This window comes from Sus scrofa, chromosome X, assembly GCF_054392235.1.
Source record: "Sus scrofa isolate SSC_HxYL_T2T_F1_AM1 chromosome X, Sscrofa_HxYL_maternal_Yorkshire_Landrace_v2.0, whole genome shotgun sequence".
NCBI classification, from domain to species: Eukaryota; Metazoa; Chordata; class Mammalia; order Artiodactyla; family Suidae; genus Sus; species Sus scrofa.
The window spans coordinates 51,889,667-52,033,845 of NC_139401.1; the positions used below are offsets into that span (position 1 = coordinate 51,889,667).

At 36.9% G+C, this 144,179-nt stretch overlaps 1 protein-coding gene and 1 pseudogene across 1 annotated transcript; both read left to right on the plus strand.

The window, feature by feature from the left end:
• Positions 1 to 6,948: 6,948 nt before the first annotated feature.
• Positions 6,949 to 76,035, plus strand: FOXR2 (forkhead box R2). Its single transcript, XM_021080155.2, has 7 exons — positions 6,949 to 7,110; positions 42,474 to 42,564; positions 59,775 to 59,824; positions 66,845 to 66,889; positions 68,111 to 68,164; positions 69,317 to 69,376; positions 72,963 to 76,035. The coding sequence occupies exon 7, from the start codon at positions 73,486 to 73,488 to the stop codon at positions 74,431 to 74,433; it is 948 nt and encodes a 315-aa protein (XP_020935814.1). The 5' UTR covers positions 6,949 to 7,110; positions 42,474 to 42,564; positions 59,775 to 59,824; positions 66,845 to 66,889; positions 68,111 to 68,164; positions 69,317 to 69,376; positions 72,963 to 73,485; the 3' UTR covers positions 74,434 to 76,035.
• On the plus strand, positions 51,694 to 51,779 carry LOC146394623 (small nucleolar RNA U3; annotated as a pseudogene).
• Positions 76,036 to 144,179: the final 68,144 nt, after the last annotated feature.

Here is a 144,179-nt window from a genome sequence, read left to right on the forward strand (position 1 = left end):
TGTAATATCACCTGAAGTGTGAGAGAGTTATGCCTCCTGCTTGGCTTTTTTAACCTCAAGATTGCTTTGGCCATTCTGGGTCTTTTGTGATTCCATATAAGTTTTTGGATTATTTGTTCTAGCTCTGTGAAAAATGTCATTTGTAATTTGATAGAGATTGCATTGAATCTGTAGATTGCTGAATCATATGGCCATTCTTACAATACTAATTCTTCCAAACTGGGAGCATGGAACATCTTTCCATTTCTTTGAATTATTTTTAATTTATTTGATTAATATTTTATAGTTCTCATCATATAAGTCTTTCAACTCTTTAGTCAGATTTATTCATATGTATTTAATTTTGGGGGGTGCAATTTTAAAGGGTATTGTATTTTTATATTCTTTTTCTATTTCATTGTTAATATACAGAAATGCAACCAATTTCTGAATGTTAATCTTGTATGCTGCTACTTTGCTGAATCTGTTGATCAGTTCACGTAGTTTTGTGTGGTGTCCTTAGGCTTTTCTGTATATAGTATCATATCATCTGCATAGAGTGACAATTTTACCTCTTCTCTTCCAATGGGATAGTTTTTATTTCTTTTATTTGTCTGATTGCTGTGACTAGGACTTCCAATACTACATTGAATAAAAGTGGTGAGAGTGGGCATCTTTGTCTTGTTCCAGATTTTAGCGGGAAGGCTTTCAGCTCTTCTCCATTGAGTATTATATTTGCTGTGGGTTTGTCGTAAATGGCTTTTATTATGTTAAGGTATGTTCCCTCTATACCCATTTTGGTAAGAGTTTTTATCATGAATGGCTGTTGGACTTTGTCAAATGTTTTTTCTGCATCTATTGAGATGATCATGAAGTTTTTGATTTTTCTTTTGTTAATGTGGTGTATGATATTTATTTATGTGCATATGTTGAACTATCTTTCTGAAGCCGGGATGAATCCCTTGGTCATGGTGTATGATCTTTTTTTATACATTATTGGATCCAATTGGCTAAACTTCTGTTGAGAATTTTTGCATCTATATTCATCAAAGATATTGGCCTAAAATTTTCTTTTTTGGTAGTATTTTGTCTGGTTTTGGTATTTGGCTAATGGTCGCTTCATAGAATTCTTTGGGAGTGTTCCTTCTTCAATCTTTTGGAAACTTTTAAGGAGGATGGGTATAAGTTCTTCTTTGTATGTTTGTTAGAATTCACCTGTGAAGCCATCTGGTTGTGGCCTTTTGTTTGTAGGGAGTATTTTTTATGACATATTCAATTTCATTTGTAGTGATTGGTCTGTTCAATTGAGCTATTTCTTCTTGATTAAGTTTTGGTGGGCTGTATGTCTCTAGAAAGTTGTCCATTACTTCTAGGTTGTCAAATTTGTTGGCATATAATAGTTCATAGTATTCTCTTATGATTATCTGTATTTCTGCAGTATCCATTGAGATTTCTACTTTTTCATTTCTTATTTTGTTTATTTGAGTACTTTCTCTCCTCTTCTTATTGAGTCTATGCAGAGGTTTGTTTACCCTTTCAAAGAACCAGATCTTGGTTTTATAGATTTTTTCTATTGTTTTATAAATCTCTATTATATTGATTTCCTTTCTGATCTTTATGATTTCCTTCCTTCTGCTGACTTTTGGGTTTTGTTTGTTCTTTTTCTAATTCATTTAGGTGGTAGGTAGGTTAAGTTGTTGATTTGAGATTTTTCTTCTTTTTGAGGAAGGCATGTAACACTATGAACTTCCCTCTAAGTACTGCTTTAGCAGCATCCCATAGATTTTGAATTGTTGTTTTCATTTTCATTTGTCTCGAGGTATTTCTTTATTTTCCATTTTGATTTCCTCATTGACCAATTGTTTTTTTAGTAGCATGTTTTTTAGTCTCCATGTAGTCACATTTTTCTCATTTCTTTTCCTGTGGTTGATTTCTAGTTTCATGATTGTGGTTATAAAAGATATTTGAAATAATTTCTATATTCTTAAACTTGTTGTTGTTAGTTTAGTGCCCCAGTATGTGGCCAATCCTTGAGACTGTTCCATGTGCACTTGAAAGGAATGTATATTGTGATTTTTTTGGATGTAATATCCTGAAAATATCAATTAAGTCTAACTTTTCTATTGTGTCCTTTAGGATCTCTGTTGCCTCATTGATTTTCTGTCTAGAGGATCTGTCCTTTGATGTGAGTGGGTGTTAAAGTCTCCTACTATTATTGTATTCCCATCAGTTTCTCCTTTTATATCTGTTAGTATTTGTTTTATGTATCTGGGTGTTCCTATATTAGGGGCATATTTTGACGACTATAATAGTCTCTTCTTGAATAGATGCTTTTATCATTAAATAGTGTCTTTCCTTGTCTTTATGGCCTTCATTTTAAAGTCTATTTTGTCTGATATGAGTATTCAACTCCTGCTTTCCTGTCTTGTCCATTGGCATGAAATATCTTTTCCCTTCCCTTCACTTTTAATTTATATATATCCTTTGCCCTAAAATTAGTCTCTTGTAGACAGCATATTGCAGGCTCTTGCTTTTTTAGCCAATCTGCCACTCTATGTCTTTTGATTGGAGCATTCAGTCCATTGATATTTAAGGTAATTATTGTTAAATATATATTTATTGCCATTTTCAACCTTGTTTTCCAGTGTTTCCATGTTTCTCCCTTGTTCTGTTCTATTTTTGATTGGATGATTTCCTTTTACTTTATGCTTATGTCCTTTTCTTTCGATTTTTTTTATGAATGCAATGTTTGGTTTTGACTTGTAGTTACCCTGATTTTCAAGTATGTTCAGCCCATTTCTATATCTGCTTGTTTTAGCCTGATAGTCATATAGGCTCAAACACATTCTGAAAAAAAGAGTAGATTTTCTTACTTTCCTTCCCTACATTTTATGATATTGAAGTCCTTTTTCAACATCTTCATGTCTGTCCTTTTGCTGTTCCTTGTGTTTATCATCACTTTTATAGTTTTTTTTTCTTTTTAGATCTGTATCCTCACTTATTTCAGTGATTGCTTTCCAATTGTGATTTCCTCCATTCTGTTTCTTCCTACTTCTCTTTTATTTAGAGACACCCTTTCAGTATTTCTTTTAGAATGGGTTTAGTATTGTTGTATTCTTCTGTTTTTTTTTTTAAGTTGGAGAAATTCTTTATTTCCCCTTCTGTTTTAAATGGTATTCTTGCTGAGTAGAGTATTCTAGGCTGGAATTTTTTCCCCTTTTAGAACTTTGAATATATTTTGCCACTCTCTTCTGGTCTGTGAAGAAGTTGCTCGATAGCTGGTCACTGAAGTTTTTCTTTCACTTAGCTTAGTGGTCAGCTAGTGTTTTGATAGAGATTTCCATAAACACCTTGAGAAAAAATGCTTTCCTGTTCTTTGCTTATTGGCTCTGTGTTGTAGTACTCCTTTAACCAAACCATTTATAACTCTATCTTACTCTTAACTTCCTGCTTGTATAGAGCCTAGAGGTCATCCAGAGATGAAAGCTTAGGTCCTCTCAGGGTTTTTCTGAACACATGTTAGTCCTGGGCATGTACATGGACTTATAGACTTCCTGATATATGTGTGAGCTTTTCTAAGAATTTATATCCTTCTTTTCTAGCCCCCTTTTTTCCACCAGGCTTTTCATTCTGTCTAATGCTTGCCTCTTACGTTATTATTTGACCCAGATAGCTGCCGATAGTATAGCTACAATTAAATATTTTCAACAATGCTGCCTTGGAGAGATCAGTGAAAAAATCAAATATCAGTCATTTGAGAAGAAAAGAAAGAGAATTTATTTGAACCATACTGAGAATTATAACCTGGAAAACAGATTCTCAGAAGTTCTGAGAACTGCTCCATTAATCAGGAGTTACAGATGTAGTTTTATACATTTTTGAGCAAAGAGATTATGCATCATATTGATAGGTTAGCATTGCAGTACACAGTTCAACAATTTTTTTTCAATTGTGCATATATAGATAAGACTTTGGTCAATGTGACCCCTTGTATGAGATGAAAAATATTAATCAAAAATATATTAATCATGTGGGGAGTTCCCTTTGTGGCTCAGCAGTTTAGGAACCTGACTAGTATCCATGAGGACACCAGTTCAATCCCTGGGTCAGTGGGTTAAGGGTCCCGCATTGCTGTGGCTGTGGTATAGGCTGGCAGCTGCAGATCCAATTTGACCCCTAACCCAGGAACTTCCATATGCCTCAGATGTAGTCATAAAAAGAAATATATGGAGAGAGAGATTACAAGATTACAATTACAGTCCTGGCATCTGAAGAAGGGCCAGCTTTTTCAAAGAGTTTGATTTCATCCTACTGCTTTTAGGAGGTCTGGTTAAGGTATAATGTAGATGCACATTTCACATTGGGAAAGGTCTACCACAAAGGAGGCATGTCATTTGTGGGTTTTTTTTTTTTATGTCTGTCTTAGTTTGATTGTCCTGCCATAGAAAATTTATAATTTTCCTCATCAGAGGCCACTTCAGCCATAAGAACATTCTTGAGAAATTTCTCAGGGATCCACCAGATAGGTCAAAACACATAAGCACAATTCTTTGAGAATAAAGTCCATATTGCCCCCTCTGACCTCCATGAGCTTCACCAGGAGCACAGGCCACCGTTCCCAAAGTTGCCACTATGCTAGGAGATACAGGATAATAGGTAGGTAAGTTAAAGTGCTACATGCTCCCTACTGAAATTTAATCACTCCTCTGGTTGTTATAAATTTTAAAATTAGATTCCAAAGTTCTGAAAACATTTAAAATTAGATTTCAAAGTTCTGAGAGGTTTTTTTTTTTCAGATTAATCTTTGCTTTAGTGTAGGGACAATGTTTTAGCATTCCCTACTTCAACTTTTTGCAGTAAATTCAAGCAGTAATATTTTTAAATTACATATTTTGTCTATCTCATCGAGCTTTTAGTAAAGAAACCTTTTATCAAAACCTAATGTGATTTTCCATACCATATATTTTTGCTATCAGAATTGAAGATTTTGTGCTGGATATTTGTGGATTTATTAATGAACATCTCCTCAGAAAAGAAAATCATGGACTTGGAGAAGAGACTTGTGGTTGCCTGATGGGAGGGGGAGGGAGTGGGAGGGATCGGGAGCTTGGGCTTATCAGACACAACTTAGAATAGATTTACAAGGAGATCCTGCTGAATAGCATTGAGAACTTTGTCTAGATACTCATGTTGCAACAGAAGAAAGGGTGGGGGAAAAATGTAATTGTAATGTATACATGTAAGGATAACCTGACCCCCTTTGCTGTACAGTGGGAAAATAAAAAAAATAAAAAATAAAAAAAAAGAATTGAAGATTTTATGCCATATTCTACTTGGTCTATAATTATCTATAAATGGTGAAAGCTTTAGAGGTGAAGATTAAAGTATAGTCTACACTGATAACCTTTGAGTTGTGGTAAGGATACTAGAGTGGGCGTGGGATCTTTACTGTCCTGTATGACTGCCTTTCTCAAGCAGAAACCCCTCAGCCCAATAAACTGAGGTGTTGTCTTTAGTTGAAACTTTTCCCATTTACAGACTGACTTCCTGAACGTATCTTTTCAGAGGTCCTATGTATATGAAGAAATACTGGGGTTACTCATGAAATCTCTTTCAGTATGTATCCTCATCCTAGTCCACTGCTAAGTAAGCCCATATTTAAGTCATACCTTCACTCTGACATGCACCGGTCCAAAGAGTAGCTATGTGCTGCATAACAGGATCAAGAGGCCAGAGAAGGCAAAAGGCTGTACTTAACAAGCCTCATGAATAATGAGAGTCTTTCGGGGCAGGGAAAAGGTAAGAATTTTCTCTCTCACACTAGGATTACCAGATACTTTTTAAACTGAAGCTTGGGCTTGTGCATGTATTCAGGTCAACAAAACGGCACATTTAATTTTGATTGAGCTTAACTGTAATAATTGCATTGAGTAAGGAAGCAGTAGTGTATGTTTGTGTGTGGATTTCAAAAGTAGAGCAAGCCTGGATAAGACAGTTCAGGTGAGGGCTTGCACCATATTATACACAATCCAGGTTTGTGGAACTGACCTGTAGGCCATGGTACAGAGGGGCTCACCAGAATTTCAGTAGGGTGGTGAGCGTTTTGGTATATGTGCTATGGCCAGCAGATGGACAACATGATCAGTGTTTCTATGACCCCCTCTCAGAGCAGGACCTGCCCTGTTACATAAACAGTACAGGGGTCCTATGCTTGACCTGAAGGCCTTGTGGGAGAGACCTTTGTAACACAGGGCTTAGTTCCATGGGAATTAACTGTAGAGTTGGTCCTTTGTTTTAGTAGTGCTATCATGTAAATGTAGGGCATGCTAATGAGAACCTCTATACAGAGCTTATTCAAAGTATGTGAATTGTGATGTATGCTGGTTAGGCTTCAATACCATAAGAAGCTGTGTGGATCAGCTATAAGGACCCTAGTCTGGATATGGTACATTAGAAATGTGATAGGAACTTGAGAAGACTTTTTCCAGGCAAGGGATGAAATCTAGTTGGCCTGTTTGCCAGCGGCTTCATTCTTACCTTCAGAAATCCCTCATCCAAGGATGCAGCCACATTTTGTGGAACACCTCATTACTTATTGTATTAATTCCTGACTACACACTTTCACACCCAAGGTTCTCCCTTGCATTCAACATGGGCTGATTCTGAAGTGTCCTTCTTTAGGTAATTCCACAGCAAACTTTGTATCTATTGCTCAGGAATCCCTGCAGAGTAGTTATATGGAGGATGGATGTAGAAAATATATTACAAGGAGAGCCTTCCCACTGAGCCAGGGCAACTTGTCTCCCATTGTGAAATATGCTTATGATCACTCATAATTTCCATCATTCCCTTTCATAATACACCCATACCTCAGCAAAAATATTTTCCATCTTTGTCCAATTTATTCCCCACCCTTAATCCCCTTCTCTTTCTTGATTTCTTCCTTTGGTCTTTCGTTATTGGAACTAGGTGCTGAAGTACAAGATGTACATATGACCTCTTATGACTAAAGGAAAAGGAAAATCACCACTTCTGACAAGATTTCTGCAGCAAGGAATAACAATGTGTTTGGGGAAGATTTTGACCTTTCATTTCATCACAGCTGGAGCATTTTGTTTTGCTACAAGCAAGGTCAGTAGCTGAATCTTGACAGTATTTTAGTGGTTCAAAGGTATCTAAAGAGTGATTGCCAGTATCCTAGTGTGTGATGCTTCTCTGTCTTGGTGTGATGAACAGTTATGTGGACTTCAGTATGAGCAGGGTTTATTAAAGGTGTATGTAAGTGGCACTGAGGGTCCTGCTATGGGAAAAGCATACTTTATTTATGAAAGGGATGAGGATTTCCTTAGTTTTAGTTGTTTCTGCCTTCTGTCCTATATCTTGCTGAGAAAAAAAAAAGATTTTTACAAATTGGTTGAAAAAGATAGCATATATCTTTACAACTTACGTACTGTTTGTTGAGTTTACATTTATGTTAAGCATTTTGCAAATCATTTTTAATACTTTTATTTTATTTTAATTTATTTACATCTAGTAATTTTATTTACCATATTTAGCCTATTTTTGATTTTTTTTTGTGTTTTTTATATTTAAGAGGGCTTTACTTAAAATAATTTTCTTTTTTTAAAATAATTTTCATTCAATGACACAAAAGTTTTGCTCTTAGGACTAAAGTTCTACACACTGATCTGGTCTGGGTCTGGTTCCTTGTATAAGGGCCAAGGATAAGGACTCTGACCTGACAGAATTGGACTGCCTGATTAATCTGAGAATATGAGATATTTTATAAAAACATGTTCTTTCAGTTATATATGAGTGATTTTATTAGACTACATATAAACCACATGGGCAATCTCCCAAGTGTCAGAGGGTTCATTCCCACAGAATTTCAATGCAGAAACTCCCTTAGACAAACTTCTCAAGTCTTGCCTATTCTACCTAGTACTTACATATGAGCCACAACTTAAGTAGCTGCATCTTGGTATTGTTGAGGAAAGCCAAATGGCATTGAAGAGGTGAGGTTTGGTCTTAGTTTGATATTTTGTGATGGTCAAAAATAAGGGTCCCAATCTAGATGAAGATGACTTGAAGTGTGTGTGGTAATAATGAGGGTCTTGCTATAGCAAAGACCTTCTTCATGTATTGTATTAAGGGACCGCCTTGTTTTCAGTTGTTTCTGCCTGTTTGTCTTTAGAAAAGAGGTGGTAATCCTATCTTCCTCAAACTGAGAAGAACATGGATGAAGATGTTAAATTGACTATGGTCAAAGTAGACAATTTCATGAAAATAACAAGAAGATAATATACAATTACTTTTGTTTTGAAATTTGAAGTGCATAATAGTTTTACATTCTGTGTTATTTCCCCCAGATCTTTTCATTAAGTATTTTTTCCAAAAATTTTCAAGCATACAAATTATTTACCATACTTTTACTTCTGAGAAGATGCTATAGACATACATTTCTCTATTCCTGATAAGTACAACTAAAGCCCTAGATATCATGTACAAAACAAAAATAAGAAGACTCGGAAAGGTGAAGAAAAGAAAGACCAATTATGGACCTCAAGTCCCGAGAAACAATGTGGTAATGAGTTCCATGGGTTTTTCTTTTTGCATACTATATCCCAGACTGGGTACTAGAAAAGGTGGCAACATAAAAACTCCAAACTCTGCCCACAAAGGGTCCCCAAAAAAGCCTGATCACTCTAGCCAAGGATCTGGAAAGGGGAATGCCAACATAACATAAATTTTTGAAAAATAATTGCTCTTCAGATAAACATCACAGAAAAAGTTCTGGACCCATGCCCATCCCCACTAATGATGACAGAGTGTGGCTAGACTTCCACCCCAAGCAGGAAATAATAGGAGTTCAAACTCCCTCCCCACAACCATGTGGTGTCAGACAAGTTGGAGTAGGAATATAGGACTTTAATCTTCACAGGGTAAGAACAATTCTCATCCACCCCCATGGTGTCAGTGGAGACCAAATGGGGAACTGGAACTTCTACCTCCATTCAGCCTCTCACCTACCCCACTTCCATGATATCCAGGAGATTAGTGGAGAACTGGGATTGTCACAACCATCAAGTAGTAATGAGGTCACTACCCTTTGGTGGTGTAGTGAAGGCCATTGGTTAAGTAGTAATGAGGCACTTTTACCCTTCCCAGCCAGTGAGATATAAATTGAGGTTTAGTGGAAACTGGACCCCCTCAGCAGTAACGAGAAAGCCCTTCACCAGGTGTCAGTGGAGACCAAGTAGGAAACTTGGATTTCCACCCAGAGATGACAGTAACAAGGTGGCACCTCATCACTCCCTGCTGGATCAGTGTAAAAGAAAGCCAGCTAAAACAAAAGTGTTTAAATAAGGTCCAGGATCTCATAAAGCCCCAAATGACCAAGTTTCAATCAAAACCCCCTTTTAAATTTAGAACCATAATGATCTCAACCTAAAGCAAAAAAAAAAAAAAGATATTAACATCAACAGGGCGGAAGTGTTGGAATTATCTTGTAAAGATTTTAAAGCAGCCATCATAAAAAATCATCAATGAGCAATTATGAACACACTCAAAACAAAACGAAAAAAATACGTCTACCAATAAAATAGAATGTTCCATCAAAGAAATAGCTACTTTAAAGAAGAGCTGAAAAGTACAATAACCCAAATTAAAAACTCAATGGGTGAGTTAAACAGTGGGATGGAAGGACAGAATAGCTGAAATTGAAGATAAAATTATAGAAATTACCCATTCTGAACAAAGATAAACTAGACTGGAAAAAATGGTAAAAAATAAATCTCAAAGATCTGTAGGACTCTAATAGAAAATGTTACATTTATGTTATTGGAAAATAGTTCTCATAGGAAAATAGAATATGGGTAGTGCTTCAAACATAATGCCTGAAATTTCCCAAATTTGATAAAGAACATAGACCTACATATATAAGAAGCAGAGATAATGCAATATGTGATAAACCCAAAGAAATCTACACCAAGACACATCATAATCAAATATCTGAAGACTAGACAAAGAAAAACATTTTTAAAATAGTGAGAAAGAAGAATACCTTACCTATAAGGGAAAACCAGTTTAATGACTGGATTGTCCATCAGAAACTCTGGAAAACAGAAGGAAGTGGCATACCATTTTTCAAGTGCTGAGAGAAAGGAAATTCAAAGCCAGAATCCTGTGTTCTAAAGAACAATTTTTAGGAATGAAAGGAAATGGAGACATTCTCAGATAAAGGAAAACTAAGAAAATTGTTCACCAGCAAACCTATTCTAAATTGTAAAAAAGATAATGAAACAAAGAAAAAAGGGACATAGTAAGCAAAAATATGGGTAAGACAAGACTTTCCTTCTCTTCTTGAGTTTTCTAAATTATGTTTGATAGTTGAAGTAAAAATAATAATGTTGTCTGATGTGGTTCTACATATATGTAGAGGAAACATTTAATTTATAAAAAGGAGAGGGTAAAGGGATGTAAATGATGGTAAGATTTCTACGCTGAATTTGAACTGGTAAAATGATACCAATAGACGTTTTAACTTATGTATATATAATGTAGCATACCTAAAAAAATTATAAAAACATATTTACTTAAAAATAGTGAATGAATCAAAATGGACCTCTAAAAATATATAAGAAACCCACAGAAGTGCAGGAAAAGAAAACAATGACAACATCTTAAAAAAATTAAAAGCCATAGTCTATCAATAACAATGACAACACCTTGCAAAACTGTAGTATAAAATCACCCCCAAGAAAAGTGTTAGCAAACAATTAAACAATATGTTAAAATGATCATCATACATCATGATAAAGTGGGATTTATTCCAGGGATGAAAGGGTCGCTCAACATCCACAAGTTTATCAATGCAATACACCACATTAACAAAAGGATGTATAGAAAACAATAAAACCATGAAAACATATGCTTAATAGCATATCAATTAGGGAAATGCAAATTAAAATTTCAATGAGATATTACATAACTTTTGGAACAGCTAAGATAAAAATATTAATATACCTCATACTGTTGAGAATGCAAACTAGTCACCGAAACATTGCTGGAGGGAGTACAATATAGTAGAGTTATGGCAGAAAACAATTTGGAAGTTCCTTATTTAACTAAATATGCAATTACCATATGACCCAGCTGTTATATTCTTGGGACTTTATCTCAGAGAAATGAACATTTATGTTCATTGTATTACAAAATATATATATGTATGTTTATAGCAGCTTTATTCATAATAGCCCCAAACTGTATAAAACCTATATTTCTTTCAGTGTGTTAATGATTAAACAAACCATAGTCATTCAAGCCGTGGACTACTACTACTCGGCAATAAAGTGGAATGAACTACTGATACACAAAACAACTTGGATAGATCTCCAGGGAATCATTTTGCATGAGAAATAAGTCAAAAAATTATATGCTATAAGGTTTCATTTATGTAACATTTTTGAAAAGACAAAGCTATAGAAGTGGAAAACTGATTTGTGGTTGCCAGATTTAAGAGCAGGGCAGAGCAGGAGGGAGGCCACTGTATATATAAAAAGACAACACAAGGGAACCTTGTGGTGAAGGCACTGTTTTTGTTTTTATCCCGACCAAGGCAGTCTTTGTATAATTAAATAGAAATGCGGACAAGTACAGATAAAACTGGGGAAATTCGAATAAGATTGGTGGATTGTATCAATGTCAACATTGCTTGTGGTATTATATTATATGATTTTTTCTGTCTTTAAATTTTTTATTGAGCTACAACTGACCTATAATATTGTATTAGTTTTAGAGGTACAACAAAATGACTTCATACATGTATATATAGAAAATAATCCCAGCAATGAGTTTAGTTAATATTTATCACCACACATAGTTAGAATTTTTTTTCTTGTGGTGAAAAATTTTAAGATCTATGTTCTTGGCAACTTTCAAATACACAATACACAATACAGTATTTTTAATATAGTCACCATGTTATACATTACATCCACAGGATTTATTTATCTCATTACTAGAAGTATGTACCTTTGATCACCTACACTCATTTTGCCCACTTCTCTATTTGCCTTCTCTGACAACCACCAATCTGTTCTTGGTATCTATCAGTTGGTTTTCATTGAGGTTCTCTATTTATAACTAAGGTCATACAGTATTTTTCTTTCTGTCTGACCAATTTCACTTAGTATAATACTCTTGAGGTCCATCCATGTTGTTGCAAAAGTGAGGAGTTCCTTTTTTATGTCTGAATAATATTCCATTTAATATTTATATATTTATCATATTATTTATTAACTCATCTATTGAGAAGAACATTGTTGTTTACATCTTTTGGTCATTGTAAATAATGCTACAATGAACAAGATAGTGATTTCATTTCCCAGAGGTAGAATTGCTAGATTATATGTTAGTACTATTTCTAATTTTTTGAGAAAATGCCATACTGTTTTCTGTAGTGGCTGTACCAAATGACATTTCTATCAACAGTGCACAAGAGCTCCATTTTCTCCATGTCTTCACCAACATGTTTCTTTGTCTTTTTGATGATAGCCATTCTAACAGATGAGAGGTAATATCTTATTATAGTTTTGATTTGCATTCTCCTGATGATTAGTGATGTTGGGCACCTTTTCATGTACCTCTTGACTATGTGAATGTCCTTTTTGAAAAATGTCTATTCAGATCCTCTGTTCACTTTTTAATTGGATTGTTTGTTTTATGCTAATTAGTTGTATGAGTTATTTATATATTTTGAATATTAACCTCTTATCAAACATATAATCTTCAAATATTTTCTCCAATTCCATAGATTTCCATTTTATTTTGTTGATGATTTCCTTTGCTGTACAGAGGCTTTTTAGTTTGATATAGTCCCATTTGATTATTTTTGCTTTTGTTGCCTTTGCTTTTGGTGTAAAATGCAAAAAAATCATTGCCAAAGGAGCTAACTCATTACATTTTCTTCTAGGAGTTTTATAGTTTTAGGTATTTTATTCAGTTTTTATTCTATTTTTGGTAGATTTTACATATGGTATTATCTTATGGTTGTCCAGTTTCATTCTTTTCATCTGGCTGTCCAGTATTTTCAACATTATTTATTGAAGAGACTATACTTTCACCATTGTATTTCTTAGTTCCTTTGTCATAAATTAACTGATCATATATCTGTGGGTTTATTTCTGGGCTCTTAGTTCTGTTTCACTGATCTACATGTCTTTTTTTCCCAATACCACACTGTTTTGATTATTATGGTTTTGGCAAATAGTGCTAGAATTGAAGTGCTATGCCTCCAGCTTTGTTATTTCTTAAGATTACTTTGACTATTAAGTTCTTTTTTTATTCTGTACAAATTTTAGGATTACTTGTTGTACTTCTGTGAAATATGCTCCTGGCATTTGACAATCATTATAATGAATCTCTAGATTGCTTTGAGTAGTATGGATATTAACTACATTAATTCTACGACTCTCTTAGCAGCATCTCATTGCTAATCCATTCCAAAGGCAATAGTCTGCACCTATTAACCCCAAATTCCCAGTCCATCCCTCTCCCTCCCCTTCCCCCTTGGCAACCAAAGTCTATTCTCCAAGTCCATGATTTTCTTTTCTGTGGAAAGTTTCATTTGTGCAATATTAAATTTATATCAATGTCAGTTTTTAGTGTATAGGTATCTCCCTTCCCTGGTTAAATTTATTCCTACATGTTTTTAAAGGTATGCTATATTTTTATTAATAAAATATGTGTAATGTATTTTATTACATATATTACATGAGCATTTAAATTTATTTCATTTATTACATATATTACTTATTCCTGCATAATTTTATTTTGTTTGATGTGATTTCAAAAAGTCTCATTTTCTTTTTTAAAAAAATTACTATAGTTTATTTACAATGTTCTGTCAATTTCTGCTGTACAGCAAAGTGACTGATATATATACATATATTTATATATATATATAATATATATATATATATTTTCTTTTTCTCACATTATCCTCCATCAAGTTCCATCACAAATGATTGGATATAGTTCCCTGTGCTATAGAGTAGGATCTCATTGCTTATCCACTACAAATGCAATAGTTTGCATCTACTAATCCCAAACACCCAGTCCATGTCACTGCCTCCTCCTCCTCCTCCTTGGCAACCACAAATCTGTTATCCATGTCCATGAGTTTGTTCCTTCTGTGTAGATAAATTTTTTGTGCCATATATTAGATTCCAGATATAAGTGATATCATATGGTATTTGTCTTTCTCTTTCTAACTTATTTCACTCAGGATGAGATTCTCTAGTTCCATCCATGTTGCTGCCAATGGCATTATTTTGTTCCTTTTTATGGCTGAGTAATTTTCCATTGTGTATATGTACCACATCTACTTAATCAATTCATCTGTTAATGGACAATTTAGATTGTTTGCATGTCTTGGCTATTGTGAAAAGTGCTGCAATGAACATACAGGTGCATGTGTCTTTTTCAATGAAAGTTTTGTCTGGATATATATGCCCAGGAGTGGGATTGCTGGGTCATATGGTAGTTCTATGTATAGATTTCTAAGGTACCTCCATACTGTTTTCCATAGTGGTTGTACCAATTTACATTCCCACCAACAGTGAAAGGGGGATCCCCTTTCTCTGCACCCTCTCCAGAATTTGTTTTTTGTAGATTTATTAATAATAGCCATTCTGGCAGGTATGAGGTATACCTCATTGTAGTTTTGATTTGCATTTTTCTAATAATTAGTGATGTAGATTATTTTTTCATGTGCTTGTTGGCCATCAGTATGTCTTCTTTGGAGAAATATCTATTCAGGTCTTCTGCCCATATTACAATTGGGTTGTTGGGTTTTTTTGCTGTTGATTTTTATGAGTTGTTTGCATATTTTGGAGATTAAGCCCTTGTTGGTTGCGTCATTTGGAACTATCTTCTCTTATTCTGCAGGTTTTTTTTTTTTTCATTTTTGTTTCAGTGATTTCCTTTCTTGTTCAAGGGCTTGTTTTCTTAATTCCTCTTTCAGATAGTTTTTATATTAGTGTATAGAAATGTAACATATTTTGTATACTGATTTTCTATCCTGCAACTTTACTGAATTTGTGTATTAGTTCTAACAGGTTGTGTGTGTGTTCGTGCATGTGTGTGTGTGTGGAGTCTTCAGGGTTTTCTATATATATCATGTAATGTGCAAATACAGTTTTACATCTTCATTTCCTATTTGGCTGACCTTTTTTCTTCTTTCTTATTTTCTTTCCTTGATTGCACTGGCTAGAACTTTGAGTAGTATTTTGAATAAACGTTATGAGAATGGGCATCCTTATCTTGTCCTTCATGTTGGGGGAAAAGCTTTGAGGATTTTACCAGTGAGTATGATGCTAGCAGTGGGCTTGTCATATATAACCTTTCATTTGTTGAACTATATTCCCTTATACCCACTTTGTTCAAATTTCTTTTTTTTATCATGTATGAATATTGGGATTTTGTCAAATGCTTTTTCTGTAACCATTGAAATGATCATATGGTTTTTATTCTTTACTTTTATTAATGTGGTGTATTACATGGATAGATTTGTAGATATTGACTCATCCTTGCATGTCTGGAATAAATCCAAATTTATCATGATGCATGATGATCATTTTATTTTTATTTTTTTCATGTTTTTTATTACTCAAATGAATTTATCACATCTGTAGTTGTATAATGATCATAACAATCTGATTTCACAGGATTTCCATCCCACAGCCCAAGCATATCCCCCCACCACCCAAACTGTCTCCTCTGTAGACCATACGTTTTTCAATGTCTGTGAGTCAGCACCTGTTCTGCAAAGAAGTTCTGTCTGTCCTTTTTTCAGATTCCACATGTCAGTGAAAGCATTTGATGTTGGTGTCTCATTGTATGGCTGACTTCACTTAGCATGATAGTCTCTAGGTCCATCCATGTTGCTAAAAATGCTGATATTTCGTTCTTTTTGATGGCTGAGTAACATTCCATTGTGTATATGTACTACATCTTGATCCACTCCTCTGTCGATGGACATTTAGGTTGTTTCCATGTCTTGGCTATTGTAAATAGTGCTGCAATGAACATGGGAGTACGTGTGTCTTTGCAAGTCGTGGTTTTCTCTGGATAGATGCCCAGGAGTGGGATTGCTGGATCAAATGGTAGTTCTATGTTTAGTTTTCTGAGGAATTTCCATACAGCTTTCCACAGTGGTTGCACCAATTTACAATCCCACCAACGGTGTACTAGGGTTCCTTTTTCTCCACACCCTTTCCAGCACTTATTGTCTGTATACTTTTGGATGATGGCCATTCAGGCTGGTATAAGGTGGTACCTCAGCGAGGTTTTGATTTGCATTTCTCTAATAATGAGTGACACTGAACATATTTTCATGTGTTTCTCGGCCATCTGTAAGTCTTTTTTGGAGAACTTTCTGTTTAGATCTTCTGCCCATTTTTTGATGGGGTTTTTTGGTTTTTTGGTATGGAGCTACAGAAAGTGTTTATAAATTTTGGAGATTAATCCCTTGTCGGTCGATTCATTTGCAAAGATTTTCTCCCATTCTGTGGGTTGTCTTTTTGTGTTGTTTGGGGTTTCCTTTGCTGTGCAGAAACTTTGAAGTTTGAGTAGGTCCCATTTGTTTATTTTTCTTTTTATTGTCAATACTCTGATAGGTGGATCTGAGAAGATGTTGCTGTCTTTTATGTCAGAGAGTGTTTGGCCTATGTTTTCCTCTAGGAGTTTGATAGTGTCTGGTCTTATATCTAGGTCTTTAATCCATTTGGAGTTTCTTTTTGTGTATGGTGTTAGGGAGTGTTCTAATTTCATTCTTTTCCATGTGGCTGTCCAGTTTTCCCAGTGCCACTTATTGAACAAGCTGTCCTTTCTCCATTGTATAGTCTTGCTTCCTTTGTCATAGATTAGTTGGCTGTAAGTGCATGGGTTTAATTCTGGGCTTTCTATCCTGTTCCACTGATCTATATGTCTGTCCTTGTGCCAGTACCACACAGTTTTGACAACTGTTGCTTTGTAGTATAGTCTGAAGTCCGGGAGCCTGATTCCTCCAGCTCCATTTTTCTTTTTCAGGATATCTTTGGCTATTTTGGGTCTTTTGTGCTTCCAAACAAACTTTAAAATATTTTGTTCAAGTTCTGTGAAAAATGTCCTTGGTAATTTGATAGGGATTGCATTGAATTTGTAGATTGCCTTGGGTAGTATAGTCATTTTGATAATATTAACTCTTCCAATCCACGAGCATGGTATATCTTTCCATCTCTTTGTGTCATCTTTGATATCTTTCATCAGTGGCTTGTAGTTTTCAGAGTACAGGTCTTTTGTTTCTTTAGGTAGGTTTACTCCTAGGTATTTTCTTCTTTTGGATGTGATGGTAATTGCTTCTCTAATTTCCTTTTCTGCTTTTTCATTGGTAGTATATAGAAATGCTATCAATTTCTGTGTATTGATTTTGTATCCTGCGACTTTGCCAAATTCGTGGATAAGCTCTAACAGTTTTCTGGTAGGGTCTTTCGGATTCTCTAGGTACAGTATCATGTCATCTGCAAATAGTGATAGTTTTCCTTCTTCCTTTCCAATTTGGATTCCTTTTATTTCTTTTACTTCTCTGATTGCTGTGGCTAGGACTTCCAGAACTATGTTGAAGAGTAGTGGCGAGAGCGGACAACCTTGCCTTGTTCCTGATCTCAGTGGGAATTCTTTCAGCTTTTCACCATTGAGAATGATGTGCTGTGGGTTTGTCATATATGGCCTTTATCATTTTGAGGTAGGTTCCCGTTATGCCCACTTTCTGAAGGGTTTTTATCAGAAACCGGTGTTGGATTTTGTCAAAATCATTTTCTGAATCTATTGGGAGGATCATATGGTTTTTATTCTTCAGTTTGTTAATGTAGTGTATCACACTGATGGATTTGTGGATATTGAAGAACCCTTGCATCCCTGGGATAAATCCCACTTGATCTTGATGTACAATCCTTTTAATGTATTGTTGGATGTGGTTTGCTAGTATTTTGTTGAGGATTTTTGCATCAATGTTCATCAGTGAAATTGGCCTGTAGTTTTCTTTTGTTGTGGTATCTTCGTCTGGTTTTGGTATGAGGGTGATGGTGGCCTCATAGAATGAGTTTGGGAGTATCCCTTCTTCTGCAATTTTTTGAAATAGTTTCAGAAGAAGAGGTGTTAGCTCTTCTCTAAATGTTTGATAGAATTCACCTGTGAAGCCATCTGGTCCTGGACTTTTGTTTGTTGGAAGTTTTTTAATCATAGTTTCAATTTCAGTTCTTGTGATGGGTCCATTCATCTTTTCTATTTCATCTTGGTTTAGTTTTGGAAGATTGTACTTTTCTAGGAATTTGTCCATTTCTTCTAGGTTTTCCATTTTATTGGCATATAGTTGCATATAGTAGTCTCTTATGATCCTTTGTATTTCTGTGGTGTCCATTGTTACTTCTCCTTTTTCATTTCTAATTTTATTGATTTGAGTCCTCTCTTTTGCTTGATAAGTCTGGCTAGCGGTTAATCAATTTTGTTGATCTTTTCAAAGAACCAGCTTTCGTTTCATTGATCTTTTCTATGGTTCTCTTCGTTTCTATTTCATTGATTTCTGCTCTGATCTTTATGATTTCTTTCCTTCTACTAACTTTAGGTCTTGTCTGTTCTTCTCTCTCAAGCTGCTTTAGATGTAAAGTTAGCTTGTTTATTTGGGCTTTTTCTTCTTTCCTGAGGTGGGCTTGTATTGATCTAAACTTTCCTCTTAGAACGGCTTTTGCTGCATCCCATAGGTTTTGGAGTGTCGTATCTTCATTGTCATTTGTGGCTAGGTATTTTTTAATTTCCTCTTTGATTTCTTCAGTGATCCATTGGTTGTTTAGTAGCATGTTGTTGAGTCTCCAGGTGTTTGTGTTTTTTGCAGTTTTTTTCTTGTTGTTGATTTCCAGTCGTATAGCATTGTGGTCGGAAAAGATGCTTGATATGATTTCAATTTTCTTAAAGTTACTGAGGTTGGAATTGTAGCCCAGGATATGGTCAATCTTAGAGAATGTTCCATGTGCACTTGAGAAGAATGTGTATTCTGTTGCTTTTGGATGGAATGTCCTATAAATATCTCTTATGTCCATCTGGTTTAATGCATCATTCTGGGCCTGTGTTTCCTTATTGATTTTCTGTCTGATTGATCTGTCCATTGCAGTAAGTGGGGTGTTAAAGTCCCCCACTATGATTGTGTTATTGTCGATTTGTCCTTTTAAGGTTGTTAGCAGTTGCCTTATATATTGCAGTAAACCTGTGTTGGGTGCGTAGATATTTAAAATTGTTATAACATCTTCTTGGATTGATCCTTTGATCATTATGTAATGTCCTTCTTTGTCCCTGAAAATATTCTTCATGTTAAAGTTTATTTTGTCTGATATGAGTATTGCTACTCCAGCTTTCTTTTGATCCCTGTTTGCATGAAATATTTTCTTCCATCCTCTCACTTTCAATTTGTATGTGTCCCCAGAAGTGAAGTGGGTCTCTTGAAGACAGCATATATATGGGTCTTGTTTTTGTATCCATTCAGCCAGTCTATGTCTTTTGGTTGGGGCGTTTATTCCATTCACATTTAAGGTAATTATTGATATGTATGTTATTATTGCCATTTTATTAATTACTTTGGGTTTGTTTTTGCTGCTCTTTTTCCTTTCCTTCTTCTCTTGTTCTTTTCTGTCTATAGAAGTTCCTTTTGTATTTGTTATAAGGATGGTTTAGTGTTGCTGAATTCTCTCAGCTTTTGCTTATCTGTGAAGGTCTTGATTTCTCCTTCAAATCTGAATGTAAGCCTTGCTGGGTCAAGTAATCTTGGTTGGAGGTTTTTTCCTTTCATCACGTTGAGTATATCATGCCACTCCCTTCTAGCCTGCAGAGTTTCTGTTGAAAAATCTGCTGATAGCCTTATCGGGGTTCCTTTGTATGTTATTTGTTTCTTTTCCCTAGCTGCTTTCAAGATTTTCTCTTTGTCTTTAATTTTGGCCAGTTTTGATTAGTATGTGCCTCGGGGTGTTCCTCCTTGGGTTTATTTTGTATGGTACTCGTTGTGCTTCCTGGATTTGAGTGAGTGATTCCTTCCCCATGTTAGGGAAGTTTTCAGCTATTATCTCTTGGAATATTTTTTATGTCCCCTTTTCTCTCTCTTCTCCTTCTGGCACCCCTATAATACGGATGTTGGTGCGTTTCACGTTGTCCCAGAGTTCTCTGAGACTCTCTTCATTTCTTTTCAGTCTTTTTTCTCTTTTCTGTTCTGCATCCGTAATTTCCACTAATCTGTCCTCCACCTCGCTTATTCATTCTTCTGCCTCCTGTATTCTGCTGTTAGCTGCTTCTAGTGAATTTTTTATTTCAGTTATTGTATTTTGCATCTCTTCTTATTTGAGTTTTATATCTTGCATCTCTTTGGTCAGTGTTTCCTGTAAGTTATCCATCTTTGCCTCCAGTTTATTTCCAATGTCTTGTATCTTCTTCAGCATCAACAGTCTAAGTCTTTTTCCTGGAGGCTGAGAATCTCCTCATGGCTCAGCTGTTTTTCTGGGGTTTTTTCTTTCTCCCTCATCTGAGTTATAGCCCTCTGTCTTTTCATTTTTATAGGTTTTTGGTGTGGTGACCTTTTTACAGATAATAGAGTTGTAGCCTCTCTTACTTCTGATGTCTGCCCCCCTTGTGGCTGAAGTGAGTATGGGGGCTTGCTGTAGGCTTCCTGATGGGAGGGGCTGATGCCTGCCCCCTGGTAGGAGGAGCCGATTCTCATCCCTCTGGTGGGTGGGGCTTAGTCTCTGGATGGGATTAGAGGCATCTGTGTGCCTGAGGGGTCTTTAGGTAGCCTGTTTACTGAGGGGTGGTGCTGTGATCCCACCTGGGTTGTTGTTTGCCCTGGGGCTTCTCAGTGGCTGGCTGACGGGTGGGGCCAGATTTTCCCAAAACAGCCACCTCCAGAAAAAGGCACAGCTGCTGAATATTCCTGAGAGCTTTGCTTTCAATGTCCTTCCCTCACAACAAGCCACATTCCCCCCTGTTTTCCCAGGATGTCCTCCAACAACTGCGGTCAGGTTGACCCAGATTCCCTTGGAGACTTTGCTTTGCCCTGGGACTCAGTGCACATGAAAATCTGTGTGCACCTTTTAAGAATGGGGTCTCTGTTTCCCCCAGTCCCATGGAGTTCCTGTGCACAGGCCCCACTGGCCTTCAATGCCAGATGCTCCGGGGCTCTTTCTCCCTGTGCCAGATTCCCACACGTGAGAGTTTGATGTGTGGCTCAGAACTCTCACTCCCATAGGTGAGTCTCTGTGAACCAGTTAGTTTCCAGTCTGTGGGGCTTTCCACCCAGGAGGTATGGGGTTGCTTATATCATGAAATCACCCCTCCTACCTCTTGATGTGGCCTCCTCTTTTTCTTCTGGAGTAGGGTATCTTTTTTAAGGTTTCCAGTCCATTTTGGTGAAGTGTGCTCAGTCTTTAGTTGTTAATTTCGTTGTTTTTAGGAGGGAAGTTGAGATCTAGTCCTTCATTTCCACCATCTTAATCCCGTCTCCCTGATGATCATTTTAATGTATTGTTGAATTCAGTTTGCTAAAATTATCTTGAGGGTGATTTTTTTTTTCAATTTTCTCATTCCTGTCTCTTGTATTTTTTATATAATGATTTTTATTTTTTCATTATAGCTGATTTGCAGTGTTCTGTCAATTTCCTACTGCACAGCATAGTGACAAACTTACACATACACGTATACATTCCCTTTTCTCACATTATCACGCTCCATCATAAGTGACTAGACATAGTTCCCAGTGCTACACAACAGGATCTCATTGCTAATCCATCCTAAATGCAATAGTTTGCATCCATTAACCCCAAGCTCCCAATCCATCCCACTCCCTCCCCATCCCCCTCCCCCTTGGCAACCACAAGTCTATTCTCCAAGTCCATGACTTTCTTTTCGTGGAAAGGTTCATTTGTGCCTTATATTAGAGTCCACAGGATGAGAGTCTCTAGTTCCATCCACGTTGCTGCAAATGGCATCATTTTTTTCTTTTCTATGGCTGAGTTGTATTCCGTTGTGTATATATACCACATCTTCCTAATCCAATCATCTGTTGATGGAAATTTAGGTTGTTTCCTTGTCTTGGCTATTGTGAATAGTACTGCAAGGAACATGAGGCTGCATATGTCTTTTTCAAGGAAAGTTTTGTCTGGATGTATGCCCAAGAGTAGTCTGTGTCATATGGTAGTTCTGTGTATAGTTTTCTATCGTACTTCCATACTGTTCTTCATAATAGTTGCACCAGCTTACATTCTCACCAAGAGTGCAGGAGGGTTCCATTTTCTCCACACCCTCTTCAGCATTTGTTATTTGTGGCCAAATATTTTCTCCCATTCTGTAAGTTGTCTTTTTGTTTTCATTTTGGTTTCCTTTGCTGTGCAAAAGCTTGTCAGTTTGATTAGGTCCCATTGGTTTATTTTTGCTTTTATTTCTGTTGCTTTGGGAGACTGTCCTGAGAAAATATTTGTCAGGTTGATGTCAGAGAATGTTTTGCCTATGTTCTCTTCCAAGAGTTTGATGGTGTCTCGTCCTATAGTTAAGTCTTTCAGCCATTTTGAGTTTATTTTGGTGCATGGTGTGAGGATGTATTCCAGTTTCATTGATTTGCACACAGTTGTCCAGGTTTCCCAGCAATACTTGCTGAAAAGTCTGTCTTTTTCCCATTTTATGTTCTTTCCTCCTTTGTCAAAGATTAATTGACCATAGGTGTCTCAGTTTATTTCTGCATTCTCTATTCTGTTCCATTGGTCTGTATGTCTGTTTTGGTACCAGTACCACGCTGTTTTGATGACTGTGGCTTTGTAATAGTGCCTGAAGTCTGGGAGAGTGACGCCTCCTGCTTGGTTTTTATTCCTCAGAATTGCTCTGGCAATTCTGGGTATTTTGTGGTTCCATATAAATTTTTGGATATTTTGTTGTAGTTCTGTGAAAAATGTCATGGGTAATTTGATAGGGATTGCATTGAGTCTGTAGATTGCTTTGAGTAGTATGGCCATTTTTACAATATTAATTTTTCCAATGCAGGAACATGGAATATCTTTCCATTTCTTCACATCTTCTTTAATTTCCTTGATTAATGTTTTATAGTTCTCAGAATATAAGTCCATTACGTCCTTGGTCAGGTGTATTCCCAGGTATTTGATTTTTTTGGGTGCAATTTTAAATGGTATTGCATTTCTGTATTCCTTTTGTAATTTTTCATTGTTAGTATATAGAAATGTGACTGATTTCTGAATATTAATCTTATATCCTACTATTTTGCTGAATTTGTTGATCAGTTCAAGTAGTTTTTGGGTTGCATCCTAGGGTTTTTCTATATATAGTATCATGTCATCTGCATAGGGTGACAGTTTTACCTCTTCTCTTCCTATTTGGATACCTTTTATTTCTTTCGTTTGTCCGATTGCTATGTCTAGGACTTCCAATACTATGTTGAGTAACAGTGATGAGAGGAGGCATCCTTGTCTTGTTCCAGATTTTAGTGGGAAGGCTTTCATTGAGTATTATATTTGCTGTGGGTTTGTTGTAAATGGCTTTTATTACATTAAGGTATGTTCCCTCTATACCCACTCTGGTAAGAGTTTTTATCAGGAATGGATGTTAGACTTTGTCAAATGCTTTTTCTGCATGTATTGAGATGATCATGTTGTTTTTGACCTTTCTTTTCTTAATGTGGTGTATGATGTTGATTGATTTGCATATGTGATTTTTATACGACAGTTTTGCAAGAAGTTGTTATCAAGGGATTTAGGTAAAGGGTTCATGTGTTTTATCTGAATTATGTCTTAGAACTGTATAGCAATACAACTATTTCAAAATAAAAAGAATTAATTAAAATGTATATGGTTTATGAAGTGGGATGATGAGGAAGGACAGGGGTTATTCCAGCATACGAAGACTTACTGAAAATATCCAGTATCTGTTACAGTCACCTTTGTCCTAATTAGTTTTCATGCAGTTCAATTTACACATGGAAATAACATCAAGCTATGATTTGAACCCATGAAGCCTATTATGATTTTTTTAATATTTTGAAAACTTGGCAAAATACAAAGTCGAGCATATAATAAACATTATTAATAGTGAGATATATAGTATATTTGAAAGTGACTTATGGTATGAAAAACAATAATAAAATGTAGAATGACTAATGGGAATATGAAATTCTTTGGGTGAATGAAAAAAAATCAATATTAAATAAATAATAAATATTAGGTAGATTTCATTGAGAATGTGAATAAAACTCAATGAATTAAGAAACTTGTCTTGATGAGGGGCATTCCAAGGAGTGGAAAAAACTGGAGCAAGGAAGAAAAGTTTCTAAACGACTGATAGCATCTTGGCAAAGTGAGGTACACCCTTTGTGTCTCCCCTTCAATATACAGCCAGTAAAACATCCACAAATCAATAATAGTACCTCTTCCCAACACACAAAAATGCCAGAGAATTCCATATATCTGTAGATCTAATGGTGGATGGCCTGGAACACATGGAGGAGGCAGAACCAGAGGAGCAACAGAGGCAGTACCTGCAATTCCAGCCCTCCAGCCATAGCAGCTAAATAAGCAGCCCCAGATAATCCAGGAGCAGCAGGGGAAGTAACACACATCACCCTGGCATTGCAGCCACAGATAATTAGGCAGCAACAGAAACAGGGGTTGAGACTCTGTCCCTTCAGTTTTGGAGGCACATACAACTGAGGCCATCCACCCTGGCCTGCAAGAGTAGAGCCCATAAACCTGAAAACACTAGGCACAGCACATGTACCTGTGACCCTGTCTCCTTTCCCACCTTTCCCCTACCCCTGTGGCAGCAGATGCTGTGGCTCACCAGATCCAAAATGTAGTAGAAGTGTCCAATATGCCAGTGTCCCAGGCAGTGAGGCCAGTGTAGCAACAAGGGACCAATCATCCTGGATGTATAAGCAGCAATAACAAGGATAATGGGCAGAGACAGTGTAGGGGGGAAAGTACCCTATTTCAAATAAAGTCAGGGGCACCTCGAGTAAGTGAAACTAAAACCATATGCTATAGCGCCACCTACTGGAAAATAAAAGAAAGACCTCCAACTTCTAACCCATTGAATCTTTGGAATCAAGTGAAAAAAAAAGTCTTACCCAATGAAAAAAGTCGTTCACTACTTCAAACATGCTGGTAGAGGAGCAAATCATCAAACACCCTGATGAACCACAGTAACACTGAATCATAAAAATAAAATAAAATGACAATTCTCCATACACCAAACATAGTCATGGAATGTTGCAATCTAACTGGTAGAGAATTCAAAATAGCTGTCGTGAAGAAACTCAACGAGCTACAAGAAAAATAAAAAAAAAATCACTTTAATGAGCTAAGGAATAAAATTAATGAGCAGAATAAATATTTTACCAAAAGACCAAAATTTTAAAAAGAACCAAATAGAAATTCTGTAGATGAAAAACCCAAAAAATGAAATGAAGAATGCAATAGAAAGCATTGGTAATAGAGTGGGCCATATGGAAGAGAGAATTGGTGAGCTTGAAGGTGGAAATCTAGAAACTATATAAAAGATTACAGAGAAATGAGATATTAAACAATGAGAAAATTATTTGAGAGCTATCTGACTCTTTTAGGAAGGATAACATTAGGATAATGGGTAACTCAGAAGGAAAAGAGAGGGAAAAGAAATCATAAAGTTTGTTTAAAAAATTAATAGCTGAGAACGTCTCAAAACCTGGGGAAGGAAGTGAATATACAGGTCTATGAATCTAAGAGAACACCTAATTACCCAAATGCAAAAAGACCCTCAAGACACATTACATTAAAATTGTCAAAAGTCAATGACAAAGAATTTGAATGGCAGCCAGGGAAAAAAGGATGGTAACCTGCAAAGGAACCTACATTAGGCTGTCAGCAGATTCCTCAATAGAACCTCTAGAGTCCAAGATGGAGTGGAATGACATTCACAAAATACCAAAAGATAAAATCTGTCAGAAATACAGACTTTTCCAGACAATCAAAATCTGAGGGAGTTAATCAACATGAGACCTGACTTACAAAGAATATTTGCTTCTCTTCCACCAGAAACAAAAAAGCCAAAGTACAAAATTTTGAGTAAGGTGATAAGTGGGATAGTAGAATTAAAAAATTGCAATTCTTTGTCAGAATATGTTTTTAAAAGTGTTTAAACACTTTATCACAGCATGAAGGTTAAAGGGGGGAGGAAGGCAAAATAAACTATAGCTATTTCAATTTGGTAACAAATGCATAACATAAAAGGGACAATTTGAGACAACAAAAATACAAAAGAAGAAGGAAAAGACAAAACCTGTATAGGTAAATGGAGATAAGGTACTATCACCAAAAAAGGACTATTTTTATCTATGAGATACCACAAACATTTCAGTAGCCACAAAACATTAATCTAGAGTGGAGATATGAAACCAAAAAGAGGAAATTGAGAAAAATAGCACAGCACACCACCAAACCAAAATGGCAAAAAGAAAAATGGGGAAAAAGAAACAATGGAGATACAGAACATCAAAAGATAAAATGGCAAGACTAAGTCTTCATTGTAAATGGATTGAATTGATCAATCAAAAGGCACGGAGTCACTAGGGGTGTTCAAAAAATAAAACCCTATGTTGCTTCCAGGACGTCTCAGCTCTAAAGACAAACATAAGCTCAAAGTGGAGAAAATAACAGCCAAAAAAAAAAAGCAAGTGTAGCAATATTAAATCAGACAAAATAGACTTCAAGCCTAAAGAATTAATAAGAGGCAAAGATGATGAACATTATATAATGATAAAAAGAACAATTTTCAAGAAGATGTAAGAGTTAACATCTATGCATCTAACATAGGAGCAACAAAATATATAAAATTTACTGAAAGACATAAAGGGAGAAGGTGACAGTAACACAATAATCGTAGGAGACGTTAATACCCCACTTACCTCAATGGATATATCATCCAGTCAGCAAGAAAACTTTAGCTCTAAATGGAACATTAGACCAGAATGCAGCAGAATACACATTCTTCTCAAATTAATATGGAACTTTATGAAGGAGAGACCACATGCTTGCATTCTAAACAAGTCTCAATAAACTTAAGAAGATTTAAATCAAATTGAGCATCTTCTATGAGCACAACAGCATGAAACCAGTAATTAGTTACAAGGATAAAGTTGGAAACATAAATATGTGGAGACAGAAAAATGTGATGCTGAACAACTATATGGTCAACAAGTGAACCACAGGAGAAATGAAAGAATCATCTGAAGACAAATGCAAATTAAATTATGGCATAGCAAAGTCTATATAATATAGTAAAAATGATACTAAGAAGAAAGTTTATAGCAATGCAGTCCTGCCTCAAGAAGCAAGAAAAATCTTAAATAAAAAATCTAAACTTACACCTAAAGGAACTAGAGAAAATTATAACAAATAAAGCCTAAGTCCATGGAAGGAAGAAAATAATAAGTATTAGAGCAGAAATAAATGAATTAGAGGCTAAAAGTACAAAAGGAAAGGTGACTGAAACTAAGAGCTGGTTCTTTTTAAAAGATAAACAGCAGTTTCTGTTGTGGTTTAAGAACCCAGAGTAGTCTCCATGAGGATTTGGGTTTGATCCCTGGTCTCACTCAATGGGTAAAGGATCTGGTATTGCCACAAGCTGTGGTGTAGGTTGCAGATAGGGCTTGGATCCAGTGTTGCTGTGGCTTTGGCATAGGCCTCAGGTGCAGATCTGATTAGACCCCTAGCCTGGGAACTTCCTTCCATATGCTGCAGGTGTGGCTGTAAAAAGAAAAAATAAATAAATGAAAGATAAACAAAAGAATGAATATTTACCCAAACTCACTAAGGAAAAAAGAGAGAAAACTCTGATAAATAAAATCAGAAATGCAATGAATAGCTGAATGTTAATCTTGTATGCTGCTACTTTGCTGAATTCATTGATCAGTTCAAGTAGTTTATGTATGGAGTCCTTAGGGTTTTCTATATATAGTATCATGTCATCTGCATAGAGTGACAACTTTACCCCTTCTCTTCCAATATGGATACCTTTTATTTCTTTTGTTTGTCTGTTTGCTGTGGCTAGGACTTCCAATACTATGTTGAATAAAAGTGGTGTTGTGGGCATCCTTGTATTGTTCCAGAAATAGCAAGAAGGCTTTCAGTTTCTCTGGATTATTATATTGGCTATAGGTTTGTCATAAATGGCTTTGATTATGTTAAGGTATGTTTCTCTATACTCACGTTGGTAAGAGTTTTATCATGAATGGATGTTGGATTTTGTCAAATGCTTTTTCTGCACCTACTGAGACGAACACGTGGTTATCGACTTTTATTTTGCTAATGCGGTGCATTATGTTGACTGATTTGTGTATGTTGAAACATCTTTGCGAACTTGGGATAAATCCCACTTGGTTGTGTTGTATGATTTTTTTTTTTTTGTCTTTTGTCTTTTTGAGGACCACACCATGGCATATGGAGATTCCCAGTCTAGGGGTCTAATTGGAGCTGTAGCTGCCAGCCTATGCCACAGCCACAGCAACACCACATCTGAGCTGTGTCTGTGACCTACACCACAGCTCACAGCAATGCCAGATCCTTAACCCACTGAGTGAGGCCAAGGATCAAACATGCAACCTCATGGTTCCTAGTCAGATTCATTTCTGCTGCACCACGATGGGAACTCCCTGATCTTTTTTTATGTTGTTGGATTGGGTTGACTAAAATTTTGTTGAGAATTTTTGCATCCATATTCATCAAAGATATTTGCCTAAAATTTTCCTTTTTGGTAGTATTTTTGTCTGGTTTTGGTATTAGAATGATGGTGTCTTCATAGAATGTCTCTGGGAGCGTTCCTTCTTTTCAAATTTTGGAAAAGTTTAAGAACAATGGATATAAGTTCCTCTTAGTATGTTTGGTGGAATTCATCTGTGAAGCCATTGGTTGCATTTCTGTATACTAAAAATGAAATATTAGAAAAGGAATATAAAAATACAATAGCTTTTAAAATTGCACCCCCAAAAAATTAAATACCTAGGAATAAACTTGACTAAAGAGGTGAAAGAGTTGTATGCTAAGAATTATAAAACATCAAGCAAAGAAATTAAAGAGGATTCAGAGAAATGGAAAGAAATTCCATGCTTCTGGATTCGAAGAATTAATATCATAAAAATAGCCATATTACTCAAAGCAAATTATAGATTTAATGCAATCCCTAAAACCCATAACATGTTTTTCACAGAACTAGAATAAACAATCCAAAAACTTATATGGAACCATAAAAGGTCCAGAATTGCCAAAGCAATCCTGAGGAACAAAAACCAAGCAGGAGGCAGAACTCTCACAGACTTCAGGCAATATTACAAAGTTACAATAACCAAAACAGTGTACTGGTATAAAAGCAGACATACAGATGAAAGGAACAGAATAGGGAACCCAGACATAAACCCAGACACCTACAGTGAAGTAATCTTTGACAAAGGAGTCAAAAATATAAAATGGGAACAAGACAGTCTCTTCAGCAAGTGGTGCTGGGAAAACTGGACAGCTGCATGTAAATCAATGAAACTGGAACACACTCTCATACCATGCACAACAATAAACTCAAAATGGCTTAAAGACGTAAACCTAAGACAAGACACCATCAAACTCCTAGAAGGGAACATAGGTAAAGCATTCTCTGACATTAACAGTACAAATGTTTTCTTAGGTCAGTCTCAAAACATAAAAATAAAAACAAATCAATGGAACCTAATCAAACTTACAAGCTTTTGCACAGTAATGGAAACCACAAGAAAACAAAATGACAACTTATGAAATGGGAGAAAATAGTTTCAAGTGATGCAACCAACAAGGGCTTAACCACTAAAATATGCAAACGCTTATACAACTCTACAGCAAAAAACCCAATTGAAAAATCGGCAGAAGACCTGAATAGACATTTCTCCAAAGAAGACATTCTGATGGCCAATAGGCACTAATTATTAGAGAAATGAAAATCAGAGTTACTCTGGGGTACCACCTCACACCAGTCAGAGTGGCCATCATTAACAAGTCAACAAATAACAAATGCTGGGCAGGGTGTAGAGAAAAGGGATCCCTCTTTCTCAGTTAGTGGGAATGTAAATTGGTACAACCACCATGGAAAACACTATGGAAGTACCTCAGAAAACTAAATATAGAACTACCATATGACCCAGCAATCACTCTTTGGGGCTTGGGCATATATCCAGGCAAACTTTCCTTGAAAAAGACACATGCACCCGCATGTTCATTGCAGCACTATTTGCAATAGCCAAGACATGGAAACAACCTAAATGTCCATCGACTGATGAATGGATTAAGAAGATATGATATATATACACAATGAAATACCACCCAGCCATAAAAAGGAACAAAATAATGCCATTTGCAGCAACTTGGATGGAACTAGAGGTTCTCATACTGAGTGAAGTAAGTCAGAAAGAGAAAGATGAATGCCATATGATATCACTTATATGTGGAATCTAAAATATGGCACAAATGAAAAGAAACAAACACATGGACTTAAAGAACAGACCAGTGGTTGCCAAGGGGGAGGAGGAGGAAGTGGCATGGACTGGGAATTTGGGGTTAGTAGATACAAACTATTGCACTTGTAGTGGATAGGCAATGAGATCCAGCTGTATAGCACAGGGAACTATATCTAGTCACTTTTGATGAAGCATGTTGGAAGATAATGTTAGAAAATAAATGTATACATGTGTGTGTGACTGAGTTACTTTGCTGGACAGCAGAAATTGACAGAACGTTGTAAATCAACTATAATAGAAAGTATAAAAATCTTAAAAATAAAAATAAAATCAGAAATGAAAGAGGACACATAACAATGGATACCACAGAAATACATAGAAATATAAGGGAATATTATGAAGTTATATACACCAACAAATTGGACAACCTAGAAGAACTGGACAGATTCTTAGAATCATGCAACCTTCCATGATTTGATCCTGAAGAAATAGAAAATCTGAATAGACAAAGCACTAGCAAAGAGATTGAAACTGCAATTAAAAACTCCCCCAATCTAGGATCGAATGAATTCAAATGTGAATTTTGCCTTATATTCAAATAGTATACCCATCCTCAAACTCTTACAAGACACCAAAGAGACTAGAACCCTTCCAAACTCATTTTTCAAAGCCAATATTACCTTGGTATTCAAACCAAAGACAACACAGAAAAAGAAAATTATAAGCCAACATCTCTGATATACATAAGGTGCAAAAATTATAAATAAAGTATTAGCCAACCAAATACAAAAATACATTAAAAGGATTATACACCATGATCAAGTGGGGTTTATCCCAGAGATGCAAGGATGACTCGGCATCTGCAAATCAGTCAGTGTGATACACCATATTAACAAAATGAAGGATAAAAAGCATATGAACTTCTCAATAGATGCAGAAAAGGCATTTGACAGAATTCAAAACCCACTTGTGATAAAACTCTCAATAAAATGGATATAGAGGAGTTCCCAACATGGCGCAGCAGAAACAAATCCATCTAGAAACCATGAGGTTGAGGTCCCTGGCCTTGCTCAGTGGGTTAGGGATCTGGCATTGCTGTGAGCAGTGGTGTAGGTCACAGATGCAGCTTGGATCTGGCATTGCTTTGGCTGTGGTGTAGGCTGGCAGCTACCATCTCCGATTAGACCCTTATCCTGGGAACCTCCATATGCTGTGGGTGCAGCCCCAAAAAGACAAAAAGACCAAAAAAATGGATGTAGAAAGAATGTACCTCAACATAATGAATACAATGTATGTTAAACCCACAGCTAACACCATTCTCAATGGTGAAAATCTGAAAGCATTTTCTTCTAAAATCAGGAACAATAGAAGGATACTCACTCTTTCCACTCTTATTCCACATAGTATTGGAAGTCCTAGACAGAGCAAGTTTTCAACAGTAATAAATAAAAAGCATCCAAATTGGAAATAAGTAAAACTGACTATTTGCAGATGACATGATTATATAGATAAAGCCTCAACCCCCCCCCCAAAAAAAACCATTTATAAGTAATAAATACAGTAAAATTTCAGGGTGCAAAATGAACATACAAAATTCTGTTGACTTTCTGTAACCTATCAATGAGTTGACAGAAAAAGAAATTAGGAAATCAGTCTTTTAATCAACCAAGATTAAGATCAGCCAAGATAGCAGAATAGAAATGCCATGAGCTTACCTACGCTTAAGGAGAACACCAAAATCACAGCTATTTATAGAATACCTATCAAATAAGACCAGAACCTACCATAAAAGACGTCTGACAAAGATACAAAGAAGGAACCACAATGACATGGGTAGAAGGGGCAAAGTCATGGTATATTCAAGACCCAAACTCCCAGGTGGGCAACCTAGAAATGGGAGAATAATCATAATTGCAGAGGTTCTTCCCAAGGAGCATAGGGTTTGAAATTCACATCATGCTCCCCAGCTCAAGAAGCATCAGGTTCAGGGAAGATAAGCCCCTAGAACTTTTGATTTAGAAGGCTTGTAGGACTTAACTTTTGGGATATCCACAGGGCTGTAGAAAATAAAGACTCCACTATTTAAGGGTATACACAAGATCTCACAGATTCTGGGACTCAAGGCAGAAGTAGTAATTTAAAAGGGCCCTGGACCAGATCCACCTGCTGATTCTAGAAGTCTCATGGATAAGCAGGAGGCAAATGGAACAAATAGACACTGGCAGCAAACATTTTTGGAAGCTCATTCTATCATGTGGATACTTGTGCTGGTAAGCACAATTTTGGAATCTTCCTTCTAGTTTATTAGCCTCAGGAACCAGTTCCAACTCCATCCAATAGCTAGTAGGCACCAGTACTGAGGTATTCCAGGCCAAGCTACTAGCTGGGCATGGACATAGCCCCACTCACCAGCAACCAGGCTGCCTTAAGACTCCCTGAGCCCCAAGCACCCCCTGGACACAGCCTTTCCATCAGAGGGCCCAGGATCAGGCTTCACCTACCAGTACACAAACACTAGATCCAGGACCCCAAGGGCCCTGGAGCCAGAGAATCCAGGACCCAGATTCACCCACTAATGGTCAGGAACCTGCCCCAGAATACCTAGACTTGTACATCAGCAAGCCTTTTCTAGCTTCAGGACCAGGCTCACTCACCAGTGGGTGGACATCAGTCCCAGGAGAACTGCAGACTTATAGCTTGTGGAATAAGCCCACCCACCAGCAGACCTGCAACAACCCTGGGACTGGCTGGCCCCTGGCCCTACTCACCAGCCAGCCAACACAAGCTTCAGGACACATCAGTCCCCCTGAACCTAGCAGTGTCAAGAACTAGCCCCACCTTCCAGCAGTTTGACACCAACTATGGAAACCCTGGGTCCCACAGTCACACCAAAGGAAGTGACTCTCCCCACCAGTTGGCCAGAACTTCACTCATCACTGGGTGGACACCAGCCCCAGGCTCTCCTGGATACTGTATCACCCACCAATTGGCCAGTACTAGCCTTGGTGTACCCTGGAATTCTTCAGCTGGCCACTTTATGACCCAAACACACCGAGGAGCAGTCAGCAGTCTCTCCACAAGACATGGCCTGGAAACCAATTGGACTTTGGGTCAGAGAAGCATACCAGACCATATCACCTGCAGTAGTTAGCCTGCTGCAACAGAAGGACCCACACAGCCCATATAGGGACCACCCCTAGAGCACATAGCTCTAGTGATCAGAAGGGAGCGCACTGCTGGGATGCATAGGATGTGTCCTACAAAAGGCTACTTTTCTAAAATTAGGAAACATAATCAGATACATAGAAATAAAAACATCACATTAGGCAAAATGAGGAAACAGAGGAATATATTCCAAATGAAAAAACAAGGTAAAATCCCAGAAGAAGAACTAGGAGAGCAAAATTGTTTTGCACAGAGATGAGTGATATGGTCTCACTTTCTAAGCATATAACTCTAGCTATTAAGTCACAATAATTCTTTCAGGGTGTGTTATCGTTACTATTTCCCATGTGGTGATAACTGTGGTTTAGAAGTTAAGTGACTTACTCAATGGCTCAGAGTAACTGACAAATTCAGGACTTTTGAAGTTAATGGATGCCTTGTCGGTTTACCATTTCACAGATCTTTTTGAGACATTGTCCAATGCAACAGTTCTTCTCTTCAGATAAAGTGTATATATTGCATTAATATTATAAGGTTGCCATAACAAATACCACAGACTGCGTGGCTTAAACAACAGAAATTTATTTTCTCACCATTCCAGAGGCTAGAAGCCTAAGATCAAAGTGCTGTCAGAGTTGTTTTCTCCTGAGGTGTTTTTCCTTGGCTTGTAGATGGCTGCCTTCTCACTATGTCCTCACATGGCCATTTTCTCTGTGCATGCATACTCCTGTTCTCTCTTTAACTTCTTGTAAGGCTTAACGCTGAGGACCTCATATAATCTTAATCATATCCTTAAGGGCCCTATCCAAATATAGTCACATTGGCAGTTAGAGCTTCAACATATGAATTTGGGGGGAACACAATTCAGTTAATATGTATATATTGTATAAAATATTTCCCATGTGACTTAAGTCCAAAGTCCGCCTTGATATTTCAGGCCCCAGCAATGATGTAGATTTTAACTAAAGTTCTTAGTGATCAAAAGCACTTTTATTCACCTACCTCTGAATGGAAAGAGCTATGTATATATAATATAATATATATATAATATTTTATATATATATAAAATGCTGGTTTCCCTCTTTTTTTTTGAAAATCAAATCACTTTAATTACCTGCGAGACAAAAATACAACACTCTTCAAAGGAACATAAGGGAATCTAGTCTCCACAACATAACAATCACAAAATCCAGAATACCCAAGAAAATTAGTTGACATACAACAAAGCAGGAAAATGTGATACATTTTCAAGAAAAAGATAATCAATAGAGGCTATAATCATTTTTCTTGATTTGTAATGCATTACCACAAATTTAACAGTTTAAACTACATCCATTTATTATCTCACAGTTCCTATAGGTCCAGAGTCCAGGAACAGCCTACCCGAATGCTGTGCTCAGAGTTACAAAGTTACAGTCAAGGTGACTGCTGGGCTGAGCTCTTATCTGGAGGCTCTGTTGGGGAAGGATCTGATTAAAGGACATTCAGATCATTGGCAGAATTCATTTCCTTATATGGCTGGGGAGCCCATCTTTTCGCTAGTTTTCAACAGAGGGCCACCTTCAGATACTGGAGGCTTCCAACACTTCTTAGAGACAATCTGCAGTTCCTTGACATGCAGGCTTATTCAATATTCAATGCTGGTTTCTCTTGCTCAGTAGTTTTCAGTGTTCTCAGACCCAGTGCTCTATCTATATAACAAAGTTTTATAATGCCCACCATAGTATTATTTTTATTTTATTGTTCAACAAATATTTACTACTCCTCCTTGAGACAGTGTTATATTTACTTTTCTTATTTTTTGGCAGGCTTGGTCATGTAATTTGCCTTAGCCATCAATATGCAAGTAGAAGGGACAAGCTTCTCTTAAGGACAGAAGCTTTGAGAGCCACGATGCAGTTTTTCATGTTCTCTTTTTTCCTCTGCCACCAACTTGGCAAACTCTCAGATGAAGTTTTCTTTTTTTTTTATTTTCCCACTGTACAGCAAGGGGGTCAGGTTATCCTTACATGTATACATTACAATTACATTTTTTCCCCCACCCTTCCTTCTGTTGCAACATGAGTATCTAAACAAAGTTCTCAATGCTATTCAGCAGGATCTCCTTGTAAATCTATTCTAAGTTGTGTCTGATAAGCCCAAGCTCCCGATCCCTCCCACTCCCTCCCCCTCCCATCAGGCAGCCACAAGTCTCTTCTCCAAGTCCATGATTTTCTTTTCTGAGGAGATGTTCATTTGTGCTGGATATTAGATTCCACTTATAAGTGATATCATATGGTATTTGTCTTTCTGGCTCATTTCACTCAGAATGAGATTCTCTAGTTCCATCCATGTTGCTGCAAATGGCATCATGTCATTCTTTTTTATGGCTGAGTCGTATTCCATTGTGTATATATACCACATCTTCCGAATCCAATCAATGGAAAAATGAGCAAAAGACCTGAATAGACATTTCTCCAAAGAAGATATACAGATGGCCAACAAACACATGAAAAAATGCTCAACATCGCTGATTATAAGAGAAATGCCAATCAAAACTACCATGAGATATCACCTCACACCAGTCAGAATGGCCATCATTCATAAATCCACAAATAACAAGTGCTGGAGGGGATGTGGAGAAAAGGGAACCCTCCTGCACTCTTGGTGGGAGTATAAACTGGTACAGCCACTATGGAGAACAGTTTGGAGATACCTTAGAAATCTATACATAGAACTTCCATACAACCCCGCAATCCCACTCTTGGGCATCTATCCGGACAAAACTCTACTTAAAAGAGACACGTGCACTCGCATGTTCATTGCAGCACTATTCACAATAGCCAGGACATGGAGACAACCCAAATGTCCATCGACTGAAGTTTTCTTTTTTAAGTGTAGTTCCAGAGTTAAGGTAAAAAATACACAGAGCTATAGATGACAAACACTGGCCATACAGCATGAGCAGGAAATAAACTTTGTAGTTGAAACCCACTGAGATTTTGGAGTCATTTGATACCAGAGAACAACCTAATTTATATGGATATATCCTGTCGTAATTCTGAGGTGGAATTCACAGATAATATAGTTTACCTGCCTACATAAATTTCCAGTTAATATCTCCCTTAACTTTATTATGAATGTTTAAAAAATGAAACATTATTCATAATCAAATCAAATAATATTTATTTCAGTTTTTATGTTTATTGATTCAGACCTAGAAGTCATTATGATGAAACAGATGACAATATGTATTTATGATAAATAAGTTCTGTTTAAGAGATGCTCAAAAGCTTACCAAAAACACAGGGAAATGAAAGAGTAGAGATAAGATATACTGATTACTATAAACAACTTATTCCACAGCATAGTTCTGTGAATCCATCTGTGTGGGAGGGGCATTTTGTTTATGTGTGAAAGGTTGGTAAATTTCACCTTTGCTGTCAAGGGACTTTGTGGCTATATCACTAATTCACCTAGAAAATACCTAGCAAGCACAGGAGAACACCAGGATACTATATCTCACAGAAGGAAACAGAGATAGCTGGACTATAACTTAACATACACCTTATTCCTACCCTTGTAGTTATCAAGTGAGCTGGACTATAGTCTTTCTGTTGAACCTTCACACTAGCTTTTCTTTACAAATCCTTTTCAGCTATTGCTTATAGGCTGTACTTGGCTTTCAGAGGCACTGTGCTCTTTATCAACAAGCCAAGGATTCCGACTCTACCAAGAGGCAAGGCATATGCAATCCTCCTCATTGCCCACTATTTCTTGACTTTCTGGAATAGTTCAAAGAAATCAGATCCCTGTGGAGAGGTGATATGCACATCCATATCCAGATTTCAGTAGGATAGTAAAAGAAAATCACCTCTTTGGTTTTTGTCAGGTACCACATGTGTATTTCAGGTCCCATGGTTGCATTTTTTTTTTTTTTTTTTTTTTTTGCTTTTGAGGGCCATACCCATGGTGTATGGAGGTTCCCAGGCTAGGGATTGAATCAGAGCTGTAGCTGCCACATCCATGCCAGATCTGAGCCACATCTGTGACCTACTCCACAGCTCACAGCAATGCCGGATCCTTAACCCACTGAGCAAAGCCAGGGATCGAATATGCATCCTCATGGATGCTAGTCAGATTCGTTTTCTGCTGAGCATGAGGGGAACTCTCATGTTTGTATTTGAAGTGCCTGCCTTATAGATCTAGTCCCCAGAATGGAGGGTATTTAACTGAATTCTAACTATAACAATGCTATTCAATGCACTTAAACCCTGCTAAAGTTAGCTTATCCTGACTCAAACTCACCACAAATATGACTAAACAAGCATCTTCAAAAGAGAAATATTAACTGTCCTATAACAGGGTAATCCCAGAGTTGGTAACATTGTCTACTCCTCCGTCCTATGCCCAAAGTAGTCTATTTATGTCAGGGCTAGACTAGCACATTTCAAACCTTCCAAGTTTGAAAAGCCTAGCACCTACTGACTGAGATTTTGATCAATGCATGCTGGAGGAAAGTAAGGAGATAAAAATTCAGCTCACACTAGATGACATGTTTGCTATTATTTTGGTTGTTCCATTTTAAAATGCTTTACTCGGCTACTGCTGGAGCTCCTATTAAATACTGTGTTGGACATCATGAAATACATGGAGGCTGCGTAAAGGTTACGCTGCCCTTAGTGTTTCCCTAGCCTAGAAACTGCCTGTTCAGTCTTAGTTGGAAGTAACTAAGTCATGGAAAAAAAAATCAATTTGATCCATAAACTTGACTGTGCTCACCTGAGACCTTACTCACTGTTTTGGCTCCCAAAATAGTATAGGGAAGTAAGACTACATAAAATGCTGCCTATCTGAAATAGCCAAGGGAGAGTAGCACAGGGTTCCTAAATTGTTCCAATGGCAATGATTTTTATGTAGTTTATGCAACCAAATCAACATTTTATGGAGGGAAACCCTTAGCTGAAGACCTAAATTATACATGAAAAGAAACTGGTCCTGGCACACATGTGACCCTGTACCTGATGCCTGGTAAGGCCAAAAATGAGAAAACTGTCAGGAAAAAAACTTGTTTCCTGCTGAATTGAACTTGGGACATAATACCCTGCCTCTAAATGGAGACTGCAGGGAAAAATGATATAAGTAGTAGCATCTTTCCTTCCTTGGTCTCTTTAAGATATCCTTGTAAGACAATGACATTTTCAGTCATTTTGAGACCAGTAAAGGTAAGCTCTAGACACACAAATTAACTCAGCAACTATCTCATGCCATTCTCACTTTCATTTGACCTTCTCTCACTCAAACTGATTTTGAACTTTGGATCTATCTGCATCACTGATGTTGAGATTGATTTAGCTCTTTGGAGTTGTTTTCCTAGAGTTTGCATGTCTGATCCCTACTGGACGGCAACTCAGCTAATATCTCTGTCCCTTAGAACTTATATTACCTTGAATAAGAACTCCTGTTCTAGTTATTGTCTTCAATCAAACCAATAAAACTCTTCCTTCAAACATATATCTTAAATGATTTAAAATATGTATGTTCACATGACATGGTATTGCATACTTTTGCCCCTTTGTAATCAAAATATCTTTAAACTATATATTGAATGTATTCTTTCTATTACATATTATATATTATTCAATTATACATATATACTACTATACATGTTTTTATATATAAATTCTTGCATATTGTGCTTGATCACAATTTAATGGATGGCCAACATTATTTTGGTTATCCATGATTCATATTACTAGCTGATTTCTGAAACTAATAGCTACATAAAATGTGACTCCTTGGCACTACAAGGGTAAAATGGCATCTCTATGGTTATAATTGGAGGGTCACGCTTGTAAATTCAAGTTAAGTTTAATGAGCCTTAGAAACTGTCACAGACAATGGTACAGACCTCTTCTAAAATAGCTGATTGCACTAAACAGAGAGATATAGGAAGGTAAATTGTCAAGAACAGTAATGATATAAAAGTTATCAAAAAAGCTATGTTCATACATTCATCCTACTTCTGTTTTGGTAGAATGCACTCAAGCCCTGGCAAGACATATGCTACTATCACAAACATTGTAAAGTGTCTAGGCCTTAAGCTCTGGGAGGAACATTTTGCCTAGGACTCTACTTACTGGAACAGTCATAGGGGAAATGGGGACAGAAGCTATGGAACAAAGATCACCCTGAAAGCCCAGGTGTGAATTGAGGATAGTGAAGAATGTCTAACTGCTGGATTCTATAGCAAAACTCCAGTTTTCATCCCCATACCATATCTCTATGTTCCATAGTCCCCGGTTCCCACAATTCTAACACCTTTCCTTGAAAGTTATAGTCTTCGGTGTAAAAGAGCTTCCATCATTTTTTTTCTGTCCCTTCCTGAAAACACTTAAATTTTACCTTCCATTGCTTTGCTAGGTAAACTACTATTTCTTTGTCCTCATTATTCCTACATATATTGTGGGTCAACATTATATGTGTATTCTTTTTCCTTGGTATTGTAATTTACATTTCTGAGCCTAATTTTCCTGTTAGGTTTAAAATTCCCAACAGAAAGAGAAAGAATCATCTTGGTCATGTTATATGACAAATCCACAAAATTTCCCTTTGAGGAGAAGTGATTGAATTTGTATAAGGAAAGCTTCTAGAAAGTTTGCAAAATAGATGTGAGAGTTCTGCTCTTAGCATTTGCTGTCCTTATGTGCTCTAGACCTAAGATATTAGGTAAGGCACAGAGGTGGATTTACTCTGGAGTTAAGAAATAAGATTTAGAGCCTGTTAGTTGCACTGTCCTCTTATAACACTTTGGAAGACACCTTAGAAACATGTTCATGTGATCTTATGTTTTTGCAAAATTTGAAAGGTAAGACCATTTTACAGCATTTGATTAAGACTGTAGTCTCTTTCCACTCCAGCTTTCCCTCCATCATATTACCTTATCTGTCAGGGGACACTGAAGTGACTTCAAGCATATTGGAGAGCAAAGAGTTTCAAACTCATTTAATTTAGGTTTAGTAGGATATGTTCATGCTATTTGCAGTTACTTCCATGTGGTTAACTTATTGCTAACTGCCTTGATATCCAAGAAATGGCTTTTAGGAACATTCCTATTTCCAGTTATGCCACCTCATCTGCTATCCTGATATAAAATTGTCTGGCTTGAAAAATACACGGATAAAGGAGGAGAAACAAGATTGAAAGGAATGAAGTTAAATGATAGTCTATAAAAAAGTTTTCAAATCATCAGATGTGTAAAATTATAAGTGGAAAATTTGGTTCTCATCTATGCTTATATAAAATAAGGACTCATCTGAAAGTACTATACTAACAATGTAGCAATTTAATTATGCATCCATATTTTCTTTTCCTTTTAATAAGAATTGGGTTAAAAGAATTCATCAGAATCCCTGGGATCATATGGCATAGACAAATAGCAGACAGCAAGTATATATGTGTGAATTTACACTATTTACATATCTCAACTACTGATAACTAAAACATAAAATTTATTAAACAAATGATCCCTTGTCTTATGGAGAAGCAATAAAAAAAGCAGGCAGTCAACAATAACAGGATAAAAGATTATGTAGAAGAGTCAGATAATAAAAATACAGAATTTTTTCCTTGATTTTGTGACATTTACTTTGTCAGTTTTAAAAAATGTAAACTGTTATAATATCATGGCCCTATCTCTAGGTGATGTCCTTCCCTTTTTTATGTATACAATAACAGCCTTTCATATTTGAAGTTCTGACATTATCCACAGATCTATAATTGTCTCCCTTAAGGCATGTCTAGTATATATCTACTCTTTACTGCCACTGAATCCTAAGAAGGCGAGCAAATGGATGGAACATCTCACACTATGAGGGTTATTGTAGGCAACCTCTAAGAAGGTCCCCAATGACAATGCTTCTTAATAGTCATGCCTTGTGCAATATCCTTCCCTAGCAACTTTATTTTAATGAAAAAAATACGGCAGAGGTAATGGGCTGTCACTCCCAAGACTATATTATAAAAAATTTTAGCTCTGTCTTGCTCATACTTTCTTGCTATAATTTTATTATTCTGATGGAAACCATCTACCATGAGTTTCACTATGGAGAGACCCTACTTTTCTGGGAGTGGGGGCAGTCTCTAACCAACAATCAGCAAGGAACTATAAGCAACAGCTTTCAACACATTGGATCTTTCCAAAAACCACCTCAGTAAGCTTAGAAGCAGATCATCTCTAGTCAAGATTAGTGATAAGACTAAGCCCTATCCAGAACCTTAACTGTGTTCTTGTATGAAACCTTGAGAGAGATGCACCCACTAATCCATGTCTGGATTCCTGATCCATGGAAACTGTGAGATAATAAATGCTTATGGCTTTAAGCTGCTAAGTTTTGGAGTAATTTATTATACAGCCATAAATAACTAATACAGGATACATTCTTTCCTACAGGAAATTACGTGGACCTATTCCACTGAACTCATCCTTAATCCATCCTGTTCCCTCCCCACTGCCTCCTCCCCATCACCCCAAACATAGAGCAGTACATGGAAAACCTATACATCACAGAAAATGGCCTTTAAGTCATTATTAAATGGCCATAATCAACCAGAAAAGGAAAAAGCCCCAGGACCCCTCAGCATGTCAAATTATCTTTAATCATTCTATAATTGATCCTCTTGAGGTCACTCTTTCCTTTCAAGCCATCCCACTCCAAGTGGATAGCTAGCTGGACTCTTGGCTTTAACTTCATGCTTTATTCCCCAGTCATTCACCAGTATCCAATAACAGGAAACAACTTCTATGGAAGACCGGCAGACTCTTCCAAGAAGATGATGGAGATTCTTGATCAGCTTTGGTAAGTTATTTTACAAACACATGTTTTGCTGCTTAAGCTGAGCATCCCTGCCAATTCCTCATTATATTAGAATATCAATAGTGCTGAATCCGACCTGTCCTTTAAGACGCTTTTATCAGCTCCTCCCACCAAAAAAAAAAAAGGCTTTATTCCATAAGTGAAAAGGGGTAAATGCCTTCCCAGGGTATATAAGATTCATAGACAAAGATGAAATCATATGTTGGCATACACAATGAAATACATCAGTTTTGATTCAAATTGATTTTAATTAAATGCAATGCACATGATATATTGAATATAAAAAGGAACCCGTGTAGTTCTGCTTGAGATGTGTTTTTTTCCTCATGAATGATCTCCACAGGTTTAAGGAATAGCATAGAGAACGGCATAAAATATCACCAAATTGGCTATGTAATTTTTGAATCATTTAGGAAAAAAAACCTATTTAAATAGTATTAAATTTAAATGGCCTAAAATATGGTTAATAATGGCTTCTTTAGGAATTTTGTTAGGGAAGACTACAGATTAAAAAATTAAAAGAAACTATGATATATTTTAAAAGTAACAATTATTATCCTACTAATATAAGTACTTTTGGAATTATGGGATATTAACAAGTACCAACAATAGGCAATAACCAAAGAACAAAGTGAGTGCCTGTTTAGAGAGAGCTAAATGAAATTCATCTACATTAGATGGAAACACAAATTCCTACAATTGCTCAATATTTCTGAGAACAGAATACAAAATTGAAATTATATTAGTTATTTAATGTCAGGATAATCTTTCTGCCTAGATCATTTCCTACTTGTTGGAACTGGGGATGCAATAGGTGGTCAAATCATGAAAATATTGGAGAAAGGGACCAGGAATTTATGTTTCAATAAGCTCTCCATATTTTTTAAAGGACCATAAATTTGAAAATGATTATAAAATATAATATTGTTTTGTATGTAAAATATAAATTCCTGGCCCCTTTCTCTAGTAGCTCTGGGGTGGGTCTATAAATTTCCATTTCTTACTCCCAGGTGATAATGATGTCCTTGAACCAATGACTATACTTTGAGTAGTACTGACACATCCTGGAATTTAGGAATGAGGCCAAGAGTCATAGCATCCCTGTAATTTTTGTCTTTGGAGAAAGCTTCTGGATCGTTTCAACAATTCTCAGGAAAGGGTTCATACAAATATAAGTTTTCCTGATTCGTTGTGTGGGAAACCTTCAAAGTGGAGACAGTCACATGAGCTTGAGTCATTAAAAGTAGAGATTTTTAAAAACACTATCAGTTTTACCTCTTCTCTTCCTATTCGGATGCCTTTAATTTCTTTTGTTTGTCTGATTGCTGTGGCTAGGACTTCCAATACTATGTTGAATAACAGTTGTGAGAGTGGGCATTCTGGTCTTGTTCCAGATTTTAGTAGGAAGGCTTTCAGCGTCTCTCCATTGAGTATTATATTTGTTATGGGTGTGTCATAAATGGCTTTGATTATGATAAGGAATGTTCCCTTTATACCCACTTTGGTAAGGGTTTTTATCATGAAGGGGATGTTGTACTTTGTCAAATGGTTTTCTGCATTGATTGAGATGATCATGCGGGTTGTTTTTACTTTTCTTTTGTTAATATGGTGTATGACGTTGATTGATTTACCTATGTTGAAAGATCCTTGTGAACCTGGGATAAATCCCACCTGGTCGTATGATCTTTTTGATATGTTGCTGGATTCAGTTGGATAAAATTTTGTTGAGAATTTTTGCCTCTAAATTCATCAAGGATATTGGCCAAAAGTTTTCTTTTTTGGTGGTATGTCTGCCTGGTTTTGGAATTAGGGTGATGGTGGCATCATAGAATGTCTTTGGGAGTGTTCCTTTAAGGAGGATGGGTAGAACTTTCTCTTTGTATGTTTGGTAGAATTCACCTATGAAGCCATCTAGTCCTGGACTTTTATGTGTAGGGTGTGTTTTTGTGACATATTCAATTTCATTTCTAGTGATGGGTCTGTTCAGTTGATCTATTTATTCTTGATTCAGTTTTGGAAGGCTGTGAGTCTCTAGAAAGGTGCACATTTCTTCTAGGTTATCGAATTTGTTGGCATATAACTGTTGATAGTATTCTCTTATAGTTTTTGTACTTCACTGTATGCAGACAATAAGATACTATATATAGAAAACCCTAATGACTTAACCCCAAAACTACTTGAACTGATCAAAAATTCAGTAAAGTAGCAGGATATAAGATTAACATTCAGAAATCAGTTGCATTTCTGTATACTAACAATGACATATTAGAAAAGGAATACAAAAATACAATACCTTTTAAAATTGCACCCCCAAAAATCAAATACCTGGGAATACACCTAACCAAGGATGTAAAGGACTTATATGACAAGAACTATAAAACAGTAATCAAGGAAATTAAAGAAGATGCAAAGAAATGGAAAGATATTCCATGCTCCTGGATTGGAAAAATCAATATTGTAAAAATGGCCATACTACCCAAAGCAGTCTACAGATTCAATGCAATCCATCTCAAATTATCCATGACTTTTTCACAGAATGAGAACAAATAATCCAAAAATTTATATGGAATGACAAAAAATAGAGAATTGCCAAAGAAATACTGAGGAATAAAAACCAAGCAGGAGACATAACTCTCCCAGACTTCAGGCAATATTACAAAGCCACAGTAATCAAGACGGGGTGGTACTGCTACCAAAACAGACAGACAGACCAATGGAAGAGAATAGAGAACCCAGAAATAAACCCTGACACCTATGGTCAATTAATCCTTGACAAAGGAGGCAAGAACATAAAATGGGAAAAAGACAGTCTTTTCAGCAAGTATTGAAACTAGAACACATCAATGAAACTAAAACACACCCTCACATCAATGAAACTAGAACACACCCTCACATCATGCACGATCAATAAAACTAGAACACACCCTCACATCATGCATGATCATAAACTCAAAATGGCTGAAAGAGTTAAATATAAGACAAGATACCATCAAACTCCTAGAAGAGAACATAGGCAAAACATTCTCTGACATCAACCTCACAAATGTTTTCTCAGGTCAGTCTCACAAAGCAACAGAAATAAAGGCAAAAATAAACCAATGGGTTAATTCCATAAATGTCCACTGACAGATGATTGGATTAGGAAGATATGGTGTATATATACACAATGGAATATGACTCAGCCATAAAAAAGAACAAAATAATGCCATTTGCAGCAACATGGATATAACTAGAGACTCTCATCCATAGTGAAGTAAGTCAGAAAGAGAAAGAGAAATACCATATGATATCACTTATATCTGGAATCTAATATAGGGCACAAAGGAACCTTTCCACATAAAAGAAAATCATGGACTTGGAGAACAGACTTGTGGTTGCCAAGGGGGAAGGGGAAGGAGTGGGAGGGACTGGGAGCTTGGGGTAAATAGATGAAGAATGCTGCCTTCAGAATGGATTAGCAATGGGATACTGATGTGTAGCACTGGGAACTCTGCCTAGTCACTTATGATGGAACATGTAATGTGAGAAAAAACAGTATATACATGTATGTATAACTGGGTCACTATGCTGTACAGTAGAATATATATATATATATAAATGATTAAAAATAATAATAATAATTTTTAAAAATAAACCAATGGGACGTAATCAAACTGACAAGATTTTGCACAGGAAAGGAAACCAAAAAGAAAACAAAAAGACAATTTACAGAATGGGAGGAAATACTTTCAAATGATGCAACTAACAAGAGCCTAATCTCTAAAATATACAAACAATTTATACAACTCAACAGCAAAAAAGCCAACAACCCAATGGAAAAATGAGCAAAAGACTTGAATAGACATTTCTCCAAGGAAGATATACAGATGGCCAACAAACACTTGAAACAATGATCAACTTCACTGATTATTAGAGAAATGCAAATCAAAACTACCATGAGATACTACCTCACACCATTCAGAATGGCCATCATTAATAAGTCCACAAATAACAATTGTTGGAGGGAGTGTGGAGAAAAGGGAACCCTCCTGCACTCTTGGTGGGAATGTAAATTGGTACAACCACTATGGAGAACAGTATGGAGGTATTCTAGAAAACTATACATACATACACAGAACTACCATATGCCCCAGCAATCACACTCTTGGGCATATATCCAGACAACACTTTCCTTAAAAAAATACACATGCACCTGCATGTTCATTGAAGCTCTATTCACAATAGCCAAGACTTGAAATCAACCCAAATGTCCATCAACAGATGATTGGATTAAGAAGATGTGCTATATATACACAATGGAATACAACTCGGCCATAAAAAAGAACAAAATAATGCCATTTGCAGCAACATGGATGGAACTAGAGACTCTCATCCTGAGTGAAGTAAGTCAGAAAGAGAAAGACAAATACCATATGATATCATTTATATCTGGACTCTAATGTATGGCACAAATGAACCTTTCCACATAAAAGAAAATCATGGACTTGGAGAACAGATTTGTGGTTCCCCAGTGGCAGGGCAAGGGAGTGGGATGGATGGGGTTCCTGTGGTTAATAGATGCAGATATTGCCTTTCGAATGGATTAGCAATGAGATCCTGCTGTGTAGCACTGGAACCATGTCTGGTCACTTATGACGGAGCATAATAATGTGAGAAAAAAGAATGTATGCATGTATGTATAACTGGGTCACCATGCTGTTCAGTAGAATATTGACAGAATACTGTAAACCAATTATAATGGAAAAAAATAAAAAGAATAAAAAAGAAAGTAGATTACTGGTTGCTACAGGCTAAGGAGAGAGGAGAATGGAAAATGACTGCTTAATTGTTACAGGGCTTCCATTTAGATTGATTAAAAAGTTAGGAAAATAGGAGTTCCCGTTGTGGCCCAGTGGTTAACGAATCCGACTAGGAACCATGAGGTTGCGGGTTCGATCCCTGGCCTTGCTCAGTGGGTTAAGGATCTGGCGTTGCCGTGAGCTGTGGTGTAGGTCGCAGACGAGGCTCAGATCCCGCGTTGCTGTGGCTCTGGCGTAGGCTGGTGGCTACAGCTCCGATTAGACCCCTAGCCTGGGAATCTCCTTATGCCGTGGAAGCAGCCCTAGAAAAGGCAAAAAGACAAAAAAAAAAAATTAGGAAAATATATGGTGGTGATTTTTGCACAACTTTGTGAATGCTGTTAATGATACTGAAATGTATATTTTAAAATTAATAAAATGGTAAATTTGATGTTATTTGTATTTTTAGCACAGTAAAATGCAATTCATACTAAAACATGAAATGGCTTGAAATAGTTATGGTAAATGTAAGAAACAGTCTCACAAGACTGTATTTCTTATGCTTCCATTTATAAGAAATGTTCAGAATAGGCAAATCTGTGAAAAGAGAAATAAATTGATTAGAACTGGAGTGAAGTTGAGTGGGGGAAATTGGGAGGTGACTGCTAATGTGTATGGAATTTCTGTTTGTATTGTTGAATATATTCCAAAATCAATTGTGGTGATGCTTGAAAAACTTTGTGAATATACTAAAAAAAATCATGGAACTGTACTCTTTAAATTAGTGAATGATATACTATGTGAATTATATATAAATATATGGGTTATTTAATATGCCCACAATGAGAGATTACTATATACCTATCAGATAGATACAAAACTGAATGGTAATAATGATGCAGAGAAACAGTATCACTCAAATATTCTTGATGGAAATCGAAATGGTAGTATTATATTGAAAAACAGTCTGGCAGTTTCTTATTAAGTTAAATAGGAAACTACCATATGACCCAGATATTTCATGCCTAGGCATTTATTTCAGAGAAATGAAAACTGATTTTCACACAAAAGGATACACAAAGTTTTATAGCAGCTTTATTTGTAATAGCTCAAACTTGGAATAGTTCTTATGTTCCAAAAAGGTGAATGATTAAACAAATTATGGTACATTCAATACTCAGAATAAATATAAATAGTTTATTAATTGATATAACTACTTGGATACAACTCAAGTGCATTTTGCTGAATTGGGAAAAAAAAGCCAATACCAAAAAATCACATACTGTTTGAAAACATTTCTATAAAATTCTTCAAAGGACAAAATTTAGAAATGGAGGAGAGTTTGTAGTAGCCAAGGATTAAGAATAGGGTGGGGATAGGAGAAACGTGGATTTGGATAAGGGATCTGTGTGCTGGTTAAAAGTTTTGCATCTTGACTATATCAGTGGCATTATTCTGATTGTGATAATGTATTACAGTTTTATAGGATGTTACCTTTTGGGGAAACCTGAAATATTATATGGGGTTCTTCATGAAATCCTACGGATGTATGGAAATCTAAAATTGCCTAAACATAAAGGGATTAATTAAAAGAATTATGGACAGTGTTGGCAGGAGAAAACAGACTAGGAAGCTCCAAATTCTTGTTATCCCATGGAGACAAACAACAAGAAAAGTCATGTGATTTATAGGTGCTCTATAAAACAGTCAAAGGTTTACATTGAGCAAGGGAACAGTCAATCAAGGAAAAGCCACATTCAAAATGGTAGAAAATATTACAGGATTTTTGTTCAAATTTGCCCCACACCTCCCTATGGTGTGGTCATGGTGTGGAGAAGGCTACAGAACAGTTCCCGATTCCTTCCCTCAAACCAGAGTGGTGAGCAAAGAAGACCTTATCTGCTATGTTCTAACCTGTCTTGAAATTGCCTGAAGGACTGCTGGTCTCTGTCTTGTCTAATTTGGATCTCGGGTGGAGAGATGGAGTAAATGCTTGGGAAAGCTACAAGAGACTTAGATCTGAAAACACCTGGGACAAGAGATTATGTGTAGAGTCATGCAATAGATCATCTAAACCTCCAAGGAGAATTTGAGGTAGGGAAAACTTTTTGGGAAATCAAGACATTCAAAAGCAACTATGTATATGGTGAAGTCAAAAAAGCCACACATAGGCCCAATAAAGACACATGCTCAGAAAAGAACTGAGAGGACCATAAACTTTCCCTCATTCTGATGCAAAGATTCAGAACATATCCAACTAATTAGTGACAGATTGCTGTGGCACAGTGCTGGTTTGCAAAGACTGGGAGAGGTGCCTCTTTTTAAATAGCCAATTATTAAAAATCATAAAGAATATGAAAATGAGTAAAACATGGCACAATCAAATAAAAAAGTAATGTGGCAAATAACTGTTTCTAAAGAAACATAAGCATAGTATTTAATGTCTTTGACTTTAAAACAACTATCTTAAATATTCTCAATGTGCTAAAGGAAAACACAAAGAACTAAAAGGATTCAGGAAATCCATAGGTAGGGAATTCCCTTTGTGGCTCAGCAGAAACAAATCTGACTAGCATCCATAAGGACACAGGTTAATCCCTGGCCTTTCCCAGTGGGTTAAGGATCCGGCATTGCCCTGAGCTGTGGTATAGATCACAGATGCAGCTCAGATCCTGCATTGCTGTGGCTATGGTGTAGGCTGGCAGCTACAGCTCCGATTTGACCCCTAGCCTGGGAACCTCCATATACCATGGGCAGAGTCCTAAAAAGACAAGTAAAATGAAATCTATAGATAGATATTCTCATATATGATAAGAATATCAACAGAAAGAAATTAAGAAAAGGATAAAACAGAAATTCTGGGAGTTCCCATTGTGGTGCAGTGGAAATGAATCTGACTAGGAACCATGAGGTTCAATCTCTGGCCTCGCTCAGTGGGTTAAGGATCTAGCATTGCTATGAGCTGTGGTGTAGGTCACAGATGCGGCTTGGATCTGGTGTTGCTGAGGCTCTGACATAGACCGGTGGTTACAGCTCCGATTTGACCCCGTGAACCTCCATATGCTATGGGTGTGTCCCTAAAAAGACAAAAGAAAAAAAAAGACAACCCCCTCCCCAGAAATTCTGGAACTAGAAAATACATCTAAATTGAAATATTCATCAAGTGATTTAACACAATATTGAACAGTCAGAAGAAAAAATCAACCAACTTGAAAATAGGACATTTGAAATTATTGATTCTGAGGAATGGAAAGAGAAAAGGAAATAAGAAGGGAAACAGAGCTTAAGGAAATTATGCAACATCATAAATGGATCAATATATGCATTATAGAGATCCAGAAGGAGAAGGCACAAAGGTACAGAGAAGCTATTTGAAGATGTAATGACAGAGGAAATTCCTAAATTTGAGGAAAACATGAAGATAGAAATCCGAGCCTCAATCGCTCCAAGAAGGAAAAACTGAGATCGACTTTGAGACATATAATCAAATTGTTGAAAGATAAAGAAATAATCTTTTTTATTAAAGCATAGTTGATTTAAAGTGCTGTGCCAATATTTGCCATACAATCTGACTGGAGCTGTTACTGCTGGCCTATGCCAGAGCCACAGCAATACCAGATCTGAGCCGCGTCTGCGACCTACACCACAGCTCATGGCAACGCTGGATCCTTAACCCACTGAGCAAGGCCAGGGATTGAACCTGCAACCTCATGGTTCCTAGTTGGTTTCATTTCTGCTGCACCACAACAGGAACTCCCATGTCTTCTTAATCCATTCATCTGCCGACGGACATTCAGGTTGTTTCCATGTCTTGGCTATTGTGAATAGTGCTGCAATGAACATAGAAGTGCATGTATCTTTTTGAATTGTAGTTTTGCCCAGATATAGCTCCAGGACTGTGGATCATATGGTAGCTGGATCATATGGTAGCTCTATATTTAATTTTCCTGAAAGCATGAAGAGAAAAGAGAGTTGTCAAGGGTTACTAAATAAATTATGGGCTGATTTCTCAGCAGAAATGTTTGAGGGCAGAAGTCAATGGGGTGATACATTTAAAGGACTGAAAGAAAAACTTTTAACCAAGAACTCTCTATCTCTCAAAGCTCATCTTCAAGAATGAGAGTGAAATTAAGATATTATCACATAAACATAAGCTGAGCGAATTCATTACCACTATGCCTTCCCTAAAATAATTATTTAAGGAAGAGCTTCAGATTTTTTTTCTGTAAATCCTTTTTTTTTTTACTTTTATTTTTCCCCCAAATACATTATTTTTTTATACTGTACAGCTTGGTGACCCATACATGTATACATTCTTTTTTCTCACATTATAAAGACTATACTTTCAGGGATCATTTCTATAGCTCGTGACCAGAGCTTCAGATTTAAATAGAAGAATGTTAGGCAGAAACTCAGAGTCCTGTGAAGATATAAGTATCTCTGGTAAATGTAAATACATTGGCAAATATAAAACCAAGGAATATTGTAATTTTGATTTATACTTCTATTTTTTTTACTGGATTAAAAAGACAAAGGCATAAAAATATAAATCTATGTAAATAGGTACACTATATAAAGGTATTTTTAGGGATATAAATAACATAAATTTGGATGGCATAGTTGTAAAGGAGTAGGATTTTTGTACGTAATTGAAGTTAAGTTGGTATCAAATTCAAAATTGATTGTGATAATTTCAGGATATTATATGTACTTCCATGGCAACCACAATTAAAATTATCTATAAATTATACAGAAAAGTAAATGAGAAGATAATCAGAATGTGTCACTACAAAAATTATCAACCAATCACAAAGGATGGCCATAATGGAGGAAATGAAGTACAAAAAAGTAACGTGACATATACAGAAAACACATTTAACTATCACAGAAATCCTGAGGTAGGCATTGTAATAATACTCTTTTTTAACAAGGGTAAAATACACGTAACATAAAATGCACCATCTTAATAATTTTAAGTGTATAGTTCAGTGGTATTAAGTACATCCACTTTGTTGTGACAATCACGCCTGTTCATCTACAAAACTCCTTTCACTTTGCAAAACTGGGAAAAAAATATAATATATACAGGTAATAGTTACCAAATCCGGCAGTAGTATGTCCTTCCCTATTAGTAATTCCTTTAAATGTAAATGGGTTATACTGCCAAATCAAATGGTAGAATGGATTAATAAAAACATGATCTAGTTACATGCACTCTACAAGAGAGTCACTTTAGCTTTAAGAGCTTGTAAAGTTTGGAAATTAAAGTAGGGGTAGTCAAAGCAACCAAAAGAGATCTGGAGTGGCTATACTAATAAAAGACAAAATAGATGTTATAAAACTGTTAAAAGAGACAAAGATGCTATTGATTTTTTTCAGTATAAAAAAATCAATTTACCATGAACATAAAACAATTATAACATATATGCACTAAACTCCAGAGTTCTAAAACATATGAAACAAGCACTAACAAAATTGAATGGAGGAATAAAAAATTCAAAATAATAGTGAGAAACTACAATAACTCACTTTCCAAGATGAATCAAAAAAGTATATAGAATATCAATAAGGTAATTGAGGACTTGATCAACACTATATACCAATTGGAACTAAAATAAATACACAGATTAATACACCCCAAAACATTAGAACACACATATTCCTCAAGCGCACATAGAACATTCTATAAATTCGTCAGGACAGACCATTTATTAGGTCACAAACTAGCTCAATAAATTTAAAATGATTGAAATCATGCAAATTATCTGTTCTGATGACAGTGTAATGAAAATTGAAATAAATAGCTGAAGGAAAAATGGAAAGACCATAAATAAGTGAATATTATACATTCTCAAAGCACCAACAGATTAACAAAAGATATTACAAAGAAATTAGAAAGTATCTTAACACAAATGAAAATGGAAACATAACATACCACAACTTGTGGAATGGAGCGAAAGCAGTAGTTAGAGGAGATTTATAGCTATAAATACTTATGTAAAAAAGAAAAAAAAATTAAATCAGCGGTCTAGATTTACACATTAAGAAAAGAGAAAAAATGAAAAACTAAATCCAGAGCTAACAGGATTAAAATGATAAAGATTAGAACAGAGACATTTGATCTAGAAAAAAATGAAAACATTAAAGAAATCAATAAAACCAAAATTCGAGTTCTTCAAAAAGATCGATAGGAGTTCCTGTTGTGACTCAGCGGAAACAAATCCAACTAGTATCCATTAGGATGTGAGTTCAATCCCTGGCCTTGCTCAGTGGGTTGGGGATCTGGCGTTACCGTGAGCTGTGGTGTAGGTTGCAGACGTGGCTTGGATCCAGTGTTGCTGTGGCTGTGGTGTGGGCGGGCAGCTGTAGCTCTGATTTGACCCCTAGCCTGGGAACTTCTGTACTCCACAAGTGTAGCTCTAAAAAAGCTAAAAAAATCAATAAAGTTGGAGGCCAATAGCTATATTGACTTAAAAAAGCAGACAACACTCATAGTATTAAAATCAGAAAAGTAAGAAAATTATTATTAAGTTTATAGAAATAAAGGACTACTATAAATTAGTTCTATGAATAATTTTATGAGAAAATTGAAAAATCTTAGTTTAAATAGACAAATAAATAAAACACACAAACTACCAAGACTGTATCAAGTAAAACTGTAAAATCTCAATATATCTATAATTAGTAAGGACATTAAAAAAGTAATCTAAAACCTTGCCCCAAAAGAAAAGCCCTGGATGATATGGCTTTGCTGGAGAATTATACCAAACATTTAAAGAAAAGTAGAACCAATCCTTCTCAAACACTTGAAAACTGAAGTAAATCAAAGACAAATATATCACTTATATGTGGAATCTAATAAAAATGATAGAAAAAAGAACTTATTTATAAAAAATAAATTCACATATTTCAAAACAAATTATGGTTGCCATGGGTGAAACTGTTGGGGGGAGGGAGGAATTGGGAGGGTGGGAATGACATACACCCACTACTTTATAAAATAGATAATTAACAAGAACCTACTGTATGGCACAGGAAAATCTACTCAATGGTTTGGAATAACCTATATGAGAAAAATGGATATACATATATGTGTGTGTATATTCACTTTGCTGTATACCTGAAACTAATACAACATTGTAAGTCAACTATACGCCAATATTTTTTTAAAAAAAACAAAGTGATACTATAGTAAACTAAAAAAGCAAATAAACATTTCTTATTCATATCACTCCATGAATGTTTCTGTTGGGTTGAATCCAATAAAAAATACCTTTAACTCAAACTAAACAAAACAAAACAAAAAACAATTGAAGAGAAGGACACATTTCCTAACTTATTCTCATTACTCTGATACTAAAGTCAAATAGTGCAAGAAAGAAAACTACAGATCAGTATTTCTTATGAATATTAAACAAATACCCTTAAAAAACACAAGCAAACTGGATTCAGCAATATATAAAAAGGATTATATACCATGCCCAAATGAGAGTTATCCATGGAATGCAAGGGTAGTTTAACATGTGAAAATCAAACAATGTAATGCATCTGTCTTAGTGTTCTCCATTTAGTGTTTTTAGTGTTCTCCAGAGAAATCTTGGTGAGGTTCATGGATTGGAAGACAATATTTTTATGAAGTCCATACTAACCAAAGCAGTCTTCAGATTCAATGCAATCACTATCAAAATACAAATATCAATGACATTTTTTGCATAAACATAAAAATCCATCCTAAAATTCCTGTGGAGTAGCAAGGAAATTTAAATCGCCAAAACAATCTTGGACAGAAAAGTTGGAGAACTCACTGCCTGGTTTCAAAATTTACTACAAAGCTATGCTAATCAAAGGAGTGTGGTACTGGCATAAAGCAGACAAATTAACTCAGAATACAATAGAGAGGCAGAAATAAACCCTTATATATATAGACAAATGCTTTTCAACAAGGATATCAAGATCATTAAATGAGGAGAATCCTTTTCAACAAATAATGCTGTGAAAATGAGAATCCACATGTAAAGTTGAATTCTTAACTAACACCATACGCAAAGCTTAACTTGAAATAGATGAAGGGCTTATATATAAGAGATAAAATTATAAAACTCTTATAGGAAAATAGTGGAAAACCTCAAGATATTGGATTTAGCAGTGATTCTGTGGATATGACAACAAAGTGTATGTTACACCACAAATATAGGTAAATAGTATTTTATCAAATTGGAAAAAGTTTATACATCAAATGACACTATCAACAAGACAGAAAGGCAAACCACAAAATTGTATAAAATATTTTCAAATCCTATATCTAATAATAGACTAATATCCAGAATATATAAAGAACTCCTACAACTTAAGAACAAAAAGAAAATAGCCCAATTTTTAAGACAAACAAAATACATGAATAAATATTTCCTCAATTTAGTTGTACAGATGGGCAATAAATACATGAAAAGATGCTTAACATCACTAATCAGTAGGAAAATGCAAATAAAATTCACAATGATATATCTCTTCATAACCCATAGGAGAGTTATTTTTTTAAAGCAGAACATAAAAAATATTGGTGGGGTTGTGGAGAAAGTAGAATCTTTGTGATTTGCTGGTGGGAAAGTAATATAGTGCAACTACTTAGGAAAATTCCATGGTGATTGCTCAAAAAAAATTAAACATAGACTTACCATATGATCTAGCAATGCCACTTTGGAGTATATACACAAAAAAAAAAATTCAAATAAAGGACTCAAAAAGGTATTTGTACACTCATGCGCATAACAGCCTTATTCACATAGCCAAAAGGCGGAAATAACTCAAATGTCCTTCAGTTAATATGAATCGATAAATTTATGAGGAAATGCTCTGTAGTAGGTTTTGAAAACCAGCTGTGTGTCTTCTAACTTTATTTTCCTTTTTCAAGATTATTTTTGCTATTAGGGTCCCTTGAATTTCTATATGAATTTTAGGATGGAGTTTTCCATTTCTGAAAAAAACATTGCTAGAGTTTTGATAAAGATTGCAATGAATCTGTAGGTCAGTTTGGGTAGCATGAGGGTTAATTTTATGTGTTAACGTGAATAAATACCCAGATGATTATTCTAAGTGTGTATATGAAGATATATTTTACAGAAATTATTCGACTTAAATTGTTACACTTTGAATAAAGCAGATTACCCTCCATAATGTGGATAGGACTCATTCAATCAGTTGAAGGCCTTAAAGAGAAGGACTGACCTCCCCCAACCAAGAAGGAATTATACCAGAAGACTGCCTTTGGACCAGAACTGCAATTCTTCCCTTTGTCTACAGCCTGCTGGTCTGCCCTACAGATTTAGGACTTGCAAAACATACAAAATTGTGTAAACTAATACCTTAAACTAAATCTTTCCCCCATAAATAGATAGATACCATATACTGGATATATACATATATACTGTTGGTTCTGTTCCTCTGGAGGATACTAATACAGATATTATTGACGTCTGCCAATCCATGAACAAGAGATGTCTTTTCATTATTTCATGTGCTTTTTAGTTTAGTTCAGCGTATTTTGTTTATTGTTTTTTGTTTTTTTTTCATTTTCTGTACAGAGGTGTTTCACTTCCTTGGTTAGGTTTATTCTTAAGGTTTTTATTTATTTTTATTTTTAATGCAATTGTGAATGGACTCATTTTCTTACTTTCTTTTTCAGATTGTTCATTGCTAGTACATAGCAACACATCTAATCTTTGCCTGTAGATTTTGTATCCTATAGCTTTGCTGAATTATCTATTTAACATATAGTTCCTTCATGTACATGTTCAAAAGAACAAGGGAATTGACAGTCTGACTCTTGGGCGGGAATTAATTGTAACAAAGCTGGGAACTCTCTTTCAAGGTCTGGTCAATTCTGAAAGGGGAGAATCATATTATTAGGAAATGTCTGTACGAAACATGAAAAAAGTAGTATAACATTGTCCAGAAAAAGGGAAAAAATAGTTTACTAATCAGTATCGAATGCATAAGTTTTAACAATTAATAATTTGGTGGTTGGTAAAATTCACTTTCATTTTATCAAAATATTAATGCATATATCATAAAAGATAAGAATTTGAACACATGGCTTATAATAGAAGGAAAGTTTTATCCCCCAAATCACAAAATCAAACTGTTTTCAAATTGTAAAAGAACACAATACAAATTACATACATAAAATTTTAAATGTTTCCTTTACTAATTCTAAATTATATCAAACTCTTAAAGAAATTATACAAATCATTCAGTTTCTACCAATTTGGCCTTTGTGTATTTTCATCAAAAGACTATCCAGATAATACCTGACAAACTATGTCATTTTCTGCCCAATCAAGGTTACCACCTCACAAACCAGTTTATATATTTTTCTCAGAATAAACCCAGAAGCTGGTTCTTAGGTTTTTTGCCAATATCAGGAATACTAAATATGTTGGAAGGAAAGACTTGGTCACTTACCTCTCTGCCACCCCCACTCTTTCAGCTGGATAGCATGCCCTATTGTAGGATGATTTTCAGCCTTGGCCTTTTATCTTTATTTGACTATATGAAAGTGACTTCCGATTCTACTGTTCAACTATTTCTTCAAGACCAAGTATAGCTGGGGTCAGTGGTGGGGGCATGGAGGTGTGACCAGCTGGGGCTGGGATTAGTTAAAGACCAGAGCTATCTCTGCTGAAGTGTAATTACATTCCCCACTGCAAAGTGAGGCTGATATAAGCAACAACATTCACAGAAGAAATGTTAGTGGCTCCATTCCCAGAATGAGGGTTATTCCTTCAGGATGTTAGCATCACCCTCTTTGGGAGCACCAGTAATCTGAGGTTAATGGATGGCCAAGACCTGTCTCTGTCCTAAAAGGGTCTTGATGAGGACCCTCAGAATCAAGTAAAATTTGGGAATTCTAGAACTAAAAATTATATTAAGGGGATCAATTCCGTAAATCCTATCTTCATTCAAAAATGTGCTATAGTCTTGGGCAGAGGGGCACCCTGAAAGGAGATTTCATGGTAGTATGTCAACTGAGAATAACAGTATTCTTCCCAGAATAGGAAGCTTACTCCCTAAGCCAGTCCCCGCCTACACAAACTTGGTCCTAGGTGCTCCCCAAGTGCATCTGGACAACCCTTACTTGTATGTCTTTCCCTCTCATCATCTTATTGTGTTTGCTAATACAAAAGCAGAATCTTACTGTTAATTTGTTGCTAAGTAGCGCTTATATGTATTCATTGTAATTTTAATAGGAATTATTCTCATGTGGAATTGTAGGTTATTGTTATTTGAACTATTTAAACTCAGGAGTATTTTCTCTTTAACTCCAGTCATGCTTCTAGCAGGAGCCACACTTCTGCTCTGCACATGTCTGTGTCTATACACCACTTGACTAGGTCTCTCACCCAATGTGTCCCCTTCCCTCCTTCCTAATATACCTGAAGACAACTCCCCAACCAGACTTTGGGTTTACCCATTCCTGAGCTTCTCTTTCCATAGAACCATATCCAGACTGTCGCTCTGTTATTATTTAACACTCAGTCCCCAGAGAAGCATATAACTCTCCACCCATACGCTTCTACACGGCCGTGACCGTTTTTGATTATCTTTATTACGACAATCAGGCTTCTCTTTTATCCCACCATGCAGGTGTTTTCCTCATTTTTTTTCCAACAGGCCCATTTAGAATCCTTGTCATCAATATAATCAAGTACCTCAGCCAACTCAAAATACAATATTGTCCTTCTTATCTTTACAGGCAAGTCTTTGGACAGCCCCATCTACATCAAGTCCTTCTTAATATTATAGGCAGCCCCTAGTTAGCCCCACTTACGCCAAGTTTCCTTCTATTCTTTATTGGAAGGTTTCTAGTCATACCCTAGAAATCAGTGTCCTTCTCTTGTGTGTAAGTGGGTGTCTGGGAAGTTCCAATCATAGAAAAGTTCTCTGTTGGTATACCTCTAACTATACCAGGATCCTTCTCTATTTATTTCAGTTCTCTATTTCAGTACATGCCAGCACCTTTCATATCACGCAGGCAATCCTATGCTCAGCTTTACCAACACTAGGGTCTTATTTCTCTATCAGGGGGCTTCTCGTTACACCCCCCCAAAGGAAGGGTGTTTCTCCTCCTTATAGGCAATCTATGGACAGCCTTGCCCACATAAGGGTCCTCTTCATTATTCTGTCAGGCTTATGGGTAGTCTGCCCACCCTAGAGTCTGTCTCATTTCTATTGGCAGCCCTCCAGTTAGCTCCGCCCACATCTCTTTCCCTTGAGTCAGTTTGCTCTCGTCAGACTCTTCCTCGTAAAGGAAGTCGTAAAGGTGGAGAGCTCCGCCTTACGTGCGTGTTTGTTTTTTGCATTAGCGGATTTTCGATCTAGTGCCGTGATAGTAGTAGGTGTTTCTCTTCTCTATAGGCGTTCTTCTGATCAACTCTGCCACATCAGGGTTCTCCTCAACGCTACAGGTAGGCATTTGGTCATACTTAACACCTGGTCTCCTCTCTTCACTACAGACAGCCCTCTGGTTAACGGTAGTTTACCATAACTTTCTACAACTTGATTTTTTTTCAACCAAATAATTCTGGATTGCAGTCTTCCTACAGCTAATTTATTATTTGTAAAAGCTGCATAGTATTCCTTTGTGTGGTTTTTACTGTTTAATTCACCTATTTCCATGTTAATGAACATTTAACTCTTTTTCAGCATTCCAAAGAGTAATATGCAGAGCACTCTCTTACATGTGTTTCCTTAAGCATACAAGTATTTTCTAGGGTACACATATAGAAGTAAAAACTGCCAAATGTTAAGGTAGTCAGATTGTAGCTTTTAATTAACACTTTACCCTTTAAAAGGGCTGCGCCTATTTACATTCCCACAAGTGGTGGATGAGAGTGTTTTCCCCCTCTTCTTGCAAAATTTGATTTTATTTTTAAAATTTTTGCCAAAATAATGGGTGTGAATTGGTATCTCATAATTCATTTATTGTTCCCACATTACAGACATGGTTGAAACTCCCTGTATACTCCTCCCTAATTGTATTTTCTTTTCTCCATTTGCGTAGTTTTAAACTTTCTATATTTCGAATCTAGATACCTAAAATAGTATTGTGTTGCAGTCTTTAAATTTTCATTTAAATGATGGCATATAGTATATATCCATTTGCAACTTTTTCAGTCAAAAGTATACTTTTGAGATTAATTCATATTGATATACGTAACTTTGCTTCGTTATTCTAATATTAGAGTAATCCATTATAATTATTCTGTAATTTATATATTCTTTTTCAAACTGCTATGGATATTTAGGTTGTTAACTAGTGTTTTTTGTTTTGCCATTTCATATGGTTTTTTCTCATATATTTCCCAGTGTGCACATATGCAGGATTTTTTCTGGAATATGTACCTAAAAAGTAGGATTCTCAAGTAGTAAATTTTAGGTGTCTTCAAATTTACTAGATACTGTTAATCTGACAGTGTGTGACATCTTTTTTTTAAATTTTTATTTCTCTGATTACAAGTGAGGTTGAGCATCTGTTTTGTTTTTATTGACCATTCAGATTATTTTTTCTGTGAGTGGGCCTTTTAATGTCCCTTGCCTATTATCTTGGGCTGTTTGTCCTTTTCTTATTGATGTGTCAGAATTCCTTATGTGTTCTTGTTTGTGTGTCTCATAAATCTTCTTCCATCCTGTTGTGGCTTGTTTTTAACTGTTTATAATGGCTTGTGTGTGTGTGTGTTTGTGTACTAGTTTTAATTTTTTTTATATTATCTATTTTTTTTGTGTATTTCCAAGAAATCCTTATCTACTCAAAGGATATAAACATATTTATTCCCCTGGATTTTCTTATTTAAAAATCCAGTTTTGGTGTTCACATTTAGGTTTTTATTCAACCAATATTTATTGATCATCCACTTTGAGTCAGACACTCTTCAGGGCACTCTTCATTGAAAACGACAAACAAACCCAGCAAAAATCTTGGTCTTCATTGACCTTATAATTTGAGGGACAGAGACAGACAATAAACAAAATAAATGATAGGATTATATAGCATGTTAAGGAATGATAAATGCTTAAGAGAAAAACAAAAGAATAGTATGCAATGATGGTGGGTTTCTGGACTCTATTTTGTTCTTTGGACTTTTTTGCCTTCTCTCTTTTGATAACATAGTCTTAATTTACTATAGCTTTATAATAAGTCTTGATGTCTGGTAGGGCAAATTTCCTCACTGTATTTTCTTTACTAGGTCTTAAGTATTCTGGGCTTTTTGTTCTTCTGTATAACATGAGGATCACTGGAAAAGTTGCTTTTGTAAATGGTCCTGATATTTATACTAAATTGTAAATTTATAGTAAATTGCAGAGAGTTGGTACTATTATAATACTGAGCCATCCAATATGTAAATGTTGTATATCTATTCATTTATTAAAGTTGTAGTTTATGTTCCTTAATAATGTTTATTCATTTTATTTTTTCTATCTTTTGTGGAAGACATCATAAATATGCAATATGTTTTACTTTTCAATAAAATTGTTAATTTACAGCTATAAATTCCCATCTAAATATCATTTTACTGCATCTTACATTACATTAAGAATATAGTGTTTTCATTGTTGTTTGCATTTTAATATGCTGTAATTTTCATTCTGACCTCTTTAATTGGTGAGATTTTAAAGAGTGATTTTTAACTTTCTAAGAAATGTTTTATTTTTTATTATTTTACCATGGTTCATTGCATTGTGATCAGTGAAAGAATTTTTATGATATACATAGCTTTGAAATTGTGGGACTTCCTTTGAGACCTACTATGTGGTAAATTTTTGTAAATTCTTGGAAAGAATATATATTTTCTATTTCTTGGATGTAGAGTCATATCTCTCTATGTAGGTCTGTCCTTTAAATTTTATTGTCTGAAGCTTATTATTTTATTCCTCATCTGTCTATGATAGGGGGAGTATAATTCTCTGACTTACTTGTGTATTTGTAAATATGCCCTCATAATTCCATGAGTTATTGCTTTGTTTTGTTGTCACCTTGTGACATGCATCGAAGTCCATGGTGCACTATTTCTTTTATAATTATGGAGTCTACTTTTTTGTTATTTATGCTTTTTGCCTTTAATTCAATTTTCTCTGGTATTAGTATTGCCAAACCAGTTTTTTTCTATTTTGGTATTATTGTTTTTAATTCAGCATTTTTTATAACATAATATTTTGGTGTAGTTTTGTTTTAGATGTAGTGCTAGTTTATAGCTGGATTTTTTATTTATATATATATATCTTTATTATTACTCAATGAATTTTATTACATTTATATTTCTACAATGATCATTACAACCCAGTTTTGTAGCATTTCCATCCCAAACCCCTAGTGCATCCCCCCGCTCCCCAACCTGTTTCATTTGGAAACCGTAAGTTTTTCAAAGTTCTGTGAGTCAGTATCTGTTCTTCAAATAAGATCATTGTGTTCTTTTTTAAGATTCCATGTGTAGGTGATAGCATATGATGTTGGTATCTCACTGTCTGACTACTTCACTTAGCATGATAATTTCTAGGTCCATCCTTGTTGCTTTGAATGTCATTATTTCTTTCCTTTTAATGGCTGAGTAATATTCCGTTGTGTATATGTACCACACCTTCTTGATCCACTGCTCTGTCGATGGGCATTTAGGTTGCTTCCATGTCTTGGCTATTGTATAGAGTGCTACAATGAACATTGGAGTACGTGTACCTTTTTGAGTCATGGTTTTCTCTGGATAGATGCCCAGGAGTGGGATTGCTGGATCAAATGGTAATTCTATTTTTAGTTTTCTGAGGAATCTCCATACTGTTTTACACAGTGGTTGCATCAATTTACATTCCCATCAGCAGTGTAATAGGGTTCCCTGTTCTCCACAACCTCTCCAGCATGTATTGTTTGTAGACTTTTTGATGATGGCCATTCTGGCTGGTGTAAGGTGGTACCTCACAGTGGTTTTGATTTGCATTTCTCTAATAATGAGTGATGTTGAACATTTTTTCATGTGTTTGGGGGCCATCTGTATGTATTCTTTGAGAATTGTCTGTTTAGATCTTCTGCCCATTTTTTGATGGGGTTGTTTGTTTTTTTGGTATTGAGCTGCAGAAGGTGTTTATACATTTTGGAGATTAATCCCTTGTTGGTCGCTTTGCAAAGATGTTCTCCCATTCTGTGTGTTGTCTTTTTGTTTTGTTTAGGGTTTCCTTTGCTGTGCAGAAACTTTTAAGTTTAATTAAGTCCCTTTTTTTTTTTGTCTTTGTTGTCATTACTCTATGAGGTGGATAGGAGGCAAGACTATACAATGGAGAAAAGACAGCCCCTTCAATAAGTGGTGCTGGGAAAACTGGACAGCCACATGTAAAGAATGAAATTTGAAGACTTCCTAACACCATACACAAAAATAAACTCAAAATGGACTAAAGACCTAAATATAAGACTGGACACTATAAAAATCTTAGAGGAAACATAGGTCAAACACTCTCCGACATAAACCATAGCAATATCATCTCAGATCCACCTCCTAGAGTAATGACAACAAAAACAAAAATAAACATATAACTAGATTATTAAAAAAACTATTATAGTAATCTTTGTTAGGTGAGGATAGTTTATTTATAATTACTATTCTTATTGATGTATTCTGACTCATATATTTCTTTTTTAGTTTGCTTTCAATTTAACATCATCTTTCCTAGCTTCTTTGTCACTAATTCAGCAGATAGATGACCTCTGATGCTGTAAATTATATTCTTACTGTTTGTCCTTAAATATATATGTATATGTTGTATATGTATTTATAAAATGTTTTAGGAAATTCTTTGGTTATCCAGCATTTCTGTCCTCTTAATTATGGCAAAGGCTTTAGTGTGCTTGAATTACCCATTGAACCCCTTATTATATTTGGATGGAGTTTTAGTTTGCTATTTTAAGCAAAAAAAAATATTATTATAATTTTATAGTCATATTAAACATAGTTTATCAGTTATCACTTTCTTTGCTTGTCATTGATTCTTTATTTTCCTTATAATTTCTCTCTGGCTTTACTCCTCTTATTTCTAAAATACATTTTTTTCTTTTGTCTTTTTAGGGTCAAACCCATGGCATATGGAGGTTCCCAGGCTAGGGGTCGAATTGGAGCTGCAGCCGCCGACTTATGCCACAGCCACAACAATTCCAGATCCGAGCCGTGTCTGTGATCTACACCGTAGTCTCACGGTAATGCTGGATCCTTAACCCACTGAGCGAGGCCAGGGATCAAACCCACAACCTCATGGTTCCTTGTAGGATTCTTTTCTGCTGCGCCATGATGGGAACTCCTAAAATACATTGTTGAATGAACCTTTCCACAGAAAAGAAAATCATGGACTTGGAGAATAGACTTGTGGTTGCCAAGGAGGAGGGGGAGGGAGTGGGATGGATTGGGAACTTGGGGTTAATAGATGCAGACTATTGCCTTTGGAATGGATAAGCAATGAGATCCTGCTGTGTAGCACTGGGAACTATGTCTAGTCACTTATGATGGAGCATGATAAGGTGAGAAAAAAGAATCTATACCTGTATGTGTAACTGGGTCACCATATCGTACAGTAGAATATTGGCAGAACACTGTAAACCAGCTATAATGAAAAAAATAAAAATCATTATATAAAAAATATAAAATAAATTAAAATACATTGCTGGAGTTGCCATTGTGGCTCAGTGCGTTAAGAATCGAACATAGTATCCGTGAGGATGTGGGTTTAATCCCTAGCCTCGCTCATTTGGTTAAGGATCTGGCATTACTGCAAGCTGCAGCATAGGTCACAGATGCAGCTCAGATCTGATGTTGCTTTGGCTGTAGTGTAGGCCAGCAGCTGCAGCTCCAATTTGACCCCACCCTGGGAACTTCCATATACCACAGGTGTGCCCCCTCCCTGCCAAAAAAAGAAAAGAAAATACATTGTTTACTTGCATATGTAATGCCAGTATGTAGGTGGTTAACTCTAACTAATATTGAAAATGTCTCTATTTTGCTCTCATAAATATGTGGTATTATTTGGGTACAAAGATCCAGCTTCACAGTGTTACTTCATCATATGTAAATATTTCTAGCATTTGTTATTGCTTGTCCTCAGACTAGTTGATCTTCCTTTAGAAGGAAGCATTTTCTTCCCTCTAATGGTTTTTAAGATTGTTGATTTATCATTATTTATTATGATGACTGTCTAGCTCTTTTTACGCAAAGTAAAAATACAGGCACAACTAATCTATAGTGATAGAAAACAGTATTTGCAAGGGTGAGTGAAGATTGACTGGAAAGGGGATAAGGAGACCCTCTGGGGTAACAGAAATGTTCCATGTTGTTTTGGGTGATGTACACATGGGTGTATATAATTGTCAAAATTGATCATATTGAATAAATATGTTCAACTTATGCATTTTAATCTACATAAATTACTTCTCAAAAAAAAACTGAGAAGGCTTCACTACCTTGTGGTAAACTTCCTGCAAGGAGCTCTCAAGATCCTTTGAGGCAGAGCCAACTGCTCAACCATTAAACTGTACAAAGGTCCCAGAGATTCTGTATGAAGAAAAGGAATGAAATACGGCATCTGGATCTGCATCTTCTCCAAATTTGACATGCAGGCTTGACTCAAACTAGGCTATATTCTCCAGTGTCATTATCTTTTTGTAAGTGAACAAGTGATTCTGTGTCTCCATTCTGGCTTTATTAAGTAAAGTCTTAGCTTCAGTGAGTAGCATACTTCCAGTACAGCTTGTATGAGCATCAATATATGCAACTTTCTAATAGCTGAAGGACAGTAGGAGGTAATTTTCTTCTCTATTGCTAGGCATACACACCTCTGAAGTCTGTATCCCAGTGGCTATGGAACCAAGTTTGAGTGTCTCATATTGCATATGAAATAATCTTGGAAATAATGAGAGAAGATTCTTTCCTATGGCAAGGGCAGAAGGTACTAGTTGGTTCTCAGAGATTCTGAAGGCCAGCACACCCCCACAAGTACCTGACTTGGCAACACTGCCATTGTATTAAACATCCACCTTTCCTGGCACTTTAATCTTGATGTTATGATGTTTTATTCAGTGTGTCTAGGAGTGGGTTGATTTTTATTTATCCTGCTCAGTGGACTTTTGATCTGAGAACTCATGTCTTTCTTTAAATCTAGGAAGTAATTAGTAACTTCTTTTCAGTTATGGATTCTTTATTGTTCTCTTCATATTCTTTTGAACTTTCTATTAGATGAAATAGATGAATGTATCTTCCATGTCTCAACTATTTTTTTTGTATTTTATATTTTTATTACTATCTGCTGCATGTTGGGTGAGTTCTTTACTACTGTGTCTTCCAATTCACCAGTTTGCTCTTTGGCCGTGTCCAGTTGAATTTGTCTCATTTATTGCATATTTAAATTTTCAGTGACATATTTATTTCCAGATTTTTTAATTGCTTCCTTTTTATCTCTTCTAGTTCCCGTCATTGTATGCATTTTTAATATGTTGACTCTTTATCTCTGTAAGTATACTAAACATATGTACTTTATTTTCCAGATCATTCCATAATGCTGTTGCTGTCTCAAGTGAATTAAAGATCTGGCTGTTAATTTTTCTTGCTATTAAATTTCTTCATGTATTTGGGGATTTTGGTTTTCAGCTTAAGTTGAGTGGAACATTTTGTTCTCTACCTCTCATCTTCCTATATTCATTAACCCAGTGACCCATCCCTATCAAGAATTTTGGGGATGCCTCCTCCAAGCCCTCCAGGTTTGAATCCACTATCAGATCCCAGAATGGCAGTTCCAAATTATTGCCTCATGATGATACCACAGGTCCAGGAGAGCCAATTGAATGATTTACAATAGCTAGTGAGCAATTTGACTCAGCGTATGGCTGCAAGGTTTAGTCTTTAACTTTCTTCTTTCTAAGTTGTGCAGTTTGCCAAAGTTTGACAGTGATATTTTTTAGCTTCTTTTCACAATCTGGGGTAGTTTAGTCCCTGAATTTTGGTTTCTATTCCCTCAAAGAATCAAATTCCTGACTTCCAGTTCCTGCTTGATAAACCGTAGCAAGCAAGCCAGTGACTGCGTTCCATTCATTATTTTGTGTTTCTAATCTAATGAGGTATTTTTCTGTCTTTTTTTTTTTTTTCTTTTTCAGCTGCCCCCATGGCATATAGAAGTTCCCAGATCAGGGGTTGAATCCTAGTCAGAGCTGTGACTTATGCCACAGCTGCAGCTACACTGGATCCCAAACTAATAATTAACTCACTGCACTGGGCCCAGGATGGAGCTGGTGCCTCCATGGAGACAAGCCAGCTCATTAACTCACTGCACCACAGTGGGATCTTAGAGATATTTTTCTTGTATTTGAGCTTAACTGTCATTTATGGTCTGTCTCTATATAGTTTAAGAGTAAAGTGTCTATAAAAGTAAAGAGTAGAGGGTTAACAAAATTTGTGAAATCACTGTGTCATGTTGACCTGGCTACAGTGTGTGTTTAATATATGTATGTTGGTGAGTTGTCCTCTTGAGTATATCAAAAAAACAGCTGATGTGGTGTGAAACATGTACTGTACTTAAGATCCTAACTTAATGCTCTTCATAAATCACTTAATCCCTGTTAAAATCTTTTGCATTAGGAAGAACTTTGTATTAAACTGTGTGAAACTCATCCCAAGATGTAGCTATCTTGACAAGGCTGCTATATGTTTTTATGTTGTATTTTGTCTTTTAGAAAGTTCCCTTCCCCTGCCCAGGCACTTGAGGTTGAACCCTTGGAAAGGAAAAAAACAGTAAGTGGCAATGAACAAGAAGCTATTGGCTTTCGAATTGTCTCAGAACACTTGGGAAAAAAAGTGTTCCAATAAAGAGGTGCTTTGCTTCCACAAGTTCAGGTATCTCAAAGCTTTGCAATTAAATAAGGCTCCAAGTTTTGTTGGATGGAGATTTTTAAGCTCAGATTACATCTCCAAAACTAATAATTAAAATCTAATCTCAAGATTGCTAAATTAAGTAAGCATTCCATATTCAGTCATTAATATAAATCTTGTTTATTTTTCAGTATGATTTCTGGAGTGATATATCCATGTTTAAGAACCATGTCCCCCTTAAAAATAATAACATAAAGTTTACATTTATGGAATTTATTAAGTGTCAAACTGTAAACTAGGTCTTGATGTACATTATACATTAATTAATGATATACACTATGTCATTTGACATTCTCAATAACTTGTTTAGGTAGAATTTTTATTATCCTTATTTTATAAGTGAGGAAACTGCAGCTCAGTAAGGTGTAACAGAGATAAGCCTGTGAGTCAGTTGGCAGTAGACTGTTTCAACAGCCTACTAAAGTTTACTGCATGGATAAGCCCAGCTACTTTAAACTTAAAATGTCCAAAATTGTACTCTGTTGTTTTGGTTCATGTGAGGACAGTGAGGTCTCCATGAGCTTGAAAAGTTAATCTGATTGATAGAATGAGAAGCTAATAAAAATAGTGTTAAAATAATAAAATCTTCCATAAATTCTTTAGTGGCCAGCAACTTCTATACAGAGGAATATTCGCTACTGTTTGTGCTTTGTTTCCTGCTATATTTTGTTAAATTAAAATAGCTAATAAATAAAACTTTTAACATTATATTGACCATCTAAATTGTTGACTGTCAATTTGATGAATTCAATTTCCTAAAAGTTTTAAGCTGCAATTACAAATTTTACATGGCTTTTTTTTAAACACTTCTGTTTGAATAGCATTTGAAACCTACACAAATATAATGGTTACAAATACATTTGTGATCTTATATTTAAGCTTTTTCTAAAGTATGACCACCATGGGTTTAATTTGTTTCCTCTTTATTTCTGCCCTTACGTTTTTTTCCTTTTTTAGGTTGTTACACTTCTTTTAATGTCTTCCCAGAATTTTACTCTTTTTACATTTTTATAGGATTTCCGTAATATTACCCAACTGAGAGGAAAAGAGAAGTACCATCTCAGACAAACTGAGGTAACAATGTGAATTATCAACTAATGGATTATTTGGGGGAATTATAGGACATATTTGAGTAGTTCAAGGCAATTTTAACCATGGGGCATTGACTAAGATCCTTTTAATAATAATGTTTCAGTTGATATTTCATGCTACTTCTAATTCTATGTCAACTAGAGTTATTTTGGGAGGTGATTTGTCTTTTAGCAATATGAAGCATTCTTTAATGTTTGCATGCTGTATTTTAGTCTCTTGGTATTATTAAGATTTATATATTTTTATTTGTATTTTATTATAATTAGTGAGGCTTTCTAGAGGTTTCATCTCCTAGGAAGGATTGAGTCTTCCCAGGTACTTCTCTTCTTTATGTTGTTAATCATCTTGCAACATCCTATTGGACCTATTATTATGTTTGACCATCAGTGCTTATCTATTTTACTAGTTCTTGGTGTACATGGCTGCTTGTCTATATGTGAATTAGAAAAAAGATGTTGTCTTTGACAGGATATAATTTGTAGGCACATGGTGACTGGATGGCTCCTCTGTGCGAATTCAAAAGAGAAACTTCCTATTAGCACACAGTCCTAGGACCAGGGTGCATAATTTGGAAAACAGCTCTGGCAGTATACAAGTAAACACAGTACCCATTGGTATGGTATCTGTTTTTCTAGAACAACATATGGCTTTCTCATTGTTTCTCATGTATTCTTTCCTGTTTATCCACCAATAAAAAGGTACATATTTATATTTTATAAATAGACATACACTTACAATGAAAAGAAAAACATGCATGCATGTTTCAGAGTTTCTTTTGTAAAAGCAAGAAAACTTAAATAACCCATGGAATTTGCTCTTTTTTATTAGAATTACTTCTTAAAATTTTGGGTATTGTTATGTACTCATAACCCTTTATAGACTAAACTAGTTTAAATTTATCATAATATATGCATCAAAAATTTGCAGTTTGATAGCAGGAGCCCCTTGAAGTTGACCGTCCATCCTTTTAACACTGCTCCTGATGTGCTTGAAGGTATTCTTGTTTGTAACAAGAGGATTTTTAAATTTTTTTCTGCTTTTTTTTTTAGGGCCGCACCCACAGCATATGGAGGTTCCCAGGCTAGGGGGTCAAGTCAGAGCTACAGCTACCAGCCTACACCACAACCACAGCAATGCCAGATTCGAGCCATGTCTGCGACCTACACCACAGCTCATGGCAATGCCGGATCCTTAACCCACTGAGTGAGACCAGGGATCGAACCCGCAACCTCATGGTTGCTAGTCGGATTTGTTTCTGCTTTGCCACAATAGGAACTCCACAAGAAGATTTACTTATTAGACATATCTGATTTTTTACTGCCTCCCCAAATGTATAAACTACTCTCCTTACCATTTCTTCCAAAGTCTGGGCACAGGAATGCTTTTGAAAATTGATAGCAGCTAAAAGTGCTACTTCTACTGCTGTTGCTCTTGTTGGCGATGAATATATGTGTATGCATTCATGTACATGAGAGAGAGAGAGAGTGCAAGAGAAAGAGCTAGAGTTAGAAAGAACACAAGTATGAACATTCACACTCTGGAAAATATATCTCTAAAGATCATTATGAGTCCCCATCACTTTTTCCAGCTTAGCTTATGTCATTATATCCTACCTTGCTTTTGTTGTGGCTTTATCAGTTACTAACATTTTTGCCTCTATTAACGTTTGGGGTGGATGGGATTCTGGAAAACAGCATACCCACAAATATGAGTTTAACTGTTTTTCCAGAGCATGTACAAAATGCTCCTGCCTCTTTTATTGGAATATACTGAAGAAACACGTATCAAATACTTGGTTGCCATGTGCTACCCTATTCCCTTTGTCTTTGTATAACATACCTGTTAAGACTTAGTTCAAACAGTTCCTCCTATGGGGTGCCTTTTAATTCCTATAGTTTGGGTTAGGTTTTCTCTCTCTGTGCTCTCTTAGCATAGTGTCTAGCACTCATCACATTGTGTTTTATTTTTCTCTTTACTTGTCTGCATTCTTCTATTTAGCTGTGAAATACTCTTGAGTTGGGTCTTACTCTTCTGCCAGACCTGTTACTTACTGCTTGTAACATGGTAGATGCTCAGTATCTACATATTAAATGTTTTAACAAGGCTCAAAGAAATAAAACATAGTGATGACCTGCTTTTACTAGCCAATCCCTAAAGATTGGACTGTGTTCCATGGTAGGGAGAGAAATTTACAACACTAAAGCCCCTGCTTATGGAATTAAAAACTGCTAAGAGCTAAAATGCTGCCAGGGCCTTTGGGGTTATCATTAATAAGCTGAATATTTCTGTGTTTCTGCTATTGTCAGTTCCCAACTGTGGAGGGGATCCATTAATTCCCTATGTGGGTATGGGCACAACATTTTTATTAGAGAAAGCTTCTTTGAGTTTTAAAAGATGAGTAGGGGTCAGCCAAGCCAAGGCAATTGGGAGTAGACCATTACAAGTAGAGGTGGCAATTTGAGCAAAGGGACATAGACAAAAAATGGGGGGAGGTGTGGTGAAAATCCCAGAAGTTCAGTGTTTCCAGGAGGTGACTATGAAGCAAGGAAGCTGAAGTGGTACATTAGCCTGGAAAGCTAAACGGAAGTGGAATTCTGGAGGACATTTTTGTTGCATTAAGTCATAGGATTTTATGTTATAGTAGAAAAACAGAAGAGATTATAGTATAGTGAGTAAAAGCACTGCCAAGCTGCTTGGATTTGAAACTCAGCCCTGACTTTTACTATCTATGTGTTAGGCTTCTTTTTTGCCTTATATCGTTTCCTTTATAAAGGGAGAATAACAAGATCACTTATGTCATAGGGTTGTTTTAAGGATTAATGAGTTAAGTCATGTGTGGTGCTTAGAGCAATCAATAATATTAACATTTGATATTATTATTAATTTTCATATTTATACACCAGAAAGGTCACTTTGCATGGGGTATGATTTTAGGAGAAAGAGGAAAAGAGTGGGGAAGGAACAATGGGGTGATTAGTGTGTGTCCCCAATAACTCCCATTGATATTTTCTGGATATTTTTGAAGTATAGTTCTATGCAATGGTTTTAATGAAATCACATACTTTATAGATGGATATTGTGCAAACTAAATTAAATTAAATCTTCCCATTTTGTTTTTCCTAAGAATGCCTTTGTGATGAACTTACTGGAAAGTCAAACTCTGTAGCTTTCAAGAACTTGTATGTCATAGTTAAATTTGGGGCCTGCTGTCTTCAGAGTACAGTTTAGAACTCAGTTCTGAGAAGGTGACCTGAGAGAGGGAAGCCAGCTAGTTCCAAGAACATGATTGAAAGTAACACAGTTTGTTTCTAGCAGGGATTGACTAACAGAGATCATCTTCTGATAGATACCATATTACTCTAAAACTCAGGTTACACATATTGCTGCCTCCTTTATATAGTATGTTAAATGTGATCAAGAGGCAGTGGATGTAAGGAAAGGATCAGAAGACCTGGGCTGTGGATCTAGTTCTGCTACTTACTTAGATATATAATCTTAATTATTATGTAGATCTCAGTTCCATTATCTGTAACATGAGGTTAATAATACCTACTACATTAACTTACAGGGCTGTCATGAGAATCATTTGAGATCATCTATGTGAAAGTACTTGACAAAAGGCACTTTAAAATTATTTTTTAAAGTATTTAAGAATGACTCAAAATATAATGTCATCTGTGCACGTTTGTTCCTTCATTAAATGAACTGAGCAAGAGTTGAAAGATATGCCAGACAAGCACTTGTTATGCAAGTCACCATAGTTTGCATATAATTCAAAATTTGTAGGTCCTCGCATGGGGGCTCCCTGCTGCCAATGAAAGCGCAGGAATTCCACCTCAAGCTTTTGTGCTAAAAAGCTCTTTTTAGTTACTTCTTTGAATTCTATTCCAGAACACTGAGGTTTCTCTAGGTCTGACCATTAATCAGTAGGGCATTGGTGCACCCTTTTCCAGTACTTCTATCTGCTTTTTAATAAGCTGTCTTGGTGAGATATACTGCAGCAAAACCGGTGCCCCAACAAGGGCTTTGAGAAGTGCCTCAGAGATCTCTGTCCTTTTGGAAATCTCGTCCCACCTGTCTTTCAACTAAAGATGGACCTAAAACTAAAAAATCCTGACTTTTGGTACAGTCTCCATGGCCAAGTCCCAGGGCTGCTGGACTGGGACATGGGAAATGAGTTCTTCCTGCCATGCACCACAGACCAATGCCCCTTAGCTGAGCAGAATCTTGCCAAATACAGACTGCGAGTAATGGAGTCCCCAAAGGTACCTCAAGAGAAAAGACCCAGTCCTGGCAAAGATGGTCCTAACTCTGAACCCAACCTGTGGATGTGGGTGAATCCCAACATTGTGTGCCCCTTTGGCAGCCAGGAAGCCTCAAAGCCCAGTAAAAGAAAGAATGTGGCAAGCATATTTCCTTCCCCTCAGCTCCTCCCAAAGGATGAAGAGTCTAACTGCTCAGAGGCCATAGTGATGGAGTCCCTGCCATCTTCCTCCGGCAAGCAATCTCCCCCACAAAAGCGGCTCACCTCTTCCCCCAGTGACTGGGAGCTCACAGAAGAGGAGACTGGGGAACAAGATAACAACTCTTCTGTGGCCCTCAAATCTCCAAACAAAGAATGCTTCCATAGCCAGAAGCTATGGCAAGGCGACAGCCAAGAGAGGAAATCTTGGCCCCGCCCCCCCCTCAATTACAGTCACCTAATTGCCCTGGCACTAAGAAACAGCCCTCCCTGTGGCCTCAATGTGCAAGAGATCTACAGTTTCACACAACAGCATTTCCCTTTTTTCTGGACAGCTCCTGATGGCTGGAAGAACACCATCCGACACAACCTCTGCTTCCTGGGCAGCTTTGAGAAGGTGCCAGTCAGCCTTCCAGATGGGGCCAATGCAAAGCCAAGGTCTGGCCTCTGGAGGCTTACTGAGGAGGGACACCGCCGCTTTCAAGAGGAGACTCGTGCCTTAGCCTCCGCTCGTAGGGAGAGCATCCAACAGTGCATGAGCCAGCCAGATGTGATGACCTCCCTTTTTGGCCTTTGAACTACCACTACTCCCTTTCTGGAACACTGTCCTCCTTACTGTGCCTACCCATGCCCTCATTGGCCATCATTAATTCATAAGCCTACACCACCTGGCAGGTGCCAAACCTGTATTTAACGACTGCTATGAGAATGGTATTAAATAAAATGAGAGGTGGATACAGAGGAGATAGCACTTAAATCCAGGTGCAAAAGCATGGAAAGTTGCAAAAGGATGGTGGCAATTGTTCTGCAATTTGAGCACAGGTAGGAAATCCTGGAAATAATAGCATGGAAGTGAAGGAGAGAAGGGCATATTTAATGAGAAAAGGAAGTCTGTTTATTGGAGAGTATGCTCACACATAAAAGCAAATGGTGGACTTTAAAGCATAAAATACAGGATAGAGCCAGGTTTTGGAGAGCTTCAAATGCCATGTGAAGATGTATATGTATAAAGAGAACTGGGATTGATGTTCAAAGCCTGAAGATTCAAATGTCCCCCTTCTACCATTCATCAGTTTTGTATCCTTTTTCAGTGACCATTTTACACTTCAGGGCCTCACTTTTCTCTTTTTGATCCTGGACTTCTCAGCCTTATTCTGCTTCCATCTACTTCCAGTACTGAAAATAATTCCAAGCAGCTACTTTTAGTTTGGATGTTGAAAGCCTTTGAATTGAGCCTATATTAAGTCTAAGGCTTTTGATTACAAAACTTTGCTTTCCATTCTTTCATTTATCAAACTTTTATTGTGGAAATACTAATGTGTCAAGGTCCATCTTAATTTCTGAGGATAAAATGGTGACAGTTTAGTGGGAGACAAACATATAAACAGATATTTGTAATACAAATGTGGTGAAACAGATGTGCAAAGGTTGCTGTGGAAATGGGGAGATATTTTTTCCTAGGAATGGCATTTTAAAGGAAATGTCTTTTGAGCTAGTTTTGATGAATAAATAGGGATTTGATGAGCCTATAAACTGGAGAAAAGACATTATAACAGCAACAGTGTAAACAAAGAAAATGCAGTTTTGGGGGGATGGCAGGAAGTTCTTTGTGGTTTAGTTATATTAGGGACAGGAGTTGCAAGAATGATAGGCAAGAGGCCTTTCCTGTACTTCTTAAGTGTTTGATTTGTGTGGGCTACTAGGAACTGGGAGATATCGGTATTTACTAAAAATGAAAACAAACAGTAATAAACATTTCAGTATTTGGTTTTCTAATTTCAAAATTCTTTTTTACATCTTTTCCATACAAATAAAGTTTCATTTATCAGATATAAGCATTGTTTTCTGCCTTTTATATTAGCGTATTGTTAAAGAGATATCCAGGAGAAAATAGATTTTTAAATGCATTTAGTTGCAAAGTCTTCAATAATGGGAATTTTAAAACACCTGTAAAATACAAAAGCAATTCAATATAGTTGTAAATCAATTGAAAAGTTTACATTTTTTTCATAGTAGTCTATTATAGCTTATATAAAACAGTATTAAATTAAGGTTGAGTTGCAAAATCAACATTCAAACAATATTCCTTGAGAAAATAATTGTAGATGCTACTTCTGTATCATAAGGCCAACAAAGTTAATAGAATACCTTGGAATTAATAAACTTTTCTGTTTATAAGTATTCAACATTTGCTTCTCATTTTTTCAAAATTAACACAAATAAAAGAGCCTGTTGTAAAATTAAGACTAGTTTTTATCACCAACTACATTTCTAATAAGACTTTCATTTTCAGAATTGAACCTTAAATTTCTGCTACAACTTGTATCTTGAGCTTTGAAAAACTATTCAATTTTTCCTGAACCTTCTTTCTGCTCTAGTTGGAAAAAGCAGTGGCTGGGCATGATGCTTCACTTTTCAGTTATCTCAGCTGATCCAGGTAATCTCTGGATAAGTTTCTTGCTCCTGCTTTTCGTTTTCACCAATATTCTTGTACTTCAAGTAACTTATTGATGGCTACTGCACTCCAGAGGTTCTTCTTTGTTCATTGATGCCAGCAGTGAACTGGCAACAGGGCTATTACTTTTCTTCCCTTTGGGAGGCTTCAAAATCAGTTTGGAGGGAATGGTGAACATAAATGAAAGCTTTGTAAATGTCAGTAGGTACTTTTGATATTGATCAGACCTGGTATACAGTTAATACACATATTATTTCCCTTGTGCTTGCTTGTGGCTGCCTTCTCACTTAATTTGTAAGTGATATTTTTTTCGTGTATTTATTTGAACTCAAACTTTTGGGTTGAGCAGAATGAGAGAAATATACGGTTGGCACAGGATTATGTTCATCTAAGCTAATGTCATCAATTGATCCTGTACCCTGCCTCAGTTAAGAATTGTCTGAATAAGAAAGTCAGTTATTTTAAGTGACATGCCTCTTTTCTCTGCCTTCCTTCTTTGAAGAGATTTCATCCTCTTTAAACACAGTATGAGGTTTTCTATCAGATTTATCTATCAAATCTCCCTTTCTCTAATTCTTCAAGAACCCATGGTTCTTCTGTATCAGTAGGCAAACTGTCTTTTAACTGTTATCCCCACTGCTAAATATGCTTCAATATCACATACTTGATGAGTGAGAGCAGTTTGAAGGACACTAGTGATCAATTTTCTCCAACTTCGTGTCACTTTTAGAATCTTTTTGGAAAAGTTTCCATTGGCTGGTCGCCAGTTTCAGGCAACTCTTCTGTCATCACATCTTTGAAATAAATTCATATTTTCTTGAAATAATCTAATTCTTGTTTAGTGATTTTTTTTTCTTTTCTGATACTGAATCAAGCATATAGTTTGCTTTGTAGAGCACTTATAAGTTATCTAAAACTGCAAGTTACTTCAGTGGAACAGACGCATCTTCCTGTCACGAAGACAAGAGGTCCAAATGATATCACAGCATTAGAAGACAGTCTAAATATGGACTCTTTTTCAGAGGACCTCAAAATTACCTAATAAGACAGTCTTCCAAAGTTGGATTCTTTCTGGGGGTTTGAGGAGGTGCTTTCCAGGTCTTCGGAGACCGACTCCTCTGGGATAGTGACAAAGATTGAAGACATCTAATAGGACAAAAAGCTGATGTCAGTGGGTGCCAGCACTAGGGGTCCTGGGTCAGGAATGACAACATGGTGGGATTCAGGATCAACAACAATGGGACAAGATCAGGGAGTGTTAGTGATGCAGGGTTCAACAAGGGTGGTAGGAGACAGGGGTTTAGGGTTGACAGAGGAGGCAGGACTGTCTACAGGCTTCAGCTCCCTAGTCCTTGGCAGTGATGGGGTTAGATTCACTGGTATCAAGCAGGGCTTTTTTTTTTAGCAAGGACTGAAGGAAGAGGGCAGGGCAGTGCTGCCTGGCCTTGTGATGGGTCCTGGGGCAGTGGCAGCAACTATCTAAAGCCTTCTGGGAAAAGACTTGAGTGAGCCACCCATTACCCCAGAACCAATGGCTGCAGTCAGCTCTTGGAGGCCTCCACATAGAAGGAGGCTGAGGCGACTTTTTTGCATGTTTCTAGTTGAATCTAATTCCAGCAATAACAATTGCACCTTTGGCACTGTCATGGTCACAGTACCACCAAGATCACACTGTTCACTCACAGAGAAGTTTTTGAAAATAGAGAATGACAAATGTGCATTTAAAACTTGGAACTTGGTTGACCTCCCCCACCCCCATGCTTTCACCATCTGCAGCTTCAGTAGTCTCTGTGATTACAGAAACAGTAGATAGTCATTCTCACTTTAGAGGAGCTCTAAAATGACCAAATAAATAATGGAATCAGTTGTTCCGCCATCCAACTCATGTTGAAATCATTCCTAGAAACAGTGAAAAATGGAACAGGGTTAGTGCCCTTAAAGAGATTAGTCTTGTAGGGACAAAGCTTGATACATAATGGACATGAGCACATAAACAGCCTAAATTTGGTCAAATTAGCAGACTACTTTAGTATCATAAGCAGCTTTTTCATAGATGCTTTCTCACCTGTAAAATACAAATAATATTGGCTTTAAAGATGGCTGTAAAATTTTAAGGGAGAATTTATGTGGCAATTTCCTGCTATATAAAATAGGTGCTATATGCTTATTCTCTCTCCCATTTAGGATTATTAATTGTATTGTAGATGATTAAGTACTCTGTGCTGGAGGTCAAACAGAATCACCAGCTGGCTTTTCTCTCTTTTGTTTATTGGGAATAAGAAAAAAAATTGTAAAAATTACAAACAGAAACCTCAAATAAAATAGAGTTGAGGGGCCAGAAGGGGGAGTGCTCACACTCTAGGACCATGACAGATCAATAGGAAAAAGACTTTCTCTTCTTTGCTAGCAAGAGCTTAGCCAATGAGAGATTCACAACTCAGCCAATGAAAAGCCACTATACTTTGAACTCTCAATTCTTCCAATGGATTCTTTGTTTACCATAGCCCTCCTAACTTCCATTTTCCCTCTAAAATAATTCTTCTCTCTTTGTTGAGAGAAATTGCATGTTGCTCACAATGGTTTTAGACCCTGAATTGCAGTTCTTTGCTAATCCCAAATAAAACCATTGTTGATGTAGAAATAACTGTCAGTCTAATTGTTTTCAGTCAACACTTTGGTGGCCCATATGGGGATTCAGAAAAGATTCCCAATGACTCTGAGGCTGGTGAGCAAACAGGTGCAGTACCAACATGGAGCCCATTGTTTCTCACTGCTTCTCTCTTTAACCATGGAGTTTAAGGGTAAGTCATTCTCCTGGATCTGAGTTTCTGCCCTTTTTGCATTTTGAAACTCTCCAGGTTTGATATTTGGGATCTATTTAAAGACTACATCCTTTCTGGTTAAGGACTTGTTCTGTATGTGAGTACTCATTTGACACTTCAACCTGATTTTTTTTTAATCAGGCTATTCCAACTGGAACTATGCTAGCGTTGGACCTGATTCATTTTGGAACAGGGGCTATTTCTCCTGGAACTGGCTAGCCTTTAGTCCATTCCTTTTGGAATAGGGCCTATTCAGTTGGAACTGCACTGTTAAGCCTTGGCTGTTCCATTACAGTTCTACTGTGTAACCTTTGGCCTGGCTCTTTGGGAACTAGATAGTTCCATAGAACTAGCTGGTATTGAGCCTGCATGCTGTTTAAGCTGTTTGAGTTGAAAGCTGTTCAAGCTGCTTAAGCTGTTTAAGCTGTTTAAAATTATCCTTTTATTCTATAAAAAGGAAAACTTCTGAGAAATGGGATCTCAGATATCTAAATATTTTGAGAGCCCACCCCCAGAGAGACCCTGGCTGATTTTTATGTTTAAAACCATAGTACTTTCTTATGCACATTTTAACTAAATGGACTTCCCCAACCAAAGGAAATTTAGAACATCAAAGGCCACTACAGGGAGCTTTTGAAATCTGCAAACTTACTTTCCTTAAAGTCAAATTGGAGAACCATAGCTCTAAAATTTCCAAAATTGAATAGGACACATTTCAGTGGTATTTTAAGGCTTCTAAACATTATCAGGAGCCAAAAATTGATTAGATTAACTGTGGCAAACAAATGGTTAAAGAAAGACAAGATAGCTTCCAAAGCTTCATGCTCTTCTTTCCCAGATCCTTTGTCTCATGCTCCACCTCTGGCTTCGTCTTTATTCTCTCCCAGCTCCTCATGTTCAGGCCTTGCTTCCTTCTATACTACCTATATGTCCTCTATACCCTTAGTTCCCTCATGCTGTTTCTCTCACCAAATTTCCCCTTTCCCTTGAAAGCCCCCCCACACACACACTTTTTCTTGGAAACAATCAGAATGTGTCCCTTTAAAATTAAACCTTCTGGAGTTCCCATAATGGCACAGTGGAAACGAATCGGCCAGGAACCATGAGGTTGTGGGTTCAGTCCCTGGCCTCGCTCAGTGGGTTAATGATCCAGCGTTGCCATGAGCTGTGGTAGAGGTCACAGGTGTGGCTCAGATCTGGCATTGCTGTGGCTATGGCTTAGGCCTGGAGCTATAGCTCTGATTAGACCCCTAGTGCCTGGGAACCTCCATATGCTGCAAGTGTGGCCCTAAAAAGCAAACAAACAAACAAACAAAACAAAAAAACCTTCTGAGGATACAGAAGCTAAACCCCATAATTTCTTATATTCCCTGGACTAAAACTGAACTGTGAACAACAGTCAAAGATGCTCTCGTGTAACCAAAGATCATCACATATTTGCTGAAGAATTTAATGTAATCACTCAAACTTATCAACCTGGTTGATAGTTTATACGCTTGTCAGGGAAAGCCAGGCCCAGCATTGGATGAAAACTGCTGATAATGAAAATACTGAAAAGTCTCTAGAATTACAACTGGGAGACTAGCTTGCTGACTTATATGATCAGCCTTGGGGAATCATTAGGCAACTTAATTGGGCCATACTGAGGGCTTCTCCAAGGCCTGTTGATTAGAACAATATTCCAGGTTTGCACACACACACAAATCTGTTTATGACATTGCAGTTGACTTCAGATTATTCTGAACAGATGTTAATTCAACCAAGGAAGGTTTTAACTCTATGTTTATTAATGTGATAAACTAGTATCCTTCCCATCTAGTAAAAAGGACCAGCATGGAATGGGAAACTATGTCCACTCCAGATTTAGTTTACCTAACAAACCAGCTCTATTGAACTCTAGATGTGTCATGTAAAGGAAGACAGTCAAAATTCTTACTCCTCGAATCCAGCAAATGAAGGCTCCTAAACAGACCAAAATCCCTCCAAGTTTATGCTATTATTGAAAAGAGCCAGGACATTGGAAAATAAATTGCTAAAAATATAATTGCTTTAGGCACCTCCAGCCTCTAGCCAGCTTTCCAATTTCCTCCTAATTCTCAATGATGGAACACTGAGGCACTACAGGGGCTCTCCCGAATCCTCCTTTCTTATAAGCTTGGATAAACATTTCTCCAGACTGTAGATAAATCTCTTCCAGCCCTCCAGTCCTAACTGACACTGGAGCCACACTTTCAGTGTTTAGCCCCACTAATATAAAGCAGTCCCTGCCTCCACTTCTATCAATGTATTAAGCCAAGACTTTTAGAGAAGTAATATGCCAGAATTTCTTTCTCCTAAAAGGGGGAAATGATTCTAGAATTTGATAGTATTCATCAAAACAGCCAAACAGGTGAATTAAAAGATCCTTTGACATATATTTGTTTTGTTTCTGATGGTACATTCTGGAAACACTGATTACTTATTCACATTGAGTCATCTACCCTCTTCTTTATGGGCAAAGTCTCCAACTGATATTGATAAAATTCACAGCATACCTTTCAACAAGGTTCAAATAGATCCCATAAATCCTCTCTCCAGAATTAATCAGTACCTTATAAATAAGCAAGCCCTTACAGGTATAAAGTACATGATAGAAAAATTCAAAGCTCAAGGCCTTATCATCCCTTGCACTAGCCCCTGTAATACTCCTATTTTGCCTGTGAGGAAATATGAAGGGTAAAGGTTTGTCCAGGACTTCAGAGCAATAAAAAAAATTGTTGTCATTCAACACCCTGTTGTTCCTAATCCACATATTTTACTAGAATCCATTCCCACTAGATATAATTTTCTCACTGTAATTGATTTATGCAATTCATTCTTATATTCCAGTTGATGAAGCTAGCCAATACCTTTTGCTCTCACTTGGGAAAATAAACAAAACCTTGCTGAGGTTCCTTCTTAGTTGTCACTAATTTTGAGGAATCATTCAGATGATATAAAGTTCCCTACAGGTTCTACTTTGTTGCAATATGTGAATGATTTGATTCCTTGCTCTCCTTCTCTAGCCTCCTCATAAGAAAAGAGAATCCCTTTACTAAAGGTATGCCTTAAAAAGAGACATAAAGTCACCAAAGAAAAATTGCAGTTTGCCCAAAGCCAAGTTTGATATTTAGGCATCTGATATCAGAACAAATGCTATACCTAAATTTAGATAGAATTCATTGTGTCCTAAGTTTCCCAAAATCTCAAACTAATCACTAACCACAAAGTTTTCTCAGGCTAGTTGATCATTACTGAATTTTTTTAAAATGGTCAAAGGATTTGAATAGACATTTATCCAAAGAATACATACATAGAAATGTCCAATAAACACATGGAAAGATGCTCAGTATCATCTGGCATCAGGGAAATGCTAATCAAAATCACGAGACACCACTTCATATCCACTAGTTGTGCTTAACAAGTCTTGACAAAAATGTAAAGAAATTGGAACCCTCATACACAGCTGCTGCTTTGGAAAATAGTTTTGCAATTCTTTTTTAAAAAATCAAAAAAAAAAATTTAGCCACATCCACGACATGCAGAAGCTCCAGGGCCAGAGATTGAAACCAAACCACAGCTATAAGCAGAGCCACAGCAGTGACAATTCCAGATCCCTGAACCACTGACCACCCAGAAAACTCCCACTTTTTCAGTTCTTCAAAACAGTACCATATGACCCAGAAATTCCCCTTCTAGGCATAAACTCCATAGAATTGAAAACATTTCCAGAAAAAAACTTGTATATTAACAATATCCATGAAATGGAGTATTAATTCAGCCATAGAAAGGAGTGAAATGCTACTACAGGCTACAATATGGATAAACTTTGTCAATAGTTTATAAATGCAGTTTATAAAAATTTATGATATGTGAATTATATCTCACTAAAGCAATAATAATAATATCTCACTAAAGCATAATCAAAATTTATGATATGTGAACTATATCTCACTAAAGCAATAATAATTATATTTCACTAAAGCATAATCAAAATTTTGTGAAATATCTAGAGTACTACAGGTTATAATTAGAGAGTATATGAGAAATCTACCAAAGCCAGAATCTTTAGATCAAAAGATAAATACATCCAATTATTTGAAATTAAAAACTTACACATAGTAAAATATAAACAAAAATACCATAAATTAAAATGTGTAACTGATGAAAGACAGATTACCATCCAGAAACAGAGTTCTTTTGTTTTTTAATTATTTATCTTATTTTTATTAGAGTGTAGTTGGTTTACAGAGTTTGTCAATTTTTACTATACAGCATAGTGACTCAGTCATACATATTTATACATTCTTTTTTTCACACTATCTTCCATTATGTTCTACCCCAATAGATTGCGTATAGAGCAGGACCTTATTGCTTTTCCATTCTAAATATGAGTTTGCATCTACCATCCCCCAAATCCCTTTACATCCCGCTTTCTCATCCCTCTCCCTTGGCAACCACAGGTCTTTTCTCTATGTCCTTGAGTCTATTTCTGTTTTGTAGATATGTTCATTTGTGCCATATTTTAGATTCCACATATAAGCGATATCATATGGTATTTGTCTTTCTCTTTCTTACTTCACTTCATATGAAAATCACTAGTTGTATCCATGTTGTTACAAATGGCATTATTTTGTTCTCTTTTATGGATGAGTAGTACTCTGTTGTGTGTGTATATATATATACCACATCTGCTTAATCAATTCATCGTTGATGGACATTTAGGTTGTTTCCATGACTTGGCTATTGTGAATACTGCTACAGTGAACATAGGGGTGCATGTATCATTTTAAATGAAAGTTTTGTCTGGATATATGCCCAGGTAGTTCTATATTTAGTTTTCTGAGGAACCGCCATGCTGTTTTCCATAGTGGTTGTAGCAATTTACACTCCCACCATGTAAGAGAATTCCCTTTTCTCCACACCCTCCCCAGCATTTATTTTTAGACTTGATAATGTTGGCCTTTCTGACTGGTGTGAAGTGATACCTCATTGTATATTTAATTTGCATTTCTATAATAATTAGTGATGTGGAGCATTTTTTCATGTGCCTACTGTCCATCTATATGTCTTCTTTGGAGAAATGTCTATTTAGATCTTCTGCCCATTCTTCAATTGGGATGTCTGTTTTTTTGTTGTTGTAGAGTTGTATGTGTTGCTTGTATATTTTGGAGGTTAGGCCCTTTTCAGTTGCATCTTCTGCAAATATTTCCTCCCATTCTGTGAGCTGTCTTTTCATATTTTTTAAATGTTTGTCTTGCAAAAGCTTTGGAGTTTAATTAGGCCCCATTGGTTTATTTGTGTCTTTATTGTCATTATTTTAAAAGATGGATCAGACAAGATGTTGCTGTGATTTATGTCAAAAAGTGCTCTTCCTATGTTTTCCTCTAAAATTTCATAGTATTTGGCCTTATGTTTAGAGCCTTAGTCTATTTTGAGTTTATTTTTGTGTATGGTGTTAAAGAATGTTAAAATTTCATTTTACATGTAGCTGTTCAGTTTTCCCAGTACCACTTACTAGAGGGACTATCTTTCTTCTACTATATGTTCTTGCTTCCTTTGCCATAGATTATTTGACCATAGATGCTTGGGTTTATTTCTGGGCTTTCTATACTGTTCCATTGATCTATATTTCTGTTTTTGTGTGGGTATCATACTGTTTTGATGACTGTAGCTTTGTAATATACCTTGAAGTCACAGAGACTGATTCCTCCAGTTCCATTTTTCTTTTTCAATATCGTTTTGGCTATTTGGGGTCTTTTGTGTTTCCATACAAACTTTAAATATTTTCTTCTAGTTCTATAAAGAGTGTCATTGTAATTTGGTAAGGATTGCATTGAATCTGTAGATTGCCTTGGGCAGTATAATCATTCTGACAATATTGATTCTTCCATTCCAAGAGCATGGTATATGTTTTGATCTGTTTGTGTCATTTTAATTTATTTCATCAGAGTCTTATAATTTTCAGAGTACAGGTCTTTTGTCTATTTAAGTAGGTATATTCCTATATATTTTATTCTTTTTTTAAAAGTTTTACTGAGGTATAGTTGATTTTCAAGGCTGTAATAATTTCTGCTGTACAACAAAGTGATTCAGTTATACAGGTATTCACATCCATTCTCTTTCAGATTCTTTTTCTACATAGATTATCACAGAATATTGCTTAGATTTCTCTATGATAGACAGCAGGTCTTCATTGGCCAATCATTCCTTGCACCTCAGTGTGCATGTTCCAATCCCCCCCACATTTCCGCTTTGGTAACCATAAGTTTTTCAGTCGGTGAGTTTCTGTTCTACAAATAAGTTCATTTGTATCCTTTTTTAGACCCACATATAAGTGATACCACATTATGTTTGCCTTTCACTGACAAACATCACTTGATATGATAATTTCTAGGTCTATTCATGTTGATGCAAATGGCATTTTTTCATACTTTTTTATGGTTGAGTAATATTCCATTGTGTATATGTATTACATCTTCTTTATCCATCCCTCTGTTGATGGATATTTAGGTTGCTTCTGTGTCTCAGCTATTATAAATATTGCTACATTGAACATTAGGTGGGATACAAGTATCTTTTCAAATTTTGGTTTTCTCTGGATGGATGCCCAGGAGTGGGATTGCTGGATCATATTATATATTTTATTATTTTGATGTGATAGTAAATATGGTTTCCCTGATTTTTCTTTCTGATCTTTCATTATTAGTATATATAAATGCAATAGATTTCTGTATATTAACTTTTTATCCTGCAATTTTACCAAATTCATTAATTAGCTCTGACAGTTTTCTGGTAGTATCTTTAGAATTTTCAAATTATAGTATCATGTCATCTGCAAGCAGTGATACTTTTACTTCTTTTCCAGTCTGGATTACTTTTATTTCTTTTTCTTCTCTGATTGCCATGTCTAGGACTTCCAAAACTATGTTGAATAACAGTGGTGAAAGTGGACATCCTTTCTCACTCCTGATCTTAGTGAAAATGTTTTCAGTTTTTCACCATTGAGAATGATATTAGTTACATAGTTGTCACACATAGCTTTTATTATGTTGAGATATGTTCCCTGTATTACTACTTTCTGGTGAGTTTTTATCAGAAAAGGGTGTTAAATTTTGTGAAAAGCTTTTTCCGTGTCTATTGAAGTGATCATATAATTTTTATTTTTCAGTTTGTTGATGTATATCACATTAATTGATTTGTGTATATTGAAGAATCCTTGCATCTCTGGGACAAATCCCACTTGATCATGATATATGGTCATTTTAATATATAGTTGGATTCAGTTAGCTAATATCTTTGAGGATTTTTGCATCAATGTTAATTAGTGATATTGGCCTGGAACTTTCTTTTTTTGTGGTATCTTTGGTTTTGGTGATGGAAGCCTCATAGGATGAGCTTGAGAGTATTCCTTCCTTTGCAGTTTTTTGGAAGAGTTTTGAAAGAATAGGTGGTGACTCTTCTCTAAATGTTTGATGGATCTTCTCTGTGGTGGGGGGAGTTACCAAGGTGCAAGATCTTTTTCTCCTTTCAGCTCATTCCTAAGGGTGCAGGTCTCATCCTGCTTCCTTTCTCATCTTCTCATTATTTTTCTTCCTTCTTCTTTCTTTTTCCCTACCTGGTTTTGTGAAGTTTTTCTTGCTCTATCAGAATGCTGATGTCTTTTGTCAGCATTCAGCAAATTTCTGTGTGAACAGTTTCACATGTAGATGCATTTTCAATGTATTTCTGGGAGTAGGTGAGCCTCATGTCCTACTACTCCACCATCTTCTCTCATCTATAAACATTTTAAATTCTGAAATTCTATAATTTGAACAGTAAATAAGCATATATAGTACAAAAATTCAAAATGTCTGAAAGGGTACATTAGTGAAAAGTTAGTTTTAAACCACTTTTAATGATTTATTTATCATACATGTCAAAAGATAATTTTTGAAAAAAGTTAACATCATGACTCTCATACAAATATGAAAATGAGAAAGTGTGTAAATTTTTCTTTTACTCATTCAGTGGAGAAACATGACAGTTGTTACAACTTGTTCAAAGGAAAAATTAATACAGCACAGATATATGTGGATTAAAGTAATATTAAGGTGAGTTGCAAAAGGAGGCTAAAGTGGTTTTCCAACTGGTGAGGGGAGGTAATTACATATGAACCTGAAGGTATTTAATTTACATATCTATCAGATACCTATAATTTATAAAAATTTGCAAAATAGCTAGAGACTGTTAACATGGCTGGAGTATACTAATCCAAGGACCTACTATAAACAATGAATAGTTTTTCACTGAAGCATAAATTGTCTCTTAAAGGATTTCACCCTTCTCTCTGATCAAAATAGTCTCAAAGATTATTCTTGTTCACAAAATAATGCTGATCTATCACAATATATTTATTATTATTATTTATATATCTGGAATAAGAATTTATGTGTTTTTCTGAAATTCCAGATTAGATTTTTTAAGCAACCTGAGGCTAGAAAGCCAAACCAAAAACTCATGACAAGACTTCAACTATAGTACCTATAAATGTGGGCAAATTCTCTTCTCATGGTACTCAAAATACTCTGGAAGTTTCCTAGACTTGCCAGGAAGTGACCTGTCTTATGTGTAAGGCAGGAATCTATGTAAACTTTATGCCAGGCCAGTTTTCCAAAGAGGGTTTTTTAAGAATTGACTCAATAAATTCAATCTCAGGTCCCTAAAAGTGCCTGATTATATCCAATTAAATAACTATCATTTTCAAATATGACATTCCAGTCAAAGCCTTGATTGCATAACCATTCTGTCCAGTTATATCCTAGTTACAAGGAAGACAGATTCTTATTGAACCTATGCACATATTGCCATGAAAATAAGACTATTCGATAATAACTTCAAAAGTATAGAAGAGTTAGGCAGAGAGAAAAAGGATACCACTTACAAATGTCTTATTTCTGTTTATAACAGTATAGTCTACAAAATTGTTATAGGTTTTATTAAAAAAGGAAAGGAGTTTCTTATATACCCAGATGATAGAATATTAAATGTCAACAGTATTTCAAGTAAAATCCAAATTTATACCTCATCCTAATTAAAGTTCATTGAGTCCTATGCAATAAACTGTGCTTCTGCTTGATCTTGAGTTTAGCATTCACACAAGCCCATCTTGCTTTTTTGCTAGAACTATGGACATCCTGACTTTTCCTCTGGAATATTCTCGAAGTTATATAAGCAATGCTATCGAAGCCTGTGCCTGAGAGTACTTTTTCCACAGGGCTCTGAGACAGATTTTCTTAGTGAAAATAAAGAACTCAGGTCTGTAGCTGAATGAAAACATTTTCACTGAAGCAGCAGAGTAATACAAAAACTTTTGTAGATGCCAAAAATCTTAAACTGGCTGTGGTTAATTTATTACCAATAATATTCAAAAATAAAAGATCTGATGAGAGTCATAGCAAGTTCCCTTAGGTGGTTTGAAAACCAGGAGGACTGAAAGCAGGGCTTTAATAAACCTAGACTCTTATGAAGAGCATGCACATGCCTGCTTACTCCCAAAGTAGAGAAAGTAAATTGAAACTACCCATGGCCACTAGCTGGTCTCCTGCAAACACTTAAGTGTGCACCCCAGGCCCAGCTGAGCACCCACTCTGGCCCTGATTGCTCCACAGTACAACTTCACACAAGGATGAAGGCTGCTACAACTAAGAGGAGTGAACATTTTGGAGCACAGAGATGGTGTGAACCTTGCATGGAATCTGAACAGAGCAAAGGCAACCACTGCTTACACTCCTGAAAGCAGCAAGTTGCAAGAAGTTTAGAACTCTGGTTCAGGGCCACAGCCTGTGCATGACCTATGCCTAGCACCCATTCTTGCCCCTCTTACTATATAACACAGCTCCACACTATGGTGAGGGCTGATGCAACCAAGAGGAGTGCTCAGTTGTTGGGGATGATTTGGATTGGACACAGAAAGACATCTGAATGGGGTAAGGGTGGTCATCGCCAGTGCTCACAGAGGCAGCAGATCAGGAGTGGTCCAGAACTTTGAATGGTAATGGAAGAGCCACAGTCTGCCCTGACTCATGACAAGTTCATTCTTTAGTCCTGCTTACCTCTAGGGCAAAGAGTGCCAGTGTTGGGAGAGGGGAGAGCACATATTAAGAGGGAATGGAGCCAGCTCAAAACTGACCTTCAGGGTGTCTACTCATGTTAACTTGAAAATGGCCCAAACCACCAATAGTTTGGTGTAGACCACTGAGCAGAAGAGAAGGTCCAGCTCACATCTATCTCCGGCCCTAGTACCTTCATCTCCATACCTATGACCAAGGTGATAACTGCCAGCACACACTGAGGGGAGACATGACTCATGCTTATATCAGATCCAGCTCTCCCACCAAAACTACTGGGAACTCATAGACTGTATATGGATGCTCCCACAAAAGAACACCACTTCAAAACTTGGATAGGTATCTGTTTCACCTAATTTAATAGAGACAGAGATAGTTAGGTGAAATAAGAATACAGAGGAATTTGTTTCAAATAAAAGAACAAGAGAAAAACCCTGAAAAAACAACTAATGAAACAGAAACAAATAATTCAACTGACAAAGAGTTCAAAACAGTAATAATGATGCTAACTGAATTAGGTAAAAGAAAAAACACCATGAGAATATTTAAAAGGAACTAGAAAACATAAAGAAGAACCAGTCAGAACTGAGGAACACAATAATGGAAATTAAAAACACACTAGGATAATTAATAGCAGACTGATATAGAAGAATGCATTAGTAACATGGAATAAGTGATTGATGGAAATCACCAAATCAAAGCAAGTAAAAAGAAAAATAATTTTTTTAAATGAGAAAACTTAAAGGGCTCTGAGACAATGTCAAGCATAACAACATTTGCATAATAGGGGTCCTGGAAGCAGATGAAATAGAGAAAATGGTTGAAAATGTATTAGATAAAATATGGTTGAAAACTTCCCAAACCTAATGAAGGAAATGGATATCCAGGTGTAAGAATCACAAAGAGTCAAACAAGATGGACACAAAGAGACCCACACCAAGACATACAATAATTAAAATGACAACATTAATGAGAGAATTCAAGAGGTGTTCCTGCTGTGGCACAGTGGGTTAAGAATCCAAATGCAGTGGCTTGAGTCACTCGGAGGTGCAGGTTTGACCCATAGCCTGGCACAGTGGCTTAAAGGATCCAGCATTGCTACAGCTGCTGTGTAGGTTACAATTGCAGCTTGGATTTAATCCCTAGCCTGTGAACTTCCATATGCCATGGGTACAACCATAAGAAAGGAGAGAGAAAGAGAGAGCAAATTCAAAGGAAAACAGTTATTTATAAGGGAACCCCTATAAGTTTATAAGCTCATTTTTCTGCAGAAACTTTGTAGGCAAAAAAGGAGTGGAATAATATATTTATGTACTGAAAGGGTACAACCTAAGTTATTCTATCCAGCAAAATTATGATTTAAGAGAGAAGAAGACATAAAGAACTTCTCACACAAGCAAAAACTAAAAGAGTTAATCAATACAAAACCTACCAAAAAAAAAAATCTTAGAGACTTCTCTAAGTAGAAAACAAAAGGCTCCAATAAAAAGCAAGAATCTATAGGAGAGTTAAAATCCCACTAGAAAAGGAAAATACATATTAAGGACTGTAGATCAACCACTTAGGTAAATAAGTATAAAGATTAAAAGATAAAAAATATAAATAAACTCTAAGTATAATACACAATTTATCCCTTGATAAACATGAAGTTGTAGAATATGACATTAAAAACAAAACATGGGGGAAGGGAAAAAAAGGTAAATGTTTTAGAATGTGTTTGAATTTAAATGAGTACCAGTTTAAAATAAGTAGATATAGCTCAACATACATGAACCTCATGGTAACCAGAAATCAAAAACCTAAGGTAGATACACAAAAACTAGAAAGAAACAAAAGCTTATCACTAAAGAAAATCATTAAAATACAAAGGAAGAAACTAAAAGAAGAAAAAAATCACACAAAAAAGATCTACAAGAACATCCCAAACACAAGTAACAAAATAGCAATAAGTACATACCTATAAATGATCACTTTAATGTCAATGGACTATAATATAAGCTCCATTCAAAATACATAAGGTGTCTTATTAGATAAAAATAAGAACCAGCTACATGTTGCTTACAAGAGACTCACTTCAGAGCAAAGACACACACAGACTGGAAGTGGGGGATGGGAAAAGATATTTAATGTAATTGGAAATGAAAATAAAGCTGAGGTAGCAATATTTAAACAAAATATACTTTACAACAAAAAAACAAAGGCATTATATAATGACAAAGGGATTAATACAAGAGGAAATAAAACTTAACATAGATATACTGAATATGGGAGCACCTAAATATATGAAGCAAATATTAAGAGACAGAAAGGGGGAAGTTGGCAATAGTACAATACTAGTAGTAGACTCTAGCACCCGCTTACATAAATAGATCATCCAGATAGAAAATCAATTAGTAATCAGTCATCTTAAATGACATATTAGACCAGTTGTGGTTAATAGGTACCTAGTGAACATTCTCTCCAAAAATAACAAAATACACTCTTTTCAAGTGCATGTAGAACTTTCTCCAGCATAGATCACATGCAGTGCCACTAAATAAGTCTCAACAGATTTAAGAGGATATAAATTATATCAAGCTTGTTTTCCAACCACAAGGATTTGAAACTAAAAATCAATTAGAGGAAGAAAATGGGACAAACACGAACACGTGGAGACTAAATAACATATAACTTTACAAAACCCAATAAATTAATGAAGAAATCAAACATGAAATCAGAAAATACCTAGGGACAAATGAAAAAGGAAACCTAACACTCCAAAATCTATGGGATTAACCAAAAGAAGTTGTAAGAGGGCAGCTTAAAGTAATTCAGGCCTTTCTCAAGAAACAAGAAAAATTTCAATTAAAGAGTTTAAACTACCAACAATAGAAGTTAGAGAACAAAGACCACATTCAGCAAAAAATAAAAGATCAGAAGGAAAATAAAACAGAGATTTAAAAACAATAAAAAATACCAATGAAAACAAAAGCTGTTTTTTTTAAAAACATAAATTAAAAAATTGATAAGCCTTTAGCCAGGCTCATCAAAAAAAAAAAAAAAATAGAGGGCCCAAATAAAACAACAATTGAAAGAGGAAGAATACGAATGCCACCAAGATATGAAAAAAACGTAAAAGAATACTATCAATATGTATATGCCAACAAAAACTTCCAAGACTGAATCAGGAAAAAATAGACGATCTGAACAGACCTATCACCAGTACCAAAATTTAATTTATAATGAAAAACCTCCTACCAGTGGATATCTGGAATATTTGTATATATAATTTATTTACTTATGTTAACCTATTAATAAAATAACAGTAGAATAATTATTCTTTCAGGTTGATTACTATAATACTCATATTTGCAGTATGTGAGCATTGTAAAGAGAAACACATTCTTGGATACCACATAAAGTATAATATCTAGAATAAGGAAAAGCACACATGATTTAAAAAATGTATTTACCAAATTATGATGATTATAATTAAGTGTACTTTAGGAAAGTTAATAAAGAGAAATATTTTGTATAATAGGAAAAAAAGGTATTACATTAATATGTATTCCAAATAATACAAGAGTAAAATGATACATGATTAATTCTACCTCCTGAACATTCAGTTTCTAAGGAAATGTTATCTTATTCCTATGATCAAAAGTCAGTATAACTTACAACTGAAGTTATAAAATGAAATATGAAGGAGAGGGATGATTTTTCACATACGTACATCAAGTTCAGGCCATCAAACAGGCCAATGGCCAGAGGACACAGTAGTGTCCTAGAAAGGTAGCTGAATGCATTTTTCAGTACATGGACTGAAAATACACACTTTCATCCCAATTCTTATTCCAAATCTCAATTAAAACGTATGCTTGCTAATATTTGAAAGTAAAAACTAGCTTCTTCAATATGAATTACAGTTTTCAATAATTAATCAACCTTAAGTAAACACACTAGAAAAAGCTAGTCTAATAACCTTAAAACAAAAGTGTCCTCCACCTGTCAGTCCATGGAAAGCCACTATGGATGTGAAATATTTATATTTTCTATGCATGAATGTGTTTTTTAAATGAATATTTATCCTTTTTATGTAATTAAATGGAATATATGCTCACTCATAAAACTAGTATTAGAAGATTCTTGTGAAGCAATTTTACAAATAAAACATATAAAAGTTTTGATAGTATTAGTTTACTCCCTTCCTCCTCTCTCTCTCATAATCTCATTTACTGTAAAATTCTTCATCTTATAAAAATCATCAAGTAATTAAAAAGTAAATATCAATTACTCAATAATAACATCAACAGAGAAGACTGAGTTTCTAAAGAACAGAAACTATATGCTAGTCACCATTGTTGACTCAGAACCTACCGTAATGCATGCCATAGGGAGATGCTAACTACTAGACTGTTTAGTGATGTTCTTTCTTAACTGTGAAATAAACTAATGCAATTATAGATATTATTTTCAGATAAATGGTACATAATTAAAAAAAAAAAAGCTCCCATCAAACAAAATCCAGTAGGGAATCCAGGATTTGACAGCTTCACAGGAGAATCCTACTAAAATTATAAAAAAGAGACAATGCCTTTCCTTCCTAAACTTTTTCAAATAAACTGAAGAGGAGGTGACACTCCCAAATTCATTCTATGAAGCCACAATCACCCTGACACCTATACCAGAAAAAGACTACAAAAAAGAAATTCACAGATCAACATCTCTCATGAATATAGATGAAAAACCCTCAACAAAATATTAGCAAAGTGAATTTTAAAAAATACATTTAAAAATTTGTACACTATAATCAAATGTGTTTATTACAGGGACATAAGGATTGGTTGATATCCAAAAATCAATTGGTATGATAAACCACATTGACAAAAGGAAGAATAAAAATCACATGATCATATCAGTAGATGTGGAAAAAACATTTGCTAAAATTCATCATCCATTCATGATAAAAATTCTCATCAAAGTGTAGTGAAAACATATGTCAACATACTAAAGGCCATTTATAAGAAACTCACAGGTAATAATATATTCAACAGTGAAAATTTGAAAGGTTTTTCTTTAAAATGAGGACTGAGACAAGGATGTCCTCTCTCCCAACTTCTATTTAACAAAGTATCAAAAGTCCTAATCATAGCAATCAAAAAGAAATAAAAGTTATCCAAATTAGAAAAGAAGTAAAATTGTCACTATTTGCAGATGACATGGTACTTTATGTAGAAATCCACCAAAATACTATTAGAATAACTGAATTTAGTATATTTGCAGGATACAAGTTGAATATGCAGAAATATGTTGGTTTTTTTATAAGAATAATGAACTATTAGAGAAAGCAAGATTTTAAAATCACATAAAAAAGTATAATACACCTAGGACTAAATCTAACTAAAGAAATGCCAGAACTATACTCTGAAAATATAAATACAAGAATAAATACAAGTTTTCCCACTTGTCCGAAAGAAATTGAAGATGATAGAAAGAGATGGAAAGATATCCTGTGTTTATGGATTGGAAGAATTAATATTGCTAAAATATACATACTACCCAAAGCAATCTGCAGATTTAATGCAAACCCTACAAAATAACAATGACATTTTTCACATAACTAGAACAAATAATTTTAAAAATTGTATGGAAACACAAAAGATCACAAATGGCCAAAGCAAGCTTGAGAAAAAAGAAAACTGAAGATATTATGCTCCTTGACTTCAGACTATACTACATAGTTACAACAATCAAAACATACAAACACAAATCAAAATCAAAATTAAAAAATAGATGCACAAAAACAGATCAGTAAAACAGAAATAAATCCGCATACCTGTGGTCAATTTAACTATGACAAAGAAGGCAAGTATATACAATGGAGAAAAGACTGTCTCTTCAGTAAGTGGTGCTGGGAAAACTGGACAGCTACATGTAAAAGAACGAAATTCGAACATTCCCTAACACCATACACAAAAATAAACTCAAAATGGATTAAAGTTCTAAAATACCAAATTCTGTTCTTCATTAGAGTCTTTTATATTTTGAAAAAAAACTGACACTTTGTTTTAGGATCAATTTCAGTAGATCAAAAAGGTCAGAAGTAATTTTATAATATTACTAAGATGTTATTAACATGCAATGTATTCACCATTAATCATTGCTATCTTCAATTTAATCAGTACTTTAACAATAAAATACTTATCAGTTGTGATTTCCAACATAGTATATATACAAAATATTGATGTGTATACATCAATAGTTAAAATCCACAGAAAATATCTTTGAAGCTCTCAGTATGCTTGAAGAACACAAAAAAAGCTTGGAGACCAAAAAAAAAAAAAAAATCACTCCTTTAGAATTAAACATTTTTCTTTTTTTTTCTTGAAAAATAGAAATATGCATACAGTTGTATTTCTATAAAAACACTTCACCTATGTATAATCTTATTGACATATTAATTACAAGTTTGACCATAGTAACTAACTTTTATTTCACAGAGAAAACTGGAAGGTGGATAATTGTGAACTGTCTCTCACATGCTAGCACTTTGTTGCAGATTAGCAGAGTCCTTTGGGAAATAAACAATTCTGATAAGAGAAGGTCCTCAACACAATTTACTAGTGAATAAGCATTACAGATTTACTTGCATGTAGAACTAGCATGAAAATCTGTATAGTATCCGTACAAAACTTCACACAAATTTATATGTTAAAGTAGAATGAAGAACAATAGGAACAACTAAAACTCCTCTTACCTCCTTGAAAAACAGTTGCCCTTTGTCTTCTGTATTATGAGAAAAGCTAACTAGAGATATATATTTACAGTTCCAAAGGTCAGAAGACCTATGACCTTGCATTGTAAAAGATCTATGACCTTCCTCTGAGGTCTATCATGGTTTTTTTTTTTTCCTTTTTTTTTTTTTTTAAGAGCTGCTCTCAAGGCATATGGAAGTTCCCAGGCCAGGGGTCGAATCAGAGCTACAGCTGCCAGCCTACACCACAGCCACAGCTACGCAGGGTCCGAGCTGCATCTGTGACCTACACCACAGCTCATGACACCACCAGATCCTTAACCCACTGAGCAAGGTCAGGGATCAAACTAGCATCCTCATGGATCCCAGTCAGGTTGTTAACTTCTGAGCCACGAAGGGAACTCCGAGGTCTATCAGCTTTTAAGGAGACAACTTAAAGAGGGGAGGGTGGAGAGGCAATGGCTCTTTATTAAACAAATAACATTCAGTCATCTTACCCTTGCAATCTGAAAGCTTGATCATTTTATCCTCATAATTGTTCCCTCTTGGTACTAATCTATACTAACATCACAATTTTCTAATCACTGCCTTTGCCTTATCCATGTTTCTCCGGGCTATTTGCAACCATTGAAATATCTAGCAAATCCAAAGCAAAATACAAAATAAAGCAATTATCAGAATTGTAATAGAATGAATTAATTAAGAAATTATGTAAATGGAACATGACAGCTATTTGGATGACAGTAAGCCTTTTAGAATACCCCTTTTTTTTCAGTTGAGTGCTTTACTAATGTCAAGTATTCTCGAAAGCTTAAGTTTTAAGTCTTTTGTGGAAGTCACAGACCAGACTTCTTATGATGATGTCATTTTTTTTTTTCGTCTTTTTAAGGCCACACCTGTGGCATCGAAGGTTCCCAGGCTAAGGGTCTAATCAGAGCTGCAGCTTCCAGCCTACACCACAGCCACAGCAATGCCAGATCCAAGCCATGCCTGCAACATACACCGCAGCTCACAGCAATGCCAGATCCTTAACCCACTGAGCAGGGCCAGGGATTGAACCTGCATCCTCATGAATACTAGTTGGGTTTGTTACCACAGAGCCACAAGGGGAACTCCAAGATGATGTCTTTACATAGAAAGTATGCATTTGGTTGAGTTCTTCTTTCATTTTAGTGGTAGTATCAGTGATCAGCAACACCTGAATGTTTACTTCCAGCATATTGACAGTCTATTTCATCTTGAGAACACTTTTATGAAGATGAAGTCTCCTGTCTGATATGGATGGCTGATTTCTTTTGGTGGATACTTTCATGTCCTTATTACTTAATGTCTCAAGATTCCCAAAGAAGAGAGAGAAGCCTTTTAGAACATTGACATGATTATGCAAGGATTCAATTAATCTGGGCATGAGATGGGTCTCAGGCCTATATTCATAGGCCTGCCAAACAGAAATTATATTATTTTTAAATAAAGGCTAGTGGCAAAGATATAGGCCATTTTTTTTAGATGATCATGTTACTGAATCTTAGCCAATGAGTTGGAATGATTTTTTTTTAGTTTTATTCATTTTTTTTCTCACTTGTCCTAAGGACAAAGGATAATCAGGAACACAATAGCTTAGAAGAATTTGCAAACAATTGAATAATTACTGATGTTAGTGAAAACAAAATGGCTTCCTCTGTCTGATTTGGTATTTTCAAGTATCCAAAAAGTGGAGAATATGGATTTCTTAACACTGCTCGAGCATCTACCATAATAGAGGTTCAAGCCATGTCGATGCCATACACACAGAATATATTATATTACACATGTGTTAAATCCATCTGCCACCAGGTTTCTGGTGAAGTTTATTAGGGAAGAATTTCCCATAAATTTACTGGAGAGACAGAGGCATAAAAAGATAGTTATCAAATAGTATATATCTAGAATTAAGCCCATTTTCATGTTATATAGACCAGTCTACAGCTTTAGAGTATGAGAGCTAGACAAATAAGGTCGGAGGTTTCTTTGAGAATGCAATGCCACAATTGAATATTGAGGTACAAATAAAAGTTAATCATGCGGAGGAAGGTTAAGACATTCTAGGTGAAGAAAAGAGTTTGCACAGAAGCATAAATACATGAAAAGAAACAGGATTCTTTTGGGACCTTCAAGTAGTTTAAGAAAGTTTAGATGAGAAAACATGAGTGAGGCTGTTGAGGTAAATAGGATCAAATCTTGAAGGGCCTTCTGTGTCATCTTAGCCTAGCAATACATGGAAGGATTTAATAGAGGAGAGTAATAGGTTAGAAAAATCAAACATTACAACCAGAAATATGTGTATAATGACCATCAGTCTTAAAACCTGATATGTTAAATCTTACAAAATCTCAGATACCCATGTGTTCTATTACTACTTCCACCATTCATTCACTGATAGAGTTGAAATAAAACATGAAATTCATAATAGCATTTAGAGGCTATTGTTCTTCAGACAGCCTCCCAGCTAATCTATCTTTGGACATAAAGGAAGAGAAATGGCAGCGTACTCCTTCATTAAGTGTTTTCAGTCTGCCATATCTCTGCATATGCTTGTCTCATTTTTTTCAATATCCTTCTTTAGTTTCTGGTTGCTTTTCTTACTGCTGTCTTGGTGGCTGCTTCTAACAATTTTGCTTCCTTTAATATTTTGTTGATTTTAATAGTTACAGGCTTAGAAACTATATAAGTGAACCTGTTAAAATAGTGTATAAAATTATAGTAAGTAGGCATTACTTAGTATTCATTGTTGATAATAAATAGGGTCCATTTGAGATGCTTTTCCATTATTAAAGTAACCATAAGTTTGCATTCTATGTCTGTGAATCTGTTTCTGCATTGTAAATAAGTTTTTTTGTATCATTTCATTAGATTATACATATAAGTGATATCATACAATATTTGTCTTTGTCTGATTTACTTCACTTAGGATGATAATCTCTAGGTACATCCATGTTGTAAATGCTGTTATTTCATTCTTTTTTATGGCTGAGTAATATTCTATTGTATATATAAGTAATACATCTTCTTAATCTATTCATCTGTTGATTGACATTTAGGTTGCTTCCATGTCATGGCTGTTGTCAATAGTGCTGCAATGAACACTTGGGTGCATGTACTTTTTTTTAAATTGTTATTTCCGCAATACAATTTCATGTTCACTTCCCATCAGTAATTTCTATAGACTGACTCACATTCACATGCCTTCTTTAATACTAATTTGATGCAAGAGGTGTTGTCACCTATCTAAATCAAATTCTGCCAGCTGTGGTCTATATTCCAACTCTTTTGCCTCCCCAGGGATTTTTACATCAATCACCTCTCTTTACACTGGTTATTTCCTAAAAGTATTTAATTATGATTATCTTTTGAAAAGAAAACATACAAAAAACTCTACATTGTCTTCAGATAACTGTCCAGCTATCATCTTTTTACTCTCCTTCTGTTACCAGCCAGAAAGCTCTTCATTTATTCTATTTTAATTTATCTATTCCTCTATCCAAAAATATTAGTGAATACCCATTATGTACCCATTTACTGGTTCATATACCAAAGATATAGGAGTGATTATGAAAGGTAGATTACAAGAGTTCTTGTAGTGTAGTGAGTTAAGGACCAAGATAATTACACATCTTGAGAAATATTAGGAAACAAATATAATAATATGATAGAAAGTAATTGCTGAGAAAGAGAGAAGAGTTATGCTTTTGTAGAGGGTAGTTAGTAAACACCTCTTTAAGATGAACTATAGGCTGATAAGGTTGCAGCCATTTGAAAAGTTAGAAGGAAAAGCATTCCAAACAGAAAATAGGAAGTGCAAAATTCCTGAGGACAGTAACATCTTAAATATGTATATCCTTTTTTTTAGTATCTTTTGGTATAATATTTCAGCAAGCTTGAGGAATAGGAAGGTCACTAAGCCATTGTGTCTAGAAAAAGGTGAACTAGGTAGGTAGTATTAAGAGATAGGGTGAAGAGCTGATAGACAAATCATTCAGGACTTGGTAAGTCATAGAGAAGTTGTTGAACATATTTAAGCAGGGGGATAAGAGGATTTACTTTAAACTTTATAAAGATCACTCTGCCTGCTCTAAAGGGGCAAGGGAGACTGTAAAAGGACAATAATGGAATCGGTATGAATAAGGTGATTTTTACATTGTTATCAGTGTATATGTGTATCAATTTATTTAAAAACTGATAAATCAATTTAAAAAGGATAGGTATATTATTTAGAAATATAAATTTAACCACTAGAAGAACCAAGAATAATATAATAAAAAAGATGACAAAATAGCTTTGAGGACATATATTTTCTCTTATTTATTTATTGTCTTTTTAGGGCCACACCCAAGGCATATGGAAATTCCCAGGCTAGGGGTTGAATTGGAGCTATAGCTTCCAGCCTACACCACAGCCACAGAAACTCGGGATCTGAGCTGCACCTGTGACCTACACCACAGCTCAGGATAATGATGCATCCTTAACCCACTGAGTGAGATGAGGGCTTGAGCCCACATCCTCATGGACCCTAGTCGAGTCATTACTGCTGAGCCACCAGGGGACCTTTGTCTCATATTTCAAATAGAGAGTTAGAAAATAATTTTTAGTAGGTAATAACTAAAGAAATGGCATTTAAATAGAAGGGTAACAAAAAACTAAAAATGGACTATAAACCATAAAAAATATCCAAAGAAAAATATTCTTCACATACAAACACATGAAAAAACAAATAACAAAACAAAAAAGAAAACACAGATCATAATATATATTTAGTTAAAATTTAGTAAGCACTATTAGAGAAAGCAAAACATAGAATAAGAATAGGATTATGGCAAAACATATTGGTTAAATGGATTAAATTTACTGCCTGGAACAGTAACATAGAAGGACATAGTAGGCCCTCAACAAATACATGTTGAATATTGGCTACTAATGAAGAAATTTTGAAAGTAAAAGGATAGATAAGGAGCTACCAGGGAAATGCAAACAAGGTTAAAGCAAAGGTCATGATACTAAAAGGTGAAAAAGTAAAACTTAAGCTTCAATAGCAGTAAAGTAGATGAAGAAGTATACATTATAATGCTGAAATGTTTAATACACTTTAATAATAAAGAACAATGGAAGCCATGGTGCATTATTATTCTTGAATTCCACTTGCTAATGTATTTTTTTTTAATTTTTCATTAAGCTCATAATGTATATCAGTCCATAGTTTTCTTTTTCATCGTGTCGTTGTCTATTTCTGGGAATTCCTTAGCCTGTTCAAGAATGCTTAAGTGACTCAGAGATCCTAATTGTGGGAATATTTCTGTATTAAATTTCTATTGCAAATCCGTACTATTTTCCTATTTCTGTGGAACAAATTATTACATATGAAATGGCTTAAAACATCATCAATTTATTCTGTATATTACAAGTCCAGATGGACATTCTGAGTTCTCTATTGAAGATTCTGCAAGGCCAAAATCAAAGTGTTAAATTGGCTGGCTTCTTATTTGGGGGTTGGGAGAAAAATTCAATTCCATGCTCATTTACATTAGTGGTAGAGTTCATCTCTCTGTGGTTGTAGGACTGAGGTCCCAGTTTTCTTGCTGTCTATGGGCTGGAGGCCACTCTAAGCTCTTTGAGATTTCTCTCTAGCCCTTTCATATAGCTCTCTGCATTCTCAAAGTCACAATAATGTGTTGAATCCTTCTTATATTTTGCATCTCTTTGACTTAACTCTTGCTGCTAACAAGAGAGAACAGCTTTTAAAAGACTCCTCTGGATCAGGTCAACTGACATGAGACTGTTAAATCCGTAAAATCCCTTCATAGAAGCACCAAGATTAGTGTTTTATTGAATAATCAGAGGATGGAAATATTGGGGGCATCTTTAGAATGCTGCCTACCAAAGTGCCCACTGGCCTCTAAAGATTCACATCCATACAGAATGGAAAATACAAATCCCCCCAACCTAAGGTTCCCAGAATTCTTATTTTATTACAGTATCAGTTAAATGCTCAATGTCTTACCTAAATCACATCAGCTCAAAAATCTTGAATCTCATCAGATAAATCATCAAAATCAGGTGTGGTTGACCCTCTAAGTGTAGTCCATTAAGTATAATTCCTAGAACACCACCTTTCTCCAACTGCAGACCTGTGAAACTATAGAGACAAGTTACTGCTCCCAACATTCAAAAGTTACAATGATGGGACAGGCATAAAATAATCTCACTCAGAAATAGGGGGGAGAGAACTATTGAGACACAGGGGAGAGGACAAGATGGCGGAGGAGTAGGGGGACACGCTAACCCTCTCCCACAAACACAACAAAAAAAGCACATCTACAGAAGAAATGACTCGCACAGAACAGCAACCAATCGATGGCAGAGGAACCTAAACTCCAATAACGGCAAGAAGTTCGTGACATTATTGGGCAGAATGGGAGAAAAGAGGAGAGTGAGAGAAGGTGAATCCCAGCGGGACAGGCGCTCCCGAAAGGGAACTGCGGAGGAGAAAGGGATCCCGCACCCTGGAAAGTCACCTACCGGGCGAAAGATCAAATGAACCGGAGGTATCCCCAGATGCAGAGAAGAGTGTAGCAGTAAGTCGGAGTACGGAAAAACCTATCAAGAACCCAATGGACCATCTGAACTACGGGCACAGTCACCAAAAATTGAGACGCCTGGGTGGGGGCTGGGCACCGAATCCTCGGCTCCAGAGGTTAGTCCCCGGGAAAGGGCTGGGGGACGCCTGGGTGGGGGCTGGGCACCGAGACCTTGCCTCTGAAGGTTGGTCCCTGAGAGGGGGCCGGGGGACGCCTGGGTGGGGGCTGGGCACCGAGACCTCGCCTCCGAAGGTTAGTCCCCAAGAAAGGGCCGGGGGACGCCTGGGTGGGGGCTGGGCACCGAGACCTCGGCTCCAGAGATTAGTCCCCGGGCTAGGGGGGCGGGAAGAGCGGAAACTGCTTGGGAGGTCTCTAAACCTTTTGACGGGGCAGAGACTGCCTGGGAGACTAGAAAACAAAGCTGTTGCAGAGGAAGGGGGCAATACTCTAGGGGCGGGGAAGTGGAAAGCCGCCTCAGAGGGAACCTGGGAGAAGAGCCTGGTCTGCGCCTGTGTTGGAGAGGGGAGAGAAGAAGGGGTGGGTCCCCATAGAATACCCCCCACGCCACAGCAAGCTTACAGGCCCGCTAGCTAGCAGAAAGCTGTGCTTCCCAGTGCATTCCCTCCCCCCACCCCCGCCACCCCCTACGCTCTCGCCGAACCTGGGGCTGCCTGCCATCCAGGAGGGCTGGCCTCAACAAATGCCTGAAGCCTACCACCACAGGGGCTGTCCCTGCACAGGCCTGCTTGCCCTTTGGAGGGGCTACACTTCCACAGAGCAGCACCAAACACCACCAGCCCCCTAGAAAAGGCCTGCAGCCCAGAAAAGCTAGAACAAGCCTACCCAGGCAGTGAATAGATCGGCCTAATTCTCCAATGGTTTTTCTGAGACGGGCTGCCCCGGGGAGGAGCCTCTTGAGTCTCCAAGGGCCTTGCTACCCGCCCAAGCCCCCAGGGGGTGCTAAGACCTAGTGGACCAGCTGCATAGGACTGCCAGCTCCAGGCAGGACCCCCTGCAGCCCAGAAAAGCGGCAACAAGCCTGGCCGAGTTGGGAAAATATCTCAGATGGTTTTTCTGAGTCGGGCTGCCCTGGGGAGGAGCCTCTTGGGTCTCCAAGGGCCCTGCTACCCGGCCAAGAACCCAAGGGGTGCTGAGACATAGTGGACCAGCTGCATAGGACTGCCAGCTCCAGGCAGGAACCCCTGCAGCCAGAAAAGCTGCAACAAGCCTGGCCGAGTTGGGAAAAGATCTCAGACGGTCTTTCTGAGTCGGGCTGCCCTGGGGAGGAGCCTCTTGGGTCTCCAAGGGCCCTGCTACCCGCCCAAGACCCCAGGGGGTGCTGAGAACCAAGTGAAATCTGCTACCATCGTGGTGTGGACCTCCCAGTCCTGTCTGCCCTCAGGAAGTCCTCCTTTGCTTCAAAGAAACACTGTTAGCCCCATCAACACTCCAGAAAAGCCACACTGCCTCAAAAAAGATTGACCAACAACGCCAGCCCTCAGGAAATATTCCACGGCAGTGACAAGGCAAACACTACCCGATAACGGAGAGTACAACTCCCTCAGGAGAAAGAAGACAACAAGCAAGATGAAGAAGCTGAGAAACCACCCCCAGTCAAACCAACAGGAGAACTCACCTAAAACAGTCAACAATGAAACAGATCTCTGCAGTCAGACAGACCTGGAATTCAAAAGAGAAATAGTGAAAATACTGAAGGAATGAAGAGAAGATATGAACAGTAATGCAGATACCTTCAGAAAGGAGCTAGAAAATATAAGGAGGAGCCAAGAAAAACTAGAACATTCATTTGCAGAGATGCAAACTGAACTAGGGGCAGTAAAAACCAGAATGAATAATGCAGAAGAACGAATCAGTGATATGGAAGATAGAATAATGGAAATCACTCAATCTGGTCAACAGACAGAAAACCGAATCAAAAAACTGGAAAGCAATATAAGAGACCTATGGGATAATATAAAGCGGGCCAATCTACGCATAATAGGAATTCCAGAAGGAGTAGAAAAAGATAAGGGAATGGAAAATATATTTGAAGAAATTATCGCTGGAAACTTCCCAAATCTAAAGGATACTGGATTCAAGATACAAGAAGCACAGAGGGCCCCAAACAAACTGAACCCAAACAGACCCACACCAAGACACATCATAATAAAAATGGCAAACGTTAGTGATAAAGAGAGGATCCTCAAGGCAGCAAGAGAAAAACAGAATGTTACCTACAAGGGAACCCCCATAAGAATATCAGCTGATTTCTCTACAGAAACACTACAGGCCAGGAGGGAATGGCAAGAGATATTTAAAGTGCTCAAAGGAAAAAATATGCAACCTAGAATACTCTATCCAGCAAGAATATCATTTAAAATAGAAGGGGAAATAAAAATTTTTCCCAACAAACAAAAACTTAAAGAATACAGCAACACAAAGCCCAGGTTCAAGGAAATATTGAAAGGGCTTCTCTAAACCAAAAAGAAAGGCAGGAAAGGGAAGAAAAAAGAAAAGAAAAAAAAAGGAAGAAGAAGAAGAAGAGGAAGAACTAGGACTGAGGAAACCGCAATCAGAGAGCAGTCACTCAAAAAAGCCAGCATACAGATTTAATCATGAACATGCTTCAAACAAAATAAAATTAAAAAGAAAAAAATAAAAGAGTCATCAAAACCATAAAATGTGGGCAAGGTATGTTAGGAGGTAAATAACCCTTTTTGTTTGTATATATGTCTCTCTTCTTAATTTTAATATAATAATGAAGTGTTTGAACTTACAGGACCATCAGGCTAAAACACACAGTTATGGGAAGGGGTTAGCATACTTAAAAAACAGGGCAACCACAAGCCAAAACCAAATATTGCATTTGCAAAAAATGAAAAAAAAAAATACACTCAAGCAGATGATAACAGGAGACCATCCAACCAAAAACAAAAAGTAAGGAACAATGGAGAACCATAGCATCAACTGGAACCCGAGGTTCAAATGGCAATAAATAATCATCTATCAATTATCACCTTAAATGTCAATGGACTGAATGCCCCAATCAAAAGACACAGAGTGGCTGAGTGGATAAAAAGGCAAAAACCTTCAATATGCTGCCTACAAGAAACTCACCTTAGGACAAAAGATACATATAGATTGAAAGTGAAAGGGTGGGGAAAAGTATTTCATGCCAATAGACATGACAGAAAAGCAGGAGTCGCAACGCTCATATCAGACAAAATAGACTTTAAAACAAAAGACATAAAGAAAGACAAAGAAGGACACTATTTAATGATTAAGGGATCCATCCAAGGAGAGGATGTTACTATCATCAACATATATGCCCCAAAGATAGGAGCACCCAGATACATACAACAAATATTAACAGACATAAAGGGAGATATTGATGAGAATACAATCATAGTAGGAGACCTAAATACCACCCTCACATCAATGGACAGATCCTCTAGACAGAAAACCAATAAAGCAACAGAGATCCTAAAGGAAACAATAGAAAAGTTAGACTTAATTGATATCTTCAGGACACTACATCCAAAAAAATCAGAATACACATTCTTCTCAAATGCTCATGGAACATTCTCAAGAATCGACCACATATTGGGACACAAAGCGAATCCCCATAAATTTAGGAGCATAAAAATTATCTCAAGTATCGTCTCTGACCACAATGCCATGAAATTAGAAATCAACCAAGGGAAAAGCAAAGAGAAAAAATCTACTCCATGGAGACAAAACAACATGCTACTAAAAAACCAATGGGTCAATGAGGACATCAAGAAGGAAATTAAAAACTACCTTGAAACAAATGATAATGAAGACACAACCTCTCAAAATCTATGGGATGCTGCGAAAGCAGTGCTCAGAGGGAAATTTATAGCAATCCAGGCCTTTCTCAAAAAAGAAGAAAGATCCCAAATGGACAACTTAACCCTCCACCTAAATGAATTAGAAAAAGAAGAACAAAAAAGTCCTAAAGTCAGCAGAAGGAAGGAAATTATACAGATCAAAGAAGAAATCAATAAAATAGAGACTCACAAAACAATAGAGAAAATTAATAAAACCAAGAGCTGGTTCTTTGAAAAGGTGAACAAAATTGACAAACCTCTGGCCAGACTCACTAAAAAGAGGAGAGAAAGAACCCAAAACACCAAAATTAGAAACGAAAAAGGAGAAATCACAACAGATACAGCAGAAATACAAAAAACAATAAGAGAATACTATGAACAACTCTATGGCAACAAGTTTGACAATCTGGAAGAAATGGACAATTTTCTAGAATCTTACAGCCTGCGAAAACTGAATCAAGCAGAAACACACCAACTGAACAGACCGATCACTAGAAATGAAATTGAAAGGTCATAAAATCACTCCCTACAAATAAAAGTCCAGGACCAGATGGCTTCACAGGTGAATTCTATCAAACATATAAAGAGGAATTGGTGCCCATCCTCCTTAAACTCTTTCAAAAGGTTGAAGAAGAAGGAATACTCCCAAAGACATTCTATGAGGCCACCATCACCCTCATTCCAAAACCAGGCAGAGATACCACCAAAAAAGAAAACTATCGCCCAATATCATTGATGAATATAGATGCAAAAATTCTCAACAAAATCTTAGCCAACCGAATCCAACAACATATCAAAAAAATTATACACCATGACCAGGTTGGGTTCATCCCAGGTTCACAAGGATGGTTCAACATACGCAAATCAATCAGCATCATACACCACATTAACAAAAAAAAAGTCAAAAATCATATGATCATCTCAATAGATGCAGAAAAAGCATTTGACAAAGTGAAACATCCATTCATGATCAAGACCCTCGCCAAAGTGGGTATAGAGGGAACATTCCTGAATATCATCAAAGCCATTTATGATAAACCCACAGCAAATATAATCCTCAATGGGGAAAAACTGAAAGCCTTCTCACTCAAATCTGGACCAAGACAGGGATGCCCACTCTCACCACTGCTCTTCAACATCGTTTTGGAAGTCTTAGCCACAGCAATTAGACAAACAAAAGAAATAAAAGGCATCCATATAGGAAGAGAAGAGATCAAACTGTCACTGTATGCAGATGACATGATACTATACCTAGAAAACCCTAAGGACTCAACCCCAAAACTCCTTGAACTGATTAATAAATTCAGCAAAGTAGCAGGATATAAGATTAACATTCAGAAGTCAGTTGCATTTCTGTATACCAGCAATGAAACATTAGAAAAGGAATACAAAAATACGATACCTTTTAAAATTGTACCACACAAAATCAAATACCTTGGAATACACCTGACCAAGTAGGTAAAGGACCTATATGCCGAGAATTATAAAACGTTTATCAAAGAAATCAAAGAAGATGTAAAGAAATGGAAAGATATTCCATGTTCCTGGATTGGAAAAATCAATATTGTGAAAATGGCCATCCTACCCAAAGCAATCTACAGATTCAATGCAATCCCTATCAAATTACCCATGACATTTTTCACAGAACTAGAACAAACAATCCAAACATTTATATGGAACAACAAAAGACCCAGAATCGCCAAAGCAATCCTGAGAAACAAAAACCAAGCAGGAGGCATCACTCTCCCAGACTTCAAGAACTACTACAAGCCACAGTCATCAAAACAGTGTGGTACTGGTATCAGAACAGACAGACAGACCAATGGAACAGAAGAGAGAACCCGGAAATAAACCCTGACACCTATGGTCAATTAATCTTTGACAAGGGAGGCAAGAATATAAAATGGGAAAAGGGAAGTCTATTCAGCAAGCATTGCTGGGAAACCTGGACAGCTGCATGCAAAGCAATGAAACTAGAACACACCCTCACACCATGCACAAAAACAAACTCAAAATGGCTGAAAGACTTAAGTATATGACAGGACACCATCAAATTCCTAGAAGAAAACATAGGCAAAACACTCTCTGACATCAACCTCATGAATATTTTCTCAGGTCAGTCTCCCAAAGCAATAGAAATTAGAGCAAAAATAAACCCATGGGACCTCATCAAACTGAAAAGCTTTTGCACAACAAAGGAAACCAAAAAGAAAACAAAAAGACAACTTACAGAATGGGAGAAAATAGTTTCAAATGATGCAACTGACAAGGGCTTAATCTCTAGAATATACAAGCAACTTATACAATTCAACAGCAAAAAAACCAATCAATCAATGGAAAAATGGGCAAAAGACCTGAATAGACATTTCTCCAAAGAAGATATACAGATGGCCAACAAACACATGAAAAAATGCTCAACATCGCTGATTATAAGAGAAATGCAAATCAAAACTACCATGAGATACCACCTCACACCAGTCAGAATGGCCATCATTAATAAATCCACAAATAATAAGTGCTGGAGGGGCTGTGGAGTAAAGGGAACCCTCCTGCACTGCTGGTGGGAATGTAAACTGGTACAGCCACTATGGAGAACAGTTTGGAGACACCTTAGAAATCTATACATAGAACTTCCATATGACCCTGCAATCCCACTCTTGGGCATCTATCCGGACAAAGCTCTACTTAAAAGAGACACATGCACCCGCATGTTCATTGCAGCACTATTCACAATAGCCAGGACATTGAAACAATCCAAATGTCTATCGACAGATGATTGGATTCGGAAGAGGTGGTATATATACACAATGGAATACGACTCAGCCATAAAAAAGGATGACATCATGCCATTTGCAGCAACATGGATGGAACTAGAGACTCTCATCCTGAGTGAAATGAGCCAGAAAGACAAAGACAAATACCATATGATATCACTTATAACTGGAATCTAATATCCAGCACAAATGAACATCTCCTCAGAAGAGAAAATCATGGACTTGGAGAAGAGACTTGTGGCTGCCTGATGGGAGGGGGAGGGAGTGGGAGGGATCGGGAGCTTGGGCTTATCAGACACAACTTAGAATAGATTTACAAGGAGATCCCGCTGAATAGCATTGAGAACTATGTCTAGATACTCATGTTGCAACAGAAGAAAGGGTGGGGGAAAAACTGTAATTGTAATGTATACATGTAAGGATAACCTGACCCCCTTGCTGTACAGTGGGAAAACAAAATAAAAAAGAAAAGAAAAAGAAATAGGGGGGAAAGGAAGATAAAAAGAATAATGGGCTGTAATATTGTAGCAGAGATAAAATATTAATAAAACCCAAGTACCCAATCATCAGGAAACCAGAACATGTATTAACTCATGGTTTTAGTGTAGCAGAGAGGGGCAATATATTACCACAAAGTTAGTGTCCATAGAACATAGCCAGAAGGAAATCATCTAGATTAACAAATGGAGTGAAAAAGTACTATTCTGGGTCCAAGTATTCACCAGCAACTTGAGCATTGTGGTAAACATGTAGCAGACATCAGTGAAGGAGATGTTCATAAGAAGTAAATATATGGGTATATGGAGTTTCATATTGGAGATGATGGCCAAGGTGATGGATAGGTTCCCAGCCATAGAACCAAATATATTCACAGAACAGGATGAAGAAAATCCTCTTATACTGTGGCTGCTTGAAGAGGCCTAGGCAGAAGAATTCCAAGACAGTGATCATTTTCCCTACACATCTCATCAGAATAGCATAAAAACTTGAATTCATAACATCAAATAACAAGAAATTTATAAACAATTTGATTTCAGTCAATTTAGCCATCATTTATTTCAATAGTACTTTAAAAACATCAATATTAATTATAGCCATACATTCCAGAAAACTTATATTTTCTAAACTCTCATAGCACTCATGCCATATCACTCGTAGAGCACATACCTTGTTCTGCCTAGTAGTGAAATTGTTCATGTATATTTCTTATTTCAGTGATTTTTCTAGATTTTAATCTCCTTAAAGACAAAGATGACATCTTACTACTTCCTGTATTTCTTCCAATGCCTAGTACAGTGCACAGAACAAAGTAAGAATGTGGGAAACATCTTTGAATAAATCTGAAATTGTGTCATGGAATAAAAAATAAATAAATCTTTTGGGAGTTCCTGCTGTGGCAGTATGGGTTAATGTTCTGGCTTATCTCTGTGAAGGCACTTCAATCCCTGGCCTGGTATAGTGAGTTAAAGATCCAGTGTTGCTGTAGCTGTTGTGTGGGTTGCAGCACAGCTTGGAATCAATCCCTGGCCTGAGAAATTCCATATGCCATGGGGGCAGCTAGAAAAGAAAAAAAAATCTTTCATCCTGAATAACAGTATCTGAAATACCATAAATATTCTATAAACACTAATAAATGAGCTCTACAAGATCATGAGGGCTGCGAAGGTCCAGAGAGGATGCAGGGGAAGAGATCAGGGGGAAAGATCATTGCAGACCCATGTGATTAAGTTATGTTACTCAGTAATAGAAGATTTGAACTGTTTTTAATATATACAGATGATTTGAATTGTCAGGAAGTCAGGAGCAAAGTAAAAGATTTCAGACAAAGAAATTTGTATTTCAGCCTCCTAATATTTTAACATCACAGTAGCAGAGGAAATAACCCTGCCTGAAGGAAGAGTTCTAAATTACAGTCCTGGCCCTGCTAGTATTTCACTTTGTGAAACTAAGCAAGTCACTTTACAATCTCCAGGGCCTAATGAGGGATTTGGATTACTTATGAATGATATTTGAATTATCTTTCTGTCATTAAAGAGACTTTAACATTAGTTAAAATTTTCTAATTCTATATCTTCTTTGCAGGTCTCTATTTCTCAGATGCAACTTAAAATAAAGAGTTATAAGTCCCTAGTATGTCCCAGGTAAAAGGGAAATAAAACAATCTATTATTGTTGTTGAAAATCTTCACATCATTGTATCCTCATGGTTTCATGGAGGTGCCTCGGTGTTGCCATGGAGGTTGTACTGAGATTCTACCTCTCTTTAATTAGAGCCTCTCTGTTTTATTTTTCAGATTAGACTTATACTTAAGGTTTTATTCAAAATGAAGGATACTGCTGCCAAAATGTTATAAAATCACCAAATGTTTCACCCCCTCTCACTTTTCAGATAGAGAAATTGAAGCACAGATATGAAAAATTGACTACCCTAAGAGCACGAAGTGAGTTATTAGATCAGGGAGTAAAGCCCAGTCATTAGGACTTCTAGCTCAGTATTATTTCTCATTTATTCAGAGGCTTTATGCTTAAATATTTGAATGGAGCCCAGTGCTCTTTTTTATTTTCCTGGGGTTACAGGAAATGGTCCTTAAATACTCTATACATAAAAATAAAGACAAAGCCTAATAATTTACCTTCAGTACACAACTGGACTTTAAGTTCTAGGGAGTTTAGAGTGTATCCCCAGTATCTACCACAGCGCCTAGGAAAATAATAGACATCACTATTATCATCAATAATCATAACTGCTAATTTTATGAGCATTTACTAGGTGTCTGGCCCTGTTTTATATACTTTCCATGTAGTAGAAGCTCGCTTAAATCTCACCAACAATTTTTCCACGTTGTCATCAACACTTGTTATTTCTATTTTTTGATAGTAGCTATTTGAATGAGTATAATATAATATACCAACTTGTCTTTTATTTTCATTTTCCTAAGTATTAGTGATGTTGAACAACTTTTACATGCTTATTGGCCATTTGTGTATCATCTTTGGGGAAATATCTGTTCAAGTCCTTTCCCTTTTTTGTACTGGAGTGTTTTTGGTTGTTGTTGAATTGTAGAAGTTTTTCATATATATATATATATTTTTTATTTTCCCACTGAACAGCAAGGGGGTCAGGTTATCCTTAGATGTATACATTGCAGTTACAGTTTTTTCCCCCACCCTTTCTTCTGTTGCGACACGAGTATCTAGACATAGTTCTCAATGCTATTCAGCAGGATCTCCTTGTAAATCTATTCTAGGTTGTTCATATATTTTTAATATAAAAAGATAAATGATTTACACATATTCTCTCCCATGGCATACTTGCCTTTTAATTATGTTTACCTTTTTTTTTTTTTTTTGTCTTTTGTCTTTTGTTGTTGTTGTTGCTATTTCTTGGGCCGCTCCTGTGGCATATGGAGGTTCCCAGGCTAGGGGTTGAATCAGAGCTGTAGCCACTGGCCTACGCCAGAGCCACAGCAACGCGAGATCCGAGCCGCGTCTGCAACCTACACCACAGCTCACGGCAACGCCGGATCGTTAACCCACTGAGCAAGGGCAGGGACCGAACCCGCAACCTCATGGTTCCTAGTCGGATTCGTTAACCACTGCGCCACGACGGGAACTCCTATGTTTACCTTTTTAATGCTTAGAAATAATAAATATTGAGGTAGTTCAAATTGCTTGATTTTTTTCTTTTGTTGCATGTGCTTTGGGTGTCATATCCATTAAAGAATTGTTAAGTTCAATTTCATGAAGATTTCTCCTATGTTTTCTTCTAAAGTTTTTATAATTTTAGCTCTAAAATTTAGATCTTTGATCCTTTTTTCATTAACTTTTTCATATGCCATGAGGTAAATGTCCATTGTTATCATTTTGCATGTGGATACCCAGTTTTCTCAGCACCATTTGTTAAAAGACTGTTTTTCCCCACTTAATATTCTTGGCATGTGCTATGGTCTAAATTGTGTCCCCACAAAATTCATATGTTGAAATCCTAACATGCAGTTCCTCAGAATATGTCTCTGTTTGGAAACAGTGTCTTTAAAGAAGTAATTAAGGAGACACCAGATCAAGATGGCAGAGTAACAAGTGTCATTCACCTCCTCCTACAAACATACACACATGAAAAAATTACATATAGAGCAATTTGCACAGTACATCTACTGAATGCTGGCAGAAGACCTTGAACCTCCCAAAAGGGGAAAAAAAAACCCTCCACATAACTTGGCAGAACAAAAGGGAAAAAAGAGAGAAGAGGAAAAAAAGGAATCAGAATCAGGACAGGACTGATAACTCCTGAGAGGGAGCTATAAAACAGGAAATGAACCTGCACCCTGGGAAGCCACCTAACTGAATGGGAGATCAGCTGAGATGGAGGGAACTCAAAGCCTCAGAGAAAAGTGCAGCAGCTGGACTGAGGAGGATAAAGCAAAGAGAGAGAGCTACACAAACCATTGCTACAACCACCCCCAGACACCACAGCCTGAGATGCTTGGGTGGAGGCTGGGCATTGATACTCAGGCTCCAGAGGTCAATTCTAGGGAGAGGACTAGGGTTGACTGTGTGGAGACAACCTGAGGGGCTAGAAAGCAGTGTGTCATGGGCTGAGGATCAGAGCACCACAGCTGAGGGAGCACTGGAAAAGACCTGGGCCCACAAGAGAAGCAAGGTGATATTGTTGGGAAAGGTGAGAGGAAGAGGGGTGGAACTACCATAGGAGTGTCTTTCTCTGTGCACATGTGGGCTTTCAGATGGCAGGGCACCATCTGAATGGACTATGGGAGGCAAGGGAAAACTGCTCAGACTCCAGAGGTGGGTGGGCCCACACCAGTAGAAGTCCATGAACAGGTACCATCTGCAGTCCCAGTCACCTCAGGAGGCAGTGCAGAGGAAGGCACTGCCACTGAGCACCAACTGTTGTTGCTCTCACTCCCCTTGGAATGCACACACACTGCTGCTGCCACTGCCAAAGGCTCTGTGCACCACCTATACCTGCCTCATAGCCCTACAACCAGGAGCAGCAGTGCCACCTACACATGGGTCCTTGCCACTGTCAAGGGCCAAGGAAACAGACACTGGCTACTATCCCTTCCCATTGCCTCCATCTTCCTGGAAGCACATGCAGGCCATACACCAGTAAACCCACTATCAGGGGGATAACACCCTGCACACACTGAGGAAAGAGACAGGAAGCAACCAAAGCAAAAACAACCCTCACACAAAATAATAATAATAATAATAATAATAATAATAATAATAATAATCCTTCAAAAAGTATTCTGGGGTGCTCCTGCATATAAATATCCCTCCAAGACAACAATAGTAGTTATTTACCAAAAATTCACAGAATAAGAAAAATATAAGCAAAATGAAGAAGCTCAGGAACCATTTCCAGTTAAAAGAACAGGAAAATTACCCTGAAGGAGCAAACAATGGAACAGACTTCTACATTCTAAGAGACAACAATTTCAAAAAGGAGATAGTGAAAATTCTGAAGGAATTAAGAGCAAATATGAAGGAATTAAGAATAGATATGAACAATAATGCAGATTACTTTAGAAAGGAACTAGAAAATATAAGGATGAGCCAAGAAAAATTAGAAAATTCATTTTCAGAGATGCAAGTTGAGTTAAAGGCATTGAAGAGCAGAATGAATAATGCAGAGGAATGGATTAGTGACTTGGACGGTAGAATAATGGAAATCACCCAATCAGGGCAGCAGACAGAAAAACAAATAAAAAAATGAAAGCAATATAAGAGATCTATGGGATAATATAAAGTGGGTCAATCTAGACATAATATGGATTCCAGGAGGAGAAGAAAAGATCTATGGGATAATATAAAGTGGGTCAATCTAGACATAATATGGATTCCAGGAGGAGAAGAAAAGATCTATGGGATAATATAAAGTGGGTCAATCTAGACATAATATGGATTCCAGAAGGAGAAGAAAAAGAAAAGGGGAATGAAAATATATTTGAAGAATTTATTGCTGACAACTTTCCAAATCTAAAGGGAACAGATATCAAGATATAGGAAACACAGCATACCTCAAACAAGTTAAACACAAACAAACCAACACAAAGACACATTATAATAAAATGGCAAAATTTAAAGATAAGGGGAGGATTCAAAAGGCAGCAAGAGAAAAACAAGGAGTTAGTCACAAGGGAATCCCCATAAGGCTATCAGCTGATTTCTCTACAGAAATATTACAGGCCAGAACAGAGTGGCAAGATATATTGAAAGTTCTAAAAGGGAAAAACCTGCAGCCTAGAATACTCTACCCAGCAAGAATATCATTTAAAATAGAAGGAAAAATGATTTCTCCAACAAACAAAAACAAAAAGAATACAGCAGTAATAAACCTATTCTAAAAGAAATACTGGAAGTCTCCTCTAAATAGGAAAGTAAAAAGATATAGGATGGAGGAAATCACATTTGGAAAGTAATCCTTTAAGCCAATATGCAGATAAAAATGGTGAAAAAAAACTATTTGTAAAAGTGATGATAAACACAAGGAACAGCAAAAGGATAAACATGAAGATCTAAAATAGGATATAAAAATCATAAAAGTGGCAAAAGAAATTGGGAAAATCTAGACTCTATTTTTTTTTTTAGAATGTGTTGCATCCTACATGACAATCAGGTTAAATTAGGCAGATATAGGAACAGGTTAACACTTGAAAAGCCAGGCAACCACAAATCAAAACCAAACAATGCATTCATAAAAACTAAAAAGAAGAGGACATAAGCCTGAAATAAAAGGAAATCACCCAGCCAAGAAAAGAAAGGAACAAAGTAGAAACAAAGTAGAAATAAGAACAGGAAAAAAAAGGTTTATTTATTTATTTATTTATTTCTTATTTACTTATTTTGTCTTTTTAAGGCTGCAATCACATCACACGGAAATTCTCGAGATAGGAGGCAAATCAGAGCTGCAGTTGCTGTCCTATGTCATAGTCACAGCAACATGGATCTGAGCTGCATCTGTGAACCATGCTGCAGCCTGCAGCAATGCCATATCCACAACCCATTGACTGAGTGCAGGGATTGAAAGTACATTCTCATGGATACTAGTCAACCCTCTGAGGCACAACAGGAACTCCTGAAAAAAAGGTTTTAAATGGCAGTAATTACATATTCATCAATAATTACATTAACTGTCAATAGATTGAATGCACCAATCAAAATACAAAGAGTTGCAGACTGGATACAAAAACAACAGCATATAATATGCTCCCTACAAGAGACTCACCTTAGAGCAAAGGACACATATAAAGTAAAAGTGAGGGGATGGAAAAAGAAATTTCTTGAGAATGAAAATGAAAGTAAAGCAGGAGTTGCAAATACTCATATCAGAAAAAAACAAAACTAAAAAAAACTCCATAAAAAGACAAAGAAGGACACTATTAAGTGATAAAAGGATCAGGTCATAAAGGGAATATTACACTCACCAATATATATGCCCCTAATATAAGAGCACCCAAATACATACAACAAATACTAACAGACATATAATGGACAGATCCTTTAAACAGAATATCAGAAGGGCAACAGAGATCCTAAATGACACAACAGATAAGTTAGACTTAATTGATAGTTTCAGGACATTACATCCAAAAAAAAATCAGAATATGCATTCCTTTTAAGTGCACATGGAAGAGTCTCGAGGATTGACCTCCTATTGTGGCACAAAAATAATCTCAACAAATTTAAGCATATAGAAATTATGTCAAGAATCTTCTTTGACCACAACAGCATGAAACTTGAAATCATCCACAGGAAAAGGAATGAGAAAAAAAACTGACAACATGGAGAGTAGAAAACATGATAACAACAACAACAAAAATGTGTCAACAATGAAATCGAAAGGGAAATTCAACAATAATTTAAGAAAAGTGTTAATGAAAACACAACCACTTAAAATCCATGGGATGCTGCAAAAGAAGTTCTTAGAGGGAAGTTCATTGAGATACAGGCCTTCCTCAAAAAAAAAAAAAATCTCAAATCAACATCCTAAATTACCACATAAAAATTAGAAATAGAAGAACAGGGGGCAGATCAAGATGGCAGATGAGTAAGAAGTCTTGCTCACCTTCTCCCACAAACACATCAAAAAAACATATCTACATTTAAAACGACTCACACAGAACATCAACTGAATGCTGGCAGAAGAATTTAACCTCCAAAAAGGGCAAGAAACTCCTGATATAACTGGGTAGAGCCAAAGAAAAAGAGAGAGAGTGAAGGAATCTCCTGGGGAGAGGACTTGGGGTTAGCTGTGTGGGACAGCCTCAGGGGCTAAGGAGCAGTGTGCTATGGGCTGTGGAGTGGAACACCATGGCAGAAGGAACCTAGGAGAAGGTCTGGGCCTGCAGGAGAAGCAAGGCACCGTTTTTGGGGAGGGTGAGAAGAACAGGGGTGGACCGCCACAGGAATCTCCCTACACATGTGTGCATGGACTCTCAGAGGGCAGGGCGGCTCTGGAACAGGCTGTGGATGGCAAGAAGCCACTTGGTTGTGCTACAGGAGACTGGGCATTTCTTGTACAGGCTGTGGGTGGCTAGGCACCTCTTGTGTGGGCTGGAGGCAGCGTGGGGCTAAGTGCAACGTGGTGCCCCTTGAGTGATCTACAGGCATCAGGGACAGACTGTGGCAGTCTTCTCAGAGGCAGGAGGCATGGACTGCCACCACTGAGGGCCTGTGTGTGGGCTCTGACTGCAGCCCTAATCACTTCAGGGGTTGGCAAAAAAAAAAGAGGGCACTGCAGTCAAGCACCACATGTTGTTGCTATGACACCCCTGGGAAAACACTCACCCTGCAGTTGCTACAGCCAAATGCTCTGGGTGGTGTTCAGATGCCTGATCACTGTCCCTTCCAAAGACACTACAACTAGGAACAGTTGGTACAGCACTTCCTGCATAGACTAAATGGAACAGGGTGCTTCCTGCGAGGTCTGGAGGTTATAGGGGCAAACCACTTCAGTTATCACTGACTCCAGAGGCAGGCATGGCCCACCGCCACTAGGGATCCCTGAACAAGAACCACTTACAGCCCCAAACACCTCAGAGGGCACCACAGAGAAGGACATTGAGATGAAACACCACCTGTTGTTGCTCTTGCTCCCTTAGGAGCACACCTGCCCAGCTACTGCCACTGCCAAACACTCTGGGCTGTGCCCGGATGTTTGATCACTGGCCCTTCCCAGGAACCTACAACTAGGAGCAGCTGGTGCGGCACCTCCTGTGGGAGCTAAGTTGAATGAGGTGCTTCTTGCATGGTTGAGAAGTGGTGGGGGCAAATCACCACAATTATCACTGACTCCAGAAGTGGGAATGGCCTGGCACCACTAGGGTCCATGGACAGGAAACACCTGCAGCCCCCATTACCTCAATGGCACCACTAGGAGGGCACTGTGACCAAACACCACCTATTGGTGCTCTTGAACCTCTGGAAGCACACAGGCCCAGGTGCTACCACTGCCGAATGGTCCAGGCAGTGCCCACCCGCTTGTTCCCTGTCACTTCCAAGGATCATGCAACTAGGAACAGCCTGCGTAGCGCCTCCTATGTGGGCTAAGAGAGACAGGATGCTTCTTGCATGGTCTGCAAGTGGCAGGGGTAAACCACTACAGTTATCACTAACTCCAGAGGTGGGCATGGCCCACTACCACTAGGGGTCCCTGAACAGGCACCATTTGCAGCTCCAATCACCTCAAAGGAGGGCATAGCAATTGAACACTACTTGCTGTTGCTCTCACTCCCCTGGGAACTCACACACCCTGCTGCTGCCACTGCCATATGCTTTAGGCATCTTGTCAATCTGCATAAGGCTCATTACCACTTCCCATGGCCCAGAAACTGGGAGCAGCCAGTGGCACCTTCCTGCAGGTCCTTGCTGCTGTTAAAAGCCCAGCAACAAGGCACTGAACACTAGTCCTACCCATTGCCTCCTTCTCCCTGGAAACACACTCAGCACCCTGAGAATAACAGCCTGCTCACACCAAAGAAAGAGACAGCAATATTTAAACTCCCAGGCCAAAAATAAATAGTAACCCCCCACAAAATACAAAGGGGTGCTCTTGCATAGAAATATCCCCCCAAGACTACAGCTTAAGCTTCCCTAAACCCACAGAAAATGAAAAATAAAGCAAGATGAAGAAGCTCAGAAACCATTCCCAGTTAAAAAAAGAGGAGAATTCACCTGAAGTAGCAAAAAATGAAACAGACCTCTGCAGTCTGATAGACATTGAGTTCAAAAGGGAGGTAGTGAAAATACTAAAGGAATTAAGAGAGGATATGAACAGTAATTCAGACTCCCTCAGAAAGGAACTAGAAAATATCAGGAGGAGCCAAGAAAAACTAGAAAATTCATTCGCAGAGATAAAAACTGAGCTAAAGGCAATAAAGAGCATAATGAATAATGCAGAGGAATGAATTAGTGATGTGGAAGGTAAAATGACAGAAATCACCCAATCAGGACAGCAGACAGAAAACCAAGTGAAAAAACACAAAAGCAATATGAGATCTATGGGATAATATAAAGTGGGTCAGTCTATGCACAATGGGAATTCCAGGATAAGCAAAACAAAAGGGAATTGTATATATTTGAAGAAATTCATATATCCAGACAAAACATTCCTTGAAAAAGACACATGCACCCTCATGTTCATTGCAGCACTATTCACAATAGCCAAGACATGGAAACAACCAAAGTGTCCATTGACAGATGATTCGATTAGGAAGATGTGGTACATATACACAATGGAATACTACTCAGCCATAAAGAAGAACAAAATAATGTCATTTGCAGCAAAGTGGATGGAACTAGAGACTCTCATACTGAGTGATGTAAGTCAGAAAGAGAAAGACAAACACCATATGAAATCACTGATATCTGGAATCTAATATATGGCACAAATGAAACTTTCCACAGAAAAGAAAACCATGGACTTGGGGAACAGACTTGTAGTTGCCAAGGGAGAGGGGGAAGGAGTGGGATAGATTGCGAGCTTGGGGTTAATAGATGCAGGCTACTGCATTTGGAATGGATTAGCAATGAGATTCTGCTGTGTAGCACTGGGAAATATATTTGGTCACTTATGATGAAGCATGATAATGTGCGAAAAAAGAATGTATACATGTATGTGTAACTGGGTCACCCTGCTGTACAGTAGAAAATTGACAGAACACTGTGAACCAGCTATAATGGAAAAAAAAATCGTTATCTATAAAAAATTAAAAATAAAATTTTTAATATTAAAAAAGAAACTATATTTGAAGAAATTATGTCTGAAAACTTTCCAAATTTAAAGGAAACTGATATCAATATTCAGGAAGCAAAGAAGGCCCCAAACAAGTTGAACCCAAATAGGCCCACACCAAGACATATTCTAATAAAAATGGCAAAACTTAAAGACAAAGAGAGGATTCTAAAGGCAGCAAGAGAAAAACAAAGCATTAATTATAAGGGAACCCCCATAAGGCTATCAGCTGATTTCTCTACAGAAACACTATAGGCCGTGAAGGAATGGCAAGATATATTTAAAGCACTGAAAGGAAAAAAAAATTGCAGCCTAGAATACTCTATCCAGCAAGAATATAATTTAAAATAGAAGGAGAAATAAAGATTTTTTTCTCCAAAAAACAAATGGTAAAAGAGTACAGCAATACTAAGCCCATTCTAAAAGTAATACTGAAAGGGCTTCTTTAAATAAAAAGAGGTAAAAAGAAATAGGATGGAGGAAACCGCAATTGGAAAGCAATCACATATATAAGCCAGCATACAGATCTAAAAGACAAAAACAAAAACGAAAACTAAAAGCAATGATAGACACAAGGAAGAGCAAACATTAGGATGTTAAAAAAGGGCTACAAAAGCATAGAATGTGGGGAAGGAAAGTACGAAAATACAGATACATTTTTTTTTGTCCTTTGTCTTTTTAGGGCCACACCTATGGCATATGGAGGTTCCGAAGCTAGATGTTTAATTGGAGCTGTTGCTGCCAGCCCATTCCAGAGCCAAAGAAACACCAGATCCGAACTTCATCTGTGACCTCCACCACAGCTCATGGCAATGCCCGATACTTAAAGCACTGAGCAAGGCCAGGTATCAAACCTGCAACCTCATGGTTCCTAGTCAAATGCGTTTTCACTGCACCTAGACAGGGATTCCTAGATTCATTTTTTTTAATAATGTGTTTGAGCCTATATGACTATCAGGCTAAAGCAAACGGATACAGGAAGGGGTTAACATACTTAAAAAAAACAGGGAAACCACAAATCAAAGCCAAACATTACATTCACAAAAACTGAAAAGAAATGTATTCAAGCATAAAATAAATGAAATGATCCAACCAAAAAAAGAAAGATAGAAATGAGAAACAGAATAAACTGGAAAACAAGGTTTAAAATGGTGGTAAATACATATCTATCAATAATTACTTTAAATGTCAATGGACTGAATGCTCCAATCAAAACACACAGAGTGGCAGATTGGATATAAAAGCAAAAACCCACAATCTTCCATCTACAAGAGACTCACATTAGGGCAAAGGATACATATAGATTGAAAGTGAGGGGAAGGGAAAAGATAGTTCATGCCAATGGACAAGACAGGAAAGCAGGAGTTGTGATACTCATGAGACAAAATAGAATGTAAAATGAAGGCAATAAAGACAGACAAAGAAGGATGCTTTTTGATGGTTAAAGGATCCATTCAAGAAGAGGATATTACAATCATCAAGATATATGCCTCTAATGAGCACCCAGATACCTCCAACAAATACTAATAGACATACAGGAGAAATTGATGGGAATACAATCATGGTAGGAGACATTAACACCCCACTCACATCAATGGACAGAGCATCTAGACAGAAAATCAATAAGGCAACAGAGATCCTAAATGACACAATAGAAAAATTAATCTTAATCAACATCTTCAGGACATCACATCCAAAAAAATCAGAATATACATTCTCAAGTGCACATGGAACATTCTTAAGAATTGATCACATACTAGGGCACAAAGCTAAACTTAACAAATTTAAGAGTGTAGATATTATTTCAAGTATCTTCTCTGACCACAATGGCATGAAACGAGAAATCAACCACGAAAACGAGGAATCAACCAGGAAAAGAAATGAGAAAAAAACTGATTACATGGAGACTAAACAGCATGCTACTAAAAAACCAATTGGTCAATGAGGAAATCAAGAAGGAAATTAAGCAATACCTTGAGAATAATGATAATGAAGACACAACCACTCAGAATATATGGGATTATGCAAAAGCACTGCTCAGAGGGAAATTCATAGCAATAGAGGCCTTCCTCAAAAAAGAAGAAAAATCTCAAATCAACAACTTAACCTGCCACCTGAATGAATTATAAAAAGAACAAACAACACCTAAAGTCAACAGAAGGAAGGAAATCATAAAGATCAGAGAGGAAATCAATAAAATAGAGATTCCAAAAACAATAGACAAAATCAATCAAATCAAGAGCTGGTTCTTTGAAAAGGTAAACAAAATTGACAAACCTCTGGCTAGACACACCAAGAAGAGGAGAGAAAAAGCCCAAATAAACAAAATAAGAAATGAAAAAGGAGAAATCACAATGGATACTTCAGAAATACAAAAAAACATCAAAGAATACTATGAAAAATTGTATGCCAACAAATTTGACAACCTAGAAGAAATGGACAACTTTCTAGAAATTTACAGCCTGCCAAAACTGAATCAAGAAGAAATAGATCAACTGAACAGACGGATGACTAGAAATGAAATCGAATGTGTCATAAAAACACTCCATACAAATAAAAGTCCAGGAACACATGGCTTCACAAGCAAATTCGACCAAACATACAAAGAGGAACTTAAACCCATCCTCCTTAAACTTTTCCAAAAAGTTGAAGAAGGAACACTCCCAAAGACATTTTATGATGACACCATTAAGCTAATGCCAAAATCAGACAAAGATTACACACACACATAAAAATAACTATGGGCCGATATCTCTCATGAATATAGACACAAAAATTCTCAACAAAATTTTAGCCAACCGAATCCAAGAACTTACAAACAATCATAACGACATGACCAAGTGGGATTCATCCCAGTTTCACAAGGATGGTTCACTGTATGCAAATCAATCAACATCATACACCACATTAACAAAAGAAAAGTCAAAAACCACATGATCATCTTAATAGATGCAGAAAAAGCACTTGACAAAGTCCAACATCCATTCATAATAAAAACTCTTACCAAAATGTGTATGCAAGGAACATACTTTAACATAATAAAAGCCATTTACAACAAACCCACAGCAAATACAATACTCAATGGAGAAAAGCTGAAAGCCTTCCCACTAAAATCTGGAACAAGACAAGGATGCCCACTCTCACCACTGTTATTCAACATAGTATTGGAAGTCCTAGCCACAGCAATCAGACAAACAAAAGAAATAAATGGTATCCAAATTGGAAGAGAAGAGGTAATATAGTCACTGTAGGCATGTGACATTAACTATATATAGAAATCCCTAAAGACTCAACCCCAAAACTATTTGAACTGATAAACACATTCAGCAAAGTAGCAGGATATTAGATTAACATTCAGAAATCTGTCGCATTTCTGTATACTAACAATGAAATATTAGAAAAGGAATACAAAAATACCTTACCATATAAAATTGCACCTCAAAAAAATCAAATACCTGGGAATACACCTGACCAAGGAGGAAATGCTCTTATATGCTGAGAACTATAAAACATTAATCAAGGAAAGTAAAGAAGAAGTAAAGAAATGGAAAGATATTCCATGCTCCTGAGTTGTAAAAATTAATATTGTAAAAATGGCCATACTGCCCAAAGCAAACTACAGATTCAATGCAATCCCTATCAAATTACCCATGACATTTTCCACAGAACGAGAACAAAGAATCCAGAGATTTATATGGAACTACAAAAGACATGGAATTGCCAAAGCAATTCTGAGGAACAAAAACCAAGCAGGAGGCATAACTTTCCCAGACTTCAGGCAATTTTACAGAGCCACAGTCATCAAGACAGAGTGGTACTGGTACCAAAACAGACAGACAGACCAATGGAACAGAATAGAGAACCCAGAAATAAACCCAGACACCTATGGTCAATTAATCTTTGACAAAGGAGGCAAGAATATAAAATGGGAAAAAGACAGTCTTTTCAGCAAGTGGTGCTGGGAAAACAGAACAGCTGCATGTAAATCAGTGAAACTGGAACACACCCTCATACCATGCACAAAAATAAACTCAAATGGCTTAAATACTTAAATATAAGACAAGACATGAGTTTCTGTCATGGTGCAGTGATTAACGACTCTGACTAGGAACCATGAGGTTGAGGGTTCGATCCCTGCCCTTGCTCAATGGGTTAAGGATATGGCATTGCCGTGAGTTGTGGTGTAGGTCTCAGACATGGCTCAGATCCCATGTTGCTGTGGCCTGGCATAGTCTGGAGGCTGCAGCTCTGACTGGACCCCTAGCCTGGGAACCTCCATATGCTGCAGGAGTGGCCCAAGAAAAGGCAAAAAGACAAAAAAAGAAAAAGAAAAGAAAAAAAAGGCAAGACACCATCAAACTCCTAGAAGAGGACATAGGCAAAGCATTCTCATGTCAACCTTACAAATGTTTTCTCAGGCCAGTTTCCCAAAGCAACAGAAACAAAAGCAAAAATAAACCAATGGGACCTAATCAAACATACATGCTTTTGCCCAGCAATGAAAACCATAAAAAAATTAAAAAGACAAACTACAAAATGGCAGAAAATTTTTGCAAATGATGCAACAAACAAGGGCTTAATTTCTAAAATATAAAAAAACTCATACAACTCAAGAGCAAAAAAAAAGAAAAGAAAAAAAAAACCTACATAATTGAAAAATGGCTAAAGTTCAAAATCTAGGGATGCCCCAAAAGCAGTCCTTTGAGGGAAATTCATAGTGATATAGGCCTTCCTCCAAAAAGAAGAAAAATCTCAAATTAAATACTTAACCCACCACCTAAAGGAATTAGAAAAAGAACAAACAAAACCTAACATCAGCAGAAGGAAGGAAATCATAAAGATCAGAGAGGAAGTCAATAAAATAGAGAGTCAAAAAACAATAGAAAAGAATCAATAAAAACAAAGGCTGGTTCTTTGAAAAGGTAAACAAAGTAGACAAACCTCTGGCCAGACTCTCCAAGAAGAGCAGAGAAAAAATCCAAGTAAACAAAATAAGAAATGAAAAAGAAATCTCAATGAATACTGCAGAAATACAGAAAACCATAGAACACTATGAACAACTATATGCCAACAAATTTGAAAAACTAGAAGAAATGGACAAATTTCTAGAGACTTTCAGCTTGCCAAAACTGAATCACAAAAAAAATAGATGAGTTGAACAGTCCAATCACTAGAAGTGAAACTGAATATGTAATAAAAACACTTCCTACAAACAAAAGTCCAGGAGCAGATGGCTTCAAAGGTGGATTATTCCAAATATACCAAGAGGAACATATACCCATCCTCCTTAAACTTTTCCAAAAGTTTGAAAAAGAAGGAACACTCCCAAAGACATTCTATGAAGTCACCATCACCCTAATAACAAATCCAGACAGATAGTTGCAAAAAAGAAAATTGTAGGCTGATATCTTTGATGAATATAGACGCAAAAATTCTCAACAAAATTCTAGCCAACCAAATGCAACAGCATATAAAAAAAAGATCATACACCACGACAAAGTGGGATTCATCCCAGGTTCACAAGGATGGTTCAACATATACAAATCAATCAACATCATATACCACATTAACAAAAGAAAACCTAAAAGCCACATAATCATCTTAAAAGTTTCAGAAAAAAACATTTGACAAAGTCCAACACACTTTCATAATAAAAACTATTACCAAAGTGGGTATAGAGGGAACATACCTTAACATAATAAATGCCATTTATGACAAACCCACAGCAAATATAATTCTCAATGGAGAAAAGCTGAAAGCGTTCCCACTAAAATCTGGAACAAGACAAGGATGCCCATTGTAAACACTTTTATTCAACATAGTATTCATAGTCCTAGCCATAGCAATCAGCTAAAAAATGAATAAAAGTGATCCAAATTGGAAGAGGTGAAATTGTTGCTTTATGCAGATGACATGAAAGTATATATAGAAAACCCTAAAGATTCCACATAAAAACTACTTGAACTGATCAAGGAATTCAGCAAAGTAGCAAGATACAAGATTAGCATTCAGAAATGGGTTGCATACCCGTATACTAAGAATCAAATATTATCAAAGAAATGTAAAAATAGAGTACCTTTTAAAATACACCCCCAAAGTTAAATACCTAGGAACAAACCTTACTAAAGAAGTGAAAGACTTATATACTGAGAACTATAAAACATCAATCAAGGAAATTAAAAAGGATTCGAAGAAATGGAAAGATATCCCATGCTCCTTGTTTGGAAGAATTAATAGCATAACAATGGCCATACTACCCAAAGCAATCTACAGGTTCAATGCAATCCCTATCAAATCACCCATGACATTTTTCACAGAACTAGAACGAACAATCCAAACATTTATATGGAAGCATAAAAACCAGAATGGCCAAGGAAATCCTGAGGAACAAAAACCAAGCAGGAGACATAACTCTCCCAGATTTCAGGCAATTTTACAAAGCTACAGTAATCAAGATAGTGTGGTACTGGTATCTGTTGCGAGACATGTTTTTATAATATTTTCTTAGCCTCTTTGCTGAAAACTCCATCTTGTCCTTCCTTACTTTGTCCCTTCTTCCTGCTTGATGATGGTAAATGACTTAAGCTTAAGAACAAAGACCTAAAGGCATGGGTTATTCGCGGGGTCAGCTGAATGAGGACATAATACATTGGTCTAGGCACACTGGACCTGTGCAGATTGGCACGCCATTTGCACAAGCATGATATGTCCTCTAAAGAATAAGAGAAAGAGGAACCTCATGGCCAAGTGGTTTATGAGTGGTCATTAGCAGAATACACATTAGCAAACAGAACCAAGGTGCAAACCTAGGCACACAGGGTTGCCACAAATAGGCAGCACAGTGAGGATTCTCTGAAATGCTATGCATAGATAGCTAACTCAAATGCTAATGATTCTTAAATTCCTAAAGTTTAGAGTAAAAGTTTAATCATCTACCAGCTAAGTTACTTTTAAATAATAAAAGAACTTATAAAATAATAAACAAAAACCTATATCCTGCACCTACAACCCCCTTTTCACTTGACGTAATCCTCAAGAGCACAATAAAAGCAGTGTGGTTTCTTGAGGCAGGGCTCTTGGTCCCTGAGACCTTGAGTCCCCCGGCTCCCACTTTTACTTAAGATAAATGTCTCTGTGTCTTGTTTTATGTTAACTTTTTTTTCCTTAAGTTCCACAGCACCCATTCTTCAGCCCCATCCTGCTGAGCTGGCCTCTGCAGGCATCAAAACAGACATACAGACCAATGGAACAGACTAGCAAACCCAGAAATAAACCCAGACACTTATGTTTAATTAACCTTTGATGAAGGAAGCAAGAATATACATTTGGAACAAGACATTCTTTTAGCAGGTAGTGTTGGAAAAACTGAACAGCTGCATGTAAATCAATGAAACTAGAACACACCCTCACACCATGCACAAAAATAAATTTGAAATGGCTTAAAGACTTTTTTTGTCTTTTTGTCTTTTTAGGGCCCCACCCATGGCATATGGAGGTTCCCAGGCTAGTGGTCCAATTGGAGCTGTAGCCACTGGCCTTTGTCACATCCACAGCAATGCCAGATCCAATTCGCATCTGCATCCTACACCAAGTTCACAGTAATGCCATATCCTTAACCCACTGAGTGAGGCCAGGGATTGAACCCACAACATCATGGTTCCTAGTCAGATTAATTTCCGCTGCACCATGACGGGAACTCCAAAATGGCTTAGAGACTTAAATGTAAGACAAGACACCATCAAACTCCTAGAAGAGAACCTAGGCAAAACGTTCTCTGATATCAACCTTACAAATATTTTCTGAGGTTAGTCTCCCAAGGTGACAGAAAGAAAAGCAAAAATAAATCAAACTGACAAGCTTTTGCACAGCAAAGGAAACCATTAAAAAAAGACAACCTACAGAATGGGAGAAAATAGTTTCAAGTGATGCAACTAACAAGGGCTTAATCGCTAAAGTATACAAACAACTTATACAACTCAACAGCAAAAAAGCCAATGACCAATCAAAAAAATGGGCAAACGACCTGAATAGACATTTCTCCACAGAAGATATACATATGGCAAACAAGCATATCAACATCACTGATTATTAGAGAAATGCAAATCAAACTATTATGAGGTACTACCTCACACTGTCAAAATGGCCATGTTTAATAAGACCATAAATAACAAATGCTGGAGAGGGTGTGGAGAAAAGGGAACTGTCCTACTCTGTTGGTGGGAATGTAAATTGGTACATCCACTGTGGAAAACAGTATGACGTTGCCTCAGAAAACTAAATATAGAACTATCGTATGATCCAACAATCCCACTCTGGGCATATATCCTGACCATACATTCATTCAAAAAGATACATGCAGCCCTATGTTCATTGTAGCAGTAGTCACAACAGTCAAGACATGGAAACAATCTAAATGTGCAAACATAGATAAATGGATTAAGAACTTGTGGTACATATATGCAGTGGAGTAGTATTCAGCCATAAAAAAGGACAAGGGGTTGTTTTCTGGTAAGATTTTTCTCCTTAACTTGTAGATGACTGATTTACTCTGGCATCTCCACATATCTTTCCTCTGTGTGGGTGTCTCTGATCTAATTTTCTCCTCTTATTAGGGCACCTGTCATTGTTGAATTATGGACCACCTTAATGACATCATTTAAATTTATTACTTCATATTTTATTTTATTTTATCGTAGTTGTTTTGCAATGTTCTGTCAATTTCTGCTGTACAGCTAAGTGACCCGGGTATACATTTATACACTTTCTTTTGTTCTTTTCTACGGCTGAGTAGTATTCCATTGTGTATATATACCACATCAAATGCAATAATTTTTTCTGATTGATTTTGTATACTCCAAATTTACTAAATCTGTTTATTCTTACAATTTTTTTGTGAAACATTTCATGTTTCCTAGTTATAAAATGGTCATCTGTGAATAGACTTAGTTTTACTTCATCCTTTCCAATTTAGATGGCTCAATTTATTTTTTTTCCTTGCCTAATTGCTCTGGCCAGAACTTCCAGTGATATGTTGAATATAAGTGATGAAAGCAGATATTCTTGCTTTGCTCCTGTTCTTAGAGGAAAAGCTTTTAGTCTGTAGTCTGTTACCTATGAGATTTTCTCATATGGCTTTATTATGTTGACATAGTTTCCTTCTATTTGTAGTTTGAGTAAACTGCTTTTATTATGAAAGGGTGTTAGATTTTGTCAAGTAGATGTTCTATATCTATTAAGATTAATTTTACCCTCCTTCTGTTAATGTGGTGTATCGCATTTACTGACTTTCATATGTTGAAAACTCATTGCATTTCAGGAATAAATTGCAATTTGTCATGGTGCATAATCCATTTAAAGTACCGTTGTATTGTCTTTTCTAGTATTTTGTTGAGGATTTTTGCATCAATATTCATGAGACATATTGCTGTAGCTTTCTTGTCTGGCTTAGGATCAGGGTAATTCTGGTCTTAAATAATGAGTTTGGATTTTCAAATTTCTGAAAAAAATAATTTTTGGAAGAGTTTAAGAGGATTGGTATTAATCCATCTTTAAATATTCAGAATTACCAGTAAAGCCATATTGTCCTTGGCTTTTCTTTTTTAGGGGAGGATTTTGATTACTGATTCAATCTCTTTACTAGTAATTGGCTAGATCAAAATTTTCTATTTCTCATGATTCAGTCTTGGTAGGTTGTCATTTAAAGAACTTTGTCTATTTTTTCCACATTATCTAATTTGTTGGCATATAAATATTCATAATACCCTCTTATAATCTTTTTTGTTTTATGAAAATTGTAATGTTTTCTATTTCCTTTATGAATTTAGTTATTTGAATATTCTCTCATTGTTAGTCATTGCAGCTAAAGATTTATTAGTTTTATTGATCTTTTGAAGAATCAACTCTAGATTTTATTAATTTTCCCTATTGTTTTGTAGTCCCTATTTCATTTATCTCTGCTCTAATCCTTATTATTTCCTTCCTTCTGCTAGTTTTGGGTTCCGTTTGTTCTTCTTTTTCAAGTTCCATAAAGTGTAAAGTGTAATTATTAATTTGAGGTCTTTATTTTCTTAATCTAAACATTTGCAGCTAAAAATTTCCTTCTTAGCACAACTTTGGCTTTGTTCCACAATTTTGTTATATCTTATTTTTACTTTCATTTGTATTATAATATTTTCTAATTTCATTTTGATTTCTTCTTTGACCCATTGGTTGTTTAAGGGCATGTTAACATATTTGTGTATTCCCTAGTGTTCTTTTGCCATTAATTTCTAGTTTCATTCAATTATTAATGGAAAATATTATTTATATGATTTCAGTCTTTAAAATCTAATAAGCTTTTTTGCAGATGACCATATAATCTATCATACAGAATGTTTCATTCTGATTAAACAATAAAGTATGCATTCTGAGCTTTTTTTTTTTTTTTTTTTTGCCATTTCTTGGGCCGCTCCAGTGGCATATGGAGGTTCCCAGGCTAGGGGTCTAATCGGAGCTGTAGCCACCAGCCTACGCGAGAGCCACAGCAACGTGTGATCCAAGCCGCGTCTGTAACCTACACCACAGCTCACGGCAACGCCGGATCCTTAACCCACTGAGCAAGGGCAGGGATCGAACCCACAACCTCATGGTTCCTAGTCGGATTCGTTAACCACTGCGCCACGACGGGAACTCCCATTCTGAGCTTTTTGATTGGAACACTTTGCATATGTCTTACTATGTTCAAATATCTTATTAGAGTGTTGTTTCAGGTTTTCATTTTATCACTGATTTTCTTTCTGGTTCTTCTATGCATTATTGAAAGTTGAATATTAAATACCCTACTATAATTTGATATGTCTTTTTTTTCCCCTTCAATCTATCAATATTTTCCTTATATCATAAGGGCTCTGAATTTGGTGCACATATGTTTATAACTGTTATATATTTGCTATGTTCTAAATTTTTTGCCTACCACAAATATGTGGATGTACCAACTCCCAAAGTTGATGGTATTAGGAGGGCATTTAGGAGGTGCCTAAATCATTAAGGTGAATCCATAATAAAATAAATTAATGTTTTCATAAAAGAGAGTTCACAGAGTCCCATAGCCCCTTCAATCATATAAGGACACAGCTTGAGGAACTCATTTCTATTCACCAGCACAGATTTCTGATGAGAGACCTCTTTGCCTGGTGGGGAGAGAGAAGAAAGGGAAAAAGGAAGGCAAGAATAACAAAGGTCATTGGAAGGACATGTTCCCAGCTGTCTGCTTTGGGATTTTAGCAAGAGTTCTGCCAATGGATCTCTGGTAGTACTTCTACTTGAAGATTCCCCCTACCAGATTGAGGATCCCTCTATCCACAAATACCCAAATGCTAAGCCCACACCTCTTCCCACTCTGTCATCTGTTTTTTTTATGCCAACTTTATTATGTGCATTCCTGAGTGTGCCCGCAGAGAAGGTTCAGGGGAAGGGAAAACAAAAACTTGAAATATAGTTCGACTTTCTAGAAAAAAGGTATGTTTCTAGTTGCAAATTGGCTGAAATGTAACAGTGAAAGTAAAAAGCTGAGAAAGGTATGTGCAATGACAGAGGTACATTATATCAAACACTATGAAAAATTATGGTAATTAGATATCACAAAAAGAAAATAATAATTCTCCAGCAACCAAATCCAAAGATATGGAATAGTTCAATCTAATTGATAAAGAATTAATATCTTTTGTGAAGGGTTCAACAAGATAAACAAAAACTCAGAAAGTCACTTTAATAAACTTAGAAACAAAATCAATTAACAGAGTTGTTTATCAAAAGACTGAATATTTTTAAATGAACCAGAGAGAAATTCTGGAACTGTAGAATTCAATGAATGAAATAAAAAATGCATTAAAGATATTAGGAAATAAGGCATTATCAGATTTAAGAGAATTAACAACTTGGAGTATAGGAATTTAGAAATGACTTAGATGAGGAGAGAAAACTAGGATTTTTTAAAAAAATGAAGAGATTCATTCAACAAGAGTAGAGAAGTAGGACATGGAGCTCACTTCCTCCAACGAAAAATTAAAAATGCATTTACAAGTGGAGAAATTCACATGGGACATCTTCTGAATACTGACAGGAGATATCAGACTTCCAAAAAGGCATGAAAACCCCCACAGGGATAAGTAAGATAAGAGGTAAAATAAAGGAAAAATAGAAAATGAGAGAGAGAGAGAGAGAGAGACAAAAACAGAACCTGTGAACCAGGGAGTGAGCTGTGAGGGAGAAAATGCTTCCACATCCTGGGAAGCCCTCTCACTGGAGGGGAGAACAGCCTGAATGGAGTGAGAACTTTGGGGCCTAGGAATAAAGAGCAGCAGGTTGTTTGCAATGGGCAAAATGGAGAGTAATCTGTGCAGAGGGTCAGCACTGCAGCACTGCACTCCACAGTATCATTACCCCAAACCAGATAAGGGCTAGGAGCTGAAATTTAGGTAAGGCCTAGGGAGATGGATGGGGTTGACTGTATGGAGCAAGCCTGAAGATGCTGGATGGTGACATTAGAGGGTGTACTCAGAAGAAACAAGGTCCTGCCAGAGAGGCAAGGCACCATGGTTGGGAGGTGTTCAAGGAGAGGTGTAGAGTCACCATTAGATCTTCCTCTGTGAGTGCTCTCAGGCAACAGGAAACCACCTACTAGAGTACAGGGCAGGAATCATCCTCTGGGACCACTATGAGATCCAGAGGCAGGCAGTTGCTAGGAGACCTGAAAAGTCACTGATCCCTGCCTCTGAGATCACTGAAGTGCCTGAATTCCATATACCACAGCAAAAAATACCAGCAGGTTCCAGTCCTATTCCTGCTGTCCTGGGAGCTCTCTAGCATCAGCCATCCCTGCAAAAACTGAAAACAGGCTCCTGGAATTCAGGGAGTTGAAATACTCTGTGAAATCTTCAAGTGGACACCAGATGCTACCCCCACTGTCCCATGAAGGTAAGGAGTCACAGATATCCTGTGAAATATGACAGTGGACACTGGACTCAAACACAACTGTCACAGGAGTACAGTGAGGCACAGATACTCCATGAAACCTGCGAGCAGGTATTGGACTCTGCCCCCATGGTCATAGGAATGCAGAAAACTCTAGATACCCTGTGAAACCTGTGTGTGAGCACTGGACTCTCCCACTGCTGTACTAAGAGTACAGAGTGAGCCCCATGCTCCTGATCACTGCCCCAACCACCTCCTTTCTGGGTACGCTGTTGTGTTCCCGCTACCTTGGAAGCAGACCATGGAGGGTTGCCCACACTCACAGGTGTTGGGTATAACCACAGCTGAGCCCCAGGGGCCTTGCAGCTAAGGAAGAAGAGGTTAAATCTCACCTCCAGGCTGTAGGAAACACAGTTAAAACTCAGCTGCTGACTTTGTAAATACAGATCCTGTGACACTTCCAAACAGACTACAAGTGCTTCTGACACTGAGAAAGTTCTGGCTTTAACATCTATGGGCTCTGTGGGCACATACACATGGGGCTAGATGAGGCCAGAGTCTAAGTTATCTCCATAGCTTACACAGTGCATGCAGAGGCATGACTAGTGAAGACTTAGAACATGACCTCATTGAATCTCTGCATGGTGAAAAAAATACTGAGAGACATCAGGGCCAATTTCTGGCATAGCAGTGCCAATACTGTACTTTGTGGAACTGCACTACAGTGAAAGGTGACACAACAGATCATGCAGGTGAACAGCCCCAGCAGAGGAATACTCAGAGCAAATTCACAGGTGAACTGCTCTCCTAGATGGAGTGCTCCAATCCTGCTACTTCACACCACAGAGCAGAAACACAGCTCAGAAACAGGTCTGGTGGCTCCTACCCCCAAAAAGGGAGAAGACCTTGTCCCTGACCAGGCAATGACAAACACAGAATAAAGAGGAGGCCCCACTAAATATCCAGTGCAGACTCTTGTACCACAGCATCAGTCACACCTTCTATCACAGGCATAATGGCCAGCATATAGTAAGGAAAGAGGTGAGAGGCAACTACATTAAAAAGAGCCCTTACACACCCAGAAAATATTACACCCAGACAGACAGCCTAAAGTCATCCTGACTCACAAACACCTCTAAAAATCCCTTGATTTGGCCCTGATCATCAGAGAGATGACTCATTTGCACCTACTAGTGGACAGTCCCTACTACCAGCAATCCTGCACAAGCCCCTGAATCAGTTTCACTCACCAGGGGGCAGATACCAGAAACACGAGAACTACAATCATGCAGCCTGTGGGAAGGGGACCACAAACACAAAAAGTTAGAAAAAATAAGATGACAGAAAAATGTGCTTCAGATGTAGGAACAAGATAAAAAAACACAAAAACAACTAAATAAAGAGGAGATAGGCAATCTACCTGAAAAAGAATTCAGAATAATGATAGTTAAGTTGATCCAAGATCTCAGAAAAAGAATAGAGACACAGATTGAAAAGATACATACAAAGATCTAGAACATTTAAATAGCAAGTAGACAAAGATAAATAACACGGAGTACATGGAGAAGATAGTGGAGCAGAAGGACTTCCTCTCACGAAAACATTTCCTTACACAAAAACAGGAAAATTACAAATAACTGCTGAGCATTCATCAACAAAATAGACTGAAAATTATTTTAAAAATCTCTTATACCCCAAAGTAAAGAAGGAGCCACGATGAGATGGTAAGAGGGGAGTTTCGTGGATATAAACAAGCCCATCCCCACCACAGACTGGAAAATAACTACATAGTAGAGGCTCTCCCACAGGAGTGAGAGTTCTGAACCCTAGGTCAGGTTCCCCAGCCTGAGGGTCTGGCACTGGGAAGAGGAGTGCCAAGAGCATTTGGCTTTGAAGGCCAGCTGAAATTGTGTGCAAGAGCTCCACAGGAGTAGGGAAAACAAATCCTCAACTCTTGGAGGGTGCACATAAATTTTCATGTCCACTGGGTCCCAGGAAAAAGCAGGTACTCCATAATAATCTGGGTCAAACCTACCTGTAGGTCTTGGAGGGGCTCCTGGGAAAGCAGGGGAAGGCTATGGCTCACACTGGTGGTAGGACATTGGAGGAGGCAGTTCCAGGAATAATCATTGGCATGACCTCCCCCAGAGGCTGCCATTTTGGAAAAATCTGGCCATATTCATCAGAACTGAGAAGCCCCAGGCCAAACAACAAACAGGGTGAGAACACAGACTCACCCACCAGCAAACTGCCTAAAATCCTCCTAGGAAAAAGCAATAAATAGTAAACAGGGAAACCCAAAAGATTATCAGGTGATTTTTTCAGGAGAAAGTTAGCAAGCCAGAAGGGAGTGTGGTACAATATACTTAAAGTGATGAAAGGAAAAAACATCCAAGCAAGAATACTCTACTCATTCAGATTTGAAGGAGAAATCAAAAGCTTTACACACAAGCAAAAACTAATAATTTGACACCACTAAACCAGCTTTACAACAAATACTAAAGGAAGTTCTCTAGGCAGAAAAGGTCAAAACTAGAAACACGAAAATCACAAATGAGAGGTCTCACTGGCAAAGGCAAACATATAGTAAAGATAGGAAAACATCCATAAACCAATATAATAACAAAACCAACAATTGTGATAAGAGGAGGGTACAAGTTCAGGATATGGGAGATGCATATGCAACTAAGAGACTAGCAACTTAAAACAAATAGGGAGAGGACAAGATGGCGGAGGAGTAGGGGGACACACTCGCCCTCTCCCACAAACATAACAAAAAAAGCACATCTACAGAATAAATGACTCGCACAGAACAGCAACCAATCGATGGCAGAGGAACCTAAACTCCAATAACGGCAAGAAGTTCATGACATTACTGGGCAGAACGGGAGAAAAGAGGAGAGTGAGAGAAGGTGAATCTGAGCGGGATGGTGCTCCCGAAAGGGAACTGCAGAGGAGAAAGGGTTCCTGCACCCTGGAAAGTCACCTACTGGGGGAAAGATCAAACAAACCTGAGAAATCTCCAGATGCAGAGAAGAGTGTAGCAGTAAGTTGGAGTACGGAAAAACCTATCAAGAACCCAACAGACCATCTGAACTACGGGCACAGTCACCAAAAATTGAGACGCCTGGGTGGGGGCTGGGCACCGAATTCTCGGCTCCAGAGGTTAGTCCCCGGGAAAGGGCCAGGGGACACCACCTGGGTGGGGGCTGGGCATCGAGACCTCAGCTCAAGAGGTTAGTCCCTGGGCTGAGGGGGCAGGGCAGAGCGGAAACTGCTTGGGAGGTCTAGAAACCATTTGATGGGGCAGAGACTGCCTGGGAGACTAGAAAACAAAGCTGTTGCAGAGGAAGGGAACAATACTCTAGGAGCCGGGAAGTGGAAAGCCACATCAGAGGGAACATAGGAGAAGAGCCTGGTCTGCGCCCATGCTGGGGAGGGGAGAGAAGAAGGGGTGGGTCCCCATAGAATACCCCCCACGCCACAGCAAGCTTACAGGCCCGCTAGCTAGCAGAAAGCTGTGCTTCCCAGTGCATTCCCTCCCCCCACCCCCGCCACCCCCTACGCTCTCGCTGAACCTGTGGCTGCCTGCCATCCAAGAGGGCTGGCCTCAACAATTGCCTGAAGCCTACCACCGCAGGGGCTGTCCCTGCACAGGCCTGCTTGCCCTTTGGAGGGGCTACACTTCCACAGAGCAGCACCAAACACCACCAGCCCCCTAGAAAAGGCCTGCAGCCCAGAAAAGCTAGAACAAGCCTAGCCAGGCCGTGAATAGATCGGCCTAATTCTCCGAGGGTTTTTCTGAGACAGGCTGCCCCGGGGAGGAGCCTCTTGAGTCTCCAAGGGCCTTGCTACCTGCCCAAGCCCCCAGGGGGTGCTAAGACCTAGTGGACCAGCTGCATAGGACTGCCAGCTCCAGGCAGGAACCCCTGCAGCCAGAAAAGCTGCAACAAGCCTGGCCAAGTTGGGAAAAGATCTCAGATGGTTTTTCTGAGTCGGGCTGCCCTGGGGAGGAGCCTCTTGGGTCTCCAAGGGCCCTGCTACCCGCCCAAGACCCCAGGGGGTGCTGAGAACCAAGTGAAATCTGCTACCATCGTGGTGTGGACCTCCCAGTCCTGTCTGCCCTCAGGAAGTCCTCCTTTGCTTCAAAGAAACACTGTTAGCCCCATCAACACTCCAGAAAAGCCACACTGCCTCAAAAAAGATTGACCAACAACGCCAGCCCTCAGGAAATATTCCACGGCAGTGACAAGGCAAACACTACCCGATAACGGAGAGTACAACTCCCTCAGGAGAAAGAAGACAACAAGCAAGATGAAGAAGCTGAGAAACCACCCCCAGTCAAACCAACAGGAGAACTCACCTAAAACAGTCAACAATGAAACAGATCTCTGCAGTCAGACAGACCTGGAATTCAAAAGAGAAATAGTGAAAATACTGAAGGAATGAAGAGAAGATATGAACAGTAATGCAGATACCTTCAGAAAGGAGCTAGAAAATATAAGGAGGAGCCAAGAAAAACTAGAACATTCATTTGCAGAGATGCAAACTGAACTAGGGGCAGTAAAAACCAGAATGAATAATGCAGAAGAACGAATCAGTGATATGGAAGATAGAATAATGGAAATCACTCAATCTGGTCAACAGACAGAAAACCGAATCAAAAAACTGGAAAGCAATATAAGAGACCTATGGGATAATATAAAGCGGGCCAATCTATGCATAATAGGAATTCCAGAAGGAGTAGAAAAAGATAAGGGAATGGAAAATATATTTGAAGAAATTATCGCTGGAAACTTCCCAAATCTAAAGGATACTGGATTCAAGATACAAGAAGCACAGAGGGCCCCAAACAAACTGAACCCAAACAGACCCACACCAAGACACATCATAATAAAAATGGCAAACGTTAGTGATAAAGAGAGGATCCTCAAGGCAGCAAGAGAAAAACAGAATGTTACCTACAAGGGAACCCCCATAAGAATATCAGCTGATTTCTCTACAGAAACACTACAGGCCAGGAGGGAATGGCAAGAGATATTTAAAGTGCTCAAAGGAAAAAATATGCAACCTAGAATACTCTATCCAGCAAGAATATCATTTAAAATAGAAGGGGAAATAAAAATTTTTCCCAACAAACAAAAACTTAAAGAATACAGCAACACAAAACCCAGGTTCAAGGAAATATTGAAAGGGCTTCTCTAAACCAAAAAGAAAGGCAGGAAAGGGAAGAAAAAAGAAAAGAAAAAAAAAAGAAGAAGAAGAAGAAGAGGAAGAACTAGGACTGAGGAAACCGCAATCAGAGAGCAGTCACTCAAAAAAGCCAGCATACAGATTTAATCATGAACATGCTTCAAACAAAATAAAATTAAAAAGAAAAAAATAAAAGAGTCATCAAAACCATAAAATGTGGGCAAGGGATGTTAGGAGGTAAATAACCCTTTTTGTTTGTATGTATGTCTCTCTTCTTAATTTTAATATAATAATGAAGTGTTTGAACTTACAGGACCATCAGGCTAAAACACACAATTATGGGAAGGGGTTAGCATACTTAAAAAACAGGGCAACCACAAGCCAAAACCAAATATTGCATTTGCAAAAAATGAAAAAAAAAAATACACTCAAGCAGATGATAACAGGAGACCATCTAACCAAAAAAAAAAAAAAAAGAAAGGAAGAATGTAGAACCATAGCATCAACTGGAACCCGAGGTTCAAATGGCAATAAATAATCATCTATCAATTATCACCTTAAATGTCAATGGACTGAATGCCCCAATCAAAAGACACAGAGTGGCTGAGTGGATAAAAAGGCAAAAACCTTCAATATGCTGCCTACAAGAAACTCACCTTAGGACAAAAGATACATATAGATTGAAAGTGAAAGGGTGGGGAAAAGTATTTCATGCCAATAGACATGACAGAAAAGCAGGAGTCGCAACACTCATATCAGACAAAATAGACTTTAAAACAAAAGACATAAAGAGAGACAAAGAAGGACACTACTTAATGATTAAGGGATCCATCCAAGGAGAGGATGTGGCTATCATCAACATATATGCCCCAAACATAGGAGCACCCAGATACATACAACAAATATTAACAGACATAAAGGGAGATATTGATGAGAATACAATCATAGTAGGAGACCTAAATACCCCCCTCACATCAATGGACTGATCCTCTAGACAGAAAACCAATAAAGCAACAGAGATCCTAAAGGAAACAATAGAAAAGTTAGACTTAATTGATATCTTCAGGACACTACATCCAAAAAAATCAGAATACACATTCTTCTCAAATGCTCATGGAACATTCTCAAGAATCGACCACATATTGGGACATAAAGCGAATTTCCATAAATTTAGGAGCATAGAAATTATCTCAAGTATCTTCTCTGACCACAATGCCATGAAATTAGAAATCAACCAAGGGAAAAGCAAAGAGAAAAAACCTACTCCATGGAGACAAAACAACATGCTACTAAAAAACCAATGGGTCAATGAGGACATCAAGAAGGAAATTAAAAACTACCTTGAAACAAATGATAATGAAGACACAACCTCTCAAAATCTATGGGATGCTGCGAAAGCAGTGCTCAGAGGGAAATTTATAGCAATCCAGGCCTTTCTCAAAAAAGAAGAAAGATCCCAAATGGACAACTTAACCCTCCACCTAAACGAATTAGAAAAAGAAGAACAAAAAAGTCCTAAAGTCAGCAGAAGGAAGGAAATTATAAAGATCAAAGAAGAAATCAATAAAATAGAGACTCACAAAACAATAGAGAAAATTAATAAAACCAAGAGCTGGTTCTTTGAAAAGGTGAACAAAATTGACAAACCTCTGGCCAGACTCACTAAAAAGAGGAGAGAAAGAACCCAAATCACCAAAATTAGAAATGAAAAAGGAGAAATCACAACGGATACAGCAGAAATACAAAAAACCATAAGAGAATACTATGAACAACTCTATGGCAACAAGTTTGACAATATGGAAGAAATGGACAATTTTCTAGAATCTTACAGCCTGCCAAAACTGAATCAAGAAGAAACAGACCAACTGAACAGACCGATCACTAGAAATGAAATTGAAAGGTCATAAAATCACTCCCTACAAATAAAAGTCCAGGACCAGATGGCTTCACAGGTGAATTCTATCAAACATATAAAGAGGAATTGGTGCCCATCCTCCTTAAACTCTTTCAAAAGGTTGAAGAAGAAGGAATACTCCCAAAGACATTCTATGAGGCCACCATCACCCTCATTCCAAAACCAGGCAGAGATACCACCAAAAAAGAAAACTATCGCCCAATATCATTGATGAATATAGATGCAAAAATTCTCAACAAAATCTTAGCCAACCGAATCCAACAACATATCAAAAAAATTATACACCATGACCAGGTTGGGTTCATCCCAGGTTCACAAGGATGGTTCAACATACGCAAATCAATCAGCATCATACACCACATTAACAAAAAAAAAGTCAAAAATCATATGATCATCTCAATAGATGCAGAAAAAGCATTTGACAAAGTGAAACATCCATTCATGATCAAGACCCTCGCCAAAGTGGGTATAGAGGGAACATTCCTGAATATCATCAAAGCCATTTATGATAAACCCACAGCAAATATAATCCTCAATGGGGAAAAACTGAAAGCCTTCTCACTCAAATCTGGAACAAGACAGGGATGCCCACTCTCACCACTGCTCTTCAACATCGTTTTGGAAGTCTTAGCCACAGCAATTAGACAAACAAAAGAAATAAAAGGCATCCATATAGGAAGAGAAGAGATCAAACTGTCACTGTATGCAGATGACATGATACTATACCTAGAAAACCCTAAGGACTCAACCCCAAAACTCCTTGAACTGATTAATAAATTCAGCAAAGTAGCAGGATATAAGATTAACATTCAGAAGTCAGTTGCATTTCTGTATACCAGCAATGAAACATTAGAAAAGGAATACAAAAATACGATACCTTTTAAAGTTGCACCTCACAAAATCAAATACCTCGGAATACACCTGACCAAGTAGGTAAAGGACCTATATGCCGAGAACTATAAAACTTTAATCAAAGAAATCAAAGAAGATGTAAAGAAATGGAAAGATATTCCATGTTCCTGGATTGGAAAAATCAATATTGTGAAAATGGCCATCCTACCCAAAGCAATCTACAGATTCAATGCAATCCCTATCAAATTACCCATGACATTTTTCACAGAACTAGAACAAACAATCCAAACATTTATATGGAACAACAAAAGACCCAGAATCGCCAAAGCAATCCTGAGAAACAAAAACCAAGCAGGAGGCATCACTCTCCCAGACTTCAAGAACTACTACAAGCCACAGTCATCAAAACAGTGTGGTACTGGAATCAAAACAGACAGACAGACCAATGGAACAGAATAGAGAATCCGGAAATTAACCCTGACACCTATGGTCAATTAATCTTTGACAAGGGAGGCAAGAATATAAAATGGGAAAAGGAAAGTCTATTCAGCAAGCATTGCTGGGAAACCTGGACAGCTGCATGCAAAGCAATGAAACTAGAACACACCCTCACACCATGCACAAAAACAAACTCAAAATGGCTGAAAGACTTAAGTATATGACAGGACACCATCAAACTCCTAGAAGAAAACATAGGCAAAACACTCTCTGACATCAACCTCATGAATATTTTCTCAGGTCAGTCTCCCAAAGCAATAGAAATTAGAGCAAAAATAAACCCATGGGACCTCATCAAACTGAAAAGCTTTTGCACAACAAAGGAAACCAAAAAGTAAACAAAAAGACAATTTACAGAATGGGAGAAAATAGTTTCAAACGATGCAACTGACAAGGGCTTAATCTCTAGAATATATAAGCAACTTATACAATTCAACAGCAAAAAAACCAATCAATCAATGGAAAAATGGGCAAAAGACCTGAATAGACATTTCTCCAAAGAAGATATACAGATGGCCAGCAAACACATGAAAAAATGCTCAACATCGCTGATTATAAGAGAAATGCAAATCAAAACTACCATGAGATACCACCTCACACCAGTCAGAATGGCCATCATTCATAAATCCACAAATAACAAGTGCTGGAGGGGCTGTGGAGAAAAGGGAACCCTCCTGCACTGCTGGTGGGAATGTCAACTGGTACAGCCACTATGGAGAACAGTTTGGAGACACCTTAGAAATCTATACATAGAACTTCCATATGACCCTGCAGTCCCACTCTTGGGCATCTATCCGGACAAAACTCTACTTAAAAGAGACACATGCACCCGCATGTTCATTGCAGCACTATTCACAATAGCCAGGACATGGAAACAACCCAAATGTCCATCGACAGATGATTGGATTCGGAAGAGGTGGTATATATACACAATGGAATACGACTCAGCCATAAAAAAGGATGACATCATGCCATTTGCAGCAACATGGATGGAACTAGAGAATCTCATCCTGAGTGAAATGAGCCAGAAAGACAAAGACAAATACCATATGATATCACTTATAAGTGGAATCTAATATCCAGCACAAATGAACATCTCCTCAGAAAAGAAAATCATGGACTTGGAGAAGAGACTTGTGGCTGCCTGATGGGAGGGGGAGTGAGTGGGAGGGATCGGGAGCTTGGGCTTATCAAACACAACCTAGAATAGATTTACAAGGAGATCCTGCTGAATAGCATTGAGAACTATGTCTAGATACTCATGTTGCAACAGAAGGAAGGGTGGGGGAAAAACTGTAATTGTAATGTATACATGTAAGGATAACCTGACCCCCTTGCTGTACAGTGGGAAAATAAAAAAAAATTTTTTTTAAAATAAAAAAATATAAAAAAAATAAAACAAATATATGTATATAGTCTTTTTTCTCCCCTTCTTTTGTTCTCATCTCTTGTGGTTTGATGACTATATTTAGTGTTGTGTTTGGACTGCTTTTTCTTCTTTAGGTATGTTTCTATTGTAGATTTTTGATTTTTGATTTACCATTACTATGAGGTTTTGACATAAGAGTATATATATATACAGACACAATCTTTTATATAAATAAACAAATGGGTTTATATATATAAAATATTGTGTCTGTATATACATAAGAATATATATGTCATATATGTTTGACATAATATATGTCAAAACCTCATAGTAATGGTAAATCAAAAATCAAAAATCTACAATAGATACATACAGATAAGGAAAAGCAATCCAAACACAACACTAAAGATAGTCATCAAAGCTGGTTTAGTGGTGCTGAATTCTCCTTTCCTAGCTGCTTTCAATTCTTTCTGTCTATTTTTTGGTCATTTTAGGGCCACACCCATGGCATATGGAAGTTCCCAGGCTAGAGGTCAAACTAGAGCTGCAGCTGCCAGCCTTTGCCACAGCCACAGCACTGCCAGATCAAAGGCACATCTGGGAACTGCACCACAGCTTGCAGCAATCCCAGATCCTTAACCCACTGAGCAAGGTCAGGGATTGAACCCACATCCAACCAACAGGAGGAGGAGGTATAAGACAGTGGAGTAGGAGGACATGAGGCTCAATGACTCCCACAAATACATTGATAATAAAACTACATGTGGAACTATTCACACAGAAAATTTGCAAAAAATTTACAAAAGCCCTCAGGATTATGATAGAGCAAAAAAACTTTACAAAACAAGATAGGACAAAACAAAGAAAGAAGGACAAGAGAAAAATGAAAGGAAGAGAGAAGGGACCTGCTCTCACAGGA

Bases quoted from the DNA above. Each gene is read 5' to 3' on its own strand.
- FOXR2 (XM_021080155.2), top strand. From the start codon at position 73,486: ATGGACCTAAAACTAAAAAATCCTGACTTTTGGTACAGTCTCCATGGC.